Raw genomic sequence first — 144,179 nt, forward strand, 5'->3', positions numbered from 1 at the left:
TAGGGAGGAGACAAAGGTCAAGCCATCAGCCCCACCACTACTGCTCCGGGGTGGAAACCCAGAGGAAGAGCCACTTAAGTCTTGTTTGAATTCTCCTGTTAAGTTCCTCAGATTGGAAGCCTCCACATTGCAATCAGGATGGAATTTCTCTCTATCTCGAGAGGTGGAAACTGTAGCCTCTTCTCCACTTTCTTCTCCCTGCCAGGATGGGATGAAGGACTCAGAAAAGACATCCTGATTTCCAAAGAAATCCTGACCTTCCGGGGTGGCATAATCCAAGTGGAGATTCTCCTTCCGGTCAGCTCCACTGCTACTACCAGAGTCCTTTGCCTGGTCACTGAAGTCAGCAGCAAAGGGGCCACTCCCACTGCATTCAGCAAAGCAGGCCAGCTTGGCCTCCCTTTCTGCTTCTGACCCTTCTGGGACTTCCCCGCTGCCTTCCTCTTCATCTTTGATGATCACCGGCATTGTCTCAGACAGCTGAAGTCTCACTGGCTGGCGCTGCTTGCGGCTATGGCAACTAGGGGCAGATTCAGTAGAGTGCAGGTAGGAACCTCCTGTATCTCCATCGCTTATGGCCCCCTCACAGGCAGCTGTCCGTGCTTCTCTGTGCTGGGAGGACAGCAAATCTCGCAGTTTATAACGAACCTCTGAGGCACAAAGCAACTTTGGGGGTTCAAGGTGGGCAGTGTCAAGGTCGCCTGGTCGTGAGAGGCTGCCAATAACCTCTTTGGATTGTTGTTCTTGGGGCTTGCTGGGCAGAACTCTGGGAAGGGAGAGGGGTACCACTGGAGCAACAGTGGGGGGTTTTGGGCTGCGATTCTGAGAGATGATCTGAGTGCATTCGTCAATGACAGTCTTGATTTGCAAGATGGAAGCAGCAGTGAGGATCTGCAGAGCTTCAGACTGGGCTACGACCAGAGAACCACTATACATAAATTCCACCAGCTGACGCACTACCTGGCTGGGGACCACAGGGGGCACCTCAATCTCTGAGTAGCCCAACAACAGTTTATCATGGAAAAAGGGGCTGCCAGCAGCCAGCACACAACGGTGAGCCCGCAGGGTGGCCTCCTGGATGTGCACTGTCACATCACAGAAATGTCCACCTAGACGTTGCCCATTCAGTGTCTCCAGAAGGGATTTGCTGAAGTTCTGTAAATGAATATAATGGACAGCTTCAGCCATTCTGTCTTGTATCCCACACTGGTACCTTTACAGCTCTAGAGCCTTCAAAATATACTCTGAATCACTATTAAGGAGGCCAGGCAAGAGAATCTCTAGCAGAAATCCTGCAACAACATTGGAGGAAAAGAAATTATCAGAGATAACTCAGAAGGTAACATTAACTTGGCGATCATAAATCAACGATAGGATGATATCAATAGCACTTAGACTTATATACTGCTTCATAGCGCTTTACAGCCCTCTCTAAGCAGTTTACAGAGTCAGCATATTGCCCCCAACAATCTGGGTCCTCATTTTACCAACCTTGAACAGTCAGAAAAGAGACAGCATAACCTGCAGATGGATAGTGGATGTGCAAGAAGCTCAGAAGGGACCCTTCCTGTTTCTCACACTGTAAAGAAGGCAAGGGTGGGAAGAGAGAATTGTACTTTTACATTTGCAAATTCTGTTAATGTGGCTTTACAATAAAATAGAATTAGCTTATTTTATCTAGTCTACCTGGTAAGGCTGACATGCTACAACAGAATCTTGTTGCGTAACATTGGGCACAGCTTAATGCCTGACAGACTTTATCTGATCTGGAAAAGCTAACCAAGTGTCAGAATCCATTTATATCACATTTCATAAATGTAGAAGATTGTGCTTATTCTGGGGATGCTGCCATTTCTCCGAAGGGCGGGGAGAGGATGGTTACTTAACGCGATCTTCAAACAACAGGGAAACGTTTGAACTGGGGGAGGGAGGTGGAGAGGGGGATCTGGATCGCATCTTCATTTACAACTGAAAAAGGAAGAAGCAATAACAATAAAAACAAGGAGAGTTCCCTTTCCCACGGAAGGGCCTGACACCTAAGCAAATGATGGGAGCCTGACCAAATGGATGAGGGGAGGGGCTGAAATGGGAATGCTTTATATAGGATTGAAATGTAACTTTGTTAGATTCCGTCTTGTATTGCCACAATCGATTCCATCCTAGTAAACATTTTCCTTTTGGACAAACTTGCATCCAAGAGTTCTTAGTTCCTAAGATGTGGATTGAGGTGGGTCCTGACACCAAGGATGGATCTGATTAATATTTGATGGCAGAAAATTCCAGAACTATACACTGGAATGAGAGATCAAAATAACATTCCAGAAGAAGGCAATAACAAGCTGTGTTTGTATTTCTATTAAGGCAAAATACATGAAGCCACCAGTAGTTATTCGACTCAAAGATTTTATTAACAGAGAGAAGTAGCTCAATGGCTAGTTTGGTCACACATCCCCTCACTGAGATTCTACTTGGGGGAATTTTCATTTGTGGGGGGAGAGGGATCGATGATTCAGTAAATGAGTAATTGCTCTGCAATGCAAGGACAAAGTCCCAGTTTCCAATTTCAGCATCTCCAAATAAAAGAGACCAGGCAAGAGATAATGGGACAGCTGTCCGGCCAGTTGTCCATTTTTGCTTTTTCCTATTCTAGTTTTGCTTTGATGGGGATTTACTAAGTTGCTCTCTCACCAATGAGGCTTTGCAGAGAGGAAAGACAGAAAGACATTAGATCTGGCCATAATCTTGAACATGACAGTGTTATATACATTTTATTTTTTAAAAATATACTACTTCATTGAGTATGCAAGTCTAATAAACACCTTAGCATATGTAAATCCATACGCCTCCCAAAAGTCACATAGCAATAAAAATCTAAGAAGTTTGCAAACATTCATATACTGCAAGTACGGATGAAAAGTAGGGTAAACACTGCAAAATAGTTACAGTAAATAAATAATAAGTACAAACCTGACTTCTCAAGCTTGCTATCCCCAGATGTGTGAGGGCAGTGCAACTATAAGAAAATCTAGGAGTTATATTTCCAACACATACAGAAGACAACCAGGCAAAATTGCAACATACACAATCACAGTTTGTTTAAAAATACAGGCAACAAGATAATTCTTTCACAAAGCCAAATGTGAGAATTAACTGAAATCTTACTAATAGAAAAAAATAAGCTAATTAGAGAGGATATTATGAGATGATTTCAAGTCCTGTAAGAACGGAACAGTCTTAAAAGTTAACTGCATAGGTTTTTTTGTGGGCAACTACAGCAAAATGAAGGATACTTCGCTGCCTACTTAAAAAGAAGCTGATACTCTACTACCTAATCTTGTCTATAGAAAAAAGAGACAATCTATCAGGAAAGCCATCAGGAATACCTTCGAAATGCTGGGCCTAATTAAAAAGTCCTGACTTTCTTTTTTGTGCACAGAAAATTTCTATCTCTGGAAGCTGCTTTTGGGCCTGCTCTAGCAAAAATGCATCATTCACACTGGCACAAAATGCTCCTGAATCTTGGACCAGATTTCGATTAATAATAATGGAAGGAGTTATTGGGTTTCAAGTTTGGTTAGTGAAATATACTCTTCGTAGACTCAGAGCTATGGGCTTTCTTTTCATGACTGAACGAGCTCCGGGGCTCAGCTCTGCCTCCGCGTCCACCCAGGGTACAACCACAATACTCAGCGTCTGAAGCTCTGCTACACCTATTCCAAGAGGAACCAGGCGTCCGGGCACTCAGTACCTCTGCCTGGGAACGGAACCGGCATGGAACTTTGGGAACAAAGAGGCGTGGCGAGGACTCAGTGGGCGAGGCTTATGCCCGAGTTGGGGGTGGATCCCTGCACACCTACCTTCCCGATTTGCAGCGTGGAATACAGTATCCACTCCAACAGGCTCTCTACGTTGACCTCCTTCCGCGTACTGTAAGTCGCCTCCCTCCCGACACTTCCGCACTGTGCCGTGTTGGCGGGCCGCGTATCCATAGAGACAAAAAGTGTAGAGTAAGACTCCCCAACCTGAAAGACTCCATTGTTGACTACAATTCCCAGCATCCATCAGCAGACAATGGTTGGGATCTATGGTAGTAGTGAAAGGAAAGATGAGGTAGGCGCTGTTTTAGGGCGAGTGCATAAAGCGCAGGAAATGCAGTAAACGTTTCCTTTCTTCGCAACATTTATTAGCCGTCACAGAAACTTTTGCAGCAATAATACTTGTCGGAGGGCATTGTTAGCCCACACTGGCTTTGAAGGCACCTGCCCATACCAGTCTTTCGGAACCGCCTGCCCTCCAAATATAGTGTTGCAATGAGGAACTTGCTCATGTTAGTGATGTGAATTATAAATTAACATCTCTGTTAATCTTTGATGGGGTTTCTTTCTCTGTCTCCAAGTTAGTGCAATTTGCTTCAAATCGCAAATAGCTAGAACGGGTTCCCAACCGGAGTTGCGAAAATTTGGGTTTTTAAAATTATAGTGTATTTGCATAATTTGTTACCGTTATTTCGAATTTATGTAAAGGGGTGCGAGAATATATCAGAAGCGTTCTAGGGGTGCGGGAAATAGAAAAGATTGGGAGCCACCTCAGATAGCCGAATTTCCTCGTTTAGCATATTTCTGGTATCTTCTGTAACCTTGGGTAGTTTGGCTTTTTGAAAATATTCCTCCATTTTCTCCACACTTGCCTGACTATCTTCTTTGTATAAACGCTCATAAAATTCCTGGGCTATAATTTTTTTCTCCTCTTCCTGGTGGAATATTCTCCCTTCTTCATCTCGTAGTTCGCGAATCCAGTTTTTTTCCTTTTGTTTTTTCAATTTATATGCAAGCCAACGGCCCGGTTTGTTTGCATTTTCAAAAAAGTTTTGTTTCGTGCTTCTCAATTGTTGTGCTAATTTCTCTTTGTCTAAGATATTAAGCTTGTGTTTAATCAAGTCCATAGATTGTTTGATATTCTCTTTTTGTGGATCTTGTTGGAGTATAACTTCTAAACTCTTATATTCCCCTTCTAATCTTTCCCGTTGTTGTCTTTTCCCCTTGTTCTTGTTTATCATATATGCCCTCTCTACCCCTCTCATTATTGCAGACATGTCAAACACAAGGCCCGGGGGCCGGATCCGGCCCGTGAAGTGGTTTCATGCGGCCCGCGAAGCCATCCTGGAAACAGTGAGGGAACAGCTCCCACTGCCTTGGCCCAGAGACCCTCCTTCTGCCAGAGACCCTCAGATCTGTCCCACTCCTGCCCAGGCCTCCATAGGCACCCTTGATGCGAACGATGTAGAGCTGGCCACGCCCACCCAGTAGGCCATATGGACTTTAGCCATGCCCACCCAGTAGGCCACGCCCACCCAGGCCACACCCACCTGGCCCCCTGAGGGCAACCGCAATGCTGATGCGGCCCTCAATGAAATTGAGTTTGACACCCCTGCATTATTGCCTTGGCTGTATCCCAATTATTTTGTACTGAGGTGTCTATAGCTTTATTTTCCTTAAAGAAAAGACTTAGTTCTCTCTCCATCTTGGATTTAAATTCGTCTTCTTTTAAAATTGCTCTTTGTAATGTCCATCTGGATATTTTTTTGGAGCCTTTCCAGCTAAATTTAATAGGATTGTGGTCTGCCCAAGTACCTGTCGCTATATGCACCTTGTCTATTTCAGAACTAATTTCTTTTGTCATCCATACCATGTCTATTCTAGACCATGAGTTGTGTCAATTGGAGTAGTATGTATATTGTCTAGCCTTACGATTTCTTTCCCTCTAGACATCTTGAATATTTAGGTCATTAGCCAAGTTGAGAAAAGATCTCGGTAGAGTTCTTCTTTTCTTTTTCCTAATTGTCTTACCCATATAATCCAAATTTATATCTAGGATAGCATTAAAATCTCCTATTAAGCAGATCTCCTCATAATCAATGCTACATATCTTATTGTGAAGTGTTTTGAAAAACTGTTCTTGGTTATGATTTGGAGCATATATCTCTACCATCATGACCTTCCTATGATTTATTACAACCTCAACTATCAGTATTCTACCCTCTTTGTCGTTATAGATTTGTTTTGCTATCAATTTTGGGTTTACATATAATGCCACTCCTCTCTTTTTCTTGTGTCGGTCTAAGGAAACGAATAAATTCCCTATTTTTGGTTGTACTAACAAATATTTTTGTTGTTCCTTTATGTGGACTTCTTGTATTGCAACGATATCCAATTGTTGATGAATAAGCCTATTAAAAAATTTCCGCCTTTTCACTGGCGAGTTCAGTCCATTAATATTTACAGACATAATACTACACTCACCTCCCTTTATCTTACTTATTTCTGGTTTTTGTAGATCTCGTGATTCGGGGCTCTCTCTCTTCCTTGTCTCTGGCTCCATGTTTCTCTGTTAACTCTCCAGATTTATTCCTTCTATCCTCTGTTGCTAAGACCTTCCCATCCATTGCTACTCGTATTGTATCTCTTTCTCTTACCTCCCTTCCATCTTGATCTTCTGATTCTGCTTCCTCTTGGCTATGAAAGTGGAGTTTGTAAAAATCTTCTGCCTTCTCTATCGTGTCCAGTCTATGCCTTCTATCCTGCCATGTGACCAGAATACCCTCTGGAGTTAGCCATCTAAAGTTTACATTTTCCCTAATTAATTTAGATGTTAAGAATTGGTAGCCACGTCTCAGATCCCTCATCCTTTTAGGTATCTGTTTAAGGATAGTAATTGGTTGACCCCGAAATTCTAATGGTTCCTCTCTAGATCTATGCAAAAGCTCATCCCGAATTGATTTTTTAACTAGCCTTACATGTACTTCTTTTGGGAGGTTGTGCCTTCTCGCATAATTAGTTTGAACCCTGTATGTTTCATCAATTTCTGCCAACATTTCCTCCTTCCCTACACCGAGTGCCTTTGCCATTAGTTCTGCCATCATAACCAACAAATCTTCCCCTCTTTTTTCTTGAACATTTTGGAAGCGTAGATAATGAGCAGCCTTTTCTGCTTCCAAAAAAATGACTGTTGTCTCTAACTCCTTATTAGCCTGAAGAAGTGTTTCATTTAAATCATCTACTCTCTTTTCCTCTTTTTCCGTTCTAGCTTCCATATCTTGAAGTCTTTGTTCATTTTTAACTAATTGTTGTTGAATCCCTTCAAATTTATCATCTATCGCTTGGATTTTCCCCTTAAGTTCACCAGTATCGTTTCTTATTTGGCCTATTTCTCTCTTCATCTCCTCATGGTTTTTGGCCATTGCCTCGTGTAAGTTTTGCAAAAGGGCATGTAGGTCTTTAAAAGAATTTGAGTTAGATCTTTCCCTTTGCAGCATATCCTCTATAGATTTCTGATTGGAGGGACTTGAGGACATCCCTTGTCCCTGTGTTGCCGCCTTTTTGCCAGCGCTAGGCTTAGTTACTCCCGAAATACTTGTCATGTTTTCCCGGTTGTAACACGCGTTTTATCAATATGTAATACCCTTAATCTTATATGAACCTTTTAACTCTATGACAAAAAGTATGTATAACAGTTACAACCAGATACTTATTACCAACTAAGCAATTTATATAATAGAATTCTATAATATATATGTCTGAATATATTCAAAGTCACGTTCTTTTTTTTTTTTACCCCGTTTCCGGCGCAGAGATTAACACCTTTTCCGTCTTCCTCTACTGTCAAAGACCAGTAGGTGTCCCACTAAACAGACCTCCAATTACTAAATTGCTATGTCAAATGGCCGCCCGCAACAAGTAGAGTAAAATTTCAAAAGTTTCAAAAGTTCAAAATTTACCAGGATAGACCAGGATAAACCAGGCTGATCGCTTTCCACGCCCGATATTCAAGAGTTCAGTCTCCAAGGCTCCAAGATCAGACTTTGACCTGTTGTATTTTATCCCCAGCTAGAATGCAGTCATATGGTCTTCGGGTTTCCTTTTCTTGCTGTTCTTGCCAAACGCCTCCCTTGGGGCTTCTATCGCCGCTTGTACCCTCTCCGTGAGGCACCCACTTCAAACCAGTACCTCTTTCTCAAGCGCTTCCTATTGTTTCCAAATGTAAATATTCGGATATACTCTCCGTCAGCTCCGCTCTACCGTTGTCCCGCTAAGTGATAAAAGCTATTAATGCATAAAAGAATAATAAAGCATCGGGCCCTGACGGTCTCCCGTCAGAAATCTATAAAGAACTACAAAATATCTTAGCACAACCCCTAGTGGAGGTATTTAACGCAGTATTAGAAGGCGCAAGAATGCCTAAATCTTGGTCTGAGGCAAACATAGCCCTCATTCCGAAAGATAATACGGACTATACATTAATCCAAAATTATAGACCCATATCACTTCTTAATTCGGACTATAAGATATTTACATCAATTATAGCGGAACGACTGAAACGATTTCTGAATGATTTCATACACGTAGACCAGAATGGCTTTCTCGCTAAGAGACACACCAAGCACAACATTAGAATAATATTGGATACGTTGGAGTATTATGAATTGCATAGTGGACAACAGATGGCATTACTTTTTTTAGATGCCCAAAAGGCATTTGACAATGTTAAATGGTCATTTTTGCATCAACAACTTAGCTTCATGGATATGGGTAAAAAATTTATAAATATAATTAGGGCAATTTATGATAACCAGGAAGCAAAAATAATTATTAATGGGGAAGCTTCTAGGAAGTTTCAAATTCAAAAGGGAACACGGCAAGGCTGCCCCTTATCACCATTGCTGTTTATATTGACACTTGAAGTATTAACGAGAATTATAAGAAATGACCCAAAGATAAAAGGATTAACTATTAAAAAGGAAACCTTTAAACTTCAAGCATTTGCGGACGATCTGGTTTTTATTATGGAGGATCCATATCAGACCGGACCAAATCTATTGGAAGAACTATCTAAATATGGTGAGGTTGCCGGATTGCGAATAAACAGAAATAAGACCAAGATGATTGTTAAAAACATGACTAATAAACAAAAAGAAAATTTGGCTGGAATCATGGATATAGAAATAGTCAAGAAAATAAAATATCTAGGGATCAATATTACGGCTAGATGCACCTCACTCAAAAAAGATAATTATGATAATGTAGTGAATCAAATAAAAGGTGATCTGGAAAGATGGGGAAACCTAAAACTCTCATTATTGGGAAGAATCGCTGTCATCAAGATGAATATCCTGCCCAAAATTCTGTTTCTGTTCCAGAATATCCCAATACAACTCGATTCTAAGTTTTTTCAAAATTTGAATAAATTATCATTAAATTTTGTTTGGCAGGGGAAAAAATCAAGAATTAAATTGAAATATTAAAAAAGTCAGCTTGTTGTTGGTTAGGTGCATATAATCCAACTAAAAGCGTCTTTTTACCTTCTAACAACAGCTCAATCATAACATATCTTCCATGCTTATCTGTTTCAATTAAGTCTGCTGTTAAGGCACTTTTAACATAAACAACCACTCCATTTTTCTTATTCTCTGCAGAAGCAACAAATTGCGTACCCAGCCTCGAGTTCAGTAAGTGCTTTTGATCCAAAACTCTAATATGCGTTTCTTGCAGACATATAACATCTATCTTAAATTGTTTTAAATATTGAAAAACTTTCTTCCTCTTCTGCGGTGAATTTAGTCCATTAACATTCCAGGTTAAAAATTTAGTTGCCATGTATATCCTCCAAAAGCTCTTGGACCACAGCTTTGATAGGACTAACTTCTTTAGGCCGTGCTCCTCCCACTGCTTGGCTATGAGTACGTTGTGAAGAATCTGAAGGCTTTTGCTGATCTTGTTCTTTTATTTTCTTTGCTCGTTTTAAAGCAGCACGCGTTACTCTTTGCTCTCTAGGATCATCCAAAGAAATTGTAGCTTGATCTCCTCCAGCACCATTTTCCTCTGTTTCATCCTCTTGATGTTCTCCTTCTCCAGATCCCTTTACAGCTTCCAGAAGTGTTAATGGGGTTGCTTTTAAGACATTATTGTAGAAATCACGCGCTTGCTTCACAGTAATCAGCCGATACCTTTTACCTTCATGCATCACCATCAGCCCATCTGGAATCTCCCATCTGAACCTTATATCTCTTTGCTTAAGCTCATGCACGAGAAATGTATAGTCTTTCCTTCCCCTTAAAATCCTTGGAGGGATTTCTTTTAAAACCAAGACTTCTTGTTCAGCAATCACAACTTTAGCATCATAGGCAGCTTGTATAACTTGATCTCTAATTTCTCTTTTTGCAAAATAAACCACCACATCTCTAGGCAACTTTCTCTGTCTGGCAATCCATGAATTCACCCGAAACACTTTATCCATAGCTGCTCTTATTTCAGATGCTGGCTGGTTCAATACCACTTCGAGAGCCTCAGAGATCAGCTGCTTTAAATCTTCTTTAATATTCTCTTTTAAACCTCTGATTCTGACAGCAAATTTCATCTGGTAATATTGGGCAAGGCTTAACTCCCTTTCCATTTTGTCTCTTGCATTTTCATTCTCCCGTGCTTTTACTTCTAATATAGCATTCCTTTGAGCCAGATCATCCATTTTTTCATCTAAATCTTCCACACATTCCGCCACTTTATGCACTGAAGACAAAATGTCTACCTTCATCACGCTGAACTTCTGTTCCATCCTCTCTTCCATTCTCTCCTCCAATTTCTCCAATTTCTCCTCCATCTGTGCAAATTTATCAGCAATTGATTGATTAATTGATTCCAAAAGTACCTGGGCATGTTTATCCAAAGCATCTCGCAAATCCTTCGATGTCAGCACTTCAGGAGGGTGCAACGCCTGTAGTGATGATTGTTGCACCGGCGAGGATCCACCACTCCGAAGAGTTTTAGAGGGAGGTTTCGCCGCCATCTTTTAGTCCACAATTATGACGCACTTTCACTTAAAGTTTAAAAAGTCCAACAAGCTCGAGAGTATAGTAAAATAATCCTCTTCACCTTTTCCTCTTGTACCGCTCTGCCTGCTCCTTTAAACCATAGTCCTTTCTTCAGGCAGGGATGGTTCGCAGACGCCTGGCTCTGCTCCAAGAAGTTCGGAGCAGAGACGCCGGCCAGCTGGGAGCAACCCAGGCTTCGGGGGAGTTCAATCCTTCAGCCGCCCTAGCTCCAAGCTCAGGCGGCCCCGGAGAACTCTACCCCTACCTGGGGCCTCACCCCCTCCTCTTCTCCCGAGGAGGGGGCTTCAATTTCGCCCGAACAGCTGATCGGCGCTGTTTCGGGCGAAAAAACAAACAGCTGAGCCGCGGGCAGCCCGGGAAGGCTGTCTTCGGCGCCGCGCCGCCACCGGAAGTCCGGAAGTTATTACAATGGACACGTGGGAAAAGATTTGGGTGAGGAATGTAAAATTTACTCAAGCTCAAAATCTAAGAGAGAACTTTTACAAAATGTTTTATAGATGGCATTTAGATCCTAAAAAGCTTGCAAGTATGTATCCGAATTATCAGCCTAAATGTTGGAGGTGTGGTGATGAAGATGCAACATATTTTCACATATGGTGGACATGTAAGAAGGTTAAGGTTTTTTGGATAAAAGTCTGGTGGAATATGCAGAAGATTTTTAAACGGAGGATAAAGTTTTGTCCGCAATTTTTTTTGTTGGGAATAATTGTCGACGCTACAGTTGTGGACACCAAGTTGATGTTGAACTTAGTTACGGCAGCAAGACTTTTGATAGGTCAATATTGGAAGAAAGAGGAACTGCCGACCATAGAAGAGTGGACTTTAAAGGTTTCCAATCTGGCAGAGATGGCGAAGATTTCGGCCTATTTGAAAGATCATTCGCAAGAACGTTATATTATGGAATGGAGAAAATGGATTGAGTTTATCCAGAACAAGTATAGGGTTAAGAAGTTTTATGTAGCATTCGAATAAGTCTTCTTTCGTTTTTTTTTCTTTTTCTATTTTAGTTTTTTATATATATCTAATATTGCTAAGGCTTGTTTTATCCTATATAAGCTAGAGAGTGATGGATTTTAGAATTTATAGTTGTTAGTATATGGTTGTTTATGATTGCTTTTTTATATATATATACCTTGTATTTAGCTCTGGGAAGTCGGGGGGAGGGGAGGGGGGGAGGGGGGGAGGGAGGGGGGGGAGGAGGGAGGGGGGAGGGGGGGAGGTAGGGGGGAGGTAGGGGGGGAGGAGGGAGGGGGAAGGGGGGCTTTTTAAAGGAAAACTGTATTTTAAAACTTTTCAATAAAAAAAATAAAAAAAAAGAATTAAATTGAAATATTTACAGGACACGAAGGAAAATGGGGGTTTTGGATTGCCAGACTGGGAATTATATTACCACGCCGCGGCTCTGAGTTGGATTAGAGAATGGGTAATTTTGAAAAATAGAAGACTATTAACTTTAGAGGGTCACGATTTGCAATATGGCTGGCATGCTTTTCTATGGACGGAGAAACAAGGTCTTTTCTCACACTTTCAAAAACATCGGATTAGGCAAGCGTTACTTAATACCTGGAAAAAAATTAGATCTCACAATTACACTAAAGTACCGGTCTGGCTATCCACCCTTGAAGCGATTGTTTACCCAAATCTATTTGATGTGGGTAGCATAATTTCATACAAGGATATTATGAATGAGGAGGGGGAATTGAAACTTAGGAATGAACTAGAATCACAAGGTATAAAACTCGATTGGTGGGCCTACTTACAAATCCAATCGAGATTTAGGAAGGATAAAAAAGAATGGGGGATATATACCTCTGAAACAGCATTGGATAAAATATTATTGGGCCCAGACTCCAAACAGATAAAGAAATTATACAAATTGCTTTTGGAATATAAGCTGTTTGAAGAGCAAGTGAAGGATCCCATGTTGATTTGGGCTAACAATTTAGGACAGGGGTGTCAAACTCAATTTCATTGAGGGCCTCATCAGCATTGCGGTTGCCCTCAGGGGGCCGGGTGGGTGTGGCCAGGGTGGGCGTGGTCTACTGGGTGGGCATGGCTAGAGTGCGTATGGCCTACTGGGTGGGCGTGGCCAGCTCTACATCATTTGCATCAAGGGTACCTATGGGGGCCTGGGCAGGAGTGGGACAGATCTGAGGGTCTCTGGCAGAAAGAGGGTCTCTGGGTCAGGGCCAAGGCAGTGGGGGCCGTTCCCTCACTGTTTCCAGGATGGCTTCGTGGGCCGCATGAAACCACTTCGCGGGCCGGATCCGGCCCCCGGGCCTTGTGTTTGACATGTCTGATTTAGGACATAACATTGATTTAGGTACTTGGCAAACAATTTGGGACAGAAATAAAAGGATAAAACTGGCCTCATCTTATAAAGAAAATTTATTTAAAATGTTTTATCGATGGCATCTTCCCCCAGCCCGTCTAGCAAAAATGTATACAACAGCATCTCCCAAATGTTGGAAGTGCTCTGAAGAGATAGGCACATATTTCCATACGTGGTGGTCTTGCAGTAAAACACAAAAAATTTGGAAAATGATTTGGATTTGGCTGAAAGAAATACTAAAACAAGATATTGAGTTTAGTCCAGAACTTTTCTTGTTGGGAATTACGAAAGAGAAATATCCTAAAGATGTGCTATATTTGATGATCCATATTATCACAGCAGCTAGAATGTCATTTGCGCAAAAATGGAAAAAGAATGAGATCCCAGGAGAAAAAGAGGTTATTAGGAAAATTTGGGATTGCGCAGAAATGGACAAACTAACTTTGGAACTAAAGAATAAAGATCAATCAGATTATTATAGAATTTGGAACAAATTGTATCTTTGGAGGGATAAAAAGAAAGGTCTCTATTAGGTTTTACAGACTAGCTCATTGTTTTAAATATTGTGTTATTTCACTGATTTGTAATTTAAGTGTATTTAAGTGTATTTTTGATGTACATATATACATGTATATATATATATTTGAACATTGTAGACAAGAAGGCTTGTCAGCCCGCTGGTACTGTGTCCAATGTTTTTAAACAATAAACTTAATAAAAATTTCTAAAAAAAAAAAGAAAAGATTGGGAGCCGCTGAGCTGGAAGGAAAAGCTATATAATTTTTTAAAAATAGCCTCCCCAAAAGCAGAAGAAAAAATCCCTCCCTCCATGAAACAAATTTGTAAATAAGAGAAAACATGTTTTTTTTTATTTCAAGCTACCAGTTAAACTAAGTGTAAAATCCCAACATTGTGTTGTAGTAAGAAACCCCCCCCATCCTTTTTACTATCCCCCCCAAGCAAAGAGAGGTCAGTGAAGGTAATAGACTAAGATAAAGGGGTAAAATTAATTACATTTGTTTGGCAGGATTAAAACCTAAGGAAACCAATATTTTAGACCCATTGCTAGCCTTTACGAAACAAGCTAGACAAATTTAATAACAAAAGCACACAAAGCAAGCCTCCAAATTATGAAATAGTGTAAAACTGTATAAAACTCCTTGTATTCATCAAATCAAGTTGTCAGCTGTTGCAAAACTACATGTTGTTGTTTCTTCTACTCATCAATAAACCTTTCTTAAGCAGCCTACATTTTATTCTGGCTTGGAACTGGGCCTGATTTTTCTTCCCACAGTGCGTTTCCACATTAAATTAGGGAAAACTAAGATCCAAGCACTGATACCTACCACAGTTATTTGAGCAGATACTGTAGCTTGCTAATTGGGTCAAGACTGTTCTTATTTATAAATACAAATCTTGTTATTTCACAATGGCTTGCACAAGGATTTCACTCTATATTTCCAAACAGCAACCCTGTCAAATAATTTAAACACACAGAGAGAAAAATCATGTCAATCATCCAGAGTTATCTGTTGGCCAGAGCTGATTTGGAGAAGCCAATGTCACACAGCATCAAGAAAAGAAAAAAAAACTTATTTTTCTACAGAAGCAGAATAGGTTACCTCTGAGTTTCTTTTTTGATTTACCATACTGAATATAAGATTAATTAATTAATATTAATTAATATATTTATTAATCACATTTATAGGCCACTTATCTCACAAGAAATAACCATGTTGGCATACAACAATCAATAAAACAATATAAAAACCTAATTACATAAAAATAAAAAGTCATACTAAAAATGAAAAACACTATAAAAATGTAAAATATTTAAATCACATAGAGAAAATAAAAAAATCAATCACAAAGGAGCCATTTGAGAATATCTCTGGTTTCTTGGAACTTTCAGGCCTGGTGACATAACCAAGTCTTAAGGAGCTTCCAAAATGATAACAGGGTTGGGGCTAACCTGACTTTGGGGGAAGAAAGATCCATAGGGTAGGTGCTGTGACAGAGAAGGCCTACCTCAAGAGACTACCCAGAATGTCTATCGCCTGGCAGATGATACTTGCAGTAAGCCTTCTCTGCCTGATCCAATGGGACAGGCTAATGTAACTTGCTCCCATGCTAGGAAAGACTTTAAAGGTTAAAACCACCACCTTGATTGGACCCCAAAGCATCTAGAATTGGACACAGAAATTGTTGGAGAAATAACCAGATACATTTCTGTGACAACTTTGACCTCCATTTCCAAATGAGGAATATTGACTTCTAAGCCAAACTGGAGCAAAATCTCAGAGAAAACAAGAATATTAAAATGTAAACAAGTTAATATGGATAAACAGAGACATAGAGCTTCCAGCCAGCCTTGATTTTAATATAGGAGATATGGGCATACTACTTCTTTGACTTTGTAGTAAAAGAGAAGCTTTTGTTAAGCCAAAGTTGATTGTTATATTTATTTTGGCTTGAAGAACTCTGTTGTAATGTCAAACATAGAATGCTTAATCTTCATTTTGAGAAATCACCTTGTATTGCCCAACTTTTGACTCTCTCCAAGAGTTGACAAGAGGCAACTTTAGGATTCTTTTCTGTGTGTGACTCCTTAGAAGTGGCTAGCTTTAAACAGATTATGGTTTAAAAAGAGTCCAATGCTATCATAAAAACCAGGAATAACCAGGTGTTCCAGTATCAAGAGCCACCATTGCTAAATTACTTCAGACAGATTTATCTAGTCCTCTTGGAAGCAAGGGAGAAGAAAAAACATTTAATTTTCTATCATCTTCCAGAGGTATATTATCTTGGAGGTTAATTATAGGTTAATTAAAACTTCAGGTGATTCACAGATCCTACTGCCTAAATGGAAAGTTGTGCAGGTTTTTGAAGTACTGAAGAAAATATCAAAATGCATGTATGAGTGAAGAAAGATACAACAATCAAGAGGGATAAAGGCCATTGATGTTTGCCCTCCCAATTCTGAGATGAGCAATTCAGATCAAAATCAGGAGTGATTTCTCTTTTGAAAAGTTTATTTTGGTTATCACCAATTGTCCAAGTATAATAAGTCTGTTCAAATACTTATCTGAATAAGATTAAAGAGGAAGATAAATCAAAGCACACATTCAAATAATTTTACAATCCAGTTAGCTCCTTTCCAAAGTCCCTTACTATTGTAAGGAGAACGTGTTACCCTTTTTCAATGCTAGAGCAAACATCTTCAAGTCATAAAAAAGCATGGAGGAAAACTGATTTGTATCAAAGAAGTATATTGCCATTGTAAGGCTTTTACATGCCTACACTAAACTGGTTAGCCTTTACCCATCTTGAAGTTAGCTATTTATTATAGTTGATATTAGCCCTTCAAAGTAGGCCAAATCAGAAAGAGACACTGGAAGAATTCCAAGAATGCTACTTTCATGTTGTTGGTTTCAATAGAGAACTTTGAAGTCTGCCTATTTTTTTTTGTCTGTCCCATCTTACACTAAAAAAAGATCAAGGCATGGTTATTTTGAGTTGTCTCAGCTTCAGTCTCTCAAGCGTGTAATTGCTTCTCCAAATCCCTGTTAAATGGCTCTGTCAATCTTTCTCATGGTCCACATTTCTTTATAATCCTACATACAAATAGAGTCATAGTAGGGTCAAACATCTTCTGATACTTTCAAAGCCACCAGGATCTTTTCTTCCCTCTGGCATATCACCATCAGAAATACCTCCGTGGGAAGAGGTGGGATTTCTTCTTTGCATGGTAAGTCATGAGAAGCTGGTGTCATGCAAGGAAGCTATATAGTGGAAAATACAGAACAGGCCAAAGAAAGTCCTCCTTAGCACACCAGGTGTTTTGCAAACTTGAGATATTATGATGGCTATCTATTTTGTTAACTTAGTCAAATGCAGAGAGAGGTTAAGCCTTGATGAGAGCTACCATGCAGGCTGGAAATCAGAGGCTCTATCAGCACTCTCATATAGCAAAAACAAAGCAAAGTTAACACATTGCCAATTATCAAAAACAGATGCCCTGAAAATCAGGTTCTTTTAGTTCTCACCACAAGAAGCAACATGTCTTCTCTGCATTTCTTCCAACTCTTATTTTCTAGTTGAAAGACCAGCTTTCCACATTCTATCTTCTTTAAAAGCACTGGAAAGCAATTTTCAAATTGTTCTGAGGTGAGATCATTCTGGAGGGTAAATAGGACACTTTTGATTTCTCTGAGTTGACCTGTGGAGGCAACTCCACCTGGACTTTGTCAAGCAGAATCTCTTCCAATTTTTTTTTCTCCTCAAGTCCATTACTGACCCGTCTAACTACAGGAAGCGCTCAAAGGGGCCACTTTTCTTTCTCCTGAGCAATCAGTTCAGAAAAAGAATATCACTGCTAACAGTGAATATTATCATTTGGAAACTATCATCCAAATGCATGAACAGGATACATGCTTGAGGGGTGTGTGGTCCTATCCAACAAAATGAGTTTCAATGTGGAGAAAAGCAAAGTTTTACGTTTAGGCAGGAAAAATCAAAGGTACAAGTACAGATTGGGCGAGACCTGGCTTAAAAACAGTAACTGTGAGAGGGAGCTTTGAGTCCTAGTGGACAATCACTTGACTATGAGCCAGCAGCATGCAGAAGCAACCAAAAAAGCTAATACAATCCTGGGTTGTATAAACAGAGGCATAGAATCAAGATCATGTGAAGTATTAGTACCACTTTATAAAACCCTAGTAAGACCACACCTGGAATACTATAGCCAGTTTTGAGAGATGTTGAGAGTTTGGGGGAAAGTTCAGAGAAGAGCAACTAAGATGATTAAAAGCCTGGAGACTAAAACATATGAAGAATGGCTGCAGAACTTGGGTTTGGCTAGTCTAAAAAAAGAAGAAATAGGAGAGACATGATAGCAGTGTTCCAGTATCTGAGGGGCTGCCACAAGGCAGAGGGGGCCAGGTTGTTCACCAAAGCACCAGAGGGGAGGACGAGAAACAATGGTTGGAAACTGATCAAAGAGAGCAGCAACCTGGAATTAAGGAGAAACTTCCTAACAGTGAGGGACAATCAATCAGAGGAACAGCTTGCCTCCAGAAATCGTGGGTGCACCATCACTGGAGATTTTTTAAGAAGAGACTAGACAATCTCCTGTCTGAGATGGTATAGGTTCTCCTACTTGAGCAGGAGGCTGGACTAGAAGACCTCCAAGGTCCCTTCCAACTCAATTCTATTGTAGTACAAAATTTTAAACTATTGAATGAATTGTCGGAGAAATAACTAATTCTCTTCCACTAGCCTTCCAAAATGTCTCTACAACATTTGCTGTAGCTATCAATCTACTTTTCTCCTCTCTCTTCTTCTACCACCTTTCTCCATTTTGGGGGCTTGATGTCCAAACTGCTTTGCAGCTTCTCCACTCAGGTGAACTTTCAGCTCTTTATAGAATATTGACTCAGAAACATATTGGAAGAGCCCAACATTGGGTAGAAGTACAAATAAATTTGATATGTATTCTCCATTACCGTATATGCCTTTCTCTTCAGTTAATGTAAATGATGATGATGTCATCTATTCAGTCATGTCCAAGTCTTGGCAATTTTATGGATAAGGTCTCTCCGCATCTTCTGATCTTGCGCTACTTCTTTGAGTTTTTATATGCTCAGGTTGGTGTTAGGTTTGATGGTGTCCAGCTACTGTGTTCTTTGGCAGCTTGATTTCCTTTTACTGCTAACCTTTTCAAACATAATTGCTTTCTTCCTACAGTCTCTTCCTTTATTTACCAACCTATCAATTTTAGAAGAGCAATTTCATATACGGTATATATGCGTGATGGCTCAGTGATTAAAGACACTGAACTTTTCAACTGAAGAGCTGACAGCCTGGGTTCCAGATGGAAACTGTCTTCGGACAATGCTGATTCTCTCAGCCAAAAAACAGAGATGAGCACCATGCCCTAGTTTTGGATATGGCTGACAAGGAAACTTTTACATACATACATATATATTATATATGTGTGTATGTGTGTGTGTGTGTATAAACACATACACATATACATATATACACATATATACATACACATACATACACACATATACACATATATACACATGTTTGTGTGTAATAATATAATATAATATAATAATATAATATAATATAATATAATATAATATAATATAATATAATATAATATAATATAATATAATATAATATAATATAATATAATATAATATAATATAATAATATAATATAATATAATATAATATTTGTTGTTGTTGTTGTTAGCTGCGAAGTCGTGTCTGACCCATCGCGACCCTATGGACAACATTCCTCCAGGCCTTCCTGTTCTCTACCATCTTCTGGAGTCCATTTAAGCTCACGCCTACTGCTTCAGTGACTCCATCCAGCCACCTCATTCTCTGTCGTCCCCTTCTTCTATTGCCCTCGATCTTTCCCAGCATTAGACTCTTCTCCAGTGAGTCCTTCCTTCTCATTAGGTGGCCAAAGTATTTGAGTTTTAGCTTCAGGATCTGGCCTTCTAAAGAGCAGTCAGGATTGATCTCCTCTAGGACTGACCGGTTTGATCGCCTTGCAGTCCAAGGGACTCACAGGAGTCTTCTCCAGAACCATAGTTCAAAGGCCTCAATTCTTTGGCGCTCAGCCTTTCTTATGGTCCAACTTTCACTGCCATACATTGCAACTGGGAAGACCATAGCCTTGACTATACGCACTTTTGTTGACAGGGTGATGTCTCTGCTTTTTAGTGTGCTGTCTAGATTTGCCATGGCTTTCCTCCCCAGGAGCAAGTGTCTTTTAATTTCTTGGCTACAGTCCCCATCTGCAGTGATCTTGGAGCCCAGGAAAATAAAATCTGTCACTATCTCCATTTCTTCCCCATCTATTTGCCAGGAATTGAGAGGGCCAGATGCCATGATCTTGGTTTTCTTAATGTTAAGTTTCATCCCAAGTTTTGCACTCTCCTTCTTCACCCGCAACAAGAGGCTCTTTAGTTCTTCTTCACTTTCTGCCATTAGAGTGGTATCATCTGCATATCTTAGGTTGTTGATATTTCTTCCGGCAATCTTAATTCCAACTTTTGATTCATCTAGCCCTGCCTTTCTCATGATGTGCTCTGCATATACGTTAAATAGGCAGGGCGACAGTATACAGCCTTGCCGGACTCCTTTCCCAATTTTGAACCAATCAGTGGTTCCATGTCCAGTTCTCACTGTTGCTTCTTGACCCGCATATAGGTTTCTCAAGAGACAAATAAGATGGTCTGGTACTCCCATCTCTTTAAGAACTTGCCACAGTTTGTTATGATCCACACAATCAAAGGCTTTAGCATAGTCAATGAAGCAGAAGTAGATGTTTTTCTGGAACTCCCTAGCTTTCTCCATGATCCAGTGTATGTTGGCAATTTGATCTCTAGTTCCTCTGCCTCTTCGAAATCCTGCCTGTACTTCTGGTAGTTCTCGATCCACATACTGCTGAAGTCTAGCTTGTAGGATTTTAAGCATGACTTTACTAGCATGAGAAATGAGTGCAATGGTGCGATAGTTTGAACATTCTTTGGCACTGCCTTTCTTTGGAATTGGGATGTAAACTGATCTTTTCCAATCCTGTGGCCACTGTTGAGTTTTCCAAATTTGCTGGCAAATTGAATGTAGCACTTTTACTGCACTTTCTTTTAAGATTTTGAATAGCTCAGCTGGAATACTGTCACCTCCACTAGCTTTGTTGTTGCTCAGCTTTTCTAAGGCCCACTTCACTTCACATTCTAGGATGTCTGGCTCGAGGTCAGTGACCACCTCATTGTGATTATCTGGGACGTTAAGCTCATTCTTGTATAGTTCTTCTGTGTATTTTTGCCACCTCTTCTTAATCTCTTCTGCCTCTGTTAGGTCCCTGCCGTTTTGGTCCTTTATCATGCCCATTTTTGCATTAAACGTTCCCTTCATCTCTCCAATTTTCTTGAAAAGATCTCTGGTCCTCCCTATTCTATTGTTTTCTTCTATTTCTTTGCACTGTTCATTTAAGAAGGCATTCTTATCTCTTCTAGCTATTCTCTGGAATTCTGCATTCAATTGGGCATATCTATGTTTTTCTCCCTTGCCTTTCGCTTCCCTCCTTTCCTCAGCTATTTGCAAAGCTTCCTCAGACAGCCATTTTGCTTTCTTGCATTTCTTTTTCTTTGGGATGGTTTTAGTTGCTACCTGTTGTACAATGTCGCGAACCTCTGTCCATAGTTCTTCAGGCACTCTGTCTATCAGATCTAATTCCTTAAATCTACTTGTCACCTCTACTGTATATTCAACAGGGATATGATTTAATTCATACCTGAGTGGCCTAGTGCTTTTCCCTACTTTCTTCAGTTTAAGCCTAAACTTTGCAAGGAGAAGCTCATGGTCTGAGCCACAGTCAGCTCCTGGTCTTGTTTTTACTGACTGTATAGAGCTTCTCCATCTTTGGCTGCAGAGCATATAGTCAATCTGATTTCTGTGTTGACCGTCTGGTGATGTCCATGTGTAAAGCCGTCTCTTGGGTTGTTGGAAAAGAGTGTTTGCTATGACCATCGTATTCTCTTGACAAAATTCTATCAGCCTGTGCCCTGCTTCATTTTGTACTCCAAGGCCAAACTTGCCTGTTATTCCAGTTATCTTTTGGCTTCCTACTTTAGCATTCCAATCCCCCATGATGATAAGGACATCATTTTTTGGTGTTAGTTCTATAAGGTGCTGTAGGGCTTCATAGAACCGGTCAATTTCATCCTCTTCAGCACCGGTGGTTGGGGCATAGACTTGGACTACTGTGATATTGAATGGTTTGCCTTGGATTCGAACTGAGATCATTCTGTCATTTTGAGGATTGTATCCCAGTATTGCTTTTCCTACTCTTTTATTGACTATGAAGGCTACTCCATTTCTTCTGAGGGATTCTTGTCCGCAGTAGTATACCTGATGGTCATCTGAATTAAATTCACCCATTCCTGTCCATTTTAGTTCGCTGATACCTAAGATGTCGATGTTCAGTCTTGTCATCTCTTGTTTGACCACGTCCAGCTTTCCTTGATTCATGGATCTTACATTCCAGGTTCCTATGGAGAAAGAATCTTTACAGCATCGGACTTTCCTTTCACCACCAGACATATCCACAGCTGAGCGTCCTTTCGGCTTTGGCCCAGTCGCTTCATTCTTTCTGGCGCTACTAGTACTAGCCCTCTGCTCTTCCCCAGTAGCATATTGGACGCCTTCCGACCTGAGGGGCTCATCTTCCAGCGTCATATCGTTTTGCCTTTTGGTACTGTCCATAGGGTTTTCATGGCAAAGATACTGGAGTGGTTTGCCATTTCCTTATCCAGTGGATCATGTTTTGTCAGAACTCTCTGCTATGACCTGTCCATCTTGGGTGGCCCTGCACGGCATAGCTCATAGCTTCATTGAATTACGCAAGCCCCTTCGCCACGACAAGGCAGTAATCCATGAAGGGGATAATATAATATAATATAATATAATATAATATAATATAATATAATATAATATAATATAATATAATATAATATAATATAATATAATATAATATAAGCTATTGTAAACCTCTAGAATTACTTAGGTGAGATGGATGGCGTAGAAATTTAATAAATAAAATAGTGTGGGGAAGACTTAAATCTTTGTGCTTTTGGTATCTATACTGTTATGTACGTAGTGCGTCAGGTGGGTGCAGCCACCTTCATCACCAGGTGGCGCCTGTCAGGTGCCCTGATTGGTCAACCTGTCCGGCGGGAAAAATAGAGCAACCGGATTGGTTAGCTTAAGGGGCATCGACATTATAAAAGGGGCACCTGGGGGGTGCACAGCACTCCATCTTGTAATCAGTAAAAACGGCTCTACGTACTATCCTGTCTCGTTCCTGTCTCCACACGGTCGGCCAATATCTAACATATACTTGGATAAAAGAATAAAGTGCATTCTTGATTATAACATCTTACCCGAGGCTGTGCAGAAAGATAAGCACCAGTTAATCTCCAGGGTATAAGTGTACTCGCTACACCACAAACTTCAACTAGCTAAGTAGGGGGACACCCAAATTACTCAAATATGTGCATGTCCTAAAGGTAAACTGCTAAATTGTATATGTTAAACTATCTTTTAACCAGTTAATTAATATCCATTTGGAAATTCTATATATTTATCCTTTGTTTAGGGTACTTCCTTTATTAGGAAAATGCCTTAGTGATGACTGTGTAATAAAATTTTGTTCCACCTTTAGCTGTTCTGGAAAACACACACACATATTCATCAGATAATGAGTACCGTTTTTGTACAGTCTGAACTATTTTAATGGAACCTGGCTTCTTTCTAGGAGAAACATTCATAAGAAAGATAACATAGTTTTATATATAATAATAATAATAATAATAATAATAATAATAATAATAATAATAATAATAATAATAATAATAATAATAATAAAGTTGGAAGGGACCTTGGAGGTCATCTAGTCCAACCCCCTGCTCAGGCAGGAAACCTTATACCATTTCAGGCAAATGGCTGTCCAGTCTCTTCTTAAAAACCTCCAGTGTTGGAGCATTCACCACCTCTGGAGGCAGGTTGTTCCACTGGTTAATTGTTCTGTCAGGAAGTTCCTCCTTAGTTCTAGGTTGCTTCTCTCCTTGACTAGTTTCCATCCGTTGCTTCTTGTCCTGCTTTCAGGTGCTTTGGAGAATAGCTTGACTCCCTCTTCTTTGTGGTAGCCCCTGAGATATTGGAACACTGCTATCACGTTATATTTCAGTCACAGAATACATGACTAGCTTATGAGTGCTACACAGTATGGACTTTGTAATACTTGCAATATGGTTTTTGAGGTACTATTTCATTGGTTAACTAACATGGGTTTTTTTGTATTTTAATTAGCCTTATTTCTCTTTTCCTTTCAAAAGTATTTCAAATTATTCCTTTCAAATAATTTTCCATAAGCATTAACCTTCAAGAAGAAGGTAAAATAAGTCTTTTCTTTTAGTGTTTGACACATTGTAAAAAAAGTAAAGGTTTTTTTTCATTGAACCAAGCAAGTATTTGAGCCCAGTGTTGGGAAAAGCACTCTGAATGTATTTTTAACCTTACTCATTCTGATGTTTTTCTCTGATAAATGTTTATTTTACTTTTATTCAGAATACAATGCTCTTTTTATTCAAAATACAATGCAATTTTCAGTTCTTATGCTTATATATTATTGGACTTCACAGAGGACTTTTCCTAATCCAATCAGGTTTTACTCTGAAGTATCTTTGTTGTTCAAACTATAACAAGAAATGTAAGTCTATATTCCACATTTTCTTTCTTGTAAAAAGGGAATCCCTTTATCCTGAAACATTTCCAATAAATTGTAAATTAAATTATTTTGGTCTGGTATTTCATTGGGGTCCAGTATACCAAGGCATGAACTTAGAGCCACATTTGGCTATGATTACATAATCCATATAATGAAAATAAAAATATATGCCCCCTCTAGTGACTGACAGTGTATTGTTGGCATCAGTTTGACAATGTTGAAGTGTTATAAAGTCTGCACCCACTGCTGTTTAATTTGACATGATAATTGTTGGAATAGTTTATAACTGCTCCTGGTAAATGAAATTTCACAATTATATCTTGGGTGCTGGTTAACCTTTCTAGACAGGAACACCAGGTCGCGAGTGTGACCCCCCACATGAGTCGGGCCCTGAATCACTTGGATCAGGCCCATGGCCGTCATGGAAGCCATGAACTCCCGAGCTAACTCAGACGACCCTCCCAGTGAAGGCAAGTTCAAGTCCCCCAGAACTATAAGCCTGGGGAACTCCACCGCCAACCCTGAGAGGGTGTCGAGCAGCTCAGGCAGGGCTGTTGCCACACAGCTGGATGCCAGGTATGTGAGCAACAAGCCCAACTGAGCCCCAGGGCCACATCTCAGGAGGAGGGACTCACTCCCGGCCATCTGGACAATGGTGGTCTCCCGCGGGCATAAAGTCTCCCGGACAATCACCGCCACCCCACCGCCCCTACCCTGAGCCCGTGGCTGGTGTAGCACATGGAAACCTGGAGGGAATAACTCGGTCAAAGGAACCCCTCCCTCCGAGCCCAACCAAGTCTCCGTGATGCACACCAGATCCGCACATTCCTCCTCAATCAAGTCCTGAATGAGGGGAGCCTTGTTAACGATGGATCTGGCATTAAAATAAGCCAGCCTAAGCTCAGGGGCCTGATCACCCTCATCCCCGGGCAAAAGGGTGCTAACCGGAGGGTCAGAGCGTGCCACCGCACGCAGATAGTGGGGGCGCGATCCCAGATGTTGATGCGGCCCTCCGTGCAACCACCTGCTGCCATTCCCTATCATGGTGGAGATTTGAAGCCCCACCCCAACATTCACAGAACCAGCAACCACCTCCCCCAACCCCGTCTCGTCAGGACCCCTAACAGCCCCAGACTGAGTGCTGGTTAATAATTCCCTCCCCACCCTACTATCCCTCCCCCCTAACCTTTTAAAATAACTGGCTAAAAAATGTATCGGGCCTCTTAATGTGTCTCAACACAAGGCCCCTGTCTAAGCCTAGCCACCTCTCATCATTAAGGGGAGTGTGGAAACAGGCGGCTGGTCGTGCCCAAGAGGGAGGAACCCCCCTGAGGGCATACAGATCAGCTCCAGAGTAACGGTAACAAACCATGCAACAATAAAATGTCCACATAGGGCAAAGATTACAAATATTTACAATGGGTGGTTCGATGGAATGATGGTATTCAGATGGAATAATATTGAGTCCGGTGGGTATGTCTCTCAATCCACTAGTCCAGCTCAGCTCTCACCTGAGATGGCGGTCAGGAAGGAAGCCCCAGCCGTCCTCTCACTCTGGCGCAGGGGTCCAACTTGGGGTGGAGAGAGCAAAGAGTCCCAGGGCCAAGCCTACCCCAACTGGTCTCTCACACCAGTGGGGCGGTCGATAACCAATCCAGTAAATGTGAGAAGGTTCTTGGTCCCAGTAGACAATCACTTAAATATGAGCCAGCAGTGTGCTGCAGCTGCCAAAAAAGCCAATGCAGTCCTAGGCTGCCAACAGAGGGATAGAATTAGGATCACATGAAGTATAGGTAGTCCTCAACTTACAAAAGTTCACAGTGACCGTTCAAAATTACAATGGTACTGAAGAAAGTGACCATTTTTCACAATGACCATTGCAACATCCCCATGGTCACATTTTTTCCATTTGGATGCTTAACAACTGACTCACATTTATGCTGGTCACAGTGTTGTCGGGTCATGTGATAACCTTTTGCAATCTTCTGACAAGCAGAGTCAATGGGGAAGCCAAATTCACTTAAAAACCGTGTTACTAACTTATCAACTGCAGTGATTCACTTAACAAACGTGGCAAGAAAGGTTGTAAAATGGGGTAAAACCCACCTAACAACATAACATAACCCACTTAGCAACATAAATTTTGGGCTCAATTGTGGTTGTAAGTTGAGGATTACCTATATTAGTACCACTTTATAGTGTCTTGATAAGACCACACTTAGAATATTGCATCCAGTTTTGATTTGCCTGAAATGGTATAGTTTTTCGTGCTTGAGCAGATTGGTTAAATCTCCAAGGTCTCTTCCCTCTGTTATTCTGTAAAATGTCTTACACCCAATCCTTGTACTTATGACTGTCATAGCATCCCCATGATTAGATAATCAAAATTTGCATACTTGGCAATTGGCATGTATTTATGATGTCTGCAATGTCTCAGGTTCATGTGATTGCCATTTGTGACCTTCCCAGCTTGCTTTTAACAAGCAAAATGAAGCAAAATGGATATGCTTAATGACTGCATGGTTCACTTAACAATTGCAATGATCTGCATAACCACAGTGGCAAAAAAGGTCATAAAATTGGGTACAACTTACTCAACAACCACCTTGCTTTTAGCAATGGAAATTCTGTTCCTAATTTAGAACTACCTGTATTTTACCTTAAAGAACACATGAATTTTGCAAAACAAATTATTTGAATTAGCATTAATAAATAATAGATAGCAAAATCTGTTGGAACCACAACATTTTCACTGTGCAGGAGGAACTGGATGACATTTTTTGTAATGTTATACTTGAAATGCATTCAAGATTTTTGGAGAGATGAAGACACGGAAAACTATTATAAATGTGAGTTGTTAAGATCTTCATTAATTACTTAGGGCATTTTCATTCAGGCTTTGTTTTAACCCTCAGATGAGTAGACCCACACCATTCTCAGCACTGAGCAGATGAACTAGACAAGAATCCAAGAAAGCATTTGATGTGGGTTAAAATTTACTGCCAGGCACCCAAAGACATTCCTGCAAGGGAGGAGGAAGGGGAGGAGCAAAGTTCTCCGTTCATTGCTAAGGTATTTGTTTTCCTTCTACACAACTGCCAGTGTGTGCCTGTTGCTTTCAGAGTGCTGGATCTCTGACCAGTGTGTAGATATGCTTGACTTTTATACAGTTTTGCTGGGGATCTTGTTCCTTCTCCCTCTCCTGGCCAATATTTTTTTCCCTTATCTTTGGCTGGACCTGCGCTTCTTTTTCTCTCTCTTGTGGACAGGATACAAGTCCCAAAAGCATTTAAAGCATAATCCACCATTCACCCTCTTGGACTGTTTTTTAGAAAAGGTCCTGAAACATCCAGAGAAGCCTTTCATTCTCTTTGAAGATGAAATTTATTCCTATCGGGACATTGACAGACATAGCAACCAAATGGCCAGAGTGCTGAAGGACTATGTGAGGCTGAAAGAAGGGGAAACGATGGCTGTTTTCTTGAAGAATATCCCTGCCTATATCTGGATCTGGATGGGCTTGGAGAAGATTGGTTGCACCATGGCATGCATCAATTATAACATCCGATTAAAATCTTTGTTGCATGTGTTGAGAACCTGCAACGCCAAAGTGCTTCTGACAACTCCAGGTGAGCTAAACCAAACATGTTCGCTGATCATGAAATGTATATTTGCACTATGAGTCTTAGCCTATTTGATTTCAGCTCCCTGGAGAGAAGGGAATCTCAGTGATCTTTGACCTTGTTTGCTTTAATGAGCCAGTTTGTATCATGCACATATCTCTGACCCAGCACTTTCATTTGTTTCATGTTAATCTTCACAGTACTGTAAATTTGTAAAAAAAAAAAAAGATTATATGGTACACTGATTCCAAGCTGAGGTATAGTCAAAGATCTACAGCTTAGTTTTTGCTAGTCTCAGAGGCAGAGATTCTAGAAACTGAATTCTTACAGTCCGAATTAATTCACTTTGCCTAGAATATAATCCTAAATCTCAGTTTTGTGGCAGAAAATATAGCAGATCAGGTGAAGTTTTCTCTTTTACCCTTGTATGGACTGATTTTAGGAGCTATCTGCTCACTTCCAAGTTTTGTACAGTGTGCTGCTGCTGCTATGAATTCAAAACCTTAGTTAGCTAACAAAATATTTGGTCTTTTTTTTAAAAAAAATGATTCAATAATTTAAAACAGGGATCTTCAAACGTGGCCCTTTTATGACTTGTGGACTTCAACTCCCAGAATTCCTCAGCCAGGCACTCTGGCTGAGGAATTCTGGGAGTTGAAGTCCACAAGTCATAAAAGGGCCAAGTTTGATGACCCCTGATTTAAAACTTGTTTTCTATCCCCTTATTTCATATTTTTTTGCTCATGGGTGAAATCCCCCAAAGCAGTGAGATTCCTGGAAAGAGGGAAGAAACAAATTATTGGGAAAGCAATTGAGAAAACATTTTTGCCTGAACAGAGAGCAAAGATATTTAAACTGAATGCCAAAAGAAAGGGGGAATGAATGTAACAGAAAGAAAAAAAACCCAAAGTATATTTTCCAGTCTCATGTGAACGGACCATTACCACAATAATGACTCATTTCCTATTTGCAAGAAACTATAGTCCAAACATGTTCTGACAGCATATTTCTGCTGTGTCAAATTCTTCTCATCTCCTGCCTGAGGGGGAAACAGAGAATCTCAGGGTGATGCTTATGCAATCTTTGCATCAGTGCTCCAACTGTATAGACCAGACATGTCAAACACAAGGCCCAGGGGCCGGATCCGCGAAGTGGTTTCATGCGGCCCGCGAAGCCATCCTGGAAACAGTGAGGGAACGGCCCCCGCTGCCTTGGCCCTGGCCCAGAGACCCTCCTCCTGCCAGAGACCCTCAGATCTGTCCCACTCCTGCCCAGGCCCCCATAGGCACCCTTGATGCGAACGATGTAGAGCTGGCCACGCCCACCCAGTAGGCCATGCCCACCCAGTAGGCCACGCCCACCCAGCCCCCTGAGGGCAACCGCAATGCTGATGCGGCCCTCAATGAAATTGAGTTTGACACCCCGGTATAGACCCTTGCTATTGCTTCTGTTGGTTAGATGAATCAATGTATTTCTGGCAGAGCAGGGATATATCTCAAACTCTGGATGAAGCAATTTTCCTTTTTAGTCCATGATGTTTGGAAAGTTTGTGGACAAGCCAGTTTCCACCACCACTCACCTACTCCCATGTTTCTGGACGTAGGCATATAAATGCAAGAGAGATGAAATAATTAATCTTGTGATGGTGCGTGGGGGTTGAGTTTTTTGTTTTTGCTTTAATAAAAAAGTAAATTATTCTTGCAAGATGCAAAATATCCTGCTTTCTTTGACAAGTGAATGTCCCTGATGTGAGGGACACTGGCCTGTTGGCTTAGCTTAGGGGTATCCATAGGCACCAACAAAATCAAATGGTGGATGTGACTAAAGAGACTGAAGTCTGATTCCTTCTTGAGGGGGTTCTTGGTGCTCTCTGAGCTCGGTTGTTTTCTTGCAGATGTTTCATTACCCAAACTAGGTAACATTATCAGTGCTAGTCAGCAGAACTGGTAGCACTGATGATGTTATCCAGTTTGGGTAATGAAGTATCTGCAAGAAAACAACCGAGCTCAGACAGCACCAAGGACACCTCATTTCAACCCTGAGTTACAAATATTCTCCTTTATTGGTACCACATATTGGCATTAAACGCTTCAGAAAGCACACAAATGGGGGGAAATTGCCTGCAGGCACACTTCCGCTACTAATAATGATGATGTTATCCAGTTTGGGTAATAAAATGTCTGCAAGAAAACAACCAAGTTCAGAGAGCACCAAAGACCCCTCATCTGAACCCTGAGCTACAAATATTTTCCTTCGCTGATTCCTTCTTACACCCAATGAATGCATGTTTAAAAAAGGACAGAGGTTTGATCATTCCATCACACCCATTATTTCAATGTTGTGGGTACCCTCTGCAGAGGCCTATCTCTGACTCAATGATAAGGCAGGCAACTGGTGCTGTCCTTCACACCTGAATCTGGAATAATCCAGATTATTGGACAATTAGTCAATACCCTTACCTGCATTTCCTTCCATCCCACATGACCTGCCAGTGGGGGGAAAAAACAACCAAAATCTTTTGACAAAGTTATTTGAGCGTTCTTCAAAGACTTTGGACCAATACTGTGGGTTCCTCTCAGCTTTCTCCCTTAGCATTATCTGAAATGTTTTCACATGGGCAGCTTTGACATGGTCCAAAGCAAATGTCAGAGCCCCCTGGCTCAAAAAAGTGTCTTCACAAGGCTTTGGGTGAGCAGTTTGCAGTAAGCAACTAGTACCTTCTCTACAGATTGTGCTCACCTTCTTTGGTAAGCACTGTAAACAGGGCTTTTCAACCAGTGGTATGGGTACCACCTGTGGTACAATGGCACCTAGCAGGTGGTACGTGACCATCCTAGAAAAGTGAGAGTGGGGGAGCGGAATGAGCTGAACTGGTGGCAACATCTGAGTACAGCAGTCGCCTAGCAAGGTGTCAAAAACTTGATGACCAAAAAAAAAAAAGGAAAAAAGTGATGAAGTACAGGTAGTCCACAACTTACAACAGTTCGCTTAGTGACTGTTTGAAGTTACAATGGTGCTGAAAAAAAGTTCCCCCCAAGCCACAGCCGAGCAAGACATCTGCCTGCCTACCTGGCGGAGCTCTTCCTCCTGTCTGAGGTTTTCATTGTTGTGAGCATTTCTGTTGAGGATTGGCAGTGGGGGTGGTGTGGTGTGTGTGTGTTTGGTTTTCTTCCCCCCCCTCTGCTGGGTGGTTGCAGCAGGTTTTGGTCACTTCACATGATCCTGGGACACTGTGATTATCATAAATATGAATCAGTTGCCAAGCATCAGAATGTAAATCACAAGACCCTGGAGATGCTGCAACATTCCAGCTGATCAGTGCTTCTTCTGGGCTCAGCATAGTGCCAGGATCAGTGCCGAACTCCAGCTGGAGACTGGCACTTTGCTGAGCCCTGACAGCCCTGAAGTTCCAGCCATCTCTTGCTCAGGGTTGTGTGGTGCTGCCACCAGTTCAGCTCATTCCCCTCTCCTGCTACCACTTTCTAGGATGGTAGCGTACCACCTGTTAGGTGCCAATGTACCACAGGTGGTACCTGTACCACTGGTTGAAAAGCCCTGTCTTAGAATTATCTATGAATCAAATACTGGGAACCTCTTTGCAATTAGACTAACCAGAGATTATGGATTTACTGAAGTGGTGGAATTACATTTGTACAATACTGCTACATAATCCCAATGTTGTAAAAAAATAAAAGGTAATGCGCTTCCATAAATGTAGAATGGAAATAGGGAATAAACATTCCTGCAGTTGAGAAAGTTAACTATAATTCATTGTGTTGGAATGGAAGGGCAACCAGAAATAAATAAACCAACAGAGTTGATAATGTCCTTAAAAGGTTTTCAGTCTTGATTCTAATTCAGTGAAACATTACATGAAACATATGTGAAAAAGAAGCCTGAATCTACTAACTCATAAAACTCCAAGAGTGATTCTGTCAAGAAGCAATTAGACATTTTAATATCTAGAAAGGCAATTCATAAATATTTTAATTGACTTACCTGTAACCAACAACTAAAATCAAGAATCTGCCCATGATTCATTCATGAGCTAGGAAGAAAACAGCAATCAAGCTCAACTCAAGGGGAATTTTAATTCATTATTGCTTGCCTATGTGCGGAATAATGCAACCCACAAAACAATAGGAAATAAGATTCAGTTAAAGCTCTCTACCTTCATTCTTGTTTTCAGATTTTAAAAATGTCATTGAAGATGTCCTACCTGTTTTAAAAGATGAAGGGTTACGAGTTTTCTATCTCAGTGACAATTCCCCCTCTGATGGTGTGGAAGCGCTACTTGGACAGGTTAAATTGGCCTCAGAGGAACCTGTGCCTGCTTCCTACAGAGCCAATGTAACAGCTAAATCTACATCTGTGTACATTTTTACCTCTGGGACCACAGGTAAGGAAGAACAATTTTGGAATTTACTGTATGTCTGAAGGATTAAAGAGAAAGTCTGGGAATCTTTGAATATCTCTCGATTTGAAGAGTGGCTGATGTATATTAAAGAAGAAAGAAGCAGATGTGCATTATGTCAAGTGAAAAATAGCCTCATCTTAATTGCAACCTACAGTCCAGGACTGTATCTGAAACTCTTTTTTGCAACTTTTGAAATAATTTCTACCTACTTGCTTTCTGCCATTCTGAGATAGGAAACATACAAAACCATACTCCATGACTTCAAATAGGCTTGGTGTAATATAATTAATTAAAAATCTATCTTACAAAAAAAACCTCAGAAAATATTGCAGAAAAAATCCCCCTCAAGAAAAGGTGAACCCTCCCCCAGAAAATTACAAAGCCTATCATTATCATCATCAATAGGCTGTGGCCTTGAGTTACCCACAACATGTTAAACGATAATATATTTGTGAAGTTAATTAAAGCATTATCAAATCTACTTTCAGCTAAGCTTGACTCCTGGTGACTGTATGGACTTGTACCTGTTGTTTTCTTAGCAACTTACAGAAGTAGTTTGCCAACTGTCTTCCAGCATTTTTTGGTCACATTCCAAGATTAGTTTACAGCTTGGGTGGTCTCCCATTCAATTAGTAATTAGGACAGATGCAGTTTAGCTTTTGGGGAAGAGGTCAAGATTAAATAATGCTGCCCCATAGCTAGAGTTTTCCTTATGTTTCCTTTCTTTTCCCTTAAGGATTGCCAAAAGCTGCTATCATCAACCAAAAGAAGCTGCTCATGATATCCAACATATTAACTTTGTGTGACATCAATGCCAACGACATCATCTACACTCCGCTGCCACTGTACCATTCAGCTGGGCTTCTTATTGGAATTGGAGGGTGCCTGGACGTTGGTATGTATCACCTTATCAGTCAGTAAATATATCAGAGCTGTGAGAGTAACAGGGCTAGGGGGAGAGAAGAGAAGAGAGTTAAAATATATCAAATGTTTGTTTAACTTTTTTTTAATGTAAGCTATTTGACCTAGAAATCTCTGGTTACGTGGTTGTCTAAACCAGGGCTTTTCAACCTTTTCATAGATTGTACCATTTTTAGGACATGACAATATTCGAGTACCACCAGTGCTTACCAAGGTGTCAAAAACTGGATGACTAAAAAAAGGGGGGGTGGATTTTGGGTTTTACTGGTTAGATTCATTTGTTGTTATAGAAATGGCTAGTTTATAATATTATGGAAAAGTAAAAAGTTGAGATTCAATGTTAATGCTTCCTTCTACTGCAACAGAGGAAGTCAGAAGTCAATGCCTTTTCTTTTTCCCTTCTCCCCCTCACTCTTTTTCCCTTTTTCCTCCCCACTGTGTCCTAGTATTTGCTTCTGTATTTTTGTATTTTATTCTATAATCAAATAAAAAAGAAAAAAATACCAGTTTTAATTCCTTTGGTGGCTGTTCCTTTGCTGAATCACTTCCCCTTAACACTGACAAATGTATGATGAATTTCTCAATATTTATTAATATGCACCACTACCTTGATGATGAGGTGGCTGGTTGGCCCTGCTTCCTCCCTCTCCTCTCTCCTCAGCCTTAAGCCCCTTGCACTTTGTCTCCCTCAGCCTTCACTCGCAAAAGCTTCCAGCGCTTTCTCTCCCACAACCTTCGCTCACAAAAGCCCTTCATGCTTTCTCTCCCTTAGCGTTCGCTTGCAAAAGCCCCACACACTTTCTCTCCCTCAGCCTTCGCTCACAAAAGCCCCACGTTTTCTCTCCCTCCGCCTTTGCTCGCAAAAGCCCCTCCCGTTTTCCCTCAGCCTTCGCTTCCAAAAGCCCCTCACGCTTCTCTCCCTCAGCCTTCGCTTCCAAAAGCCCCTCATGCTTCTCTCCCTCAGCCTTCGCTCGCAGAAGCCCCTCGTACTTTCTCTCAGCCTTCACTTGCAAAAGCCCCCCTCTCTCACACACACATTTTGCCCCCAAAACATTTCCTCTCTCTCCCTCTCCCTCTCCCTCTCTCCCTCTCTCACCACTTTGCTGACAAAGCCTTTTCTCTTCTGACTCTTTCTCTGATGTCTTTTCCCCCCCTCTCCCTCTTTTTCAAAACTGCCTCCTTTTATGTCCTTTCCTGTCTCTGTCTTCCTCCTCCTCCTTTCTGTGCTGGAAGTAATGATCCTGGGGCCTTTGTCTCAGCACAGCACTCTGCAGCTCCTGAGGACTCTCTCACAGCAAGGCCTTTGCTGTGCCGCTTTAGCTAGTTCCTTCCCCCTGCTTCACTTGTCTAGGCTAGGCAGGGTTGCATACCACCTGCCAGGTGCCAATGTACAACTGGTGGTATGCGTACCACCGGTTGAAAAGCCCTGGTCTAAACATGGATCATGGAAAAGAAAGAAGTATGGATTATTGCAAAGTCTACTCTCAGTGTAAAATTCTTAGCGCACATCATTTGACATAACTAAATATGGAATTAATAAACAAATATACTCCAAATAGGAAAAAAATAGTCAAAAACAACATCAAAAAAGGAAAGATTCCACTGACAATCCGGACCACCCCAATATGGTTTCTTCCAGAAGTATTGGGACAACAAATTCCCTGAATCTGCAAACCACATATCTAATCCCAGCATTTGGAGAAAATAGAGAAAGAAAGGGAGGGAGAGAATTTAAATATGTCAAAAATATGCCTTCAAGAAAACACAATGAGTCATTTGTTCAAAGCAATCAATGGACAAAAATACACGTTTTGATTTTTCCAAAGTACTGTATTCTTTAGTGGCCACATTTTATTTGGAAGGAAAAAACAGCTGTCAGACCTCTTCATTCAACACTGGTTTTCTGATGAAAACAATCTTCCATTTGTTTTTGTTTTGTTTTTTCCCCCACAAGGAGCTACATGTGTTTTAGGGCCGAAGTTCTCTGTTTCAAATTTCTGGAATGACTGCAGGCGATATCATGTTTCTGTAATCCAATATGTGGGAGAAACAATGCGCTATTTATGTAATGCACCAAAGGTAATCAGAAAAGGCATATAAATACATTAATGAATGTATGAATGAATGAATGAATGAATTTGGGGTAGGGAGATGAAGGTTGGAAAGAATAAATATGAATAATTCTGCTATTTTCCTTATATCTTGGGTATATCAGTTCATTATGCATACATAAATACTCCATGTACACATTAACTTCTGCATTCATACATTTCTGAAAACCCTGCCTTTTCTAATCTCACACTTGGAAATTAGGCTTTAACTACCTCCAATGACCTCAACAGGAATTTATTTTGAAGCCCTATTGTCTCTGTGGTTTGTTTTGAGGGAACAATATCTCAGTCTCCAAAAGCATGTTTGTTCAAAAATACCCTCCCAGCTACCTTGAGGCTTTGGCATTTCTCCCTTGATTACAATAGAGTTTATGTTAAAATAACATTGTACTTTACACCTGCATTTGTGAATTGTGGGTTTAGCATTCAGGGATAGGGGTTAGCCTTCAGAAGGGGAGGAGAACCTATGCAGCTATGAGCTTAATGGAGTATATTTACAACTTTGCCTAAGAAAATTTCTTCTTTGCTATCAGCTGCTGGTATGAAAGAAGAACTAAAGGTAGTGCTCAAATTGTGATGTAAGTCACAATGGTTGTAAAGTGGGTCACGATATGACTGGACTTGATTTTATGGCCTTTTCCATTATGGTTGGTTGTTAAGCAAATGTTGTGGTCATTAAGTGAACATTGCAATTGTTAAACAAACCCATTATTTGCTTTGGAGCAGTTTTTGCAAGAAATTGGAAGTAAACACTGATTTCTGGCAAAACTATTGTAAATTGTGATCATGCAACCATGGAGTGCTGCAGACAGCCTTAAACATGAGCTGATTGCTGAGTGCCCAAAATTTAGTCATATGACCAGGAGGACAGGTCATAAGTAGCTTTGACTTAATGTAATAACCAAGTCGTCCACAAACGCTCTTAATCTATAATCTTGATGTTTTATTTTAATTCCCTTTATTTTATTTGAATCACGTATCTTAATCAGTAATATTTCCAATGTTAAAACAAACAGCAATGGTGACAACGGACATGTCTTGAATCCCCTTTCAATTTTGCAAGCTTCTGTTAAACTACCATTAATTATTATTTGAGCTGTTTGTTTCTGGTATATTGCCCTAATAGGTTGTAAAAACTTATCCCCAAACTCCATCTTCTCTAATAAGAAGCTAGCCACCTACCCGGCTTAATAGCATTGTAAAAGGTATTATGTTTAGCATATTGTAAATTAGTTGCCACTTGTTCTGCCATCAGCATGTTAAGCTGCCCTCTTAACAAATTAATTGCTTCTTTCACCTTCTTGTTAGATGGGTTCAAGATAAAAGCCCTCTCTTTCATCTTTATTTCCTCCTCTAACTCCTTACGCTTATATTCCAATCTACGGCTATGTTTATTATTCAAATATATTAAAACTCCTCTCATATAAGCTTTACTTGCGTCCCAAACCATTTCAATTAGAGTACCCTTATGCATATTTATAGTAAAAAATTCTTTCATTTGTTTTTTACATTCTTCCACATTTTCCTCATATCTAAACAAATTTTCATTTAACCTCCAGGATGTCCTGTCTCCCTTCCCCTGGTCCAATTCCATCCATACTGGACTGTGGTCTGATAAAGTTCTTGGACATATCTTAATCTTCTTAACCCTAGAAAAAAAATCATTAGTAGTTAGTACAAAATCAATCCTAGAAAAAGATTGATGTCTATCAGAGAAAAAAGTAAAAATCCCTTTCTTCCACGTTTCGTTCTCTCCAAACATCTCTCAATTCCAAATCGTCTTTCATATCAAAAAAAGATTTAGGCAATCTAGCATGATTTGGAGTACTTTTAAAAGGTCCTTTTTTATTTTTCTGTGTGTCCAACACTCCATTCGAGTCACCCATTAAAATACACGATTTATAATCCCATTGAGTTATTTTATTGTGTAGAAGTTTGTAAAATTCTCCTTGCTGTTGATTGGGTGCATATATTCCAATTAAACTATTTTCTTCCCTTCTATTAAAAGTTCAATTATAATATATCTTCCTTGTTTATCTGCTTCAATTAGGTTAGCTGTTAAGTCCTTCTTCACATAAATAACTACTCCGTTTTTCTTGTCTGGAGCAGATGCAGTAAATTGTATACCCAATCTGGAATTTATCAAATATTTTTGATCTGATGCACAAATATGCGTTTCCTGCAAACATGTAACATCATTTTTAAATTGTTTTAAATACTGAAATATTTTCTTTCTCTTTTGTGGAGAGTTTAGACCATTAACATTCCATGTTAGAAACTTTGTCGCCATCTTTTGCGACTTGAAGCTTTTGGAGCGTATCTTGCAGATCCATAATTTAATTTAATTTAATTTAATTTAATTTAATTTAATTTATTGAGATTTTTATACCGCCCTTCTCCCAAAGGGACTCAGGGCGGTTCACAGGGCATAAATATAAACACCAATACAAACATTAAAAAATAATTAAATTAATGCCCAAGTTAAAACCAGAATACTAAAACAAACCAATAAAAAACCCAAGTACCCCCATCAGGCCAGACCCGCTAGTTCAAATAAATGGGTCTTCAACCCGCGACGGAAGGATCGGAGGTCTGATGCCATCCGGAGCTCGACCGGCAGTTGGTTCCATAACGCCGGAGCACCCACAGAGAAGGCCCTCCCCCTGGGGGCCACCAGTCGACATTCCTTGACAGGAGGCACCCTGAGGAGGCCCTCTCTGTGGGCGCGCACAGGGCGGAGGGGAGTCGACGCCGGCAGCAGGTGGTCCTCGAGGTATCGCGGACCCATGCCATGTAGGGACTTAAAGATCATAACCAAAACCTTGAACCTTACCCGGAAGACAACTGGCAACCAATGCAGCTCACGGAGCAAAGGTGTAACATGGGAGTACCGGGAAACTCCCAAGACAACTCTTGCGGCCGCATTCTGTACCAGTTGGAGCCTCCGAGTAGTCTTCAAGGGAAGTCCCATGTAGAGAGCGTTACAGTAGTCTAGGCGAGAGGTCACGAGCGCATGAGTGACCGTACACAAGGCCTCCCGATCCAGATAGGGCCGCAACTGGCGCACCAGGCGAACCTGGGCAAAAGCCCCCCTAGTCACGGCCACTATGTGATCCTCCAAAGTGAGTCGTGAATCTAGGAGGACTCCCAAGTTGCGAGCCCTATCCACAGGGGGTAAAAGCTCACCCCCCATAGAAAGAGGTGGAACATCCCAGGTGTCTCGGGAAGCCGGAATGTACAGCCACTCAGTCTTGTCAGGGTTGAGTTGAAGTCTGTTCCTCCCCATCCAGACCCGAACCGCCTCCAGGCAACGGGACATCACAGCGAGGGCATCACTGGGGTGGTTTGGGGTCAAAATAAAAAGTTGGGTATCATCAGCATATTGATGATACCCAACTCCAAAACCACGAATGATCTCACCCAGCGGTTTCATATAGATGTTGAACAGGAGAGGCGAGAGGACCGACCCCTGAGGAACTCCACAAGCGAGAGTCCTAGGGGTCGACCTCTGCCCCCCTGCCAACACCGACTGCAAGCGTCCCAGGAGATAGGAGGAGAACCACTGAAAAACCGTGCCTCCCACTCCCAATCCCCTGAGACGCTGCAGCAGGATACCATGGTCGATGGTATCAAAAGCCGCCGAGAGGTCTAATAGGACTAGGACAGAGGAATACCCCCTATCCCGAGCCCTCCAGAGATCATTCACCAGAGCGACCAATGCCGTCTCCGTGCTGTGCCCGGGCCTGAAACCCGATTGGTAAGGGTCCAGATAATCCGCTTCATCCAGGACCAGAGGGAGCTGATGCGCCACCACACTCTCAACAACCTTCGCAAGAAAGCGAAGGTTGGAGACTGGACGGAAGTTGTTCAATACAGCTGGGTCCAAGGCAGGCTTCTTGAGGAGAGGTCTCACCACCGCCTCCTTCAAGACGGTGGGGAAATAACCCTCACTCAAAGAAGCAGATATAACCACCTGGAGCCAGCCTCGTGTCCTCTCCCTAGCTGCGTAAACCAGCCAAGAAGGGCACAGGTCCAATAAGCATGTGGTGGAACTCAGCTTCCCCATAATCCTGTCCACTTCATCAGGGGTCACAGAATCAAACTCCTCCCAGATAACATTGACAAGACCGCCCGTGTCCTGATCGTCAGACTCTGCCCAGCTGGAGTCCAAACCGGTCCGAATCCGAGCGATTTTATCCGACAGATGTTGACCAAACTCCTCGGCACGACCCTGCAAGGGATCCTCCCTCACCTCCTGATTAAGAAGGGAGCGAGTCACCCTAAACAAAGCGGCCGGGCGATTGTCTGCGGACGCGATGAGGGTGGAGAAGTAATTACACCTCGCCTCTCTCATCGCAGCGAGATAAGACCTAATGTAGGTTCTTAACCGCAATCGGTCGGGTTCAGATCGGCTGGACCTCCAGCAGCTCTCTAGGCCCCGTTTCCGACGCTTCATCTCCCGGAGCTCCGCGGAGAACCATGGAGCTCGCTGGGATCTGCGCGGGGTCAGGGGCCGCAAGGGTACAACCCGGTCGAGTGCCTCAGTGGCTGCCCTTTCCCAGGCTTCCACTAAGGCATCCGCCGAGCTGTGAGCAATGGAGGCAGGTGGAGACCCCAGCGCCGCTTGGAATCTCTCAGGATCCATTAGGCATCTGGGGCGGTACCATCTAGTTGGCTCCGTACCTCCACGGCGAGGGGTGGCAAAATGGAAGACCAGCCGCAGGAGGTGATGATCGGTCCATGACAGGGGCATAATAAATGGAAAGCCCCCACCAAGATCATCCAACCACCGTCCAGATAAGAAAATCAGGTCAAGGGTGTGGCCTCCCTCATGAGTTGGCTCAGAAATTACCTGCGTCAGGTCCATGGCCGTCATGGAAGCCATGAACTCCCGAGCAAGCTCAGATGAACCTCCCAGGGATGGTAGGTTGACGTCTCCCAAAACTATAAGTTTGGGGAACTCAACCACCAACCCTGAGAGGACATCGAGCAGCTCGGGCAGGGCTGCCGCTACGCGACTAGGCGAAATGTACACGAGCAGCAAGCCCAACTGCGCCCCAGAGCCAAATCTCATAAAGAGAGACTCACACCCGACTATCTGAGGAACGGTGGTCTCCCGCGGACATAAGGTCTCCCTAACGATCACCGCCACTCCCCCACCCCTACCCTGAGCTCGAGGCTGGTGTAGCACCCGGAAGCCTGGTGGGCAAAGATCAACCAAAGGGACCCCACCCTCTGGGCCCAACCAAGTCTCCGTGATGCAAGCCAGGTCCGCATGCTCACCCTCAACTAAATCCCTAATAAGGGGAGCTTTGTTGACCATGGACCTGGCATTCAGGTACACCAGCCGGAGCTCAGGAGGCTGCACATCCTCGCTCCCGGAACCTCGGGAAAGAAGCAGAGGGTCGGAGCGCCCCACCGCTTGCAAATAGCGGAGACGGTGCTCCCGGTAACGATATGGCCCCCTGTCTATCCGCCTGCTGCCATTCCCCGTCATGGGAATTGGTAATCCCACGACCCGCTCATGAGCCCCAGAGACAACGACCCCTCGTTCTCCCCCCGCGCGGTCAGACCCAAGTCTGGCCTGAACTATGGTTGATTGGCCGCCCCCCAAAGCCAAACAACCCCTATCATCCACCCCCCTCCCCAACCCCGTAATTTTTTTTGATAAAAACAAAATCAGGGGCCTCTTGTTACATTTATGTTGACGGCCCCTACCCCTGCCCAGCCATCTCTCAGAGACCCAGAACTCGGGCCCTTCATCGAGGTTAGAATTTAAAGAGGCGGGTCGCACCCAGGCGAGGGGGGCACCCCTGAGGGCGAGCAAGTCCGTGCTAGTATATTGTCACATGTTAGTCCAGCAAGTCCAGAATAGGTAGTCCTGGAGATGATCAAGTCCATAGGAGGGTCGAAGGCCGGAAAAGAAAATATCTGGATCCACACCCAGCTGCACTGCCACTTAGCTGGGTGCCCCAGTAAACAGGTCACCCCCGCCCTCTCACGGCAAGTTGCAACTCTGTACCTGGGGATGGTCAAAGATATACTCTGGGTAGGCATGCCCCATAGAGCTCCCACCTGCCTCTTTGGTCTCGCTCCTTCCACTGCTTCATTATTAGTGGATTCTTGAACGGTGATTATAGGATACTCTTTCTGTTGTTATTGTTGTTGTTCCTTTCGTCTGGTCGCAGCCTGTGTCATTCTTTGACCCTTTGGTTCTTCTAATGGTGCCAGGGGCTGCACAGTTTCCAGAGTTTGCTGTACTTCTTTTACAATCAGTGAGGTGATTTCTTCACCTTGTTGTATGCCTTCCATTTGTGCCTGTCATGCTCTTTCTTCCTTTCCTCTTTTGAATTCTGGGGGTGGCGATGAACCTGCTTTCAGTACATTACAATGAAAATCTCGTGCCTTCAGAACTGTATTAAGGCGATATCTTGTACCTGTATAATTCACCACTATCCCAGTTGGTATCTCCCATCTAAAATTCATCTGCCAGGAAAACAAACTCTTTCCTTTTTCTTAAAATTCTTGGTGGAATTTCTTTCAAAATTAGGATCTCTTGATCAGCCACTTTAAATCTGTTATGATAAAAAGCTTGAATGATCACATTTCTGATCATTCTCTTTGTAAAATAAACAACCACATCTCTTGGTAATTTTCTTTGCCTAGCAATCCAGGAGTTGATATGAAATATTTTATCTATTTCCATTATAAAGTCTTCAACTCGCCATCCCAATATAGGTGCCACAGCCTTAGCAAATATCTCTTCCAAGTTTTCTTGTGGGTTTTCTTTCAGACCTCTTATCCTCAAGGCAAACTCCATGTCTCTATATTGTATCATTACCACCTCATCATCAATTTTATCCATTTTATTCTCAGCTTTGCACATTTTAGCTTCCAGTATCAATTTGCTTTGGTTAACCTCTTCCACGCATTCATCCAAACACTCAATACAAACTGCTAACCCCTGAAAAGCCAGTAAGATATCCTCTCTTATTTCCTTATTTTTCTCATTAATGAGCTCCGCCATTTGCTCAGATTGAAGTTTTAAAGCCTCTTGTAAGTCTTTTAATGTTAATGTAAGTGGGGGTGCTGTGGGGGATGGCATCAAGGTCTGAAGTGCAGATTGTTGTTGAACTGGTGATGCCCTTGCGCTTTTAGAAACGGGAGCTCTAGGCAGTTTAGAAGCCATTTTAACACCCATTAACTTTCGTTTCTCACTTTCACTTTTCCACCCAATCCTTATGTGAAAGTCACGATTTAGCTTAGAAACCCAAGTTGCAACTTTGTTACTTCCCTTTTAATTCTCCAAATCTTTTAAATCTCTTTTATACCAGCTTCAGAAATTTTTAAAAGAGTCTTTTACAACTTTAAAGACCTACTTTCTGTCTTCCGCCTTTGTCTTTTTTTTTCCTTCCCGTTCTCTCCGAACATTCATTCTGGTGCCATCTTCCTCCCTTTCTTTTAAATTAAACTTTGGAGAAGAAAAAAAAGTAGCACGCCAGAGTTAAAGATCATGTACTTGCTATTTCAAAATTCTCCTGCTCAGCTCTGCCTGTGTCCGAGTAATCCAAAGTACAATCTTGAATGCAGGGATGGTTGCAGCATCCTGCTCTGTTCTAAAGCCTTAAAACAGAGGTCCCAGAGTCCGGAGTTAAATTCAGGCTCCAAGCGAGCTCTCACCCTTCGGCCCCCAGATTAATCATTCTGGGGGTCTAGGGGAGCTCCACCTCTACCTGAATGCTCACCCTCCCCTCTTCTCCCGAGGGGGGGTTCCCAAACCACGAAACAACTGATTGTCACTGTTTTCGCGGTTTAAACGGAATCAACAGGGCTGACGGTCAAAATGACTGCCATCAACGGAGCCTTGCCACCCGGAAGTCCAAGATTTTCCAGTCTTGATGTATATTCAGCAAAGACCACTGCAACCATTCCAGCCAATTTAGAATTAGGGTGTGCAGTATGCATATGCAAAAAGTACACTATCAAAGTTACTGAGTATTGTGCATATTTTCCCTATGCATCCTTACCTACTGTAATGTAGCAATCTAGCCAAGATATTTTAGAAATTAAAAATAATAATTTTTGACTCTTATTTAGCATAGATGATCAAGAAACTATATATTAATAAATGTTACTGAACATTATAAAGATTTGTTTGCTAACTCACTTTGCAGAAGGACAATGATCGTGATCATAGTGTGAAACTGGCCATAGGCAATGGCATGAAAAGAGAGGTCTGGAAAGAATTTCTGTGCCGATTTGGATGCCTTAAGGTTTATGAATTCTATGGAGCTACAGAAGGGAATCTTGGCTTTATTAACTACACTGGGAAAGTTGGAGCTGTAGGAAGGATTAACTTCCTCTCTAAGGTAATAAAATCAAACTGGGATGTTGTAGACATTTTGATGAGGAAACTAATGGATGAAAACACAATTCCAGTTACCATTGTAGCACCTTCAATTTTGTATTATTGCTTGAACTTTGATTCTTATAATTCAAATTTGTTTGGACATTATAGAAATTGTTTTGTCCAGAGAAGTAATATATTACTTTTCTGAGGCTAGAGGTCTGGCCTTAAATTAGAAAATTATTTAGCAGCCAAACCCACCTTTTCACTATCTATATGATAGTGAAGGTGTTGCACTGGTTGGGGAATTCTGGGAGTTGAAGTCCGCCTATCTTAAAGCTAACAAGGTTAAGAAACATGGATCTATATTCATGAATGCTTAAAGAAGCTCTTAGTTTTAAATAGACAAAGTGTTGTGTGAAATGGCATATACTGCAGGATTCCCAGTATAGGACCATCTCACTAAATGATGAAATAGTATTGTTGAGCATTATCAGAAACTAAAGGCTGTCATATTTATATGCAACTAAATATAACTAAAATAAATATGTGCTCCTTCCTTCTGTTTGAACATTTCTCTTTTTCTAGTCATCTCAGATTTTTGGCAGGAATATCCATCCATCCATCCATCCATCCATCCATCCTATCTATCTATCTATCTATCTATCTATCTATCTATCTATCTATCTATCTATCTATCTATCTAAAAATAAACCACCCATCTCCCTTTAAGAGGGACTCTTTAGTTAATAAGATGTTAACATGTTAGTTTACCCTCTGTAAATGATAGTGATTTTGCAGTAGTTCAAATTCCTAACATCCCTAGGACTGTTTCTGCAGCAGTACATCAGTTTCCAGGACTGAAGCCAAGGACATTTGGAACACAACTAAATCATTGGAATAATATATTATACCTCGTAATAATATTTACCATTTGTTTACACTGAAATGTGTTATAGGTCCTCCATAAAGACTATAACAATCCTGTAAAGGACACAATATTATTATTTCAGACAAATAGATAATGAACATGACAAAGGAAAATGAGATTTGAATCAAACACCTTGTGATTAATAGCTTGAGGTCTTTGAGATAATATTACAGATCCATCAATGATGATTTCCTATTCTGCATTCCCTTCATGGAAGATCTTTGCTTCTACTTGCTTTAGTTACATTATTTGGGGCAAATGTGATAGGAGAACTGGGACCTAGCACAATTATACCCACACCAATGAGAAGAAAATGGAGAGGGGCACCTTGTTCCATTAATGGAGTGACATTCCTATTTGGAAGAATCCCGAAGAAGGAATTAGTTTTTTAAATCCGTGAACTGAATAAATATTGTTGTTCTGTTATGTAATAAAGCCAGCCTTCCCTGAGGCAAGGGGAGGTTTCATACATCATTGATACATTGCTTCTTCTCCCCCAAAAGTATTAGCTATTATAGCAGCTATCTTATATCACTAGGTGATGTACAGCTTATTGTTAATGATCACAACCAAATCTTTTTCTTGAGTAATGCTTCCAAGCTATAAATTTTGCATCTTGGTCTTTAAAAAAATAATGTTTCCCTGTTGAAGGACAACTTGTTCCTCTCCCCAGTCTTTCAAGCTGTCCATATTAGACTCTGGATAGGTCTCATTCTATCATTCTGGACATTGGTTACATCTTTCAATTTTTTGTCATCAGCAAATTTGATAAGCAGCTCATCAATTTTTTATTCCAATCATTAATAAAAAGATTGACTAATATTGGCCCAAAACAGAACCTGCAGGACATCTTTGCTTTCTGCTCTTTACCTACAGCTATTAATGCTGAATCTCTGAAGTTAAGTAATTTCTTTGCTGAAACTGCGGTAACCCTGCCCCCCAACATTCTCTGTATTTCTTTTGAAGAAAAGATACGACAACTCTTTATCTGAAATAGTGTACAGTTTCCTGCTTGAGCCAAAGGTTGGACTACAAGTCCTTCAAAGTCACTTCCAATTATTGTTCTGTTCTGTTATTTGTCTGATAAGGTAGCTGCTTTGTCAAAGAAAGAGACAATATTTGTTCCATCTGATCTACTCTGGACAATATCATGTTGATTCCTAGCAATCCTGACATTGACTTCAAGATGCTTGCAAAAGCCCTGTTTTATCATCTGCTCTAATAACTTTCAATATTGATGTTAGGTCACTGCTTGATTACTAGAATCCTTTTACTTGAAGGGTGACAACACTCCTCTGGCACCTTTGCAGTTCCAAGTCTTTTGCAAGTAGTTTGTCTTTGCCTTTCTCTTAGGCCTGGGGGACAGTGACTGTCCAAAGTTATCCATTTGATTTCCAGTGTTAAGGAGTAGGTCAATTATTAAAGAACTCTCTCTCTTTTTTTCTCTCTCATTGTTAAAATGGGCCTTTCTAAAATCCATGGCATGCATTTAACTAGTTTTTAACTAGTTTTTTTAAAATTATGTTAAAAACAGGAACTTTAACAATGAGTCATTTGCACTCAGAGTCTCCAGCACTTTAACACTATCAGCCAATTCCTTCTTATTAGTAAGGAACCTATTTAGATTTCTTGAAGCCCATATTAGGTTTGTCAAACCTATGATGTGACTGAAAGTATATTTCAGCCAATTAATTCTATGGAGATTTTTAAAAAAAAATTGGTAAGGACTTTACATTTTTTAAAAAAAAAATCTGGCATGGAAGAAAGAGAAATAAACTAAATGTGCAATTGAGTCTATGATATCTTTGAAGGAAAGATATCATGTGAGAACATACAGAATCCTGAAAAACGTAGAGTGGGAGAAAGTTATCATGCCTCTAAAAATTTCATAAAAGATTATCACTAATATTATAGTGATGAGTGAGATGAAAAATATTTGTATTTTCAAGTAATCAGAGAGTTGGGCAAATTTCTAAGGAACAACACACACCCCCTCCAATCTTCTGTAGCAGGGAAAGATTATGGTGGAAGAGGGTATACAAACTGGAGTATGTACTAGAGAGTAGTGACACCATCTGGCTAACCAATACATTTGTGTATGTGGGGGAATGATGTGGTAAAATGGTTGCCTTGCAGATCCTTGATAACCCACATCCTCTATTAGATCCTTAAATTTAATTGTCATTGTGTTTACAAACTGGATATAGATGCCACTTGTTCAAATATATATAGTTGAACAGGTGGCACCTATCATGCAACATCAATATCAGTATGGTTATGGCAAGAGTGGGTATGACTTGAAGAGCACCAGGTTGCTAGTCCTGCAAAGAGAGCAGTATCTTAAAAATGGAAACCTTGATTTAGACATCTGGTCAGCTGCAAAGCCTATTGGGTATGCTCAGGCAATTCATCCAGCCCAATCTCCCTCTGTATATGATTTGGATAAGGTGGGAGATGGTTACATTGCCTTGATGCTATTGGAGGGAAGACAGTTTTATGAACTGTACATTTGGCGATGCTAAATTGGTACCCTGAAGGAGAAATGGCAAGGATGCAATTTATGGGTTTTGTTTCCTTCAGGGATTTCTATTTTAAAACATAAAGTAAAAATACCCCAAAATCACCACCCACCTGTATTAATTCTAATTTTTGGATAAAAGTACAAAATGTCATTATTCTATCATTTAGCAGTCACCAAATTGGGAATATTTTCCCTAGGGACACACAAAGAGTTGCAGGGTTCTTTGTAACCTACAAGCTGCTGAAGTTGCTTAGAATTTCTGCCTTATGGCTCTTACCAATTTTTGTCTGTTCTGCTCCAGAAAATGACAAAATTTGAAATAATTCAGTATGATATTGACCGGAATGAGGTTGTGAGGAATGAAAAAGGATTCTGTGTCCCGGTGGCCCCAGGTATGTTAATAACATTTATATTTGGACAGGAATTGGACTTTGCGAAAGCAAAGTTATGGGCTACTTCCAAAGCTGAAACAGGTATTCCCCTCCCTGCCAATGGTCATATACCAGGGGTGTCAAACTCAATTTCATTGAGGGCCGCATCAGCATTGTGGTTGCCCTCAAGGGGCCGGGTGGGTAAAGCCAGGGTGGGCGTGGCCTACTGGTTGGGCGTGGCTAATGTGGCCAGCTCTACATCGTTCGCATCAAGGGTGCCTATGGGGGCCTGGGCAGGAGCGGGAGAGATCTGAGGGTCTCTGGCAGAAGGAGGGTCTCTGGGCCAGGGCCAAGGCAGTGGGGGCTGTTCCCTCACTGTTTCCAGGATGGCTTCACGGGCCGCATGAAACCACTTTGAGGGCCGGATCCGGCCCCTGGGCCTTGTGTTTGACATGTCTGTCATATACAGACCTTAGGAGTTAAGTCCTTAATTGTCTCAATGCCCCGTATGAGCTTTCCACTGAACAGGTCTCTTGGTCACAGCAGTGAATGAGTTGCATGTTCAGTTTCATGGAAGTGGTCACATGAAACTTCTGGAGAAGTCTGATTCATTCTACCTCCCATCTCTTGGGATACCAACATGAAGGTTATACTTCATGCTTGGGAAAAGAGATTAAAATATGTTATTCTGGAGATTACAGATGATAAATTCACAAAAGCCAGCAGTTTATTTTTTCCTGTTTTATGGAAGAAAAATGAAGTTTACATGTTTCATGTGAATCTGAGCAGTGGAGAGAGGCAGCTGTTGCTAGTCAGGAAAAGATTGACTGAGTCTGTGCTCAATTATTGGCTTAGACAGGGTATGTACTAATCAGTCATAAGTTCTCTGCAAGCATTGCAATTATGTAAACAAGTCTGTGCACATCCAGTTGCTTTCCAATAGCTACAACAATCAAAACAACCCAGATCAGTACCATATCTCTTTTTTCCATGTGAAATAAAGACTTGATATTGTAGAAAATGTTTATGTTAGATTGTGATGGCAAAAATCAGAAGAAAACTGATATCTGAGTTTATTGCAGAGTCTGATTTTATTTTATTTATTTTATTTATTTAGTTACATTTATATACCGCCCTATTCCCTGAGGACTCAGGGCGGTTTACAGGGAATTAAAAAATCCACCATACAAAAGTTAAAAAACCAAATTAAAAATATTAAATTGACCCTGTATACTTAAAACCCCAGTTAAAAATTTCTCCTCAGCCTGGGCCGGAGAGCTCAAAGAGCCAGGTCTTCAGGTCCCAGCAGAATGAACAAAGGTCAGGGGCAGTCCTTAGCTCCACGGGCAGCTGGTTCCAGAGGGCAGGTGCACCCACAGAGAAGGCCCTCCCCCTGGGTGTTAACCGCCAGCAGTCTTTTACCGGCGGGACCCTGAGCAGACCCTCCCTGGGAGCGCACTGGGCGAAGGGCGTTTGATGCCGGCAGCAGGTGTTCCCTCAAATAGCTCGGACCCAGGCCATGTAGGGCTTTATAGGTAATAACCAGCACCTTGAATTTCACCCGGAGGGCAACCGGAAGCCAATGCAGCTCGCGGAGTAGAGGTGTTACATGGGAGTATCGGGAGACCCCCATTACAACTCGCGCGGCCGCATTCTGCACCAGTTGAAGCCTCCGAGTGGTCTTCAAGGGCAGCCCCATGTAGAGAGCGTTGCAGTAGTCCAAACGGGAGGTAACAAGCGCATGAGTAACTGTGCGTAGGGCGTCTCGGTCCAGATAGGGACGCAACTGGCGCACCAGGCGAACCTGTGCAAAAGCCCCCCTGGTCACGGCTCCTATGTGGTCTTCAAAATTGAGCCGTGAGTCCAGGAGGACGCCCAGGTTGCGAGCCCTATCAACGGGGGGTAACACCTCACCCCCCATCGTTAGAGGTGGAATAAGTTGGTTAACCCGAGATGCCGATATGCACAGCCACTCAGTCTTGGCAGGATTGAGACGAAGCCTGTTTCTCCCCATCCAGACCTGAACCGCCTCCAGGCACCGGGACATCACGGAGAGGGCATCGCTGGGTTGGTTCGGGGTGGAAAGAAAAAGTTGGGTATCATCAGCGTACTGGTGATACCCCACCCCGAAACCACGAATGATCTCGCCCAGCGGCTTCATATAGATGTTGAACCGGAGAGGCGAGAGGACCGACCCCTGAGGAACTCCACAAATGAGAGACCTCGGGGCGGATCTCTGCCCTCCTGTCAACACCGACTGCGAGCGGCCCTGGAGGTAGGAGGAGAACCACCGTAGAATGGTGCCTCCCACTCCCAACCCTCTGAGACGCCGCAGCAGGATACCATGGTCGATGGTATCGAAAGCCGCTGAGAGATCTAATAGGACCAGGACAGAGGAGCAACCCCTGTCCCTAGCCCTCCAGAGATCATTCACCAGCGCGACCAATGCCGTCTCCGTGCTGTGTCCGGGCCTGAAGCCCGATTGGTACGGGTCCAGATAATCAGATAATTTTGTCCCCCACTTTTACAACTACGCCAACAGGACCATCACAGACCTCAACAAATAAACACAAGGTTAAAACTGTCTTCACATGTGTTTCTTCTAATATAATATATCCCATTATTTGCTAACAATAATTTTGTGGGTTCTGGATAGGATAAACAGACAAACTTTGTGAAAAATAATTAATAGACATAAGACATAATAGACAAGTATAAGTGATGTCAGAGCATTTTAATTTCCCAGGATGCTCTGTGCATCCAATGAAGTGAGTTAAGCTCACAATTGTCTATAGCCTTTTAATAAATCTGGTTGGAAAAGGTGCTACCAGACTAGATGACTTAAGTGACAGAAAAACTGATCCTCCAGCAAAGCTGTGGCCTCTTTTTAGAGATGTGTTTGGAACTAGCATTACCCTTGAGCCTAGGTTTTTCAATACAAAAGACCCAGATCAGTTATGCACATTAGAATGTATCCTAATTTTTCTCCTAGATACTGTGCAGCACTCAAGTGCACCTGTGGCCATATATCTTGCAGCCTCAGACCTTTCAGTGTGATAAATACAGAACTATTAAATGTATAATTTTGTTTTCATCTTGGTCCCAATCAAAGGTCAAGTCTCCCCCTCCAATTGTACACCATTCATTTGTTAATGTGACACATGTGATGACTACTAGCCTGGATGGGTTTAAAATAGAATAGAATACATTTATAATATTTGTATTGCTCTTTCATTTTTCATGCCTGTAGCCACTAGAAGGGAGTGAAACATGAACATGGACTTTTTCCTTCCCTTTGGTTGGGGCAGGAAGCAAAAAATATAAGGCAAAGAAAATAAAGCAGCAGCCCCTTCGTCTCCTGGCTGAGGAGACTATTCATGATGGCTGAGTAGACTATTAACAGAATCACCCAGCACTATTTATATCAATTGATAAGTAGCCACATCACGGGATCTAGGTCCTGGCAATGCGTACTTATGAATTTTAGTCAACTGTTCAAACATGGTTGACCTTTTCGGGAGAGGAGGAAAGAGCCTGTTATTCTACTGTTAAATTTTCTATTAATTTTCTCTGGAAAATGGTTACATATTCATAGTCTACTAGCAAGAGATGCAAAGACAGAATAAGTTGCACCAATCAAAATTTCCTTTTAGATTTCAATGTTCTTTGGCACCAAATGCAAGAAGGAGGCAGCATAGGGTTTGCTGGATTTTTCCTCCAAAGTCTAGACTGGAGCTGGATTCTCAAATGAAGAAATCCAGCAATATTCCATTTTTTATCATGCCTGCCTCTGTTGATTTTGTGAACTGTTACACTGATCCATTTTAATAATTCTCTTAAACCATTTAGGAACCACTTCTAAGAGTCAAATTCATATTTAATGATTCATAAGATCATACAAATAGTCCTTGATTTAACAACAGTTCATTTAGTGATCACTTGAAGTTGCAATGGCACTGAAAAAAGTGACTTATACTAACAACCACTGCAGCATCCCCATGGTCCCGTGATCAAAATTCAGATGCTTGATAACTGACTCATGTTTATGAAGATTGCAGTGTCCCAGGGTCGTGTGATTCCCTTTGGCAACCTTCTAACAAGAAAAGTCAAGGAGGAAACTACTGAAGTTAGTGTTACTAATTTTACATCTGCAATGATTCATTTAACAAGCGTGGCAAGAAAGGTTGTAAAATGGGGCAAAAGTCATTTATCAAATCTTTCGTTTAGCAACAGAAACTTTGGACTCTATTGTGGTCGTAAGTCAAAGACTATCTGTACAGGTTTAGAAAATGTCTGTTCATGAGCTTAAAAAAGGGAATTAAGCAAGTGTAACCCTTTCAGTAGAAAAGGCTGCATCAATCAATTTGAAGAAAGTTTCATAACTGTTGGGCTACCAGTAAGAAGGCTATATTAAGTTAGCTTTTCTAGAACCCTACTTTCCTCTACATAAAAGCAACTGCTTGAATGTAATTTATTACTTTTGAGAATTAGAAACATTTCACACACACACACACACACACACACACACACACACACACATATATATATGTAAATTTTTTGGCTCGTTACACAAATATGAGCTGCCACTGCTGTGGCTACTGCCTGTAGATGGCCTTGGGCTAGGCTGAAACAGGAAATAAGGTTTGTCCCGTGTCTGGGACTAAGCAAGTATATCCTGAATGCTTAACAAACATTTAACACACACACACACACACACACACACACACACACATATATATACAGTATATATACATATATATATATATATATATATATATATATATATATATATATATATATATATATATATACATATACATATACATATACATATACATATACATATACATATACATATACATATACATATACATATACATATACATATACATATACATATATATATATATATATATATATATATATATATATATATATATATATATATATATATATATATTTGTTTTCTGAGGTTTTCGCGGGTGCCTGCCCTCTGGCAGTTTAAAAAAGAAAAACAAACAGCCACATACTTCTCCCAGAAGAAGGAAGCAGAAACCACTAGCCTGATGATGACGGATGGGATTTCGTCGAAACGTTGCGCCTACACCTTTAGTTCTACGCGGGGAAAAACCCGAAAAACCAAGGATCCATATATATATATATACCCATAAAAGGGACGCGGTGGCTCAGTGGGTTAGGACGCTGAGCTTGTCGATCAGAAGGTCGGCAGTTTGGCGGGCCGAATCCCGAGTGCCGCGTAGCAGAGTGAGCGCCTGTTACTTGTCCCAGCTTCTGCCAACCTAGCAGTTCGAAAGCACGTAAAAAATGCAAGTAGAAAAATAGGGACCACTCCGGTGGGAAGGTAACAGCATTCCGTGCGCCTTTGGCATCTAGTCATGCCAGCCACATGACCACGGAAGACGTCCTCGGACAAGCGCTGGCTCTTCGGCTTTGAAACGGAGATGAGCACCGGCCCCTAGAGTCGGAAATGACTAGCACACATGTGCAAAAGGGAGGAAAAAAAGCAAATTGGACATAATGTCAAACAAAACTCCAAAAAACAGGAAATAAAGATTTGCCCCATGTTTGGGGCCTAGCAAGGTAATCTAATAGTTAACATATGACACATATCTCTCCCCTTGCAGAAAGCTAACAAAGCGAGAGAGAACCTGTGGCTCAAGAGGTAAAAACACTGCCTAATGTGCAATCAGCCCAGGTTCGAATCTCAGAAGGGTATGACTGACTGATGAAGACTAATGAGTCAGAAATGCATCTCAGCCTCCCTTAATTCTTTGTTAGTAATTTACACAAATATGTTTTAGAATCTTTTCTAGAAATGGATATAAGTGGAAATATTGTCCTTGCTTAAGAATGAATATTAACTGATTAATTGATTCCGAATTGCAGGTGAAACAGGTTTACTAGTAGCCAAGATCACCACGAGGACTCCCTTCTATGGCTATGCAGGAGATCCTGAGAAAACAAAAACGAAGGTTCTCCAGGATGTCCTAGAGAAAGGAGACAGCTACTTTAACAGTGGTGACCTCTTGATGCAAGACCACGATGGATTTTTATATTTCCAGGACCGAGTGGGAGATACTTTCCGGTGAGTTCCACTAAAAGCTGATCTGTACACTCTGTTTACTCCCACCTTCTTAGCATTTTTATAAATAAGTCAAGGTGGCAGACATACCTAAAAATTCTTCTTTCTCCTATTTTCCCTACAACAACAACCTTGTGAGGAGGATTGGACTGAGAGAGAATGACTGGCCTAAAGTCACCCAGATGTCTTTCATAATTAAGACAGGATTAGAACTTATGGACTCCTAATTTTTAAATTGACATTTCCTCTTTTTTGGAGCAAACAAGACAGTCCTGCCTGCCTGCTACTTTTTTATTCTGTCATATATTAAAGTTGCTATTCCAATTGTCCAGTGTGTGTTTTCCTTTCAGCAGCCATTTTATACTGGGCTGCTGGGCGGTCTCTTTTCTAGGGGTTGGTGGAAGAGAAAAGGAAGGGTGGGAGTCCACCAATGGAGGGCTGTGCTTGTAATGTATTGGCCTTATCTGTTTGATTCACTTGCTTTATATCTGACTGCTTGCTTAAAGGTTGACCTACTTTCTCTGTGTGTTATGCTGTCTTGAAGGAGGCGGTGGTGAGACCTCTCCTCAAGAAGCCTGCCTTGGACCCAACTGTGTTAAATAACTTTCGTCCGGTCTCCAACCTTCGCTTTCTTGCGAAGGTTGTTGAGAGCGTGGTGGCGCATCAGCTCCCTCTGGTTCTGGATGAAGTGGATTATCTAGACCCATACCAATCGGGCTTCAGGCCCGGGTACAGCACAGAGACGGCATTGGTCGCTCTGGTGAATGATCTCTGGAGGGCCCGGGACAGGGGACATTCCTCTGTCCTAGTCCTATTAGAACTCTCAGAGGCATTCGATACCATCGACCATGGTATCCTGCTGCGGCGTCTCAGAGGATTAGGAGTGGGAGGCACGGTTTTGGAGTTGGGTATCATCAGTATGCTGATGATACCCAGCTTTTCATTTCGACCCCAAACCACCCCAGTGATGCCCTCGACGTGATGTCCCGTTGCCTGGAGGCGATTCGGTTCTGGATGGGGAGGAACAGGCTTCGACTCAACCTGACAAGACTGAGTGGCTGTGCGTACTGGCATCTCGGGATATTCAGAATATTCCATCTCTTTCTATGGGGGGTGAGTTATTACCCCCCGTAGATAGGGCTCGCAACTTGGGAGTCCTCCTAGATTCACAGCTTTCTTTAGAAGATCATATAGTAAATGTGACTAGGGGGGCCTTCGCCCAGGTTTGCCTGGTGCACCAGTTGCGGCCCTATCTAGACCGGGATGCCTTGCGTACGGTCACCCATGCGCTCATGACCTCTCGTTTGGACTACTGCAACGCTTTCTACATGGGGCTGCCCTTGAGGACCACTCGGAGGCTCCAACTGGTACAGAATGCAGCCGCGAGAGTTGTGTTGGGAGTTTCCCGATACTCCCATGTTACACCCCTGCTCCGCGAGCTGCATTGGCTCCCAGTTGTCTTCCGTGTGAGATTCAAGGTGCTGGTAATGACCTACAAAGCCCTTCATGGCATGGGTCCGGAATACCTGCGGCCGGCATCAACTTCCCTCCACCCAGTGCGCTCCCACAGAGAGGGCCTCCTCAGGGTGTCACCGGTCAAAGAATGTCGACTGGTGGCCCCCAGGGGGAGGGCGTTCTCTGTGGGCGTGCCGGATTTATGGAACCACCTTGCGGTTGAGCTCCGGATGGCGCCCGACCTTCGCTCCTTCCGGCGCGACCTAAAGACCTACCTGTTCGAACAAGCCGGCCTGGCCTGATGGGTGATGTGTTTGGGTTTTATTGCTTTTTATGTGTTTTAACTTATTGTTATAGTTCATGGGCATCTTGTTTAATCTCTTTTAATTTTTGTATTCTTGTCTTTTAACATGTATTGCCCTGTTCACCGCCCTGAGCCCTTTGGGAGAAGGGCGGTATACAAATAAAATAATAATAATAATAATAATAATAATAATAATAATAATAATAATAATAATAATAATAATAATAATAATAATAATAATAATGTAACAGTTGCTACGCTGAGCTAGACTTGCTATCTCCAGGCTGTTAATCAGGTTTGGGGTGGGAAACTGCTTCTTTAAACCTATTGGTCATCACCTAGAGGCCAACCGTAAAAATAGCTGCACAGTAGCTATTAGCTTGCTTCTGATCTGTTCTGAGTTAGAATAAACTTGTTGCTGTTTGAACACCTTGTCTCGCTTAATGCCTTCAAGAACCGAATATTCAACACTGGTGACAAAGGTGGGATGTGCTGCTTTATCGTAAGAACCTGAAGTCACTAGGGGGTGAGGCCAGCTCCAGAGCCTGGCAGGAACTACGTTCCCCACCTCGGTCTGCCTAGCAAACCACACTGGAGACCACCCCGCCCTAAGGATCCATCCTAGGGCCTATGCAGAAGCCAGCAGCACAAGGCAACACGAGAAACGAGAAATGAAGGCAACTCGCCATGGCAAAGGTTGGGAAGCTCGAAGAATTCGATGTGTCCCATCCAGAAAGTTGGACATCCTACATGTCCTGTGTAGAAAACTACCTCCATGCAAATCAAGTTGGCCACGACCCTCCTCTGCATGTGCGGCCCAGCCACCTTCAATATAACTGAGAACTTGGTCACCCTGGTGCTGCTAGAGTCCATCACTTACACGGACTTGAAGAAGAAGCTCCAAGATCATTTTGAGCCAAAATTGTCAGTTATAGCGTGGAGGCACACCTTTGAGCAGCGGGAGCAACAGCCCGGCAAGTCAGCTATAGAATTCATTGCCGCCCTTTGTCAAACGTCCCGACTATGCAATTTCACCAATTTGGAAGAGAGACTAAGAGACCGTTTAGTCTGCGGACTCAGGAATTGAGAGCTCCAACAAAAACTTTTTGCTAAGGAGAATCTCTCGTTACAGCAGGCCTTGAAGGAGGTCATGGCGGACAAAGCTGCCAGAGGGGCCATTAAGGCGCTGCGGCCCTCTAGAAGCATGCCAAGCACCAAAGCCATCCACCACGAGGACGCTGAGCGAATGGTAGACGCCAACTCCGACTAAGAAGTCGACAAGCTACAGAGGCATCAGGAGAATGGACCGAGGTCAGCTGACCAGGCAGTTCCATTCCTTAGGTGCATGGGCTGCAGAAGCTGCCATCAATGCATGGAATGCCAATTCCAAACAGCATTGTGCCGGGTGTGTGGAAAACCAGGCCACATCATCGCCCTCTGCTGAGGTCGCCAGAAGGACTGTCAGCAGGAAGACTCATTCAGGAGAGGTACAGGGGCCCTGGGGCAACACTGAGTAGGGTTCTGCTCCAGCCGTAGCAGCGTGTTCCACACTGGTGCCCACCGACTCCTTAAGCAGAAACTTTGACTGCAAGTCGAGCTTCAGGGAGTTCCATACAAAATGGAACTGGACACAGGCTCAACTGTGTCCATCCTCTCCTTTGGAACCTTCCGGCACATATGCAACCGCAGCAACAGATGGGTAAAACTTTGACCTTCTAACATTTTGCTAACAGAGTTCCAAAACTCCCGAGTGGCAGTCAAGGGTGAAGCCACATTTTCAGTGAAATTCAAGGGGTTTACTGGCCCACTAGATTTTTTTGTGGTGGAAGGCCAATGCACGAGCCACATAGGGCTTGATTAGTTTGATGCATTGGGCATCCAAGTAACCGGCATTCACCAGACACAGGTGGCAAACTTGTCTTCAGTCTGCCAAGAGTTCGCAGATGTTTTCAGTCCAAGCCTTGGAGAGTCCAAGGGCCCTCCGATAGCCTTCAAGCTTGATCCCCTGGTAACGCCAATCCGGGTCAAGCATCATCGAGTGCCTTTTGCTTTAAAGCCCAAAATCGATGCAGAGCTGGATTATCTGGTCAGTCAGAGGGTATTACAGCCCGTAGACAGTGGGGTGTGGGAGACCCCCATTGTAATGCCACTTAAGGCCAATGGAGAAGTACGCATATGTGCTGACTATAAGTGCACCATTAACCGGGCACTTTGACAGCACACATACCCAGTGCCAGTTGTCAGCCATATTTTGACATCTTTGCAGGGAGGCCAGGTGTTCGCTAAATTAGATTTGGCACAGGCCTATCAACATCTGCCAGTGGATGAGGCCACAGCAGCTGCCCAAACCAATGTTACCCATTGGGAGGTCTTCAAGGTCAAGACCTATAGTTTGGGGTGAATGTAGCCCCAGGAATTTTCCAGGGAGTGATGGAACGTATGCTCAAGGATATTCTGGGGGTTTGCCCCTACTTTGCTGATGTACTCATTGCCAGAGAGTCTACAGAAGTCCTGGCTGAATGGATTATAGCTGTCCTTCATCAGTTCCGCACAGCGGGACTTAAGTTAAAAAAGGAGAAATGCAAGATTGGGGTACAGTCAACTGAGTTCCTAGGATTCCGCATCGATGCCAATGGTATTCATCCTGCAGATTCAAAGCTGAAAGCGATTCAGCAGTCACCAAGCCCTACATCCAAAGGGGAGCTTCAAGCCTTCTTGGGCCTTCTTAATTTTTATCATGTGTTCCTCCCAAATAAGGCCGCAGTGGCAGAGCCTTTACACTGGCTCTTAGACAAAAACAGTCAGTGGCAGTGGACCAATGTCCACGAAAGAAGTTTCCAGGCAGTCAAATCACTGCTATCCTCAAACTCAATGCTCACGCATTTTAACGAAAAGCTGCCAGTTTGCACCGCGTGTGATGCATCACCTTATGGGGTTGGGGCTGTGTTGAGCCATCTGTCAGCTGATGGGAAACAGTCTCCCATCACTTATTATTCAAGGACCCTGTCTTCTGCTGAGCGTAATTACGTGCAGATTGACAAGGAGGCCTTGGCCATTGTGCCCAGGGTTAAAAAGTTCCATGGCTATTTGTATGGCCGCCATTTCATGGTCTTCACAGACCACAAGCCACTGCTAGGATTGTTCATTACGAACAAGCAGACACCTCAGATTCTGTCCCCTCGAATGCTGAGGTGGTCTATATTCCTTTCAGCCTATAGCTACAGGCTGAGTCACAAACCGGGCAAAGAAATGGGGCATGCAGACAGCCTTAGCAGATTGCCCTTGCCATATATGGAGCCAGATCCAGCTCCGGCTGCACACATTTTAGCCATACAGGACTTGCCAGAGTCTCCTCTCTATGCTGGAGACGTAGCTGCTGAGACAGCAGCTGACAAAACAGTTTGCTGTATGCTAACTTGGGTTCACACAGGATGGGGGGACAAATGTCTGGGGCCTGAATTTCAAAGTTTCTTCATGAGGAAAGATGAGCTTTCAGCTCATAAAGGGTGCATTCTTTGGGGTAGTAGAGTCATAGTCCCCAGCTCATTATTAACCCAGGGTTCTTCAGTCTCTGCATGAAGGCCATCTGGGAATAGTCCAGATGAAGGCACTGGTAAGGAGCTACCTCTGATGGCCAGGGCTAGATAAAGCTATCGAGCCCCAAGTACATGGTTGCTATACATGTCAACAATCCAGACAGGAGATGCCACAGGCCCCTGTCCACCGGGAAAACACACACATACCATGGTCAAGAATCCACATTGATTTTGCCAGGCCCTTTCAGGCACAACTATTTTTAATAGTGATCAACAGGCACTCTAAATGGTTAGAGGTGGTACCAATATCCACTATGACTACTGCTAGAACCATCCAGGTGCTGCAGAAACTATTTGCAACACATGGGCCTCCAGACGTCTTAGTCTCTGACAACAGGGCCCAGTTCACCACTTCAGAATTCCAGGCCTTCCTCAGGGCAAACCTTATAAGACATGCCACGTCAGCTCCCTTTCACCCATCATTGAACGGTCAAGCAGAATGCATGGTCCACACAACCAAGGAATCCCTGAAATGAATTGTCACAGGGGATTGGCACCACAGGGTGGCTGATTTTCTACTCTGCCAACACACAACACCCTGCACCGCCATGGACAAAAGCCCAGCTGAGCTTCGTTGGGGCAGGCATTTGATCACCAAACTGGTCAGGACGCACCCTGACAGAGTTGCCTCAGACACTGCACAGCCCAAGGCACCAAGAAACCTACAAGTGAGTGACCGGGTGTGGACCCGGAAGTACAGGCAAGGGGCTTGTGGGTGGCAGAAAAGGTTGTTAAGGTATCAGGGCCACTCTCCCATGAGGTGGTCCTGGAAGATGGGCAAGTCATTCGCCGGCACATTGATCAGCCACATCAGCGGCTAGCAGATCAGTTGCTAGCTCAGGACTTCCAAGAGGGATAAACACAGCCTCCACAGGACAGCAGTTCAACAGAGCAGCTTGAATGCTCTGAAAGAACTCTTGTTCATGGTGACGGGGGGATGGCTTTAGAAGAGCATCTTCCAAACACAGAGACTGATTCCACTGATCAGGACACACAAACTGAACTGAGAGACAGCCCTGCAGACTTCACTGCACAATTGGACTTTGGCTTGGGCCGACTGGGACAGGCCAGCCAAAGGGACTCGAGTCACTGCGACTGCACTGAACATCAGACCCCTGATGTACCAGCCTGGCAGGCAAGCAGGTAGACCGGGAGATCCCTGTAATCCCTAGACATTCTGAATGGTCATGAAGGCCACCTAAGTATCTGCAAGATTATGTAAAACAAATGAGAGTTTGTGCTATCTAGGGGGGAAGGGGTGTAATGTATTGGCCTTATCTGTTTGATTCACTTGCTTTATGTCTGACTGCTTGCTTAATGGCTGACCTACTTTCTGTGTGTGTTATGTAACGGTTGCTGGGCTGAGCTAGACTTGCTATCTCCAGGCTGTTTAATCAGGTTTGGGGTGGGCAACTGCTTCTTTAAACCTATTGGTCACCACCTAGAGGCTAACCATATAAATAGCTGTGCAGCAGCTATTAGCTTGCTTCTGTTCTGAGTTGGAATAAACGTTGCTGTTTGAACACCTCGTCTTGCTTAATGCCTTCAAGAACTGAATATTCAACAGTGCTAATCACTATAAAAGCAGCATGCCTGGCCATTACTGTGGGCATAGTGGCAGAAGTGAATGACACCCAGAAAAGGCTTTTTAAAACTGGCTTCATTTCCAGTTCGTGCCCAGGAACAAGAACTAAATACAACAATATGCAACCTTTTGTCTGCAAAATCTGCATTCCATATATCTGGATATGACCTGAGAACCTCAACTGGACAGTCACATTATAAACAATTCCTTCCTTCCTTCCTTCCCTCTTTTTATTATTTTATTTTATTATATTTATTTTATTATTATTATGTGTGCATGTATGTATGCTAAACTAATGCAGAATTTTAGTGATGAATAAGCAAAATTTTCCAAAATATAAACTTCAGCTGAATGTGGTCTCTGGACTTAGAAAGACACAGAAATATAATAGCTTGAACATGTCAAAGTGGGAAAGTAGCTCAGTAAATAACTTGTGAAGCAGGAAATCTCTAGTCTGAATCTGCTGTAAATTGGGGACAATATTGGGAAGGAACACAGAATGGCTTCACCTGAGATTTACAATCATGTTTTAGTAATAAATGAAGTTATATTTTGGCAAATTCAGTTATAAAAGTGGACAGATGGTGGTAATAACTTCATTTTCACTGTATTGTAGGTGGAAAGGAGAGAATGTGGCTACTACAGAAGTTGAGACAATCCTTGCTATGCTGGAATTTATTCAAGAAGTAAATGTATACGGAGTACCTGTGCCAGGTAGATCAAAATGTATTCTTTAAGAAATCTATCTTTAGTGGTTGTAAAAGAATAATGCCCAGAATCATAACAGACACTGCATGAACTGTCAGTCACAATCCTTTGAGACGTTGCTCCCATTGCAAATATTAGATGTCTTATACAGGGCTTTTTTTCTCATAGAACGCTCAGAACAGCGTTCAGGCACCTTTTTTTTTGCAAAAAAAGGCTCCCTCTATTGGCTTTAGGAGTAGGCAATCTTGGCTCTTTTTTATGACTCGTGGACTTCAACTCCCAGAAATCCTGAGCCAGCCACACTGAGGGGAAAGAGAGAGGTTTCCAAGCTGAGCCATGCTGGCTCAGGAATTCTGGGAGTTGAAGTCCTTGAGTCATAAAAGAGCCAAGGTTGTTTACCCTGCACTAGAGGAGGACATTAAAATTATTTACAAGGTTACTTCTTTAGGAACTAAACTTTTAGAATCTAAAACAGCTAATTCAAAAAAGCCAACAGGAAAGAATCACATTTTTCATCTGCTTCTGTCTTTTGGAAGGTAAAATTAGATAACAAAATAATCTATTTCCTATGTTAACATCTCTGCAATGAAATCAATAAAGAGGAAAGAAATGAGAAACATTTTTCTCAATGTAATATGTCTAATTTAGCTGATGCTACAAAAAAGTATCTTTTCTACACACTTGAAAACTATTTTGAATCTATAACCATCTATTACAACTAAACTACTTTAAATTAAACAATTCTTAAGAATGAAATATTCTTAATTTAGACTTTACTTTTACTGTTTGGACTGTTGTGTGTTTTGAAAAATAGATTATTTAGAATCTAGTTATGTTGCACTTCAGTCTTTAATAATTAACCTAGTTAATTTAATAATTAACATAACAATATATGATGTTTTCCATGGTGAGCTTAACATCAATAACATTTATTAAAAAGCTAAAATAATTTCTGGTGGTATTATCTGTACATTAAAACTATGTTTAGTCACAATCTTTCACTTTTCACATTCTGGACAAGGAGTGGTCATGTATCCTAGCAAAAGATGTTACATATATGGAGAATGGAGAAATGGAGAAATTGGAGAAGAAGATAGAAGAGAAGCTGAGAGCAATGAGGCGGGACATTTTGTCTAAGGTTGAATCCGTAGCTGAATGTGTACTACAGCTGGATATAAAAGTGGAGGATCTCAGTCAAAAGAACTCTATATTAGAAGCAAAGGTATTAGAAAATGAAAATATAAGGGATAAAATGGACGAAGAATTGAGCCTTGTTCAGTATAATCAGATGCAGTATGCTATTAGAATTAGGGGTATAAAGGAGAATGGTAAAGAAGATTTAAAGCAGCTGATTTCTGAGGCTCTGGAAGGGCTACTGGGCCAGTCAGCATCTGAAATTAAGGGAAATATGGACAAAGTTTTTCGTGTAAATTCATGGATTGCAAGACAGAAGAAGTTACCCAGAGATGTGGTGGTCTATTTTACAAAGAGAGTAACGAGAGATGAAGTTATTCAAGCTGCTTATGATACTAATTTGGTAGTGGATGAGCAAGAAGTTTTGGTTTTAAAAGAGATCCCTCCGAAGATCCTAAGGAGAAGGAAAGATTTTGCATTTTTGGTACAGGAACTTAAGAAACGTGATATTAAGTTTAGATGGGAGATTCCGGTTGGATTGGTGGCGACATATGAAGGTAAAAGACATCGTTTGGTTACTGTGGCTCAGGCACGTGATTTTTATAGTAATGTGTTAAAAGCAACCCCCCTATCATTTTTGGAAGCTGCAAAAGGATACGGTGGGGGAAAGCCTCAAGACGTTACAGATAGACAGACAGAGGACAATGATGTTGGAGGGGATCAAGTCACAGTTTCATCGGTTGCTGCAGGAGGCCAGAAGATGACGCGTGCCGCCCTAAGAAGAGCGAGACGAGAGCAAGAGCAAGATCAGCAGAAAGTTATGGAATCTCCAAAGCGTGCTTACAGTGAAGATGTGAGAGAGGAGCGGTCTAAAGAAGTTTTGGGGGTCATGACAGAGGTGCTCCAAAAGTTTTGGGGCGTTAAGATTGCTGATTAATTTTTAGATTAGAATGTCAATGGAGTAAAATTATTATAGAGGAGAAAGAAGGTTTTTTTTTCTTTTTGTTAATATTTTACACAATTTAAGATTGCTTGCTAGAAAAGTATATTAGGGTAATGGATTTAAAGTATGTGTTGAACTAAGAATGGGTATGTAAGCTCCTAATTAATAACAAGTTGTCTTAGAGATTGCCTAAATCTTTTTTTTTATATATTCTTTGTATTTGAACTTTTATTTGAATTTAAGGATGATTTGGAACTGTGAGACATTTGGTGTGATACATGCAAGAACTCTTTTTGATCGTAGTTTAGTTTGGTTGGAGATTATTAAGATTAACAGAGATAGGCGCTTTTGGCGTGTAACTGAGAAATTGTTTGGAAATTAGAGAAAGGTGGGAGAATGTAAATAGCAGGTGAAAGTTTTTTTGTTTTTTTCTTTTCTTTTTTCTTTTTCTTTTTTTTTGAAATTAATATGAATAAGGACTGGGATTAAGAAAATTTATTTTGAGCAAAGCTTTTTTTCTGTTTTCCTCTTTTTTTTCTCTACTTTATTTGTAATGTTAATATTGTTTGTATTCATTTTATATGAGCTAGAGAGAGATAGAATTTATAGTTTATTGTTGATAACATAAGGGTGTCTATGTTTGTTTTTTGAATTTATGCCCTGTATTTAGCTCTGGGAAGTCGGGGGGGGGAGGGAGTGGGGGGGAGGGATAGGGAGGGTTGGATAGGGGTGGGGGAGGGGGGATTAAAGTTAAAATGTATTGTAAAACTTTTTTAAAAAAAGATGTTACATATATGCATAAGTGTAGTCAGTAGCATATGCCTTTTTAAAAATATCAAACATGCAAAGAAACAAAAATAAGTCCAAAATATCTGTTTTACATCCAGAAATGCCAACTTTGCAACCAATATTTCTCACCCATAACTATGGCACCCTAAGGATACCTGCATAGATGTGGTTGGAAAGAGGCTGTTTGGTGCCGGAGACCACTGCCATGAGGAACACAGTTCTGGGTTGGGGTTCGGAGCAGCTCCGGGTGGGGGCTCAGCATGGGCCACAGCATGGCAACTGCGGGGAGGGGAATCCCCGCGGCATGTGGTTCTGAGCCACAGGGGCGGGTGTGCAAAGGACGGGCGGCAATGCCGTAGCAAGACACCAGCATCACTCCAATTGACAGCACCTCTGAGTTCTGGCACCTTTTTTTCTTTTAGAAAAAAAGCACTGGTCTTATATTCTTGAACCATAATAGTGAACTCAAATATTTCTGAAATGGTTCACAACACTTGCTAGTAAAAAGTGTAGTTTATTGCAAAATGCCATTTTAATGTATGTAGATAGTGCTGATTACTTAAAAATTGAAGTCAGGAATTAGAAGATGTTTTAATAATGTTTTAATAATTAACACAATGTTTAAACAAATTACTTTTTTTTAACCTCCTGAATAAGGCAGATTTTTGGAAGAGTGGTGGCAGTAGGATAGCTATAGAATAGCTTTACTAGGCAGGGAGGAAACAGGTTTAAAGACAAACATATTCTAAAAGGTTTCTGTATGGATTTTAAGTTTTGGCAGAATGATTAGGAATGATTACATGATTATTGAATATCTTATGTTTCTCTGGGTATGTATTTACATATACCAACACCTTATAACAGTGATGGCAAAACTTTTAGAAACTGAGTGCCCAAACTGCAACCCAAAACCCACTTATGAAGGTGCCGGGTGGGTGTGGCCAATTGGGTGGGTGTGGCCCATTGGGTGGGAGTGGCCCATTGGCTGGGCATGGCTGTGATGGTAACGGCAGACTGGGTGGGACTAAAATGTTCAAGCAATCAGGTTCAACTTTACAAGATCTTTCTTTTTTCCATGAGAAGTTGAAATTGATTGATTGAACCTTTTTTTTTGCACGTGGCAGCAGAGGCCTAAAGCGAAAAGGTTTATAAAACTGAGCTGAAGGCCTAGGACTGGGGTGACAGTGTGCGTGCCCACAGAGAGGGCTCTGCATGCCATCTGTGGCACGCGTGCCATAAGTTTGCCACCACGGCCTTATAAGATTACCTAGTCTTTGTTCAAATTTTGATGTTTTGGTTCTTGATTTTATTTTCAAAGGGAGACAGAAATAGAGGTTGCTAGGTTAAGCAACAAACCTTCTTTTGTTGATTTATATTTTACTATGATTCATAGTAGTTGCAGGAAAATAAAAATTGCAAGGTTGTCTTTGGTAGCCAGATTTTAGAAAACAGTTAAGAGGGCAGGGTATGAGTTCTTTTTCAATCTGTTTGATTAAGATTACATTTGGACTGAATGATCAGTTCAGAAGTCTTTTGTGTTGTGCCAAAGTTAATAAAGAAAACATTTGAATCATTTTTTTACATGGACAAATCAGTTAAATATTAATTTGTGTTTAGTTATTGAAACATTGATTCTACATTGAACTGTATGCTGGATCTTTTCCAGTCAAATGGGCCATAATTACTGGATGATAGTTGTTATCCTGCACAGTTACGATTTATACTACAACAGGTGTATAAAATTCTTAGAATGGGTATATTAAATTCACAATCCATGGGCTGTATTTCACTTTTAGGCTCTCAATTACAATCCTCCAGAAAACTGAGAATGGAGATGCCAACATTATATAATTACAATTTCTGGCAGTGAAATTTTCCAGATTCCCCCCCCCACACACACACACACATACATATCATCAATATGGTTCAGAATAGAGTGTTTGTGTAAGTATTTATTTCTTCATTTTACAGTGAATGGGCTCCTACTGACTCTCCAAAGGGGGGTTCTGGAATTCACAGGAGAAAAACAATTGGAAGGCAAAGGGCTAAGTCAACCTATTTTCTCTTGCTATTCAGTGCAAACCTGTGTCTTTCTATCCTGAAAAGGCATTTGGACATTCTGATATTTTCTAGGGCATGAAGGAAAGATTGGGATGGCAGCAATACGATTAAAGGAAGGGAGATCCTTTGATGGAAAGCAGTTATATGAACATACCAAGAATTACCTACCAAACTATGCTATACCTCATTTTATTCGCATCCGGGTGAGTCTCCTCTCTTTTTCCTTGTTTTACTGATAAGTTGATATAATGTGAATAAACTTTGCTAGGATTGATAACAATTAAAAACAGCACCCTCTGTTTGGATAGATAGAATTCATGAGTGAAAGGAGGTTTTGATCCTGCTATCGCCTTGATTGGATGTGGGTTTCTTAATACAGTGTTTCTCAAACTTGGTATCTGGATGTGTGAACTTCAACTCCCAAAATTGCTGGATGGGGAATTCTGGGAGTCGAAGTCCACACATCTTAAATTTGTCAAGACCAGGTGGCACATTACTGTTTCCTACAGCAGCCTGTTCTAACTTCCCAGCTTCTGCTGCCTAAGGTAACCTGTTCCTCTGCCTCATCATAAAGCTGATACTTCAACTTTGTTTTCAAGGTAAGTGATGGAATTCAAGAACCTATCCCACTATTGCAGCAAAACATGCCTAATTGAGGCAGAGTATATATAATTTGGCACAGTTTTAATCAAAGCAGCAGGTTTGTAGGAAAGATTTAAATTCTTCTATCATTTTTTAATCCAAATCAGCTTTCCAAGCTGGTGTTGGACCCCAAATGGAGAATAATATCAGTGTTTTTGTTGCACTTAAAGGGATTTTTTAAAATGATGGTGATGTGCTTGCTGCTTGCACTAGGAAAATGAACTTGTTCCATCTTATACAATATGTTTGATATGCTATTTACCAATCTGGTGCAAATGAAATTCTCTACTTCATCCACTCCATCCTCCATACCCATACTGCACTCTGGAGAAAGTGCAGTATGTACTTGAGAATGAGGGAGTCTTCTGCCATGTTTGGTGTGCTTTAGAAGAGCAGTGGAATGATGGGTTGATTTTCTCCTATTCACCACAGGAGGCCTTAGAGACCACAGGGACTTTCAAGCAGCGCAAAAATCAGTTGGTGAAGGAAGAATTTGACCCTGTCACCATCACAGAGCCCCTATTTTTCTTGGACAATTCGGAAAAGAGCTTTGTGCCACTGACTCTGCAGATCTACCATTCCATCACAGAGAAGAAGCGGAAACTCTGAAAAGGACTTCAAGAGATATCACATCATCATTTTTTGGTGGCATAGCAACCTAGGAATGCAGCTTGTTGTTTCTTGACTGTAGCCTAAGGTGGAGCAATTATCCTGGATTAATTTTTTTAATTTGCCAGCCTGGGACAGGTATCTTACATATCAAACCTGGGGATATTTAGAAAAGTTAGTTTTATTTTTATTCTTTTGCTTCCCCTATAAAGAACCTTTCTGTGTTTGTGTGAGCTGTTTGCTCTGCAGTAGATGGAGGTAAAAGAAAGGTGGGGAGCCTGAGATATATTTTTAAAAATCAGAATCGATATGATTTATTTCTCATAGTCAATTTTTAAAATTATTACAAAAAAATCATCTTATGTCAGATAAGAAAACCTGTTATCATTTAAATTCAGATAAACAGCTTCCAACCTCAGGAATTTTTTTTGATTATTATCTCTTCTCTCTCTAGTTCATTGTATACGGAGAAAATATAGAATATTCTTTTAGCTTACCTATGACAGAATGCCTTAAGTAGGGCAATAGAATAAATAAAATTCCTGCATCTAGTAAGGCTTGTGCCTTTATTCATGAAATCCAGTTCAAAAGAGCATATTCTGTGTGGCCAGACAGAGGACAAGTGCTGGAAAGCATACTTGATTCTACAACAGTACCTGTGGCCATTCAGTTCATTGGGGGAAAATATTAACATTTACAGATTCCCAATCCTGTAGCCTCCAGATGTGAGACATGTCAGGCCTAAGACCAAGAATAACACATAGTAATACTTCCAAACCAAGTTCTTCATTGTTTAGACATAGGCAAAATCTTGCCAGATTGAGCTCTCTAATATTTGCATCCACAATATACTTTGTGAACTGTTAGGGAGGAGGTGTTTTCACCCTCTTTCTGTCACACATAATGTCTTCTCTAGGCTCAGTTGCCTCTTACTGCTCTGGAATGCATCGTCTCCATCCTGAGTGTTAAGTCGTGGGCTCTTGGTTGCAGGAATGATGACATGAGGCTGTGTACAGGATAACTCATACTTTATTCTTGCTAGAACTGTACTGAAACTTGGCTGCAACCAGCCACAATATAAAGTCTAGCCCTTAGGCGGCAGCCAATAGGTTTGAACCCATTCTTGCTGCCTGGGGCTAGCCAAATGCAGGACAGAAGACAGCTAGTCTGGGTTACTGGAGAGCCGTTGTCTGCTCCAGCAACGCACATGGTGTATCACCACAAGCCCAGTATATAACACCCCTCCCCTCTTAGATCAGACTATGACAACCGCAATTTGTCTTGACAGCTGTCAATACTTATCAGTCAACTCACATACAACTGCAGTGATAATAATAAAAATAATAATAAATTCACTGTGGCTACAATGAGATTAAACAACGTCTAATGAACAGGCTTACATTGCAGTAATGGCAGTTTCATAATGCACAAGTTTCTGTAGTTAGTGGTAACAAGTTTTTACAACACTATACAACACTTTATTTTACAATGTAATCTGTGAGGTACACAGGAGGCTTGTGTGGTCTAGAGGAACATCTTGAAGTTCCCATCACTTTGTGGTCTACCAGCTTACCCAGTGGGTAGACCCATGTCCCTTTGTGCTCCTGTGTCAAGGGGAATCAAAATGCTTTGGCTGGCCTCACCAGATTGGCCCACCCCAGAGTCAGTCTATTTGGCAGAGTAGGCACAGCAGTTGCTGAAGTTCGGCTGGCTGGCTTTGTCAGGGTTTCCATGTTGCACTCCCATGCTACCCGGTTCTTCCTCAGATTCCATCTCTGCTGAGAAGGAAAAACCCTGGTGGTCCAAGTGAGGGCTGGCTTGGCCGCAAGCTTGAGGCCCTTTGGAGGGACCTATGATGCAGTCCTCACTTAGTGGCCATTCTGGAAACTTTATCCTGCGTTGATCAATGTGTCTTCTGACAATTCGCCCTCCCTCCAACCCCATTTCATAAGATAGGGGTCTGGATGCCTTGGTTAATTGAACAGGAACCCATAAATTCCCTTGACCATAGTTCCTGGCCCAAACCCAATCACCCATGTGTAGCTCCCTCGGAGGCTTTGGTCGAAAGGCTTCTGCTGCCACTCTGGATGCAACCTGTCCAATTTAGTAATCAAATGCCTCCCCCAATGTAGTTCTGCAGGACTTTTACCTGTGGCCGTGCAGGGTGTAGAATACTGGCAGAGTAAAAACTCTGCCAATGTGTGATGCCAGTCACCTGTGACAATGCACTTGAATGCCTCCTTCATTGTCCTCACCATGCATTCAGCTTGACCATTAAAAGATGGATGAAAGGGTGCAGACGTTGCATGTCTGATGAGATTAGCTCTAAGGAAAGCCTGAAATTCAGCAGCAGTGAATTGGGCCCCATTGTCAGAAACTAAGACATCAGGCAACCCATGTGTTGTAAAGAGTTTTCTTAGCACCTGGATGGTCCTAGCAGTAGCCATGTTAGGAACTAGAATTACTTCCAGCCATTTTGAGTGGCTCTCCACTACTATCAGGAAGAGCTGCCCTTGAAAAGGCCCAGCGTAGTCTATGTGAATCCTTGACCAGGGAGTATGCGTTTACTTCCACCTGTGAACTGGGGCCTGTGGCATTTCAGGCCTAGATTGCTGGCATGTATAACAACCATGGACGTGACTCTCAATGGCCTTATCAAGGCCAGGCCACCAAAGGTAGCTTCTAGCTAAAGCTTTCATTCTGACAATGCCTGGATGGCCTTCACGTAATGACTGTAAAACCCTGTCTCTTAGGGAAGTGGGAATTATGACTCTGTCCCCCCATAAAATGCACCCTTTATGTGCAGACAACTCATGTGTCCTGGCAAAAAAACTTTGAAATTCAGAGCCTGGACTTTTTTCCAACCAGCCTGTGTACACCCATGACAACACTCTACTAAGTATTTCATCTGTGGCAGTTTCAGCAGCAATGTCCCCTGCATGGAGGGGAAACTCAGGTATGTGCTGTATGGACAGTATTCTAGCAGCAGGAGCTGGAGCTGGATCCATTAGTGGCAGTGGTAGTCTGCTGAGGCCATCAGCGTGGCCCATTTCGTTCCCTGGTTTGTGAATTAGTTTAAAATTGTACGCAGACAGAAAAATAGACCATCTCAACATTCTTGGAGATAGCATGTGGGGGTTTGTTTGTCTGTTGTGAATAGTCCCAACAGAGGTTTGTGGTCAGTGTAGACAATGAAATCCCTGCCATATAAGTAACCATGAATTTTTTTAATTCCAGCAACTATGGCTAGGGCCTCTTTGTCAATCTGTGCATAGTTGCGCTCAGCAGAGGACAAGGTCCTTGAGTAAAATGCAATAGGAACCTGTTTCCCATTTTTCTGTATGTGGCTTAAGACTGCCCCCACCCCATAGGGAGATGCATCACATGGAAGACATACAGGTTTAGACTCTATGTAATGAGTTACAGTGGATTTTTCAGACAGTAGTGCTTTCAAGTCCTGGAAACTTTTTCCATGTAAATTAGTCCATTTCCAAGGAGCTTTTTTTGTCAAATAGCCTGTGTAGGGGCTCTGCTATTGCTGCCTTATGCGGTAGGAATGTATGATAAAAATTTAGGAGACCCAAAAATGCTTGAAGCTCTTCTTTTGATTTGGGCCTAGGAGCCATCTTAATGGCCTTCACTTTAGAATCAGTGGGGTGAATGCCGTTAGCATCAATTCGGAACCCCAAGAATTCTGTTGATGAAACCCCAATACTACACTTGTTCTTTTTAAATTTGAGGCCTGCTTCGTGAAGCCTCTGCAAAACAGCCCTGAGCCTTCTGGCCAACACTTCTGGGGATTCCCCTGCAATAAGAACATCATCAAAATAAGGGCAGATGCCCTGGATGCCCTTAAGTATACATTCCATAATCCCTTGGAAAATACCCAGTGCAACACTGACTCCAAATTTTGAACGCCCCTCTGTGAGTCACAATTGTTTGAGTCACAGCTGTGGCCTCATCAACCGGCAATTGCTGATAGGCCTGTGCTAAATCAAGTTTAGTAAAAATGGTTCCCCCTTGCAAGGAGGCTAAAATATGGTTGACCACTGGAACCAGGTAAGTGTGTTGCTTGAGGGCCCTATTTAATGTGCATTTATAGTCAGCACAAATGTGAACTTCCCCGTTGGCCTTCAGTGGGGTGACAATAGGAGTTTACCACTGCCCCCCATCAACAGGCTGTAACATGCCCTGTTCTACAAGCTTATCGATTTTGGAATTAATTTTGTGTTTTAAGGCAAAGGGGACACTGTGAGGTTTAACCCTAATTGGAACAATGTTAGGATCTAACTTAAAAGAAATAGGCGGGCCTATGTATGTCCCTAGGTTTGAATCAAAAACATCCGCGTATTCTTCGCACACTGACATGAGGTCTGCAGTTTGTGTCCAGTTTATGCCAGTAATCTTATCTTTACTCAGCACAAAAGGGAAATTAAGTATTCTATGAGTGTCCTTGTCCTTTCCTATTGCTATGATGTGAAGCTATGACTGGAAAGGTAATTTGTAAACATCCAAGCCACTTGACCGCCATTCTTTTCCTGCAGTTGAGGGTGTCTGAAAGCAGAATGGTAGGATAACAATACAGCAGCAGAAATGGGGAGACCATGTAGTAGGCTGCATCATGAGTTTCCACAGTTGGGAAAAGACTGCACACAAGCTCTACAAAATCACTGCAGTGCAGAGGAATCCTCTACCCTCTTCTGGGATTAAATAAAGCACATCAGAACAGAACAGAGGATGACAAGACTCAGTTGTCAAAACTGTATGACATAATGTGATTGCACAGACTAGAGCTGATTCAAAACCAGTGGAAGCCATTGTATGTTTTGCTTCATGAAACTGAATAGCAGAAGCCAATATTAATGAGCTGTAGAGGAATTTAAAGGGAAGGGCTGAGCCAAAAGAAGTTTCAGCAGGTACAAGGATGTTACAAGACATGATGACATGGAATTTGGTGCATGGATTTAGAAATATAAATTAGGGCAAAAATTGGAGAAATTAGAGTATATGTATAAGCAGTATATTGAAAAACAATATATTTGAGAAGATTAAGACCATTAGAATGAATGTAGATAGAAGAGGGGTTATAATGAGCCGTGCCAACTTTTGTTTGTAAAGAGGAACTTGGATGATGACCCACTGCTTTGTACAGTGCAGCACAAGCCATGGAAAAGCAAAACAGTTACTTGATAAATATGGACAGGACAAAATAAGAAAAATATTATTTTGAATTATTATAAAATAATATGGAAATGATGAATTATGTTGTTACTAATGACTACAGACATTGACATTCTATGGTTTTATGATCTTATAATACCATTGGTCTTAATGAACTTTTAAGGCTGCATAACTCAGTTTATCTCCCTTTTCCATTACTTAATAACAATAGTGGCCTACGTTATGTTCTTGGTTCAGTTAGGGATTGACGAAGCAGAGTGGTGAAACAGCAAACATGTTTATTGAGTAACAACAGAAGCAACCCTAACAGCTGCTTCACAGATATATGTACGGATCTCCTGTAGGCAGCAACGAATAGATTTAAAGTAACAGTTCATGCACAAAACACAGTTAACATTTCTTGGATACACCACAATGAGGAACAGCTGTCCCTGAAATGGCCCAGCAAAATCAATGTGGATTCTTGACCACAGTGTGTATGTATCTTCCTATCAGTGGACAGGGGCTTGCGGCATCTCAGGTCTGGATTGCTGGCAAGTGTAGATATTGGGCCTCAATATCTTTATCTAGCCCCGGTGCTAAGGATTGTTGTGGTACCAAAGAGTTGCACAGACAAGAAAGGGTACTGAGAGCAGTAAGAGTCACACAGTAACCACAAGAGTACACTGAGTTGTGAAAGCAAAAAGTACTTTACTTTTGAGGTGGTGTAAAGAACAAAAAATGCACGGTCAAAAATAAACAGTCCAGGTCATACACAATAGTAACAGTCCAAGGAGTAATCCAAAATACAAAGTCTTCTTACCGGTCCAGAGGTCAATACACAGTTGTACAGGTTTATCACAGTAGCAAACCAACAGTACAGCAAAACAGAGCAAAAACAGTAATAGTAGAGAGCAGTGAATTCAGAGAGAGAGAGAAGCTACATTCCTAGCTCCCTCTTATGGCCATGAGAACACTTACAGACCCATTGGCCAATTAACATCTTAAAGTCACAACATCATGGTTAATATATTTTCAACCCAACGTTGTAGGCTATCACCATATGCCTAACACCCGGCCACCAAAGGTAGCTCTTGCGAGTGTTTTCATCCAGACTATTCCCGGATGTCCCTCGTGCAGAAATTCTAAAACCCTGGGCTTCAAGGCCTGGTTTGCCACATGCCTGGCATGTTGCTGCTTGGAATCGGCACTCCAAGCATCTATGGCAGCCTTCGCACCCCATACATTATGGGAAGGAAACTGCCTTGTCAACTGGCTTCTGTCCCTTCTCTTGTTGCTTCTGAAGCTGATTGACCTCAAAGTCCAAGTCGGAGTTTTCCGTTCGCTCAGCGTCCTCATGGTGGATGGTTTCTGGGCTAGGCATGTTCTTGGAGGGCTGCAACGCTTTAACAGCCCCTCCAGCGGCTTCAGTGGCCATCACCTCCTTCAAGGCATCTTGTAATGAGAGGGTCTCCTTAGCGAACAACTTCTGCTGGAGCTCTTGGTTTTTCAGTCTGCAGACTAAATGGTCCCTCAGTTTTTCCTCTAAGTCTGTAAAGTTGCACAGCCAAGATGCCTGTCAAAGGGTGGCTATGAACTCTGTTACAGACTTCCCAGGCTGCTGCTCCTGCTGCTAAAATGCATGCCTCCATGCTATGATGGATAGTGTCGGCTTGAAGTGGTCCCTGAGCTTCTTTTTGTGATCTGCATAGGTGACTGACTGGAGCAGAGCAGGGGCAACCAGTTTCTTGGCTATGTTGAAGGTAGCCGGGCCACACACGCACAGAAATGTCATGGCCTTCAATCCATCTTTGCTAACCTGGTTAGTGTGGAGGTAATTCTTGATGCGAGAGATGTAAGAACTCCACCTCTCAGGGTGCACCACGTCGAATTCCTCCAATTTGCTGACCTTTGCCATGGTGAGTTGTTTCTTGCTCGCAATGCCTTGTGCTGCTGGCATCTGTGCTGGCCCTAGGATGGATCCTTAGGGTGTGGTGGTCTCCAGCATGGCTTGCTGGCAGACCGAGGAGGAGAACATAGTTCCTGCCAGGCTCTGGTGCTGGCCTCACCCCCTAGTGACTTCAGGCTCTCTCAGTTAAGCAGCACATCCCACCTTTATCGCCACTGTTAAGTTCTTGGTTTGGTTAGGCATTGACGAGGCAGAGCGGTGAAACAGCTAACATGTTTATTGAGTATCAACAGAAGCAACCCTAAGGCTGCTTCACAGCTATATATATGGATCACCTCTAGGCAGCAACCAATAGATTTAAAGTTACAGTTTGTGCGCAAAACACAGTCCTTGGAGACAGGCAGGCTGGGTTTCAAGCAATGCAGCCGTTAAGCAATCATTCAACTGATTAGAGCAGTTGATGTATCATAGGTCATTAAACTTGGGTAATTTTTACAGGCATTTCAGATGTTTTTGAGCCACAATTTCCATTATTCTTCCATAGCATTGGCTGGAATCTGTGCAGATTGGAATCTGAAGCTATCCAGAAAACCATTAGTTTCACACCTCATCTAAGTTATATGATCAACTCCACTTGAACATTTTATCACTTGTCTTTCAGGACCAAACTTCACAGATCTCTCTCTCTGTCTCTCTGTCTCTGACTCAGTCTGTCTCTCTCTTTCTCTCTCTCTCCCTCTCTCCCTCCCTCTCTTCCCTTAAAAAATAGCCTTTTTACACAGTTGATTTGTGATTTTTAAGATTATTGCTTTTCTAAACAAAAGAACTTAAAATTTTGTTAAAATCCGAATGAGTAAGTAGAGATTGAATCCTATGGTTTTAAGTATAATACATATAAATATTAATATAATATATAAATTCTTCTGTTCAGTCATGTCCAATTCTCAGAGGCTGCTTAAGCAAATCTCTGCAGTTTTCTTGGGAAGGTTTTTTGGAGTTGGTTTGCTGTTGCCAGGTTCTTAGGGCTGAGAAAATAATTGGTCCAAGGTGATTCAGTTGGCTTTGTGCTTAGGACAGGACCAGAACCTAACAATTTCTCAGTTTCTAGCTTGGTGCCTTAACCACTATACTAAACTGGCTCTTGTATAATATGTAATATAGGACTGAAATCATCCCTAACCACTAGGCATGCTGGCAGGGACTAATAGGTGGTAGAATCCAACAATATTTGAAAACATAAAGGTTCCCCACTTCTATCTTTCAGGAGTCTTGCTTTATCATTAAACTCAATATTGTGGCCTCCAAATGTGTTGGGTCAATTCTCAGAATCCCTGTCAATGATGTTGGGAATTCTGAATGTTGAAGCCCATAATGTTAGTGACCACCAGATGGCAGAGAACTGCCATTTTATAAAGTGACCCACTCTAGATAGCAGCATGAAAAAGGAGCTGATGATTGCAGAATCCTTTGACACACTAGTTCATGCAATGTGCCTTTCCTTCATTTGTATTGCAGATGATTCTGTCTGTCTTTCCTTTCTTGATTAAATTGTGTCATAAATGTTTGTTCTGCAAAGGCCAGTGACCTTCCATATTGTTGATTTTCATTTAGCATCAACTGTGCCAACAACTTTTTTTCCACAGGACTTTGAGATATAAATTGTGGGCAAGGACAGAATTAGGCAGCACTGTGTATAAGTACATCTCTGCTGAACATCAAGCACCTATTGATGAGGAAGTTGAGCAACAGATGAGGAAGGTAAGGAACAAACGGCATGTTGGGATTATAGAGCTATACTATGTGATTCAAAGTTTATTGGCTGGGAGACAAAGGTTCCTTCATTTAAGCCTGGAGGGACAGGGTGGAGTGTGAGAATTACATCTTTTGATTATTCATGATTTCTCTTCTTTTTGCCTTGCACAAAACAGGGCTTGGATAGAGCCTGCAACATATTTGATTCTGATTCCAAGATACCAAGACTAAATTCCTACCATGCTGGATCTATACACAGCTGTGTTTGGGCTTTTGATTCTTCTGCCCCTGCTGGGCAAATTTTTCTTCCCCTATTTTTGGTTAGATCTGAAATACATTATTGCCTGCCTACACATGGGATATCAATGCCACAATTACATGCAGCGCAATGCCCCCTTCACTATATTAGAAGTATTTTTGGCCAGAGTTAAGAAATATTCAGACAAACCCTTGATTATATTTGAAGATGAGTTTTATTCCTACCGAGACATTGATAGACAGAGCAACCAGATAGCCAGAGTACTGAAGGACTATGTGGGGCTGAAAGAAGACGAAACCATGGCTATTTTCTTCAAAAACATCCCTGCCTATCTCTCAGTTTTGATTGGATTATCAAAGATTGGCTGTCCCATGGCATGTGTCAACTACAATTTACGACTCAAATCTCTGATACACGTGCTGAAATCTTGCAAGGCTAAAATTCTTCTAACAACTCCAGGTGAGAGAATCATGTAGGAAATTCTTCCATAGAAAATAGTAATATGTTGTAACTATTGGTCACTTCTCTTATTTTTGAATTGCATCCAAAGATATTTTTTTAACCCAGGGGGATGGGCAAAGTGTTACCACAATTTCTGATTTTGCATTAGTAAAATAAGTTTGACATATGCAAAATGATTTCTTTTATATCAGTATTAGGTCAGCATTGGATGAGTTGTGAATTTATGTAGTAGCGAAACACTTCTTGGTTTAATAAAAGTCCACATTTACAATTATCTATTAAAAATCTCCCAATAATTCAACTAACTGTAAATGTGTTTGAATGAATGAAACTCTTTCTCCTTTATTCTTTTTGTCTTGTCCAGCACTATGACATCAATTGTCTTCTGAGATCAGGAGGGTAAGACCATAAGAACTGCAATGGGCCATGTAGAGTAGCATTTTGTTTCTGTAGTATAAAATAGGTAGTATCCAGAAGCTAAGATTATTCACTTGTCCCATCAGATCTGGAAGAAGGAGCTTATGATGGGTCCTGTATAAACAGAATTTCCATCTGATGGCACCCAGACTCTGGAACATTATTCCCCAGTAAGGTTAGATTGGTCCTAACTTTTTTGAACTTTAGGAAGTCCCAGGAGACATGTCTATACCATTAGTTGTATGGATCCCATGTTTTATGAGCTCTAAGCTGGCACTTTCTTGCACTTTAACATCTTTAATCAGTTTCTGAATGTCTGCTGTTTTAACTTGTAAGTCTCATAAGTGAGACAGGCAGCTATATAAATTTAAATAAGTGAGTGGATCAGTCCATTCTTGTGTCTTTTGGACACTAGTATTTAGACAGAATCATCATTGGGGCAGTATTTTGAGGTAGAAGTCTAGGGTCTTTATTGCATTTTGAAGCAAGGTAATAATTTCCATTGCTATCTAATGAATATCCTAGTTCTGGGCCTCTTTGATAAATCTGGATAATCCATAACCATGTAATTATACCACAGTATTCAGATTCATATTGCTTGCAGGCTCCCTATAGATGTTGAAATGAGCATTGCTGATCACATACACACACACACACACACACAGAGAGAGAGAGAGAGAGAGAGAGAGAGAGAGAGAGAGAGAGAGAGAGAGAGAGAGAGAGAGAGAGAGAGATCTGTGTATGTGTGTGTATGCATGTGAGAGAGATCTTCCATTAATTTATATAACCCTTTTACATTGTTTTAATGCATTTATTAATCTTATTATGTATAGATATAATTCATACAATCATATACCTAATAAGTTTATACTTAATAAATGTATACTTTGGAGCTGTGAATAATGAAGCAAGGAAGGTTGTGGTTGTGACTGGAAGCAATCTGATAAGTGAAAGTTCATTAGCAATTGGGCCCTATCCAGCAAAGGAGTCAGTTTCTACCTCCACTGCATTTCCACAATGTCTTCCGATACAGCTGGGTTGAGAAATGAAATATTGATCTCATTCTGGTCCTAGAAGAGAACTGGTGATTTTCTGAATGACGAACTATGATAATTTTGCAGGATACTTGGAGATTCTCACATTAGACTTACTTGGGATATTCCTGCATGAATTCCTGATATTCCTACAGGGGTTTCATCCTACCTTTGTTCTCATTTTTTTCTTTTATGATTTGAAAGAAGTATAATTTAGTGATGTTTTGGGGCTTCCTAGTAATAATATTCAGCACCATTTTTCTGAACAACTGCTTGAGGTGGGATTTGAGGATAATGTTTTATAGAAAAATTTGGCAGGTATTCAGGAGATATCATTAGAAGACATCACTACTGTTCCATTCCTTGGATCTTTAGTCTGATTCTAAAGTCTATTTTATCGTGTATAATCCCATTACTGTTTGGACCCATGAAATATTTTGCAAAACGTATTCAATCCCATTGTTAATGAGGGTGGGGTTATTTTTGTTCACAAAATAAATTAATATTCCAGACTGGCTTCTTTACCCACTCCTTTTCCTTGCTTTCTGGTTTGCTTGTTAGTGCTAGCAGACAGATTTATGTATACATTTCTGATCCTGTTTCCTATAATAAAATAATCGGGGGAAAAATGGACTACTATATCAGTGATGGTGAAACGTTTAGAGACTGAGTGCCCAAACCGCAACCCAAAACCCACTTATTTATCACAAAGTGCCAGGACCGCATCAGCATTGTGGTGCCCTCAGGGAGGGCAGGGAGGTGCCTCTGAGTGCTGCCTCTGGCATGCAAAACCTGGGGGCACAAAAATGGGCCACCGTGCTGCAAGGCGCAAAAACGCAATGCAAAAACAGTCCATCAATCAACAATAGTTGGTGACCTCTGCTCTACCACCTCTGTCGAGTTTGCTAGTTGGCCATTTTGACTCCTTTGTGCTGGGCGGGGCTCTTGCTCTGGGCAGTGGTGGTGGCTTGATGGACCTGCTGCTGGCGGCAGTGGTGTGCATGCCAACAGAGAGGGCTTTGAGTGCCACCTCTGACACGCATGCCATAGGTTCGCCACCACTGGACTATATTATACATTTTTGCCTAGGAGTGCTTAGTGTTTCTAAGAAAACAAAGTTAGAGTTCTGCTCTTTACATTGTCTTTGGAAAAACTCTGCCATGCTTTTCCTCCGTTTTGCTACTTATGAAAGAGGCTCAGAAAAAAGAAAGATTTCCAAAATTAAGGCAGTAAATATTTTTTCTTTCCTTTTTAAAGATTTTAAAGATGCCATTGAAGATGTCCTGCCTACTTTAAATGATGAAGGGATACGTGTTTTCTATCTGAGTGATGATTCTCCAACTGAAGGTGTAGAGGCACTGCTCAAACGGATCAAATTAAGCTCTGCTGAATCAGTGCCCTTTTCCTTCAGAGCCCATGTAACCCCTAAATCTACATGCCTATATATTTTCACCTCTGGAACCACAGGTGAGCAGCATGAAAGGTGGAGTGGTTGCTGGGAGACCTAGAAGGATAGAATATGCTGTTGGCTGGAAAGATTCTCTATTGACTTCTGCTTGTATCATTGCATGATTTTTATGACATGCATAGCCTAGAGCAGGGGTGTCAAACTGCCAGACCACGGGCCGTTTGCATCATATGGAGGCTGCACCCATCCCAGCTTCAGCAACACAAAAAAAGTCATGAAATGTCACAAAATGTCATGTGACATGGTGAGTTTGACACCCGTGGCCTAGAGGCTAGATCAGGGTTAGGTAACAAGTGACAAGGTTAGGTTAACAAGTCATTTTCCTTGGTATCTGAAGGCTTCCTGGCCATCAGACACCATCATTATGACCTGTCCACCTGACATCATAATCATCATGTCATGTCAGCTGATGATGCTGTTGTCAAATGGAAATTGGCAAAGCTTTAGTTCAGGCATGTTAAACTTGCGATGTCATGTGACGTGACATGACGTATCGGGCTGTTTTGCCATTGCTGGCAATGGGGTGGGTATGGTTTCCACGTGATGTGTCTGGCCCGTGGGCTCACAGTTTGACACCCTTACTTTAGTTCATTATTTATTATTTATTTAGCGTATGGCTGGTCACACACAGAATTAAAAGCACTTCATATTTACAAGTTAGAACAGTTAAAACAATTCTTTTTTAAAAAAAGAAGCAATTATAAAACCTAAGAGGAAAGCAGAAATAACATTTCAGAGTTTAATGTCGAGTTTGGAGATCCAGTCAGTAGCTACCGTTGTTACACAGAGGAAGTCCTTAAAATCTCCTGGGTATCTTCTATTAGTGCATTCCCTCACTATATGTTGGATAGTCTGTCGGGGAGCCCCGCAATCACATTGTGCTGAAGGTGTCTTTCCCCATTTATACAGAGAATCAGCACACACCCCATGAGTCATTCTAATTCTATTGTATGTCACCCATATGTGTCGGGGTAGATTAAATCCTGGAGGTATACATATTAGGATTAATATGCTCAGAAATATCTTGGGAGGTATAGCTACTCCATGCTTCCATCCACTTTTGTATAGTGCTCCGATGTTCGGCCAGCAGCTTAAGTGCTGTGAGGAGTGGTGGATTTCTTGACTTTAATCGACATCTTAAGAGATCAGAGGTATAGGTATGAATGGGTAGAGAGGAGTTTAGCAGGATCTTACTATACTCCCGAATGAGAGCTTCTTGTCGTCGTAAGTGCGGGGGAAGTATGTGGCTAAGAACTGGTAGCCAGTGAATAGGTGTAGATTTTATGCACCCAGTAATTAATCTCATTGTATGGTTGAGTTGAACATCAACAAGTCTTGTATGTGAGCTGTTTATCCATACAGGTGCGCAGTATTCCGCTACAGAGTAGCAAAGCCCAAGGGCTGCGCATCGAAGAGTTGGAGCTGAAGCTCCCCAAGTTGTTCCGCATAGTTTTTGCAGAATGTTGTTTCTGCTGTTAACCTTGGCAGCCATATTCTGAATATGTTTTTTAAAAGACAGGGTCCTGTCTAAGGTGACCCCCAGATATTTTGGAGTTGCCTCATATGGGAGCAATTTGTTATTTAGGTATACATTGAGTTCTCTTTTTGCCAGTTTATTATTAAGGTGGAAACATGATGTGACTGTCTTACTGACTGAACATGATGTGACTGTTCATTGATTTATGATTTTTTGGCCAGTGAATGCCAAAAAAGGGATCATGTTATAATCCCTATGTCTGGCATGGAGTCAAGCCTGATTCTAAATTATTATTTCTTGTTTTTTCTCTAAATTCATTGCACCCTATATTTCTTGTTCTCTTTTTACTTTCCTCCAGGACTCCCCAAAGCTGCTGTCATTTCCCAGAAGAAAGCATTAATGGGGTTGTACCTGCTTCACTTAACCGGTGTCCATGACAAAGATGTTGTTTATACTCCAATCCCACTGTACCACTCAGCTGGACTCGTTGGGCTTCTGGGGACCATAAAAGTGGGTAAGCACAAAAGAGTAGGGAGCCTGCAATACACATAAAGAGATCTTCACTCTCAGAGTATAATCAAGATATCATACAGTTTGGAGAACATCATAGCCTGCCCAGATTTTATCCCAGCAAACTAATAATAGCTCTGCGTGAAGGAGTTAAGAAAAATGGGAGGAGGCAAGCAGAAAGATGTGATGGCTTATACTGTGGTGTCAATTATTTACCAACCTTCATAAAGTAATGATTTACAGGTGGGCCTCAACTTACAATAGTTCATTTAGTGACCATTCAAAGTTATGGCACTGAGAAAATGGACTTATGACCATTTTTCACACGATTGTTGTAGTATCCCTATAGTCATGTGATCAGAATTCAGACACTTGGCAACTGATTCATATTTATAACAGTTGCAGTGTCCTGAAATAATGTGATAATGTTTGGCAAACTCCTTACAAGCAACGTCAAATGCTTACAAGCATTTATGGGAGTACCTTTTGCTGGCGTTAACTTCCCATCGTCCTGTGCGCTCCCACAGAGAGGGCCTCCTCAGGGTGCCGTCGGTCAGGGAATGTCAACTGGTGGCCCCCAGGGGGAGAGCATTCTCTGTGGGCGTGCCTGCCCTCTGGAATCAGCTCCCTGTTGAGCTCCGAATGGCTCCTGACCTTCGCTCTTTCCGCTGCGACCTGAAGACTTGGCTATTTGAACTTGCCGGCCTGGACTGAGGGACTGGGATTTTAGATTTTAAATTTTAAATTTTACATTTTAGAACGTGTTTTATTGTTTAGGGCTATTGGTTTAATTTATTTTAATTTTTGTATATTATGTGTTGTATATAATGTTTTAATTGCCCTGTACACCGCCCCGAGTCCTTCGGGAGAGGGGCGGTATATAAATCCAAATAATAAATAAATAAATAAATAATAAACCTCAATAGGGAAACAAAATTCACTTAATAACCATGTTGCTAAGTTAACAACTGCAGTGATTCACTTAACAACTGTGGCAAGAAAGATCATAAAATGGAACAAAATTTCACCTAGCAGAAATTTTGGGCTCACTTATGGTTGTAAGTCAAGGACTACCTGTACATTTCCAGTATTCTGACACAAAAATAACATAAATATAATCTCAAAATTAGTAAAAATTAGATGTGTCAAAGAACACTTTAAATGGATTTTGCCAGATTCAGAAGGAAACTTCCCTCTCTTGGAGCTGTTTTGTAATGCAAACAAATGTGCTTATAAGGCAGCAAATGGACATGTCAAAGTATGAATTTTAATGCTGGGAGTGTGAGGATCAGCAGGAGGAGGGGGGGAAGAGGGGGAGGAGTTTTTCTTGTTTTAACCATAAGCCACCAGAAAGTATACATGAATTTCACGGACTGATAAATATTTTAACAGTATTCATTTTCTATGATTGTGTCATTTGTTTATTTATATTTATTTATATCCCATCTTTATTATTCTTACAAATAAGCCAAGGCAGAGAATATATCAAACATAGTAATATTTTCCCACAACAACAACTCTGTGAGGTAGGTTGGGCTAAGAGAGAGTGACTGACCCAAAGTCACACCCAGCTGGCTTTCAGGGCTAAGATAGGACCTGAACTCACAATCTCCGTAATGGAAGAACATGAAAATTACATCCCTTTTTGTTTGCTCATTTATTTATTGAAATCTTTCTTGCCAGTTATTCCAAGTAGGTAATTCTAGGGCAGGGTCATAGTATCAGTTTTATGGAACACTTAAAGTGGTAAAGACTACCCAGCTAAACTAAGAAGCAGAAAACAACTAGTAAATCATTGAACAGTGGGTGGATAGATCAGTGGACCAAGGATGGGTGCTCCTGTATAAATTGTAAAAATATATAAACCTAAATGGCCTATTTCTTGCCAACATCCCAACTTATTTGGATATTTGATTGCAGAAGAATGGCATTCACAGGAGCAGGAAAGTTGCAGAGAAGAAGACCTCTTATTTATATATTTATTTATCCTTATTTATATCTTTATTTTGTCCTCTTCAACTGTCCTGGATCCAAATCATTTTAGGCCTTCTTAAGTAACTGGGGGAAGATGCCATTGAAAAGTTGCAGGGTGGAGCATTTCAGCTCAGGATTCTAACCCAGTGATCATACTAACCTCCTGAACTTTCTCTCTCTGTTTTTGTAAGGGGCTACATGTGTTCTGAGAGCTAAGTTCTCTGTTACTCATTACTGGGATGACTGCAGGCGTTACCGTGTCACTGTGATCCAGTATGTAGGAGAACTGATGCGTTACTTGTGTAATGCACCAAAGGTAATTGATAAGATGGACCAATACTTCAGAAAACAATATTATAAAGAATGATAAGGGACTGCCTACCCAATTGCACATAGTAGTGTCTAGGGCGATGCAGATAACAGTCTAAAAAATAACTAGGCCTGTATCATATCATAGAGACCTAGGCCCAGTTTTTCATGAATGCATGACGTGTTTATATATTCCTTTCTCCTATATCCATTCCTTCTCCCTTCATGTAACCCAATTCCCTCCTTTGTTTCCCATTTCATGAAAAATTGATAATTATATTTGCCAAGGAGAAAGTCATAGAACACATATATGTATAAAGTTAAATATTACTAATCTTTCATAGAAAAATAATGCTGTATCTTTATATGGGAATATATAGTTGTAGTACATGTAGACTGATGCTATTGTGCAATGCCACTATTCCTTTGTATATTGCTCATAGCAATCAGGATCTTAGCAGGTTGCAAAACACTGAAAAAGAGCTTTGGGAACTGATCCAGGCACATGGAGGTAAAACAAAGAAAAGTATTCTGAGAAAGGTGCTCAGGAGTTTAAAAACTTTTATGGTTGCTTAGCTTTGTTTTTGTATGACAAATATGATTTGAAACTGGCCACTTCCAAGATTGAATGAATCTTTTATAGATCTGGAGAACCAAGAAAATATTACAGGGAGTTTTCAAAAGCAGAAATATTTGTTGAGAGTTTGGGAGCCACTAGATGAGAACCATTTTTCTGTTGATGAGTGGGAGGGAATGGTCATTCTCACTGTTATGTACTGAGCTTTTGGGGGTTTAATCACGTTTGCTGCTGGACAACTAATGGTTCTCCAGCAACCCAAATAGGATGTCTCCAGTCCTGGCAGCAGTTAACGTAGCGGGAATAATGGGTTCATTCTGATTGGTTGTTCAGAGCATGTGGACTATATATATCAGACATGTCAAACACAAGGCCCGGGGGCCGGATCCGGCCCGCAAAGTGGTTTCATGCGGCCTGCGAAGCCATCCTGGAAACAGTGAGGGAACGGCCCCCACTGCCTTGGCCCTGGCCCAGAGACCCTCCTTCCGCTAGAGACCCTCAGATCTGTCCCACTCCTGCCCAGGCCCCCATAGGCACCCTTGATGCAAACGATGTAGAGCTGGCCATGCCCACCCAGTAGGCCATACACAGTCTAGCCACGCCCACCCAGTAGGCCACACCCACCCTGGCCATACCCACCCGGCCCCTTGAGGGAAACCACAATGCTGATGCGGCCCTCAGTGAAATTGAGTTTGACACCCCTGATATATATTGTGCAATGTTACCCCAAAGCCTCAGTACAGTACAGTCTGAGTTACAATAAAGCTATGATTCTTCTGTACTCATCTGCCTGGCGTCTTTCCTGGCATCTTCAGAACCCACAACACAACAGTGGCAATGAGGGTGGGATCCTGCTTCACCTTAAAGAGCTGAACTCGTGAGGGGTCGGCTTTACGTGCTAGTGGAAAGAGGCATCTTTCCCCCCCTTTCCCTCAGCTGGCTAGCAAACTATGCTAGTGGCCATTTGCTCAGAATTACCCGTCTGAGCTCAAGAAGCAGGATCAGAAACACAGGAATTAGTCAAGATGCCAAAGGTCGGCAAATTAAGGGAGTTTGACATTCGCTACCCAGAAGAATGGCCGTCGTATCTTTCTCAAGTTGAGAATTACTTAAGGGCAAATCAGATCGCTGAAGATGGGCAACACTCCTATGCGTCTGTGGGCCAGCAACATTCAACCTCACAGAAAACCTCTTTGCCCCCACGCCAATCGAAGCAGTATCATTTGCCAACCTCAAACAAAAACTTAACGGACATTTTAAGCCAAAAATGTCAGAAATGGCGTGGAGATTCAAGTTCGATCAGAGGGTACAACGTCCAGGAGAATCAGCATCAGAATACATTGTGGGCCTGCGCCAGGCCACGCATCTTTGCAAATTCTCAAACCTTGAAGAACGCCTGAGGGATCGGCTCGTTTGCGGCCTCAAAGCCCTCCAACAAAGACTATTCGCCAGACCCAATTTAACATTCTCAGAGGCACAAGATGAAATAATGGTTGACGAAGCAGCCAGAGGAGACATGTAAGTAGTGCAAACTGCCAAACCTCTCAGGGTCGAAGAAATCATTCACCACGAGGTCGCTAAATTTGGCAGCGAACCAGCAGTGGAAGAAGAGACGGAGATAGACAAGCTACAGAAACAGCCGGGCACACAAGAATGCAGAAATCAACAAAAAGAAAACATTTACAAGGCAGTTCTTTTTCCTAGATGTATATGGTGCAGTGGCAACCATTCCCGCGCAAACTGCAGATTGCGTATAGCCACGTGCAGGGCCTGTGGTAGGACTGGACACATCGCAGTCATATGCCAGGCTCGCCAGAGAGACAGACAACCCAAGCACCAGTCAGGAGAACCAACAAGGAGAGGTACCGGGGCCCAGGGTGGGTTTTTTCAAAAGCATGAGAAGTATTTGCCGCACAGGGGCTCATCGTCCCCTTAAATCTAAACTTAAGCTCTCCATTGAACTGCAAGGCATTCCATGCAAAATGGAATTGGACTCCAGTTCAGCAATCTCAATCATTTCGCATGAGACATTCAAATATGTCTGTAAATGCAGCTATCACTGGGTTTGCAAGGGGGCGCCATTTTTGCTAAGCTCGATTTAGTGCAGGCGTATCAACAACTGCCAGTAGACTAGGCCACAGCAGTGGCCCAAACAATAGTGACACATAGAAGAGCTTTCAAAGTCAAACGGTTGCAGTTTGGCATAAGCGTAGCACCAGGGATATTCCAAGGGATCATGGAATGCACCCTCAAGGGCATTCAAGGTGTTTGCCCATATTTTGATGATGTTCTCATTGCCGGAGAATCTGCAGAAGTATTAGCAAATAGGGTCAGGGCTGTCTTACAAAGACTTCGCGATGCGGGCCTTAAATTGAAAAAAAAGAAATGTAGTATTGGGGTCTCATCAGCGGAATTTTTGGGGTTCCGTATCAATGCCAGTGGAATCCACCCCACAGAATCAAAGGTAAAGGCCATCAAAATGGCTCCTAGTCCTAAAAACAAAGCTGAATTACAAGCATTTTTGGGGTTACTGAACTTTTATCACCCATTTCTACCTCATAAGGCAGCTATAGCAGAGCCCATCCACAGGTTACTCCATAAGAAAGCTGTATGGCAATGGACTAGTGTACATGAAAAGAGTTTTCAGGACTGTAAGGCCCTCCTATCAGAAAAATCCACAGTCACTCATTACATAGAGTCTAAACTTGTATGTCTTGCTTGTGATGCATCTCCTTATGGGGTGGGGGCAGTTTTAAGCCACATAGAAAAGAATGGGGAACAAGTTCCCATAGCATTCTATTCCAGAACTTTATCCGCTGCTGAACACAATTATGCAGAAATTGATAAAGAAGCCTTAGCCATAGTGGCTGGGGTCAAAAAATTTCATGATTATTTATATGGAAGAAATTTCACTGTATATACTGATCACAAACCCCTTTTGGGATTATTTACAACAGATAAACAAACCCCCCACATATTATCCCCAAGGATGCTCAGGTGGTCTATATTTCTGTTTGCTTATAAATTCAAGTTAATTCACAAACCTGGAAAGGAAATGGGCCATGCAGATGGCCTCAGTAGACTACCACTGCCACTTATAAATCCTGACCCAGCTCCTGCTGCAAGAATATTATCCATACAAGAATTGCCTGATTTCCCCCTCCATGCTTGGGACATTGCTGCTGAAATAGCCACAGATAAAATTCTAAGCAGAGTATTGTCATGGGTATTCACGGGATGGTTACAGAAATGTCCAGGCCCTGAATTCCAAAGTTACTTTGTTAGAAGGCATGAATTGTCTGCACATAAAGGATGTTTGCTTTGGGGAAACAGAGTCATTATTCCCTCAGTATTAAGAGATAGAGTATTACAGTCCTTGCATGCAGGACACCCAGGCATAGTGCGCATGAAAGCATTAGCTAGAAGCTACCTTTGGTGGCCAGGTTTAGATAAGGTGTCGAGGAGCAAGTACATGGGTGCTATATCTGCCAAAGGCCTGAAATGCCCCAAGCACCTGTCCATAGATGAGAGGAGACTCATACTCCCTGGTCTAGGACTCATATTGATGATGCTGGGCCTTTTCAAGGACAGCTCCTCTTGGTAGTAGTGGATAACCAATCAAAATGGCTGGAAGTAATTCCGGTTCCTAATATGACTACTGCTAGGACCATCCAGGTGTTGAGAAAACTCTTTGCTACACATGGCTACCTGATGTCGTGGTTTCAGATAATGGGGCTCAATTTACTGCTGCTGAGTTTCAGGTTTTCCTCAGAGCAAATCTAATCAGACATGACACATCTGCACCTTTCCACCCATCATCAAATGGACAAGCGGAATGAATGGTGAGGACAACCAAGGACGCCCTCCAGTGCATCATCACAAGGGACTCGCATCATAGACTGGCAGGCTTTTTACTCTGCCAACACTCTACACCCTGCAAAAGTAAAAGTCCGGCGGAGCTTTGTTGGGGCAGACGACTCAGCACTAAACTAGACAGACTCCATCCAGACAGAGTGGCATCAGATGCTTCTCAAGCCAAACCCCCAAGGGGGCTACAGACTGGTGATTTGGTCTGGGCCAGAAATTATGGGCTTGGACACTTGTGGGTCCTGGGACAGGTGGTTGACAAAACTGGACTTTTATCTTACACAATAGGGGTGGAGGGATGGAGACTGGTCAGATGGCATGTTGACCAGTTAAGGAAAAGATTTCCAGAACGGTCACTAAGTGAGAACTTTGGCACAAGTCCCTCCCGTAGTTCTCCAGGTGGCACTCAAGATAGCTCTCATCTGTACCACCAGTATTTTCAGCATACAGCAGAATTCAAGTCCGAGGAGGACCAAGACAACTCTGAGGTGCAACATGGGACCCCTGATCAGTCAGATCAGCCAAGCATCAGTGACCGCTGTGCTATCTCGACTCCAAGTCTTTACTCTGGGGTAGGCCAAATTGGAGAGGCCAGGCAGAGCAGTTCTTCGTCCTCAGATTCTACAGCACAGGAGAACATGAATTCACATGGCATGCCGGATAGGTTGGTAGACCACAAAGTGGTTGGAACCCCAAGACGTTCCTCACAGCCACACAAGCCTCCTGCATATCTCACAGACTATGTTGTTTAATAAAGGACAACGTATTGTGTAAAATGCTTACAGTTCTTAGGCATGCCTGCTCATTTAAGATATTTTTTTGATTCTTTTGTTAATCAACACAAGAGTTGTGATGCATTGCATACTGAAAAGGGATTAACAGAGGGCGAGTCTTTTCATCGAGATGTTCTTTAATTTCTTTGTAGCTATCATAAGGTACTGTTAGGTACTGTAACACTACTGGCAGAAAAGCAGAACTGTCATTAGTCTCATTGCATGCAGTTGTGCATAACACGTCCGAGAAGGTCGCATTATGAATCTACTACCTTGAATGGGGTCAAACATTCACTTATATATTGGAAATTGGGAGTGAACTGAATTCTTTAAAACTTGTAAGGGTTATATTATTTGTTCTTAAAAGGGGGAGGGGTGTTATGTACTGAGCTTTTGGGGGTTTAATCACATGTGCTGCTGGAGAACTAACGGTTCTCCAGCAACCCAAACAGGATGTCTCCAGTCCTGGCAGCAGTTAACGTAGCAGGAATAATGGGTTCAATCTGATTGGTTGTTCAGAGCATGTGGACTATATATATATTGTGCAACGTTACCCCAAAGCCTCAGTACAGTACAGTCTAAGTTACAATAAAGCTATGATTCTTCTGTACTCATCTGCCTAGCGTCTTTCCTGCTCTTCAGAACCCACAACACAACACTCACAAGAACAGTAAACATCATTTTCTAGCAAGAACCATTTTGTTACAAATGCTAGAATGTAATTCCTGAGATTTCTGCTAGGCCTTAGTCAACTTTGAGTCCCTGCTACTTACTCAGAGATGCTATTCAGTGGTATTAAGGTATTAACCAGAATTTGGAAAACAAATCTGTTTCATTTATTTACTGGTGACATCGATTTCCATCTGTCTATACTAACAGCATCATAGATATTCAACTGTAGTCTGAAATAATTAACATCCCCTCATAAACTTTAGAGACCAACTGTAAACAATTTTTATGGACTTCCCATCATCTTGTAGGCTGTTCTTCAAGCAACCTCTTCAAAAAGCTGATTCCCTGATTGATCAGTCGGCATGGCATTGCTAACACAGTATTTATTTTGGAGAGCTCTAATTTCTTTGATATCTCACCTTGCAGAGAGACAATGATCGTGACCATAGGGTGCGAGCAGCTGTTGGCAATGGATTGCGAACAGAGATTTGGAACGAGTTCCTGAATCGATTTGGACCCATCAAAATCTACGAAGTTTATGGAGCTACTGAAGGAAATGGTGGATTTGTTAATTATGTAGGAAAAGTTGGAGCAGTGGGAAAGACCAATTTCTTCATTAAGGTAATGCGAAGTTGTCCCAGAGGTGCTTTTTCAGGAGGCAACTGGACTTTTTTGTTTTTCCTTTGAAGATGTTTTGCTTCACATCCAAGAAGCTTCTTCAGCTCTGACTGTATGGTGCAGAATGGAAGGATTCCTATTCCTTGCAGACATCTGGTCATTTGCATTCTTTTAGAAAGTTGTTGATGCCACATGGAGGCTTATCTATGTCATCAGGATCATCTGAGTAGTGCAAATGTATGTGGAGCCTTCTTGGCTGCAGGATACTTTCTGCCTTGTGTCCCTTCACTGTTGAAGACAAGCAAAGGCTGTTGGGGATGAGTTTATGTTGTCTGCATCTCAAACTGAGCTGCAAATGGTTCCTGTAGTCTGCAATGTTTTCTGGAAATCTGTTCATACTCCCACACCATTCAAAGAGTGTTCATCCCAAACTGCATGGCTAAATGTATATGGAGATTCTCAGTCGTCCAGGTCATGGTGGTCCCAAAGCTGCTTTTTCAGGAGGCAACTGGACTTCCTTGTTTTTCTTTGAAGATGAAAATGACCAGCTGTCTGCAAGAAATATAAATCCTTGTATTCCCCACCATCCAGTCATATGGCAAGCGAAATGTCTTTAAAGGAAAAACAAGAAAGTCCAGTTGCCTCCTGAAAAAGCACCTTTGGAACAACCATGACCTGGATGACTGAGTATCTCCATAGACGTAATGTGAATATCTTATGGTCTGTAAATGGATCAAGAAAATGTCTGGGCCACTTCTAGCCACTTGGACCTCTAGCCAATATATACATAGGGTCATAAACCCTTAGAACTATATGAAACATAATTGGAGTATTTTAAGAAAAAGACATACACGTTGAGAACCCTTTGTGCTGGTGATGATGATGATGATGGTGGTGGTGGTGGCCTATCCATCTCAGCTGCTACTCAGTCCGGGTGTAAACGGTCCAGCTTGATGATGAGACACCGTCTGCTGGGCTCTTTCCGGTAGCAATGCATGGTGTAGTGTGTTGGGCGAGTAGGAATTTTGCCAGTCTGTGATGCCAGTCCCCGCTAATGATGCACCGGAGTGCATCTTTGGTCGTCCTTACCATCTGTTCAGCTTTCCCATTTTTCGATGGATGAAAGGGCGCGGAGGTGGCGTGCCTAATCCAATTCACCTTCAAGAACGCCTGGAAATCATTAGCGGTAAACTGAGGCCCGTTATCAGACACAATTACGTCGGGGAGGCTGTGTGTGGCAAAGAGAGCTCTGAGCACCTGGATTGTCCTACCTGAGGTCATGTTGGGAACAGGGACTACCTCCAGCCACTTGGAGTGGCTGTCCACTACTACTAAGAACAGTTGGCCCTGAAATGGCCCTGCATAGTCAATGTGGATGCGGGACCAGGGTGTGTGTGTGGCCTCCCACCTGTGTACTGGTGCGTGTGGCATTTCTGGCCTGGATCTCTGGCATGTGTAACAGGCCTTGACCCATTCCTCAATGTTCTTGTCCAGGCCTGGCCACCAGAGGTAGCTTCTGGCTAGTGCCTTCATCCTAACCACCCGCGGGTGTCCCTCATGTAAGGAGTCCAATACCTTGCCCCGGACTGCGGTGGGAATGATGACCCTGCTTCCCCAGAGGAGGCAACCCCTGTGCGTGGAGAGCTCGTTGTGCCTGGTGAAATAGGCCTGGAACTCAGGCCCCGGGGACTTGTCCTGCCATCCTGTGCAAACCCATGTGTGTACCCTGCTCATGATGTTGTCAGTGGCTGTGTTGCTGGCAATGTCCTTGGCATGGACTGGGCATTCTGGTAGTTCCTGCAGAGCTAGGATCTGTTTTGCTGGTGCCGGGTCTGGTTCAGTGGTGTCAATAGGTAGCCTACTTAGGCCGTCTGCGTGGCCCATCTCCTTCCCTGGCTTGTGCACCAGCTTGCAATTGTAGGCTGCAAGGAAGATGGACCACTGGAGCATTCTGGGGGACAGAATTTGGGGCATCTGCCTGTCCATTGTGAACAGGCCCAGGAGTGGTTTGTGGTCCGTGTAAACAGTGAACTCCCTGCAATACAGATAATTGTGGAATTTTTTGATTCCTGCCACGATCGCCAGGGCTTCCCTGTCAATTTGGGCGTAGTTTCTTTCTGCTCCAGACAGCGTCCTGGAATAGTAGGCTATGGGGATTTGAGCCCCATTAGGCTCGAGGTGACTGAATACTGCGCCCACACCATAAGGGGATGCATCGCATGCGATACATATGGGCTTTGTCTCGATGAAATGGGTTACTGTGGACTTGTCCGACAGTAGTGCTTTTAAAGCCCTGAAGCTTTGGTTGTGGGCGAAAGTCCAGACCCATGCTGCCTGCTTGTCAAGTTACCTGTGAAGTGGCTCTGCAATGGCTGCCTTGTGTGGAAGGAATGCGTGATAGAAGTTCAGCAGGCCCAGGAATGCCTGTAGCTCCGCCTTGTTCTTGGGTGTGGGTGCCAGTTTGATTGCCCTCACCTTGGACTCTGTGGGGTGGATTCCCTTAGCATCTACCCTGAATCCCAAGAATTCTGTGGAGGGAACACCTATGCTGCATTTCTCCTTCTTTAGCTTGAGGCCAACTGTGCGCAGCCTGGACAGTACCTCCCTCAGCCTACCTGCCAGCTCGTCTGCTGATGCTCCTGCAATCAGGATGTCATCAAACTAGGGGCAGACTCCTGGGATGCCCCTAAGTGTTTTCTCCATGACTTCCTGGAAAATGCCAGGAGCTACGCTGATCCCAAACTGCAGCCTGTTCACCCTGAATGCTCCCCTGTGTGTTACTATGGTTTGAATGTCAACTGTTGCCCTGGTAACCATGAGTTGCTGGTATGCCTGCACAAGATCGAACCTTGCAAAAATGGCGCTGCCTTGGAGTGAAGCGAGAACGTGGATGACCGTGGGGACCGGGTAACCGTGCGGGTTTAGGGCGCGGTTCACCGAGCACTTGTAGTCAGCGCAGATCCTTATTTCCCCATTGGATTTGAGGGGGGTGACGATTGGGGTTTCCCACTCCCCCCCATCTACAGGCTCTAAGATTCCCTGGGCCACCAGCTTATCCAGTTCGCACTCGATTTTGTGTTTGAGCGCGAAGGGGACTCGCCGCGGCCGGACCCTGACAGGGGGAACGTTCGAGTTAAGCTTGAACGAGATGGGGAGCCCTGTGTACCTGCCCAGCATTTCGTCGAAGACGTCTGTGAACTCCTTGCAGACGGCCTCGACGGAGTCTCCCTGGATCCAGTGGATCCCGGAGACTGTGATTCCCAGGGCCTCAAACCAGTCTAGGGGGACAGAATTTGGGGCGTCTGCCTGTCTGTTGTGAACAGGCCCAGGAGTGGTTTGTGGTCCGTGTAAACAGTGAACTCCCTGCCAGCCTTGGTGGAGCAGTGGGCTAATGCCTCTTTAAGTAACACCAGCTGCCTGCAATTAGTGCAGGTTCGAGTCCCACCAGGCTCAAGGTTGACTCAGCCTTCCATCCTTCTGAGGTAGGTAAAATGAGGACCCAGATTGTTGGGGGCAATTAAGCTGACTTTGTAATAATGCCAATTGGGGTGTGTGTGAAAGCCCTAATAAGCAGGCATATACATAGAATGAAGGCTACTGCTAAGCTTGTAAGCCGCCCTGAGTCTTCGGAGAAGGGCGGGATATAAATGGAATTAAAATAAATAAATAAATAATAATTGTGGAATTTTTTGATTCCTGCCACGATCGCCAGGGCTTCCCTGCCAATTTGGGCGTAGTTTCTTTCTGCTCCAGACAGCGTCCTGGAATATTAGGCTATGTGGCCTGTTTTCTTGCAGGCCCGACACGTGGCCGACCAGAACTTACAGAGGCTGCGCACGTGGTTCCCACCACACCCTGCGCACTTCTGAGGGTTGGCGGCATTGCTGGGAGGTCTGAGCTTGTCTGGGCATCTGACTCGCTGGTCGGGGGTCGACTTTTGCTGGAGGAGGTCGATGCTCTGGTCGTCCTCGGCTGTGGCGACCTGCCAGTGGACGCTGGCCGCCTGGCTGCCGGTCCGGGTCTCCTGGACTGCTTGGACGGCCCCACAGGCCGCTTCGTGGGCCAGGATGGCATCTTCGGCTTCCTGGAGTGAAACCTCCTCTCTTTCGAACAGGTGCTTTTGCAGCCGCCTCTCTCGTAGGCCGCAGATCAGCCGGTCCCGTAGCCGCTCCTCCAAGTTCGAAAACCTGCAGACGATGGTGGCTTCTCGTAGGGTGGCGAGGAATTCGGCACCGGACTCGTCGGGGTGCTGGTCCCTTTTTTCGAACTGTGACCTCACAGCCACTTTGGAGTGCCGGGGCTGGACGTTGGCGTTGAGCTTGGCCACGAGGTCCCGGTACGCGATGGTGGTTTTTTTTTTTATTGAAAAGTTTTAAAATACAGTTTTCCTTTAAAAAAAACCCCTTCCCCCTCCCTGCTCCCCCCCCTACCTCCCCCCAACCTGTTGATTGCTTCTGGGGCGAACAGGTTCACAGTGATCTCTAGGAGTGCAGGCCCCCCGATGCAGAGCAGGGCTGCCGCCTTCGCGCCGTCCTCTGAGATCTGGTTGAAGCGTATGTACAGTTCGGCGTGAGCCAGGTACCGGGCCCATGTCTCGGGGTGGCGGGTGTCGAATTCGTGGGGTTGTCCGGCCCTTGCCATTGCGGTGTTGGATTTGGGTCTTGAGTCACGGATGCAGTGACCGGTGTGGTCCGGTTGGCTGGCGGTCGCGTTGGGAGGAAGGGGAAGATTTCTCCTTCCTTCAGTGTGCAGTGCATTCCCCAAGTGACTTCAGCTCCTTGTCGGCAGCAATCCCACCTTCGTCGCCACTGCAATGTAGTGGGTCCGACGCAAGGAAGAGACGCCAGCCGGAGTACATGTTCAGCTCTTTATTGGAAGGGGGTAGCGTACTGGGGAATGAGGGTTACCTGGCCTCCTTAAATACCTAGCCAGGTAAGCGGACAGCCAATGGGGTTGGCCCTAGGTTTCCTGCCGAAAACTGGGTTTCCCACCAAAACTGTTCAGGCCAACGCCCCCTGGTGGCTGTTGCTATGCAGGTGCCTGCATACATAACAATTACACCAAAAGGTAAGGGTGGGATGTCTGATGGAAGTGCTTGTCCTCTTGCTTGCGATAAATAATTCGTTTTGTCCAGTCCAAAGGCTGTGATAAAACATCAGTCACAACATACCTGATTCTCTGCCTCATTGCACCACAAGATTTGTTCAGAGGATGAAGGGAGAGACTATAGCTCTATAGGATTTAGCTGGGCTTCTTTATCCAGCATGAATTTCCTTGTTCCCTTTGCTCATTAAATCCATATAGACAAGTGTAAACCTGTCATCAATGCCTATTTTGGAATCATATTTATACTTGTCTGTTCAATTTCAGAAACTACTTAACTATAAACTTGTGCAATATGATGTGGATTCAGATCAGCCTGTGAGAGATGAGAAGGGGTTCTGTATCCCAGTGCCTACAGGTATGTTTTCTAAGACAGACTGAGAAACAGAAAGCTAGACACGTTTAAGAGAGACTAAACTTTGCATTATCAAGAGTTCACTCCATAGAAAGATATTCTGCCTTCAGTGGAATCTTTTCAAACCTGCTCCTCCAAATCGATTGGGCTTTGACTGCCGTAAAGCACAAGAACATCAGGTCTGCGGCAGAATTTTCCAACCTTTTCAGTTTTGCAGACCGGTTGCAAACAGCTCATGGCCCACTGGTGAAGCGCAGCCCTGGTCTATAGCATGTATAAATATGGTACATTATTAAAAGTCAATTCAGACATGCACTCTCCTTAAAAAAACACATTTTAAAATGATTTTAAAACTTTCACTGTTTTGGAGACCATGTGTAAAAAATATCAAGACGGCAGCTGTGATTGTGCAATCAAACCCCAACCCTTCTAATATTCATTGAACAATAGATGTAGTTTTGATCATGTTATTACAGTCAAGCTCTTGCTTCTTTTAGTAACCACCTTGCCCAATGAACACTCTTGAACTGTTTTTACACCAAAGACCCAGAGTGTATGCTGCCATACCATAGATAATATGCTTGGCTTGCATCTTTCTATTGCTTCATGCAAGGATTTTGATTCAAGAATAAGAACGCTAGAAGGTTCTAAGTATTCCTATGTTGAGATGACCTTTCATTGGAGGTTCTAACCATTTTTCTCTGTAGAAAAATGTGGCATGCTTTTTATATATACTAGTGCTAGTGTACTATCTGGAAAATTAAAAAAAATCTTTTCAGCAAAGCATAGTAGAAATGGAAATACAGGATTTTCTTGCTTCTTGTTCAACGTGGAGCAAAAGATAAATCAGTATGTATCAGTACAGTATTTTCATAAATGTAGCACATACTGTATTTGTATTAAGACCATAGATGGCATGGCTGGAAAGAACAAATCAGAAACACAAACTAAAATAAAAAGACGTTATGTACAAAATGGACACAAGACAGGAGTTCTGAACTACAGTTTATAAAAGATAACTTTGTAGGTAGAATGTATATATATCATTAGGATACAAACTTCTATTCACATCATAATGACAACAATAGTAACTGTGGTTACTATTGTTTGAGAGGAAATAAATGGCTGGGGAATTAGACTAGCTCATATTTTAATAATAAAATTTTTTAACTGCACTGGCTACATCAGCAAAAGGTTAATTATACTGTGCTTGCATATAGTGCATATATTAGTCCTTGTAAAAGGCTACTAAGATTCTAAGTTTTTTTTTAATATTTGGGACCTTGCAACTTTTGCTGTTCTCTTTGATAAAGGGAGTATCTGAAATGCTTAAGAGAATAAATGTAGATATATTACACAACAGCTACTTCTGAGGTGTTTTTCTTGTTAATATTTGTTCCTCTTCCTATTCATAAATTACCTCTGTTTTTTAATCCCTTTTGATTATGTTCATAGAGATTATGGGACTCGGAGTGCAACATGTTTGGTAGGCACCTTGTTTGGAAGGCTGCATTAGACCATGTCCTTGCAAATTTGAACTTATCTTTGTGATATATGCATATTATAAATTATTTCAAGTAAGCAATGTTTGAAGCAAAATGTTTGAAGCAAAAGCAAAAACAAAACTACCATATTTTCTTTTTTTCTTAGCAATACTAAGAAGGAATTAGAAAACTGAGGAAGAAATGGAGATTCTCAATCATTCAGGTCATGGTTGTCCCAAGGATGCTTTTTTAGGATGCAACTGGACTTTCTTATTTTTCTTTGAAGATGTTTAACTTCTCATTCAAGAAGCTTCTTCAGCTCTGACTGAAGAAGCTTCCATTCTGCACCATCCAGTCAGAACTGAAGAAGCATCTTGGATGAGAAGCAAAACATCTTCAAAGAAAAACAAGAAAGTCCAGTTTCCTCCTGAAAAAGCACCTTTGGGGGAGTACAACAGAGTTTTCTGGAAAAGGCATGGTAGGCAATTTTAACCAAAATATGCTTACGCTGCACTATTTTGTTACTCGCTTCATCTTGACTGATGGCTAAGGACAGATGTTATCCTTTTGTCCAATAGGTCAAAGACCGTAGGTTTAAAACCACCTAAGCTTCTAAGGGACAGATATTACAAAGAAGTATGAACATGAATATGTGCAGTATGTGTATGTGCATATGCAAGTCTGTATGTATATGTGTGGAGGGGGAGGGGCAGGGAAGGGGAGGTTGTATAATCTGCTTTACCTCCCTAAAATAAATGTCAATTCATTTAATTCGTTCATGTAACCAATATAATCATTGTAAGTGTTCTACTACATCTGTGCATGCTCAACACTCTTGCTTTATCTGGTTGAGGAATGGATGTCTTGAAAAACATGAATGAGGGCTATTTTTCATGATCAATTTAAAATCTTATCCCTCAGTTTTAAGCCCACAGAAAGCTAAATTCAGTAAAGTTTCCTATCTTTATTGAATTACTGATATAATGCTAGCAAATATTGCCATCTTTACTTGCACTATACAAGTATGTTAAAAGCAGGAACTGGTTACATTCTCCTAATATTGTTTCCCTCTCCTCCCACCAAACATCACCAGCCAGCATGTGGATATCACTCTTCTATGATGTGGATTATCTTAGGAGAGGATAGTCTGTGTAGACCAGGGGTTGGCAACCTTAAACACTCAATGAGCCACTTTAACCCATTTCCCAGAGAAAAGAAAACACTGGGAGCTGCAAAACTCTCTTGCGCACACGTGGGACAGGGGGAACTTGATTGAAGATTTAATTAAAAAGAAATAGAGGCTGCTGTGCATGAGTTCTCTCTGTCCCCCCCTCTCTCCCTCCCTCTCTCTCTCCCCCCTCTCCCTCTCTCTGATCTTCTGCTCACCTGGCAAGCTGGCTTCATGCTGTTCTCCGACAAGCTGACACACGTTCTTATCGGGCTGGCTCTCCTGCACTTGGGCTGCCAGTCCTCTTCCCCCACTCAGTGTGAGTTTGTGTGTGTGTGTGAGATAGATAGATAGATAGATAGATAGATAGATAGATAGATAGATAGATAAATAGATAGATAGATAGATGAGAGAGAGAGAGAGAGAGACAGAGACAGAGACAGAGACAGAGAGAAATAGAGAGAGAGCTGCTTTCTGCTCCTTCTTGCTTCCTGCAGAGACAGAGCAAAGGCAGGAGCCCCATTCAATAAGCTTGTCAGCTTGTCAGAGAACAGTGTGAGGCAGAAGATCGGAGAGAGAGAGGAGAGAGAGAGAGAAGGGAAGCGCACATGCCTCTCTCTGTCTCTTTCTCTGCAAATGGCAGAGGAGGACTGGAGTCACAGGAGGCTGAAAGAGCCGTATGCAGCTCCAGAGCTGTGGGGTGCTGACCTGTGGTCTAAACAGACTGTCAAGTTCTGAAAAGAACCTGGTTGAAGCCATCATTGTCATTCTCAGTTGCCACACAGGTTGGGAAGAAAGGGGTGGGGGAAGAAACCAAAAGGATTGCTAGACTAAACACAGAGCAATCCTGTGGGAACCAAGGTCATTCCCCCCAAGTGCTGGAAGGTGGAGAGAAGAAGTGTCACGGAGCCCACCAATTGCCCTCATTCGGTAGTGTGATCAATAATATAGTAGGGGGAGAGAAGAATTATATTTAGTAACATTGAATTCTTGGGGGGAAAGTTTAGAGTTGGTTTCACTTTTTACCATGCTGATATTATGTATCCAATAAACATGTTCTTTTAGGAAATTTCAAGCCTTGGAGTCCTGATTTGTTTAGGTCCATTAGTCGGAACCTTGACCATTCATATCAGCTGATAGTCACACTCCTTTTAGATACATTGGATGATGATGATGTCATGAGGACACAATGCAAAAAGGTTGCTAGCACATACTTATGCTGTAGTGAGGAAAATGCAAGTGAGAAAAAGCTGGGGATGATATCTCCCTTTGTCTTCTGGGAAGTTATTAAGGCCTATGGCAGCTGATCATTGGATGATCAGATAGTTCCTATTTAGAGGTGTTATTGGTTCTTTGTTGTGAGGCAATTTATTGATTCCACTTGCTTCCCTTTTCATGTTCTAGGACAGGGAGGTTTAATGGTAATACAGATAAGTAAGACAGTCCCGTTTGAAGGCTATGCAGGAGATTATCGAAACACAGAGAAGAAAATTCTCCGTAATGTGCTGAAGAAAGGAGACAGTTATTTTAATACTGGAGATCTTTTGATGGAAGACCATGAAGGTTTTATATATTTCCAGGATCGTGTGGGAGATTCTTTCCGGTGAGTCTCATTATTCATTCCATTAGTAAATTGGATCTGCAGTTTTGCCTAACTGAAATAAGATACTGAATGGGACATGATTCATTTGTGCTCACTGTTACTTTATGACTTTTTGTTACAGTTAAGAATTTGAAATTCATTTAACTGAGGACAGTATTGTTCAAAGTGTGGTTTAGTGGTTAAGGTACCAAGTTAGAAGCCGGAAATCTATGAGCTTCTAGTCCCGCCTTAGTCATAAAAGGTAGCTGGGTGATTCTGAGCCAATCACTTTCTCTCAGCCTATTGAGAGAGTTGGTTGATCAATACTTGGTTGATTCCCCCAAAATGTGGATCCTGCACCTGTGGGAAAATGGAGGAGGAGGAGGAGGAAGAGAGGGAGGGGGAGGAGAAGGAATTGTTCAAAGATGCTTGCTAAGCTTTAGAGAACTAATCTTGGATTTTGACTCAGTGAACGTGATTGATGAAATATCCAGTATGAAGCACATCTCTGCTTTGAATAATTTCAAAGCAGAAACAAAAAATCATCCCCAAGAATTCCAAAGAACCAATATGCTACAATACGCTATTTGTATTTACAGTGTGTGAGCCAACTCCAAGAATTCCCCAACTAGCATGCATTATAAAGTTGCTAGGGTGAGAAATACATTATAATACATAGTGAAAGCCAAAGAAAAACTGTCATATAAAGAAACCTACCACCCCCTATATATAGCACCAACTCAATACAGGGCACTGATAATGGTCTCAAGTCTGGCAATAATTATCTGCAAGAAAACAAGCAAGCTCAGAGAGCACTAAACTCCAACATTTCAACCTTGAGCTCCATATATTCTTTTCTAATGGGCAACATATTTTGTTAGATTTGTGTGATGGTGACCTAAACTGTGCTTATATTATAATTAATCAATGGTTTGTTCTGTGAACATGTTTAATAAAATAATTATCACTGTCATTTTCTTTTGACCTTCTGTCAGCCATGGACATTTATTTGCATAAACATTTCCATTGTCTTTCATGGCTGAGCAACCATAGTAAATAACTTCCTCTATTATATGGTTTTCTCTGTATTTTTGCTAGCAGGCTCATCCTCTTGAGTTTATCTTAGTACTTACTGTAAGGTAAGAAATATTTTCCCCTGATCCTAAAGACAGAAAGAGATCTTGTGAGTGAAACCATCTATAGGAATATCAAAATGCTAACTAATACATTATTATCAAAGTGTGTAAGAAATAAAGCTCTCCTGTTTTGGCAGCTGGAAAGGGGAGAACGTGGCCACTACTGAGGTTGAGATGATATTGGCAAGTTTGGATATCATTGAGGAAGTCAATGTGTATGGAGTACCAGTGCCAGGTGAGTTTGAAACACCTATGTACATTTCTTTTTTTTATTGAAAAGTTTTTCAATACATTTTATCTTTAACAAAACAACCCCTCCCCACCCCCTCCCCCCTTCCCAACCCAACCCAACCCTCCCCCCTCCCCTTCCCCCCTCCCCGACTTCCCAGAGCTAAATACAAGGTATAAAAGTACAAAACAATCATAAACTACCATATGCTAACAACAATAAACTATTAGGTCTATCGCACTTTAGCTCTTATAAAATGACTACAAGCAATATAAGTGTCCCATCAATACTTATTCAAATGCTAAATGAAACTTTTTAGTCCCATATTTATTCTGGATGTAATCAATCCATTTTTTCCACTCCATGATGTATCGTTGTTGCGAATGGTCTTTCAAATACGCCGAAATCTTTGCCATTTCCGCCAGGTTAGAAACTTTTAAAGTCCATTCCTCTATAGTCGGCAGTACTTCCATCTTCCAGTATTGCCCTATTAAAAGTCTTGCTGCAGTAATTAAGTTCAACATCAACTTAGTGTCCACAACAGAAGTATCAGTAATAATGCCCAATAAAAACAATTGCGGACAAAACTTTATCCTTTTCTTAAATATCTTCTGCATATTCCACCAGATTTTAATCCAAAATGCTTTGACCTTTTTACAGGTCCACCATATGTGAAAATACATTGCGTCTTCGCCACCACACCTCCAACATTTAGGCTAGTAGTTCGGATACATACTTTCAAGCTTTTTGGGATCTAAATGCCACCTATAAAACATTTTATAAAAATTCTCTCTTAAATTTTGAGCTTGCGTAAATTTTACGTTTCTCACCCAGATCTTTTCCCAAGTATCCATTGTAATAACTTCTTGAATATTCTGAGCCCACTTTATCATGCAATCTTTAACAAGTTCTGTTTCTGAGTCAATTTCTATCAATGCAAGATATATCCGTTTAATATGTGCTGGACCCTGATTTCTAATTTGCTTTACCAGATTTTCATCAGTCATTGAAAAACCAATTTTCTGGTCTTCTTTCCACCTGGCCTGTAGTTGCCCATACTGAAACCAGGTTTGAACAATCTTTTCTTCTCGTAAAAAGTTATACGGCTTCAAACACCATACATTCCTCTCCAAACTTAAGATTTCCTTATATGTAATCACATCATGTTTGAACCCAACATTTATGTTTTCTATTGTGTGTTTCGGTATTGCCCATAAAGGTATCTTATAATTTAACTTATGTCTATACTTTTTCCAAACTCTCAACAAAGCATGTCTTAAAATATGCACCTTAAACACATTATCTACCTTCTTATCATACAATAAATATGCATGCCAACCAAATAACAAATCATGACCTTCAAGATTTAATAATCTCCCTTGTGTTAAGTTAATCCAATCACTTATCGCTGACAATGCAGCAGCTTCATAGTATAGTTTAAAGTTGGGCATTTTAAGACCACCTCTTTCACGCGTATCCTGCATAATCTTAAGTTTAACTTGTGGCCTTTTCCCTGCCCATACTAATTTATTGATACCCTTTTGCCATTCCTCCAAGTTTGAATCCTTTTTAAGAATGGGTATCATTTGAAATAAAAACAAAAATTTTGGCAAAACATTCATTTTCACTGCTGCAATTCTTCCCAGTAATGACAATTGTAACTTTTTCCAACTGTCCAATTCTTTTGAACATAGCTTTTTATAATTATTTTTATATAACTTTGCATTTGAGGGTGACAAATATACCCCCAAGTATTTAACCCTTTTGACAATTTCAAATCCAGTTAACCCTTCTAAAGCAGCCTTTTGTAATACTGTCATGTTTTTAGCCAGTATTTTAGTTTTTTGTATGTTAACCTTGAATCCAGAAACTTTCCCATATTGCATTATTATCTCCATCAGGTCCGCAACAGAATTTTCTGGCTGGGTCACCGTAACAACCAGATCGTCTGCAAACGCCCTCAATCTATAATCCTGATCTCTTATTTGAATTCCCTTAATTTTTTCCGAATTCCGTATTTTAATCAATAGTATCTCCAATGTTAAAACAAATAATAGAGGTGATAACAGACACCCTTGCCTTGTGCCCTTTTCAATATTGCATACTTCAGTCAGACTGTTATTTACTATTATACGGGCTGTTTGCTTTTGATATAATGCCCTAATTGGTTGTAAAAATTTATCCCCAAAATTCATTATATCTAATACTTTCATCAAGAATTGCCAATCCAGTTGATCAAAGGCTTTTTCAGCGTCCAGAAAAATCAGCGCTGCAGGGATCTGGTTGTTCCTTTCCAAAAATTCCAACAAGTCAACTATATGCCTCACATTATTTTTCATTTGTCTACCACTTATAAACCCAGTTTGATCACCATGAATTACCTGTTGCAGTACCCTCATCAATCTGTTAGGTAAAACCTTAGCAAATATCTTGTAGTCCGTATTCAAAAGTGATATTGGTCTATAGTTTCTTGCTTGAGTGACACCCTGATCTTCCTTCGGAATCAAAGAAATGAAAGCAGTTTTCCAAGACTGTAAATTTTTTATAATACACAGCAGTCAAACCATCCATGCCTGGCGCTTTACCCACTTTCAATTGTTTAATTGCTAAAAGAATTTCTTCCTCAGTTATCAGTTGATTCATCTCTTCCTTTTGTTCTTGCGTAAGAACCGGAATATTAGCATTCCTCAAATATGCATCAATATCTGCTTCATTAATCTTATCTCTGGCATATAATTTAGAATAAAAATCAACAAAAGCTTTCTTAATAAGGTTCTGTTGATACACAACCTTACCCTTATGTTCTATTTTATCTATATTAGAAGCCCTTTGCTTCTTCCTTAACATATAAGCTAACCATCTACCTGGTTTATTGGCATTACAAAAAGTATTATGTCTAGCAAACCATAAGTTAGTTGTCACCTGATCAGCCATCAACTTATCAAACTGTTCCCTTAATAAGTTAATAACCTCTTTAATCTTCGTATCTGATGGATTCAAAATTAGGGCCTTTTCTTTTTCCCTAATTTCATTCTCTAATTCTTTCCTCCTAAATTCCAAATTACGTCTGTATTTATTATTCATATATATTAACACACCTCTCATGTAAGCCTTACTAGCATCCCAAACCATATCCATAGAAGTACCCTTATTCATATTAGTTTAAAAAAAACCCTTCATCTGCTTTTTACATTCTTCCACATTTTCCTGATTTCTAAACAGGTTCTCATTTAGATGCCAAGAGCGCCTATCTCTAGTATCCTTATCGATCTCTAACCAGACTGGACTATGGTCAGACATAATTCTTGGACAAATCTTTATCTTCTTAATCCTAGAAAAAAATCATTAGTGATTAATATAAAGTCAATCCTGGAAAAAGATTGATGTTTATCAGAAAAAAAAGTATAATCCTTTTCTTGTAAATTTCTTTTTCTCCAGATGTCTCGCAGCTCCAAATCATCCTTCATCTCAAAAAAGGATTTAGGCAATCTAGCATGACTTGGAGTACTCCTAAAAGAATTACTCTTGTCCATTTGTACATCCAAGACACCATTCCAGTCTCCCATAAAAATAAAAGATTTATAATCCAACTGAGTGATCTTGCTGTGTAATAAACTATAAAAATCTGCTTGTTGTTGATTAGGAGCGTATAGTCCAACCAAAAGCATTTTTTTTGCCTTCTATCAACAAATCTATTATAACATATCTTCCTTGTTTATCTGCTTCTATTAACTCCGCTGTCATAGTATTCTTGACATAAATAACCACTCCATTCTTCTTATTCATTGCAGAAGCAATAAATTGTGTACCCAGTCTAGAATTCAATAAGTACTTTTGGTCCATAACCCTAATATGTGTTTCTTGTAAGCAAATAACATCAGTCTTAAATTGTTTTAAATATTGAAAGATTTTCTTTCTCTTCTGTGGTGAATTTAAGCCATTGACATTCCAAGTTAAAAACTTAGTCGCCATCCTTAGCGACCCGAAGCTTTTGGAGCGCGTCTCCAGTATACCCTTGACGTTCTTGGGCCGTGCCCCTCCCACAGCTTCGCTATAGGTACGCTTTGGAGGTTCCATGACTTTCTGCTGGTCCTGTTCTTGCTCTCGTCTCATTCGTCTCAAAGCAGCACGTGTCATCCTCTAGTCTCTGGCATCTTCCGATGAAACTGTAATTTGATCCACTCCTGTAGCTTTCTCATCTGTCTGCGTTGTTCCTTCAGCACCTTGAGGCTTTCCCTCGCCATTCTTCTTTGTAGATTCCAAAAGTGGTAAGGGGGTTGCTTTTAGGACATTAGTAAAAATCACGTGCCTGTGTCACTGTAATAAGACGATGTCTCGTGCCTTCATACATCACCACTATACCCACTGGTATCTCTCATCTAAACTTGATATCATGTCTCCTGAGCTCTTGTGCTAAAAAAGCAAAGTCCTTTCTTCTCCTTAAAATTCTTGGAGGGATCTCTTTTAAAACCAGGACTTCTTGCTCAGCAACTACAAGCTTAGTATTGTAAGAAGCTTGGATAACTTCATTCCTGATTACTCTCTTTGTAAAATAAACAACCACATCTCTAGGTAATTTCCTTTGTCTTGCAATCCATGAATTAACACGAAAGATTTTATCTATGTCTCCCACAATTTCAGCTGCTGGCCGTCCCAGTACCCCTTCCAAAGCCTCAGAGACTATTTCCTTCAAATCTTCTTTAGGATTCTCTTTTAAGCCCCTGATCCTAATAGCAAACTCCATCTCATGGTACTGGACCAAGGTCAAGTCACTGTCAATTTTATCCACCACGTTTGTAGTCTCTGACATTTTTGCTTCTAATCTGAAATTATTTTGGCTGAGATCTTCCACTCTTTCGTCCAAGCGTTCAATACATATAGCCATGCCTTGAAATGCAAGCAAGATGTCCGCCCTTATTTCTGTTAACTTCTCATCCAGCTTTTCATCCATAACTTCAGCTAACTTTTCTGTCAGCTTCTCATTCAGCTTTTCATCTATAATCTCAGCTATTTGCTGTGAATGCTTTTCCAAGGCATCTTGCAAATCTTTAACTGTCAATGCTGGAGTAGGTGCAGGTGCAGGGGGCAATAAAGCTTGCAACGAAGACTGCTGCACCGGGGAAGCCCCCACGCTCCTGAGAACTTTGGGAGATTTAGCCGCCATTTTCCCCCACTATTACTTGCTACGCACTTTCACTTTCAGAGTCTACAAAGTCCATTGAGCTAAAGAACAAAAGTCCACTTTCACTTTGATCTCCTGTATCGCTCTGCCTGCATCCTTGCACTCCAAAATCCTTTCCTGCTGGCAGGGATGGTTGCTAACACCTTGTTCTGCTCCCAAAAGCACGGAGCAGAAACGCTGCACAGCCCGAAGCAAACCCAGGCTTCGGGGGGGCTCAATCCTTCAGCTGCCCAAACTTTAAGCTCAGGCGGCCCCGGAGAGCTCAACCCCTACCTGGGTACTCACCCCCTCCTCTTCTCCTGAGGAGGGGGCTTCCGAACCGCCGAAACAGCTGATCGGCGCTGTTTTTGGCGGTTCTACAAAGCCGCGGAGCGGACAGCCTAGAAATGGCTGTCTTCGGCGTCGCCTTGCCACCCGGAAGTCCCCTATGTACATTTCTACACACCCTTTTCAATGCACGTTTAGAAATCTTATTTGCAGAAGATGCTTAATCTGGTTACTGGATTTACCCATTTAGGGGGATTGTGCAATATCCCAAATCATAAGTTCACCTTAACCCTAACTTTATTAATTTGTATGCCTCCTCAACCATAGGGTAGGAACCATTTGGATGTCTAGGAAGAGGGTATTCCATAGGGTAGGAACTGCAACAGAAAAGGAACACTTCTAAGGACCCATAAGGTGACAATAAGGAGACTCAGTAATTAGTTCCTATGACAAGTAGGGCTTGTGCCTAGTAGTGTGAGGGCAGTTTGATCTTGTTGTACCTGAGGAATTGACAGGGTCCTCATGACTGTGAGCTGAACATTATATTAGATCCATGTCCCTCCTGGTTGGCTAAATCTTCCCATGATGTGATGCACGGTGGGGTGTTAGATGTATTTTTTTTTCTTGAGATAAGGGGTGGCTCTCCTTCCCTTAAAGAGGTGCTGGTTCAACCTTTCCTCAACAAGGTATTGTTAGACCAAATTCTTCTGGACAATTTTTATCCAATCTCCAATCTTCCTTTTTAAAGGAAGGTTGTTGAGAAGGTGGTCATAGAGCAGCTTCAGAGGATCATCTTTGTTTTGAATTACTGTAACATGCTTTACATGAAAAGTATCTTAAAAGTTTCATCTAGTGAAAAATGTGGCTGCATGGGCAGTTATGTGCAATCCCTGATCAGTGTATGTTACACCTCTGACCTCCAAGCTACATTGGTAGCCCATTTGTTTCTGTCTTCAGTTCAAGGTGCAAAGTAAAGCACTACATGAAATGGGACCAGGTTATTTGAGAGAACCTTTCTCTCTTACTACTTTTACTCAGTGCACAAGATCTGGCAAGAGGGGCATACTCCAGGACTTATATGACCAAGGAGTGTCATTTGAATTAATTATAGATTCCATGTGGTCTTCAAGAGTAGCCACCTGCAGGACTTCTGGTTATGCGCCTGTAGCGCATGGCTGCACAAGAGCAGACCTCCCCCCCCGGCTAGTTTCATCCTGCCAGGGGGACCCTAGATGGGTCCAAAGTCACCCCGAAGAGGTGACCGTGAAGGAGGGACACCCCATTGATCATGAAGTGATGGCGGTCACTTTGTTTGATCTGGGGGAAGTCCTCCTACCCGACAGGAGAAAGGCTAGTGTGAGATCAGTGTCTAGCCCAGAAATGTTAAACACAAGGCCCGGGGGCCGGATTCGGCCTGTGAAGTGTTTCATGTTGCCCGTGAGCCTATCCTGGAAACAGTGAGGGAACGGCCCCCACTGCCTTGGCCCTGGCCCAGGCCGGCCGGGAGCCAATGTACAATTTCGTGGTGGCCATCTATGCTGAAAAGCATTCAGTCTTAGCTCCACAAGGCCATCTGGAAACAGCAAGGGACCAGCCCCTGCCATGTTGGCCCCGCCCACTGGGCACATGCTGGTGAGGTATCACCCTTTTTGAGGAATGAAGAAATGCACCATTGCCTGGAAGTGGCCAGCACATGGCCCTGCCTACTTCAGGCAGGCTAGGGGCTGGGAATCATTGCGCTTCTCTTCAGATTCATGCCACCTGGCTCAGCCTCTCAGCACTTTGAGGAGAGCACCTCGCTGCCTGCCAAAACTGGGCAGGCTGGGGGCTGGGCAGCATTGCGCAGGTAACATTGACTCTCATGCTGCTCGTGGCATCCCCTTCCCCAGAGCCCACCAAGCCTGATATGTGAAGTAGGCGAGGGCCATGTGCTGGCTACTTCCAGGTGATGGTGCATTTTTTCATTCCTCACAAAGGATGACACTTCCCCGGCTGCATTTCTTGCCTGTTTTTCTCCCTCCCTCATCTCAAATATTTTCCCACCACTTGGAAGGAAGGAAGGAAGGAAGGAAGGAAGGAAGGAAGGAAGGAAGGAAGGAAGGAAGGAAGGAAGGAAGGAAGGAAGGAAAGTGAGGGTCTGAGGGAAGTCCTGCCTTAGTCCTTCCCTGCTGCCCTTTCACCATCCCCTTGTCTCCTCCTCCTGACCTATCCTGGGGGGGTGTCTCCCATCCTATTGCTAAGGAAGCTTTGGATAAAAAGCCAGGTCTCCTCACATGGAGAGGGACTGGGCCTCTCTTTTGACTTTGCTCCCGTACCCATCATGATCAACCTGGCTAAGGAGAGCAAGCACAGGAGCAGCAGACTTGAGGAGGAGATAATTGCAGCTGTGTGCCCCCTTGGGGAAGTGGAGCTGGGCTTAGTGCCATGGGTGCTTGAGAGCCAGGCTGGGCAATTGACCTCTGCACCACTGTCCAGCCCTGCCCCCTGCATGGCCTGAGAGGAACAATAAGGCTTCTCCAATGGACCATGACTTGGCACTTGCCCTGGTCCGATATCCTTCTGCCAGAGACCCTCAGATCTGTCCCACTCCTGCCTAGGCCCCTTGATGAGAATGATGTAGAGCTGGCCATGCCCATCCAGTAGGCCACACACACTCCAGCCACACCCATCCAGTAGCCCACGCCCACCCTGGCCACACCCACCTGCCCCCCCAAGGGCAACTGCAATGCTGATGCAGCCCTCAATGAAATTAAGTTTGACACCCCTGGTCTAGCCCAAGCTACTTGCAGCTGAAATCCCAGAGGACAAACCCAAACATTGGTGAACAGCATGGTTGGAATTGTTGAGAGTACTGATCTTTTTTCTTCTATCTACTATCTAAATCCTTGAAAAGATCCCCAAAGTAAGAAAACTTCCAGAAGTGAAGTGAGGGGACTATATCCTCATTCCCTTACAGATGGAAGCAGCAAATTAATATTAAAGGAGGGAAGAAATATATTAAAATTCAATTTAAAATACTACAGTCTGGACAAATTTATGAACTAAAAAACTGTCAAGATTATACCCTAAAGAGTTTTGATGGAGTTATAAAAATATATAACAAAAATAACTTTTTGATTTTGAAAAAAAATGAAAAAAGAACTAACTGCTGACATCTAGTGGAGAATCAGAGCATAGAATACTAACAATAAGGACTTGGAAATTGGCAGAATGCCCAGAAATAAAGAAAAAGCTGTTCCTTTGAATTGTAAATTACCTTGAAGACAGCTGGGAAAAAAGGAAGAGTCAGCTACAAGATTAAAAAGTGTCTGAAAGGAACCCCCCCACACACACTTGGACTGTGGTTTAAATCTAAGAACTGTTTATGGAAAAGAAAAACTTTGGCCTTTGGCTAATCTTTTAGAGGAGAATCTTCATGAAGGATTTAAAGTGGCTTTACACACTGAAGGCACGTGGTGGCTCAGTGGGTTTGGACGCTGAGCTTGTTGATCAGAAGGTCAGCAGTTTGGCGGGTCGAATCCCGAGTGCCGTGTAGCAGAGTGAGTGCCTGTTACTCGTCCCAGCTTCTGCCAACCTAGCAGTTCGAAAGCACGTAAAAATGCAAGTAGAAAAATAGGGACCACTACGGTGGAAAGGTCACAGCATTCTGTGCACCTTTGGCATCTAGTCATGCTGGCCACATGACCATGGAGACATCCTCGGACAAGCGCTGGCTCTTCGGCTTTGAAACGGAGATGAGCACCGGCCCCTAGAGTTGGAAACGACTAGCACACATGTGCGGGGGAACCTTTACCTTTACCTTTTTAACACACTGAACTGTAATTTTGATTGACTGATAAATTGACTCTTGAATTAAAACATTGATGAAAGATTATTTGAAGGAGGGGAGACAACATGGATATCACATACCTATCAAAAAATGACAGGACACCACATTCAATATTATCTGCTGAAGGATTTTGCCTGGAAAATCAAGGGCCTCCAGAAGTAATACCTCAAGGCAAGATAAATACTTTCCAGGAGAAAATATATGTAATGTTAGGACAAATACAAATGACAATAGACTCAAACCATGAGGAAATTAGAAACAAGTTTGATGATTTAAATAAGCACATTTCTAATTAAAATCTACAATTAAAAAACACCCATGAAATAACAACAAATGAACAAATAACTCAGATAACAGACCACAAATTAGAAGAATATGATCAAATTGATCATATTAATAAATAAATGAAAAGAATTACAATTTAACAGAATCAGGAAAAAATATACAAGATTCTGAAACAACAAGAAAAATGTAATGGACTATAGAACTTCCAGGAGAAACATCAAAGTTTGGAGGACAGAAAGTATTTATTTTACTTACTTCATCTTTTGTATTCCCAACAACATTTGCAAAAACACAGGAACTGTCTGGTAAGCAGATCACATCAACTTGGAAAACTACTCGGCAAAAGAAGAAGACCAGAAACAGATACAAGAGATTTGACTCGCCCTACTAGATGGACTATTACATGAACAAACACTTGTTTGAATATGGCTATAATAATAGAGAATTTTGAACATAAAGGGGCCCTATAACAAGAGGGTTAAGAGATTTAAGTAATATAGTATGTCCCATAATATATGAAATGTAAAAATAGTGGGTTGATGTAACTTTTATTAATATAAGTGAAAGTATTTTTATAATGCATTACATAAAATATTGGGATGATGTACTTAAAGGGGAAAATTTGGACAGTTAGATAACTAACATATGAAGAAATTATGACTGATAAGAATTGCATTGAATATAAGGGAAATTAAGCGTAAACAAAAATTACAAAAATAGGATTCATGGTGAACTAATAAGATGATGGTGATAAGAATAATATAAGCTGAAAAAAATGTCATACATAGAGATTATTATTATCTGTTTAAATATAAAAATGCTTATATCTAATCATTTATATATTGAAAATATTAAGAATTATATTTTGTTTAAGTCTGAAGAAGGAGAACATAAATGGGAGAAGGGAAGATCAAAGAAATATATCATTAATTAATATACTAATTATGAATATTATTAAACTTAGACTTCCTGTTCCGGTTTTCAGCGAGAGAAAGCCAGAGGACTTGATCCTCCGGCTGAAATTTCTTTTTGTTGGGGACCCTACGGGGCCAGATTCCACCCTGGAGGGGTGTACTGAAGGAAGGAAATTCCAGGGACCTAGGAGAGATGACAATCTCTCCGAATAGCCCAGGAGAACCCTCCCAAAAAACAAACAGAAGAAAAGGCTGGCTAACGTTGCGTCTAGTCACAGCTGAATACCAAGAGAAGTCAAAAGCAATAAAAAAAGCGAATAATAAACAGCATGTTTGAATCTGGGTAAGAATATTGATTTTCTCTATCTTATTTACTTTTTCTGAAGAAGAAATCCCCAAGATAATATCTTTGAAGAGAGAGGGGGAGGAAGATTTGTTCTTTCTCTTTTGTTTGGGTGGCGTCTTTGTCACAGTCTGGAAAACAAGTACAAAGACATGATAAATGAGTAAATGCTGACACCTGCTGGTGGATGAGGATTTCTTTTCCTTCTTTTCCTTTGTTTTTGAACTTCTAAGCTCTTCAACTGCACTTGTGTAGACAATACATGGCTGAAACAATGAATATACTACAAAAAGATATATGTGATGAGCAACAATACTTTCAAAGGACAATGATTTTAAATCACATAGAGATGCAGAATAATTTTGAAAGGATGAATCAACTTATTCTCAATGTAATTTCACTTCAAGAAATCTCTGAAAATATAGAACAAAAAATTGAAATACTTGCTTTACAGAAGGAATTATACATTAAGCAGCAAAACTCCCAAAGGATAATGATTTTAAACTACAAGATAATACAGAAGAACCTTGAGAGTATGAACCAACTTATTTTCAATTCAACTTTACTTCAAGAATTCTTTCAGGGAAAGATACCGGAGATGATTAAATGCAACTTTGAGGAAAGAGATTGGAAGATGGAACTATATAAAACAAAAAGCTATGATTTAATTCAAATGGGAAATATTTTAATATTTCTAAACAATTTGAAGAATAGGGGAAAGAAGAGTCATCTATTTGAATTTGGCTAAACAGTGAGAAAAATTTTGAAATATATTATTCTCAGAGAAAAAAAAACTCTTCCTTTTTCCCTTTTTCTTTTGCTCTTTTTCTTTATTCTTTTAAGTTGGAATGATTTAAATAGGAATAAAACATAAAAGATATGTTTTAAATGAGCTTTAGAGGACTAGATGACTAGAAATATTTAAGGGAATGTTTAAAGCTTAAATAGATTAAATATATCTTCAGTATAGGTTGAGAAGAGTGGAAATTGAAGGAATGGATATATTTTGAATTGGAAGAAATATATATCTTTTCCTCCTTTTTTCTATATATATATACTGTATATATATATTCTTTTCTTTCTTTTTTCTTTCTTTCGCTCTTTATATCTGTTTATCCTTAGTATTTTTATTAAGAAATATAAAAATATAGAGGGTCTATATGAAAAAAAGACAGAATTAAATTCATAAATGTTAATATAGTTGAATGTTGAATTGATTGTTATCTGTAAGAATATTTAGAATGTTAAGGGAGAAATAAGTTGTTCTTGTTCTTTATTGCCTTTTTTTCTCTCCTTTTTACATTTACTTATTGACTGGAAAATATAAAGTTTGAGAGGGTTTGCATGAAGGGAGGAAAAAAATGAAATTAACCAATGAAAATACAGTCGAGTGTTAAAAAAAGATTGTTATTTGTAAATATTCTTTTTTTTGGGGGGGGGGGGGAAATAAGCTGAAATAAATATAGTGCCAGGACCTACGATAAGGCAACTAAAATGATTTATAAGATTATTGAAACTTTACATTTAACTGTTGTTAAACAAAACTGTTTTAATTTAATGTCTTGCAAAGAATGATTCGTTTGAGATAGGGGAAATCAAATGAAATTGACAGATGGAATATAGACTATAGAAATTAATTGTTAAAGATTGTTTTATAAATGTCACCCAGACAACATTCTGTTTTACAATGATCTATGTTATGTTAAAGAAAAAAATTCTAATAAAATATAATAATAATAATAATAATAATAATAATAATAATAATAATAAATTATTAAACTTAATCATTATTGATTGTTAATTAATTATTATTGTCTTTTTTTCTTGTTAAAATATAAATCAAGACAGCCTGCAGTCTATCAGCTATCTGACTTCTGTAGCTTGATACAAGCCCGAGGGTAGTAAAATCTAAGTTAGATAGAATTGAGTAAGGAGTCCCATATTTTCTTTCAGTTAGTGCCATCTTGAAGATTTACCTTGCACTGCAAGTAGAATTGCAGCATTTTTCCTTATCTACAACGATTCTTTAGTTACATTTAAAAAATGGATATTTTCTGATATGGGAAGTAGCAGGATAAGGCTAAATCATCAGTCGTGATCTGAGATGTGATATGTGGTCAGCTTCACAGGGACAGAAGATAGAGTGAGGAGCATCAGGCCATTTTGGTGAGATTGTAAATAATGAATGAAAACTGCTTGCCTTAGCACTAGCAACCAACAGTTTTGCTCCTTTTTTGCATAAAACATGTAGCTTCACTGTCAATTATTCTGGTTTATTCCAGGGCATGAAGGAAAGATTGGGATGGCAGCGATACGGCTGAAGGATGGGTGCCCCTTTGATGGAAAGAAGCTGTTCATACATACCAAGGATTATTTGCCCAGCTACGCCATACCCCGCTTCATCCGTATCCAGGTGAGCAACGACTGATTTAGGCTCTTGCTTCAACAGCCTAAGAAATCATTAGAAAAAATAACCCCAGACTTCAGCATCATGAAGTATAACAGAAATCGAAATGTTGCTGCCATTCAGAATATAAACAGAAAAGAAATCAAAAGTAGGCTTGATTTGTTCAATAAAATAACTAGAGTAAATTACATGGCCAGTAAAGGAAGCTCTCAACTGAGTTTGTATTTGCATGCCATTTCTTTGCTTTAAAAAATGTTTTTGTTGTTAGCTGTGAAGTCGTGTCTGACCTATTGTGACCCTATGGACAATGTTCCTCCAGGCCTTCCTGTCCTCTACCAGCTTCTGGAGTCCATTTAAGCTCACGCCTACTGCTTCAGTGACTCCATCCAGCCACCTCATTCTCTGTCGTCCCCTTCTTCTCTTGCCCTCAATCTTTCCCGGCATTAGGCTGTTCTCCAGTGAATTCTTCCTTCTCATTAGGTGGACAAAGTATTTGAGTTTTAGCTTCAAGATCTGGCCTTCTAAAAAGCAGCCAGGGTTGATCTCCTCTAGGACTGACCGGTTTGATCGCCTTGCAGTCCAAGGGACTTGCAGGAGTCTTCTCCAGCACCACAGTTCAAAGGCCTCAATTCTTTGGCGCTCAGCCTTTTTTATGGTCCAACTTTCACTGCCATACATTGCAAATGGGAAGACCATAGCCTTGACTATACGCACTTTTGTTGACAGGGTGATGTCTCTGGTTTTTAGTGTGCTGTCTAGATTTGCCATAGCTTTCCTCCCCAGGAGCAAGCGTCTTTTAATTTCTTGGCTACAGTCCCCATCTGCAGTCATCTTGGAGCCCAGGAAAATAAAATCTTCCCCATCTATTTGCCAGGAATTGAGAGGGCTGGGTGCCATGATCTTGGTTTTCTTAATGTTAAGTTTCAACCCAACTTTTGCACTCTCCTTCTTCACCCGCAACAAGAGGCTCTTTAGTTCTTCTTTACTTTCTGCCATTAGAGTGGTATCATCTGCATATCTTAGGTTGTTGATATTTCTTCTGGCAATCTTAATTCCAACTTTTGATTCATCTAGCCCTGCCTTTCTCAAGATGTGCTCTGCATATAAGTTAAATAGGCAGGGCGACAATATACAGCCTTGCCAGACTCCTTTCCCAATTTTGAACCAATCAGTGGTTCCGTGTCCACTTCTCACTGTTGCTTCTTGACCCGCATATAGGTTTCTCAAGAGACAAATAAGATGGTCTGGTACGCCCATCTCTTTAAGAACTTGCCACAGTTTGTTATGATCCACACAATCAAAGGCTTTAGCATAGTCAATGAAGCAGAAGTAGATGTTTTTCTGGAACTCTCTAGCTTTTTCCAAGATCCAGCGTATGTTGGCAATTTGATCTCTAGTTCCTCTGTCTCTTTGAAATCCTGCCTGTACTTCTGGTAGTTCTCGTTCCACATACTGCTGGAGTCTAGCTTGTAGGATTTTAAACATAACTTTACTAGCATGAGAAATGAGTGCAATGGTGCAATAGTTTGAACATTCTTTGGCACTGCCTTTCTTTGGAATTGGAATGTAAACTGATCTTTTCCAATCCTGTGGCCACTGTTGCTGGCAAATTGAGTGTAGCACTTTTACTGCATCGTCTTTTAAGATTTTGAAGTACATTGATGATTTTAAAAAATATAATAGGAACAAAAAAATGGGAATAATGAAAATAGAGTGTATATAAATTCATCTGAAATCTGAAAAGGAGGGGAAAAGTTTTATATACTCATATTCAATATTTCTGCACAGAGGAACAGGACTGGCTTTTATGAACTAGACAGGTTGGACAAAGCAGGAGGGAAACATTGGGAGAGGTGAAGCTGAAGATGGGGAAAGCCTTGGGTAAAGGTTGAAAAAGACAATGTGGTGATGGTTGTGTGGAGTGAAGGAGACGGAAGGGGTACTGAAGGTACCACAAAGGGAAGCCAGAGGAGATACAGGGAGGGGATAGAGAAAATTAAGAAGGCAATATCCCATAATAATGACTGAAGAAGGCAAGAGGAAGCCCTGCTAAACACAGTAAAAGCAAACAGCAGACAGAAAAACTATCAGCTGGACGAAGAGTAGGAAGATAAGGAAAAACAAAGTTGCATCAGTTTCCTTAATTTGTCTCACACTAGGGCAGTAAGGGAAGCACCATTCACTGTCTTTGTTACTCAGGCAGGGCAATAGAGAAGGAGTTACTCCTGATTCTGTTCTCACTGCTGCCTTATACTTCCTGCAGGAAAAGCTGGAGATCACAGGAACTTTCAAGCAGCTCAAAGGTCAGTTGGTGAGGGATGGATTCAATCCTGCCAACATCAAAGATCCCTTCTTCTTCCTGGATGACTCAGAAAAGAACTACATACCCATGACTGAGGAGATCTACTGCTCCATTTTAGAAAAGAAAATAAAACTCTGAAAGAAGGTTTAAAGAGGAGCATAGCAGTGTTTCCTGAATAGCTTCGAAAGTGCAGCCATTCATGTTTTGATTTTGCTCAAGAAGGAAAGATTCACGGCCAGAATATTATTCTTCTTAATTTGTATGTTCTTGAGATGTCAGTTTAATATACTAACTGGGATTTGTTTGGGAAATAATAAAATGTTGCTACTTTCTCTTGCCACAGTATACATTTGTTTTGGAGTGAAGCTTATTCTCAAGAAAGCATTGGGGAAGATTAGCTCTTTTTCCTCTGGTACCATTCCATATCCTGCTTTGTGTCCAGTGCAGGAGAAACTATATCAAAGGAGTCTCAAAGCATCAATATTGTTAAGTAGTGGGCTCTTAGGTGCAGGAATGAATACATGAGGCTGAGTACAGGATAACTCATACTTTATTTCTTGCATGCGCAAAGCGGTTTTTTCTTGCGCATGCGTGGACACCCGTGGTTGCCACCTTCCTGTGTGTGTGATGGAACCGGTTCCCAGTGGCAGCGCCGCCGCCGCCATCGGCAGCCTGTAAACGTGCCGCGGCAGCTCTCCCAAAGAGAGTAGGGTGGCGGCCTGCAAACGGGCCGCGGCGGCTTTCCTCCTCTTTGGGGAAGCTGCCGTGGCACGTTTGCAGGCTGCCGAAGGTGGCAGCTCTGTAGGCGGGCCGCGGTAGCTGTTGCGGCCTATGGGCGCGACATTCGGCAGGGCCCCTCTTTGCAGTATGGCGCGAGGCCCTCACCCCCCACAGACACGCCCTCTTTGCCACGGGAGCCACCCCTGCCATCCTTGCACACCACTAGCGCAGGCCTACCTCATCTTGGGGGCCTGCCCTCCACACACCGGCTGCATCCTCCGATCGACCGACGCCGCCAGGGAGACTGCCCGGTGTTGGGCTCGACACGCCCGACACCCAGTGAGGCCGTGGAGGGACTCACCGTGACGCAGTGGGCCGAGGAAGAGCGCAGGGGTGGGGCAGGAGCAAGCGTGCCTGTCCTGCTCCTTTTCTCTTCCAAGTGGCGCTGCTCAGCGGAGACGGCGACGACGACATCGGGGCTTGAGATCTCGCTTTCCCCCCCTTCCTCCCTCTCTCGTGCTTTACATACACACACACACACAAACGCACACACAAAAGCACAGAGTTCCCCTTCCCCCTTGTACAAGAATGAAAGGCCCCCCGAAGGAAGCCCGGCCTCTTCGCCGCACCGATCCGCTGAGGAGGTTTTTTCAAGCGGGAGACAGGCAGAGCAAGATAGCCGAAGAAGAGACTCCTCAGACGGCGCCGTCTTTTTCTTCCCCTCCAGCTGCTGGCTCTGAGCCCCAGCTCGCGGGTCTGCCTGGTGGCTTTGCGCGAAGCTTGCCGGGGTCGTTTTGAAATTTACATGTGTCGTTCTCGGGGCGGGGAAAGGGGTACCCAACCTATTCCCCCCCCGTTGAACGAGCCAGGGGAGGGCAAGAGCCTCTGCGGGCAGGGAGGGAGGAGCGGCGAGAAAGGGACGTTTGGGTGTAAGCCGAGCAACCCCGAAAATCGGTTTGAGTAGAAAAGGAGGAGATTTGGCAGGGAGGGAAGTGAAGTTGGAAAAGCAGGGCGGGCGAAGGAAGGGAGCGGAGGCGGCAGGTTTGCAGACGGAGCTTTCTCAAAGAGCGGCGCCGCTGCCCGTTCGCGCAGAGGTACGCACACACCTCTCCAAAGGTTTGGGGAGGTGCGCGCGCACCTCTCGGAATGGGTAGCGGCCCTGCTTGTTGTGAAAGCTGCCGCGGCCCGTCTGCAAAGCTGCCGCTTTTGGCAGCTTTGCAGACAGGCCGCGGCAGCTTTCACAACAAGTGGGGCCGCTGCCCGTTCGCATGGAGGTACGGAGACCTGCCGAGGTTTGGGGAGGTTTGGGGAGGTGCGCGCACACCTCCCCAAACCTCCCCAAACGTTGGCAGGTCTCCGGACGGCGGCGGCTTGGGAGAGGTATGCGCGCACTCTCCAAACCACCGCCATCCCGTTTGCACAGCTGCCGTGAACGCGGCAGGTCTCCGGACGATACGGCGGCGGCTTGGGGAGGTGCGCGCGCACCTCTGCCCTTCGGAAAGGTGCGCGCGCACCTCTCGGAATGGGCAGTGCCACTCTCCATTTGGAGAGGTGCGCGCGCACCACTGCCCATTCGAAGAGTTGCGCACGCACCGGGTGGCTGGGAGCCGTGGGTTGCCGACCCGTGGTCTAGCCCCTAGGCGGCAGCCAATAGGTATGAACCCACTCTTGCCACCTGTGGCTAGCCAATTGCAGAAAAGGAGACAGTTAGTCTGGGTTGCTGGAGAGCCGTTAGCTGCTCCAGCAACCCACGTGGTATATCACCAAAACCCAGTAAATAACACCCCCTCCCCTCTTAGATCAAACTATGACAACCACAATTAGTCTTGACAGTTGTCGAGACTTATTAATCAATGCACACACAATAAAGTGATAAATACTAAAAAATAATAAATAAATAAATAATAATAATAATAATAAAATAATATAATCACTGTGAACAATGAGATTAAACAATGTCTCAATGTTCAGGTTTCCATTTGCGGTAATAGGCAGTTACACAAACTCTAGTTTCTGTAGCTTAGTGGCAGCAGGTTTTACAACAATATATATCACTTTATTTTACAATGTAATCTGTGAGGTATGCAGGAGCCTTGTGTGGCTTAGAGGAATGTTTTGGAGTTCCCATCACTTTGTGGTCTACCAACTTACCCAGTGGGATGGGTAGATTTGTGTCCCTTTGTGCTCCTGAGTCAAGGGGATTCAAAACACTCTGGCTGGCCTCACCAGGTTGGCCCACCCCGGAGTCAGTCTGTTCAGCAGAGTAGGCACAGCAGTTGCTGAAATTCAGTTGTCTCACTTTGTCAGGGGGTCTATGTTGCACTCCTGTACTACCCGGTTCTTCCTCAGAATCCATCTCCACTGAGAAGGAAAAACCCTGGTGGTCCAAGTGAGGGCTGGCCTGGCTGCAAGCTTGAGGACCTTTGGAGGGACCTATGATGCAGTCCTCACTTAGTGGCCATTCTGGAAACCTTTTCCTGCATTGATCAATGTGTCTTCTGACAATTCGCCCTCCCTCCAACCCCATTTCATAAGATAGGGGTCCGGAGGCCTTGGTGATTTCACCAGGAGCCCACAAATTCCCCTGACCATAGTTCCTGGCCCAAACCCAATCACCCATGTACAGACCCCTTGGGGGTTTTAGTCAAGAGGCTTCAGCTGCCTCTTTGTCTGGATGCAACCTGTCCAGTTTAGTAATCAAACGCCTCCCCCAATGAAGTTCTGCAGGACTTTTACCTGTGGCCGTGCAGGGCATAGAATGCTGGCACAGTAAGAAATCTGCCAATCTGTGATGCCACTCACCTGTGACAATGCGCTTGAGTGCTTCCTTCATTGTCCTCACCATGCGTTTGGCTTGACCATTAAAAGATGGATGAAAGGGTGCAGACGTTGCATGTCTGATGAGATTAGCTCTAAGGAAAGCCTGAAATTCAGCAGCAGTGAATTGGGCCCCATTGTCAGAAACTAAGACATCAAGCAACCCATGCGTTGCAAAGAGTTTTTTCAGCACCTGGATGGTCCTAGCAGTAGTCATGTTAGGAACTTGAATTACTTCCAGCCATTTTGAGTGGCTATCCACTACTATAAGGAAGAGCTGCCCCGAAAAGGCCCAGTATAGTCTATGTGAATCCTAGACCAGGGAGTTTCCTCCCACCTGTGAACTGGGGCCTGTGGCATTTCAGGCCTAGATTGCTGGCATGTATAACAACCATGGACTTGACCCTCGATGGCCTTATCAAGGCCAGGCCACCAAAGGTAGCTTCTAGCTAAGGCTTTCATTCTGACAATGCCTGGATGGCCTTCATGTAATGAGTGTAAGATCCTGTCTCTTAGGGAAGTTGGAATTATGACTCTGTTCCCCCATAAAATGCACCCTTTATGTGCAGACATGCCTCCTGACAAAATAACTTTGAAATTCAGAGCCTGGACTTTTTTCCAACGAGCCCGTGTATACCCATGACAACACTCTTCTAAGTATTTTACTTGTAGCAGTTTCAGCAGCAACGTCACCTGCATGCAGGGGAAACTCAGGTATGTCCTGTATGGACAGTATTCTAGCAGCAAGAGCTGAATCTGGATCCATTAGTGGCAGTGGTAGTCTGCTGAGGCCATCAGCATGGCCCATTTCCTTTCTTTGTTTATGAATTAATTTAAAATTGTATGCAGACAGAAAAATAGACCAGCTCAACGTTCTTGAAGATAGTATGTGCGGGGGTTTGTTTGTCTGTTGTGAACAGTCCCAACAGAGGTTTGTGGTCAGTGTAGACAGTGAAATCCCTGCCACATAAATAATCATGAAAATTTTTAATTCCAGCAACTATGGCCAGGGCCTCTTTGTCAATCTGTGCATAGTTGCACTCAGCAGAGGACAAGGTCCTTGAGTAAAATGCTATAGGAACCTGTTTTCCATTTTTCCTAAGTGGCTTAAGACTGCCCCCACCCCATAGGGAGATGCATCACATGCAAGACATACAGGTTTAGACTCTGCTATTGCTGCCTTATGAGGTAGGAATGTGTGATAAAAATTTAGGAGAGCCAAAAATGCTTGCAGCTCTCTTTTTGATTTGGGTCTAGGAGCCATTTTAATGGCCTTCACTTTAGAATCAGTGGGGTGAATGCCATTAGCATCAAAGCAGAAACCCAGGAATTCTGTTGATGAAACCCCAATACTACACTTGTTCTTTTTTTAATTTGAGGCCTGCTTCATGAAGCCTCACAGCCCTGAGCCTTCTGGCCAAAACATCTGGGGATTCCCCAGTAATAAGAACATCATCAAAATATGGGTAGACACCCTGGATACCCTTAAGTGTACATTCCATAATCCCTTGGAAAATACCCGGTGCAACACTGACTCCAAACTGTAAGCATTTGACTTTGAATGCCCCTCTGTGTGTCACGATCGTTTGAGCCGTGGCTGTGGCCTCATCAACTGGCAATTGCTGATAGGCCTGTGCTAAATTAAGTTTAGCAAAAATAGTTCCCCCTTGCAAAGAGGCTAAAATATGGTTGACCACTAAAACTGGATAAGCATGCTGCTTGAGGGCCCTATTTAATGTGCATTTATAATCAGCACAAATGCAAATTTCCCTGTTGGCCTTAAGTGGAGTGACAATAGGAGTTTCCCACTTCCCCCTATCAACAGGCTGTAACATGCCCTGTTCTACAAGCTTATCAATTTCAGGCTTCCGGGTGGCAAGGCTCCGTTGCCGGCAGCCATTTCGGCTGTCAGCCCCATTGTTTCTGTAGAACCACCAAAAATAGATGAGGGGGTGAGCGCCCAGGCAGGGATAGTTCAAACTCTGGTGGTTGAAGGATTGAACTCCCCCGCAGCCTGAGTTTGCTCTGGACTTCGGGACGCCTCTGCTCCAGGGCTTTGGAGCAGAGCAGGACACAGCAACCATCCCTGCCAGCAAGAGTGAACCTTGGATTACTTGGATGCAGGCAGAGCTGTACAGGAGAATGTTGTTAAAGCAAGTATATGAACTTTAACTCAGTAGATTTTGTGGAGACTTTTAAAAGTGAAAGTGCGCAACAGAATTGAGTGGGCAAAAATGGCTGCCAAATCATCTAAAGTTCCTAGAAGCGCAGGGGCTTCGCCAGTTCAGCAATCTTCCTTACAGGCTTTAATGCCCCCCCCCCGGCACCTGCACCTACACCAGCTTTGACAATAAAAGATTTGCAGGATGTTTTGCAAGAGGCTTTGAAAAAGCAGTCCCAGCAATTAATCCAGCAATTAGCTGAGCTCATTGAGGAGAAGAATACAGAAGTGAGGGCAGACATCTTATTAGCATTTCAAGGCATGTCTATTTGTATCGAACGTTTGGATGAGAGAGTGGAAGAACTTAGCCAAAATAATGTGAGATTAGATGCCAAAATGACGGATGCTGAAACTGTGATGGATAACATTGATGATGATTTAACATTGGTGCAGTACCGCGAGATGGAATTTGCTGTGAGAATCAGAGGTTTGAAAGAGGATCCTAAGGAAAATTTGAAAAAAGTGGTTTCAGAAGCCCTTAAAGAGGTTTTGGGGCGCTCAGCAGAAGATATTATGGTGGATATAGATAAAATATTTCGTGTCAATTCCTGGATTGCAAGACAAAGGAAACTACCTAGAGATGTGGTGGTTTATTTTACAAAGAGAGCAATTAGAAATGAGGTTATTCAAGCCTTTTACAACAGCAAATTTGCAATTACAGAGCAAGAAGTTTTAATTTTAAAAGAGATCAATCCAAGAATTTTAAGGAGAAGGAAAGAATTTGCTTTTCTGGCAGAAGAACCAAGAAGACAGGATATCCAGTTCAGATGGGAGATCCCAGTAGGTATGGTGGTGATGTATGCAGGCACGAGATATCGTCTTCTCACAGTGTTACAGGCATGTGATTTCTATGCTAACATTTTAAAGGCAATTCCTATACCACTTCTGGAATCTAAAAGGAAGAATGGTGAAGGAGAACATCAACCACAAAGTGAGAGTACACAAGGTGCTGAAGGAGTTACACATCTGAAAGATGGAGAAATCCAGAAAGTTATAGGAGTGGATCAGATTTCAGTATCAACAGAGGAGGTCAGAGACCAAAGAATGACACATGCTGCAGCTAGACGAATGAGACAAGAGCAAGAACAGCAGAGAGTTATGACGGCACCTCAAAAACTTACTTACAGTGAAGCAGTGGGAGGAGCGCGGCCAAAGAGAGTGCAGGTGATTTTGGAAGAGGCGCTCCAAAAGCTTCAGGTCGCAAAACATGGCGACAAGGCTTCTAACCTGGAATGTTAATGGTCTAAATTCACCACATAAGAGAAAGAAAGTATTTCAGTATTTAAAGCAATTTAAAAATGATATTATTTGCTTACAGGAAACACATATTCGAGCAGCTGATAAAAAGTACTTGGTAAACTTTAGGTTGGGCACACAGTTTATTGCTTCTGCAACTGATAAGAAAAATGGAGTTGTTATTTATGTTAAGAATACCTTAACAGCGACTTTAATTGAAGCAGATAAACAAGGAAGATATGTTATAATTGAATTACTAATAGAAGGCAAGAAAACGCTTTTGGTTGGACTATACACTCCTAATCAACAGCAAGGAGATTTTTACAATTTACTACACAGCAAGATTATTCAGTGGGATTATAAATTTTGTATTTTTATGGGAGATTGGAATGGCATTTTGGATGTACAAATGGACAAGGGAGGTCTTTTTAAAAGCACCCCAAGTCATGCTAGATTGGCTAAATCTTTTTTTGAGATGAAGGATGACTTGGAATTGAGTGATGTTTGGAGAGAAAGGAACTTGCAAGAAAAAGACTTCACTTTTTTCTCCGATAGGCATCAATCTTTCTCCAGGATCGACTTTGTATTAATTACTAATGATTTTTTTCCCTAGGATTAAGAAGATCAAGATTTGTCCAAGAACTATATCTGATCATAGTCCAGTATGGTTAGAGATAGAAAAAGATAATGGAGATAGACGGTCTTGGCGTTTAAATGAAAATTTGTTTAGATACCAGGAAAATGTGGAAGAGTGTAAAAAACAGATGAAAGAATTTTTTAAAATAAATATGCATAAAGGTACTTCTATTGAGATGGTTTGGGATGAAAGTAAAGCTTATATGAGAGGTGTATTAATATATTTGAATAATAAACATAGATGTAAACTGGAATTTAAGAGGAAAGAATTAGAGGATGAAATTAAGGAAAAAGAAAAGGCTTTAATTTTGAATCCATCTGATGGGAAGATCAAAGAGGTAATTACTTTATTAAGGGGTCAGTTTGATACTTTAATGGCAGATCAAGTGGCAACTAACTTACGGTATGCTAAACATAACACTTTTTGCAATGCTAATAAACCGGGTAGATGGTTAGCTTACTTGTTAAGGAAGAAGCAAAGAGCTTGTAATATAGATAGAATGGAACATAAGGGTAAAGTAGTGTATCAGCAGAATCTTATTAAAAAGACTTTTGTTGATTTTTATTCTAAGTTGTATGCTAGAGATAAGATTAGAGATGTAGATATAGGTGAATATTTGATAAAAGCCAATATTCCTGTTCTTACGCAAGAACAAAAGGAAGGGATGAAGCAATTGATAACTGATGAAGAAATTTTTTTAGCAATTAAACAATTAAAAGTGGGTAAAGCGCCAGGAACTGATGGTTTGACTGCCGTTTACAGTTAGAAATGGTGGAACCTTTAAGGGAACTGTTTAAGACAATTCAATTGGGAGGAGGGGTGCCTCCATCGTGGAAAACTGCTTTTATTTCGTTGATCCTGAAGGAAGATCAGTATGCCACCCAAGCTAAAAACTACAGACCAATATCGCTTTTAAATACTGATTATAAGATATTTGCAAAAATCTTAGCTAACAGATTAATGAAGGTAATGCAACAAGTGATTCATAGTGATCAAACTGGATTTATAAGTGGTAGACAAATGAAGAATGCAACGTATTTTCATATATGGTGGACTTGTAAAAAGGTTAAAGCTTTTTGGATTAAAATTTGGTGGAATATGCAAAAGATATTTAAGAAAAGGATAAAGTTTTCTCCGCAATTGTTTTTACTGGGTATTATTACAGATACTACTGTTATAGATACAAAGTTGATGTTGAATTTAATTACGGCAGCAAGACTTTTAGTAGCACAATATTGGAAGAAGGAAGAACTGCAGACTATAGAAGAGTGGATTTTGAAAGTTTCTAATTTGGCGGAAATGGCAAAGATTTCAGCATATTTGAAAGACCAATCACAACAGAGATACATTGTGGAATGGAGAAGATGGATTGAATATATTCAGAATAAATATGGGACTAAAAAGTATCATTTAGCATTTGAATAAGTACAATAAATGTATTGTAAAACTTTTCAATTAAAAAAAAGCTTATCAATTTCACAATCAATTTTATGTTTTAAAGCAAAGGGGACCCTGCGAGGTTTAACCCTGATTGGGACAACATTGGGATCTAACTTAAAAGAAATAGGTGGGCCTGTGTATGTCCCTAGGGTTGAATCAAAAACATCCACGTATTCTTCGCACACTGACATGAGGTCTGCTGTTTGTGTCCGGTTTATGCCAGTAATCTGAATACCTAAGGCATCAAACCAATCAAGTCCAATGAGACTTGTTCTTTGGCCCCCTACTACTATTACATCCAGGTGCCCAAAAAACCCTTTAAATTTTACCAATACAGTGGCTTCACCCTTAACCTTAACATGAGCATTTTGAAAATCCATTAAAATGATATCTGAGGGTCTTAGTTTGGCCCAATTATTACTGTGCCTACACACAAAGTTAAATGTGTCTTGTGAAATGATTGAGACTGCAGAGCCGGAGTCCAACTCCATCTTATGTGGAACTCCTTGTAGCTCTACCAAGAGCTTAAGTTTGAGTTTGAGAGGGCATTGAACCCCAGTGCGGCATATGCTTCTCCGGCTTCTGAGGAATCCCACACTAACTGGACCCTGGGCCCCAGTATCTCTCCTAGTCAGTTCCTCTGACTGGTGTTTGGGTGGCCGGTCTCTCTGGCGGGCTCTGCAAACCACCATGATGTGGCCTGTTCTTCTGCAAGCTCTACACGTGGCTGAATGAAATCTGCAACTGGCGCGAATATGGTTGCCTCCGCACCCCTTATATCTCGGTAAGAGAACTGCCTTGTAACCGTCCTCTCGTTGGTGACTGTTGTGGTGTTGCATGTTGGTTTGCCTTTGGAGTTTGTTGATTTTGGGTTCTTCTTCCTCTGATGATTCTCCGGTGAATTTGGCAACTTCAAAATGGACCGATTCTTCAACTTTTGAAGGTTTGGTGGGCTGAACTGTCTGTACTGCACCCCCAGTGGCTTCATCGGCCATCACTTCGTCCTGTGCTTCTGAAAATGTTAAATTGGGTCTAGCAAATAGTCTCTGCTGAAGCGTTCTGTCCCGAAGGCCACAGACAAGCCGGTCTCTTAGTCGTTCTTCTAAGTTTGAGAACTTGCAAAGGCATGTGGCCTGTCTAAGGCCCGTAATGAATCCAAAGCTGTCTCCCCGGGTAGTTGCACTCTTTGGTTGAATTTGAATCTCCAAGCCATCTCAGACATCTTGGGCTGGAAGTGGCTGGTTAGTTTCTTTTTTAGATCTGCATAGGAGACCACTTCGATGGGTGTCGGCATGAAAAGATTCTTGGCCAAATTGAAGGTTGCTGGGCCACACACGCAAAGCAGCGGTGCAGCCTTCAGACCTTCCTCCGCAATCTAATTAGCTCTCAGATAGTTTTCTACTTGTGAAAGGTAAGATGGCCATTCCTTAGGATGTTTCATGTCGAATTCTCTTAATTTGCCTGTCACTGCGCGCTTTTTTTAGTTTTGCCAGCTTTGTTCATTTCTGTCTGTACATTTTCCCCTGCTCTCTGCACCTGTGTTACTATCTTATCATGTAACCGATGCTTTAGTCACAGATATCTGGACACACCCGATTCGACCGATCACTGTGATGGAAGACAACGAATCTGTGGTTTATATATCTGAGAATCAATTTACAGGTTCTAGGTCTAGACACATCGACATCCGTTACCAAAATGTAAGACAAGTAGTTAAGCAAGGTTTTGTTAAATTGCAGTACGTGCCTACACATGACCAGATTGCTGATATGCTGAACAAACCACTTCCTACAACTCAGCACGAGTATCTGAGTAAAAAGTTGTGCCTTATCTGAGATCTGCGTGGCTGACAAAAGAAGGGGATGTCACTGCGTTTTTTTTAGTTTTGCCAGCTTTGTTCATTTCTGTCTGTACATTTTCCCCTGCTCTCTGCACCTGTGTTACTATCTTATCATGTAACCATAGTGAATATCACATGTTCAGCCATGTTATGGTTTTACTCTGTTTTGTCCTACTAAGTGCGCATGTCTAGAAAAAGTTTTCTCACTTTTACTTTGTATTCTGCTTGATGAGAGATGTAGTCAGTTAGGTCTTTTGTTTTCTCATTAAAATTTTTATAGTAGAATATGCCTCGGATTTCTTTCTTTGATGTTCACCATGCATAAAATGAACCATGGTTCGTCGCCCTCTGATAGGGGAGTAATAATCCTCCCCTGACATTGCCGACCTTTGACATTCTTCACTCTGGTTCCTGCAATCTTCAGATCCTGCTTCAAGGCTCAGGGAATGCGTCCACTGAGCACAAGGCCGCTAGTGTAGCTTGCTAGCCAGCCTGGGGGGGGGGGAAATGCCTCTTCTCTCCGGCATGTGCTGCCAACCCCTTGAAGACTTCAGCTCTTAATCAATGAAGCATGATCCCACCTTTGTCGCCACTGTTAAGTAGGTGCAGGAATTAATACATGAGGCTGAGTACAGGACAACTCATACTTTATTTCTTGCTAGAACTGTACTGAAACTTGGGCTGCAACCAGCCACAGTATATAGTCTAGCCCCTAGGCAGCAGCCAATAGGTTTGAACCCACTCTTGCTGCCTGGGGTTAGCCAATTGCAGGACAGGAGACAGTTATTCTGGGTTGCTGGAGAGCCATTAGCTGCTCCAGCAACCCACATGGTGTATCACCAAAACCCAGTACATAACAAATATATTGTTAAAATTCATACCAATACATGTTCATGCACATGTCTAACATTTTTCCCCAAAAGCATTCATTTCTCAACTCAGATCCTCTCAAATACACCTTTGTATATTATTATTTTAAAATATATTTTATTATCAGTGTAGCTAATCTCAATGTACACATGTTGTACTTTGACAATAAAGGTTTATTATTTATATAGCAACCAATCTTGGACAAGAGAGGCCTGGATTCAAATTACCATTTGATCTTGATGCTCACTTTTTGATGGTCACTTTTTCTCAGCTTATTCTACCACGTAGGCCTCTAATTGAATGGGTAAAAATATGGGAGACCTTCATCACACTTTTTGTATCCCACCTTGAGGGGAAAAAAGGAGGATATTATAATCTTCACCCTATCAAACATGATCATAACATCCACTTCCATAAATACTTTAGACTTTTTTTTTAAACTGAACTATATTGCAACAATCAGATAAACATGATATTCAAAGCACAACTGTAGTGTGCTTTCATGCTTTTCTGCTCATTCATCTGAGAAGTATAAATCAGATGAAGTCTGATTCAAGTGAAATCTGAAGTTTAAACTGAATTAAACTCTGGAGCATTCTTAGGTAGAAGTATCTCAGATAGGCACTTTAAGCTTATTTGAGATACTCTGAGGCAGTAATGGCAAACCTTTTAGAGACCGAGTACCCAAACTGCAACCCAAAACCCACTTATGTATCACTGGGTACTGGGCTGGTGTGGCCCACTGGGTGGGCATGGTTATGGTGGTCATGGCAGACTGGGTGGGCATGGCCAGGGTGGGCGTGGCTACCTCAATGTTGCTCCTGGGGAGGGATGCCTGTGGGAGCTGGGCAGGGTTGGGGGAGATCCAGTGGGTCTTTGCGGGGTGGGGCAATTGGCAGGAAGCTCATCTTTCAGGGAGGAGGTGAGGCGAGGGAGGGGGCAGGGTTGCCATTGCCATGGGGCATGGCAAGGCAAAGCAGGACCCAGGGCAGGGGCTGGTTGCAGACAAAGGGGGGCTCTGGTGAGAAGGAGGAGGCAGAGGAACATGGTTTAAGCAAGCTTAGCAACTGAAGAGGGGATCCCCCCAAAAAACAAATGTGCTTTGTGGGTAACCTCAAAGCACAACAGAAGAGACCAAAACTTGCTGCAACCACCCAGCAGATAGGAGGGGAATAAAAACCAAACAGCCCCACCCCCACCAGTCCTCAACAAAAATGCTCACGACAATGAAAGCCTCGGACAGGAGGAAAAGCATGGGTAGGTGGGTGTCTTTCTCAGCTGATGGCTTGGGGGGAAAGGGGGCAGCTACACCACCTCCCAAGTGCTGCCCTCTCATGAAAGCAGGATGAAAACTCCAAAAAATGACAAGGAAAATGAGTTAAAACAAAAGAGTGTCTCGCGATGGTTTTCTTCCCCACTTCCTTCTAGCTGGAGTTTAAACATGTAAAGACAGAGGGGCTGGGGGAGTGCGTCAGGCAAGCAGTGATGATGCAAGGCTTCTGGCTATGCGGGAGGGGTGTTGAGGCACTCTCACTCACTCCACCTCCCCAAAACACAATAACAGAGCTTTCAATGATACAAACAACTTTTTATTGAAAGGTAAAAGTTTGCATTTGGCATACTTTCGAAGAATTAATGTGATTTTTGCTGTTGTATGCATGCTCATAATTTATCTAACCTTGGCTCATATTTTGTAAGTTTGAGAGCAACACATGCAGCACTAAGGCCATCTGTTAGTCAGTTTCTGGTGTCAGATTTGATATAATTCAAAGCTGAAAACAGCTGCTCACAAGCATAAGATGATCCAAACGAAGTAAGGAAAGCAATCCCAAGTGTTTTCATTGACTTAAAATTATTTGGCAGAAAATTCCACACTTTAAGGATTTCATTTTCAGAACTAACTGTGTTGTCCTTTGCCATCCCTTCTATCTTCTCAAGTGTTTCATGCAGATCACAGAATTAATTTTTACAGATAGAGTTTTCTTGAAATTCCAATAGCTCCATTTCAGATTTCCTAAATCTAACCAGTGTAAGCAGGAAAAATCAACTTCTTCAAATCTGGCTTTATCTGGAGAAGTAAGAAAACACAGGGTTGCCTCCATCTCATGGAATTGTAAATGGTATTACTAAAATTCATCTTTGTAGCTGCTACAATGCTAGAAAATTTCTTGTAGATTTCCTGATGGCTTGTAGGATTGTCTGTTGTAAAATTTGCAAAATGCATTTTTAGATTTGGAAAATATTTCAGCTGCCCACTTTCAAGGTCTCTTTCAAAAACCTGCAAATTTATCTCAAATGTTTTGATATCACAAAACATCCCTTCTGCTGTTTTCCCTACACCTTGTAATTGTTTGTTCAGTACATTGAAGTGTATTGTAAAATCTGTAAAAAAACATGAGGTTGGTAAGCCAGGGTGTATCAGTGATCTGTGGATATTCTTGCCCTTTTTTGTTCATAAACAGCCTAATTTTATCCAAGCAGGCTACAAATCTCTCCAGGACGCATCCTCTGCTCAGCCACTGGACATTATTGTACATAAATAATTATATTGTGCCTGAACCTTCTCAAGAAGTGCTTGAAACTGTCGACAATTCAGAGCACGAGCCATGATGTAATTCATATTTTTGTGACATCTTTGAGGACATCGTCAAATTTTTTGTTGCTTTCCCTGGCACAAAGAGCTTCTTGATATATAATACAATGGAACTGAATGACTTGATGTTTTGTTTCTTTAACAAACAACTGTATGAAACCAGATGTTGCTCCCACCATAGAAGGTGCTCCATCACTAGTAATTGAAACCACTTTTTCTAGTCTTATGTCTTGTGACAAAAAGGCCTCCTTCACAGCATTGTATTTACTCCTTGTGTTCTTTCAGGCAGACACCAGTTTCACCAGCTCTTCTCTCATGATGTCACCAACAGCATAATGCAAAATTACTGCTTAGCCTTGCATGATTTTTTATATCTGTGCTTTCGTCCAAGCTCATGGAGTAACAGGTTGCCTTTTGTAAGTCAGTGATGAGCTGCTGACTAACATCATTTGCCATGTGCTGGACTCGATCTTTAACAGTAGTTAAAGATACGCTGAATAATTTTATCCTTGTTTGGGAAATCATGAAAAAGAGAATCACTCCCAGACAACATGGCCATTTTGATAATATCCCCATCAGAGAGGGGCTTACCATGTTTTGCTATACACAGTGAAAATTTTAAACTGGCAGCTGTCAGATGATTTGTTCTGGAAAGATAGTTGAAAAAATTAAGATGCTGTGAACAATAGTTCCTCAATTTCCCTTCAAGAAACTCTTTTCTTTCAGTATCACAAGTTTGGCAACACTTTTGTGGTTGGTGTCAAAGTGCTGTCTGACACTTGATGTGCAACACACAACACTTTCATTGCATAGAACACATAATGCTTTCCCACTGCATTCAATCACTCCAAATGACTCTGTCCAGGCCTCTTGGGATGATCTTCCACTATCTGTTTTTGCTTTCTTTGCTGTACTCATTTTTGGTATACAAGACTTGGAGTCTACAAAAACACATTTTAAAAAAATGAAGCAACCAATTCAAATCTATCCCTAAATAACTAACACTATTAGTTAACACTAAAGGAATGGATATTCCCTGAATCAACAATCTAGGAGAGGGGAATTAAACAATGAAAGCAGTGTCTTGGATTTTACAGGTTGTTGGAAAAGTACTCATTCATTTTACCAGATTCTGAAAATAACAGAGAAATCTGAAGCAGAACACCTGCACTAGCAGATGCAACTGATATAAAATCTGGATGGAGAATGGTCAATAAAGCATTCTTGGTTGTCTATTTTATCTTTCCTAAAAAGCTGTAACCAACTTCCTCTCTTCAACCAAAACCTGTGGGTCCCATACCATTCCACATACCTGCAAGAAAGCAGCTGCAATCTGAGTACTCTAACTCAGGGCTTTTCCAGCAAGGTGTCAAACTTCATGACCGCCCCCCACCCCCCAAAAAGGAAAAAAGTGATAAAGTACAGTAGTCTTTGCCTTACAACAGTTTGCTTAGTGACTATTTGAAGAGACAACAGCACTTTAAAAAGTGACTTAAGACCATTTTTCACACTGTGGCCCATGCCCACCCCTCACTGCTTCCACAAGGCTGGGCAGCCAGTGTGCGATCTCTGCTGCCTTCTTGGGGCCTGTTGAGGCTAGCGAGCAATCGAGGCAGCTCCAGACACTCGGACATCCCCTCCTCTGCTGCCTTGCTGGCCTGACAATGGAAGGATTGTTGCTGGCACTGCCATTGGCACCACCATTGCCGCCATTGCCACTGCCATTGCCGCCATTGCCGCCCCATGAGGCTGGACAGCCAACTTCTTCCCAGCCCCTGGACAATTTTGCAAGCAAGGTAGAAGGGGCCAGAACCCAATCACCCCTCCCAACCCTGCTCAGGTGCTGCTGTCACTGGCTGGCTGGCTGCTCAGCCCCTCCTGCCTTAACCAGACCCTGCCCAGACTGCCCCCTCCGCTGGTGCCACCGCTGCCACCATTGCCACTACCACCGCTGCCATTATTTTATTTATTTATTTTTTATTTTAATCCCATTTATATCTGGCCCTTCTCCGAAGACTCAGGGCGGCTTACAATCTAAGCACAAATCAAATGTGCTTAGCAATAGCCTTCATTCTATGTATATGCCCCCCCCCAAGCGGCATTATTACAAAGTCAGCTTATTGCCCCCAACAATCTGGGTCCTCATTTTACCTACCTCGGAAGGATGGAAGGCTGAGTCAACCTTGAGCCTGGTGGGACACGAACCTACACTAATTGCAGGCAGCTGGTGTTACTTAAGGAGGCATTAGCCCACTGCTCCACAAGGCTGGGCAGCCAACTTCTCCCCAGCCCCTGCAAGGTAGAAGGAGCCAGAACCCGACCCCCCCCAACCCTGCTCAGGCACTGCTCTCACCAGCTGGCTGACTGGCTGCTCAGTCCTGCCTGGCTTAAACAGAGCCTACCTGGGGCACTGCCCCACAAGGCTGGGTGAACTCCGCTGCATTGTTGGGGCCTGCTAAGGCCATTGAGCAGCTGAGGCAGCTCCAGATACCCGGCAGTCCTTCACCCCCCCTCCTCTTCTGCAGGCCAGCCGGTTGCTCGTGCTCACTCACTGTCTGCACCAAATGCTGCTCCTGCCAAAACCTGCTCCTTTTGTAGCCTCTCCCCTCCCAGTTCTCACCACTTTCCCAGACTCTGCATGTGTGGAAGAGAGGGGAAGGGGAGCAGCCCAGCCCCTCATCCCTCTGTCTGTGGTAATGGTGTGTATGCCCACAGAGATAGCTCTGCATGCCGCCTGTGGCATGTGTGCCATAGGTTCGCCACCACAGCTCTAATGCTTTCCAGAAACGATGGGAGAAATTCTCCCAGACCTCCTAAAAGTAGATTTTGCTATGAATTAAGAGATGTAGATTTTATTCTGTTTTGTGGACCATCAGGCATTTAAGTCTCCAAGAACTTAACAATGCAAATCTATTCTGTCTGTTCAGAGTTCAATAGAAATAATAGGCATATGAATATAATTTTATTATCCTGAGAGAATCATATTCATAATTCCAACAGCAATTATGTGAACAGGATATTTGATCATGAAATCAATTTATCAAATCAATGATACTCTTTAATAATTGATTAAATTACTAAATAATTTAGTTCCTGCTTTTTTATTTCTAAAACTATTATATAGGGACAATAATCATATAGGCAGAGATGAGCAAACATATAGCTGTGATCATAGCTGCAATGGAACAGCCATATCCATACCAGGCATATATCAGAAACTAACAGTTTTTGAAAAGGGAAATGAGGTCGGAGGGGCAGGTCTTCTGAGAATCGTTCAAATTCTTCATCTTGAAAACCATAATAATAATACTTTGCCAGATGTTATAAGGAATGAGTTGGGATAAAAGTAACTTACCCAATATCATACAATAAACTTGGGGATAAGCAGGGATTTGAACTCTAGTGCAGGTCCACTTTACCATTTATATGATTTACTGTCCTTCATTTAAACTCCTTTCTTTCCCAATAGTACTAAACTGTGGAATTGCTCTGTGAACTGTTGGCAACACTGCTCTCATAAAATAATCAAGTTGCCTGAATTGCGCCACTCTAAGAACCTCTGACTTTCTTTACCGGTCACACTGAGTTGTGCTTTTGTGGTCAACAACCTTTCTTCATTGCATTCAGCTGCCAGAAAACAATTCCAGGAGGAGAAGCCATTTGGAATGTGGCCTTTAGGCAAAGCCCAGTTAGGGAGCAGCAGTTAGACAGTCTTGGCTGAGGTCAGCAACTAAGCAGGGTTGAAACTGGTTAATACTTGGAAAGGGGATCGCCAGGTTTAAAGGCTAATCTAGATGTCAAAGTGTATAAGGAGTAAAATGGAAAAGGCCAGTGGATAGCAGAATTTAATATGTGGCTAAAGGAGTGGTGTAAAGGAGAAAATGTACAAAAGAGATGGTCTGCATCATCCAAGAAAGGGACTATTACTTGGCAATAAATTCACAGCTTTTCTGGAGGAATATTTAAACAAAACAACGGGGACAGTGAGTTAATTGATACAGAACATAACTGTCCTCGGCAATCTAAGAAAATAGGGGAACTTAGGCAGCACACAAGTTATGTAGCAAGTAAACAAAGGGTCAGTCATAAAGGACTCAAATGTCTGTACACCAATGCACAGAGTATGAACAGTAAGCAGGGTGAACTAGAAATTCAGGTAAATGAGGGCGGATATGATATTGTTGCCATTACGGAAACATGGTGGGACGAAACCCACAAGTGGAACACACAGCTAGAGGGATTTAAATTATTTTAAAGAAACAGACTAAACAAAAGAGGAGGTGGAGTTGCTGTTTATATAAGAAATAACTTTATATCTACAGAAATAGAGCACAACAATGATGATAACTGTAAACTTAAATGTATTTGGATCAATATAAAAGGGGAAAAAATGACATTGCCATAGGTGTATACTATAGGCCACCCAACCAAGCAGAGGAAATAGATGAACTTTTTGCTAGTCAGTTAACTAAGGTATGTAGGAAGCACATCACAATAGTAATGGGGGACTTTAATTACCCTGATATCAACTGGGAGAAAAAATTCTGCAGCAAGTGGAAGATCTAACAGATTCCTGACAAACCTAGCAGACAACTTTCTCTCCCCAAAAGTAGAGAAGGGAACTAGGGGATTAGCCATACTGGATTTAATTCTCACTAACAGAGATGAAATGATAGAAAGTGTCGAAGCCACAGGAACCTTGGGGGGAAGTGATAATGCAATATTGGAATTCAACATTGTGGAAGCACAAGCAATAGAATACAGCCAAACTAGAGTCTTGGACTTTAAAAGAGCTAATTTCAATAAACTTAGAGAGACCTTGGGAAGAATTCCATGGATGAGAATCCTAAAGGGGAAAACAAATCAAGAAGCTTGGGAAATTTTGAAAAGTGAAATAACAAAGGCCCAGTCTAGCACAATACCAACAAAGAAGAAAAATAACAGCTTTCAACAGAAACCAGCATGGCTGCATAAAGAACTCTCTGATAAACTGAAAGATAAAAAGGACAAGTATAAGAAATGGAAAGAGGAGCACATAACTAAGGCAGAATATCAGCAAACAGCCCATGTCTGCAAAGATGAAGTGAGAGAAGCTAAGGCTCCAAATGAACTAAGGCTTGTGACCAAAGTCAACAATAACAAAAAAAGCTTCTTTCAACATATAAAAAACAAGAAAAAGTTAAGGAAATGATTGGTCCATTAGTGGGTGAAAGTGGAAAGAAGGTGACAAGCAACAGGGAGAAAGCAGAACTATTTAACTCGTTTTTTGCATCTGTCTTTACATAAAGGGAAAAAACAGTCCAACCTACCAAAACCAGTGCCATAAAAAACAGAATAGAAACGCAAGTAAAGATAGGCAAGAAAATGGTAAGTGAGCACCTGTCCAGCCTAGATGAGTTCAAATCACCAGGACCAGATGGATTACACCCCAAGGTTCTCAAGGAACTGGCAGACGTGATCTCAGAACCACTGAACTATATTTTTCAAAGATCCTGGAGCACTGGGGAACTACCAGAGGACTGGAAGAGAGCTGATGTAGTTCCCATCTTCAAAAAAAGGGAAAAAATAGAACCAGGAAACTACAGACCTATCAGCCTGACCTCAATACCTGGGAAGATTCTGGAAAAGATAATCAAACAACAAATCAGCGAACACCTTGATGTGAACAAAGTTATCACTAAAATCCAACATGGGTTTGTCAAAAACAGATCATGCCAGACAAATCTTATTGCATTCTTTGACGAAGTGACAAAACTAGTGGACCAGAGGAATGCTGTAGATATAATTTACTTGGACTTCAGTAAGGCATTTGATAAAGTAGATCACAACCTACTACTTGCTAAGATAGAAAAATGTGGGTTAGATAGCATCACCACCAGATGGATTCGTAGCTGGCTGACAGGCCGTACTTGTCGGGCTCGACACGCCCAACACCCAGTGAGGCCGCGGAGTGACTCACCGAGCTCCGTGACCAGCTGCCGGCGTCTGCAGCCTTCCGACAAGCCGGGGAAGAGCGCCAGGGTGGCCCAGGAGGTGGCAGGGCCTACCGGCAGAACGGAGAGGGGCCAAGGACGCGCACCAGCACAGCGTTCCCCTGGAAACCCATTCCCGCAGACGGCTCGCTCTGAAGCCCTGCCGGCCTCTTTGCCTGCCAAGGGACTGCATGGCAAGCACCAACGGCGAATGGCCCAAGCAGCGCAGTTCGCGGTGGTCTGGGGACCTGAGGGGGGTGGCGAGGGTGTGCGGAGCCAAGGGGAAAAGGGGGTTGGTCTGAGCTGGGGGGTGGCTTACCAGCTGCAATGGTGGTGGGACGGGGACGGGGAGGATACGTACCTGGGGGCGGGTGCCAAAGGGCAGGGGCCAAGGGGGGTGGTGGTTAAGTAGGGTGAGGGGGTGATTAAGCAATTAAGGGCGTGGTGGTGGGTGTCGGCCTTGCCAGCTATTTAGCAGCGTTGATTGTGCTGTGGAATCAATGCTGACTTCGTCTGTCTTCGAGTGACTGTTTATGAAAGTAATAAACGTGGCTCAGGAGAACCAGCTCTCGTTCCGGACTCATTCTTTCTGGTGATTCGACGGACGGGGGCTGAGAGTACTCAGCGTGTGGTCCTCAATGGAACTGTATCTACAAGGAAGGAAGTGTGTAGTGGGGTACCCCAGGGCTCTGTCCTGGGCCCAGTGCTCTTCAACATCTTCATCAATAATTTGGATGAGTGGATAGATGGGGAACTCATCAAATTTGCAGATGACACCAAGCTGGCAGGAATAGCCAATACTCCAGAAGATAGGCTTAAGATACAGGAGGATCTGGACAGACTCGAACACTGGGCACTATCTAACAAAATGAAATTCAATTGTGAAAAAAGTAAGGTTCTACATTTAGGCAGGAAAAATCAAATGCACAGGTATAGTATATGTGGTACCTTGCTCAATAGTAGCAACTGTGAGAGAGATCTCGGAGTCCTAGTGGACAATCACTTAAATATGAGCCAGCAGTGTGCTGCAGCTGCCAAAAAAGCCAACACAGTGCTAGGCTGCATTAACAGAGGGATAGGATCAAGATTGCGTGAAGTACTAATACCACTTTACAATGCCTTGGTAAGGCCACACCTGGAATACTGCATCCAGTTTTGGTCACCACAATGTAAAAAAGATGTCGAGACTCTAGAAAGAGTACAGAGAAGAGCAACAAAGATGATTGGGGGACTGGAGGCTAAAACATATAGGGAATGGTTGCTGGAAATGGGTATGTGTAGTTTAATGAAGAGATGGGTGAGGGGTGACATGATAGCAGTGTTCCAATATCTCAGGGGCTGCCACAAAGAAGAGGGAGTCAAGCTATTCTCCAAAGCACCTGAAAGCAGGACAAGAAGCAACAGATGGAAACTAGTGAAGGAGAGAAGCAACCTAAAACTAAGGAGAAACTTCCTGACAGTTAGAACAATTAACCAGTGGAACAACCTGCCTCCAGAAGTGGTGAATGCTCCAACACTGGAAGTTTCTAAGAAGAGACTGGCCAGCCACTTGTCTGAAATGGTATAGGGTTTCTTGCCTGAGCAGGGGGTTGGACTAGATGATCTCCAAGGTCCCTTCCAACTTATTATTATTATTAAGGCAACAATGGAAAACCACTTCTGTATTATTGCCAAAAGCTATATACTGTAGATAGGGCCACAAAGTCACCAGGGTTGAATTCAACTCAAGGGTCCTTTTATTGAGGTAAATATGGCATTTGAAATGAAATGAAATGAACATTTATTGTCAAAGTACAACTATGTGTACATTGAGATTAGCTGAGCCTCCCTTTGTGCTCCCACCCCCCAACACACAGTGACAACAAAACCTCCATCTTACTACACTATGTGAACCAACTACACCACACACCGGCCTCCCAAGTCAATTCTGCATAAAATTCACAAAAGTTATTTCTCATTCAAAAGCCTAACAGCCCATGGATAAAAGCTATTTTTCAGCCTGTTGGTGCAGCTGGCTATACTCCTATATCTCCTACCCAATGGTAGGAGAGTAAAGAGATACCGTCCAGGGTGTGAGTCATCCCTGAGAATTTTCCTCACTCTTCCAAGGCAACGAGCCCTGGTGATGTCATCCAGTGGTGTCAGGGGACAGCCCACAATGTCTTGTGCTGTACTCACCACCCTCTGTAATACTTTCCTATCCATGGCTGTCAGACCAGCATACCAAACCACAATACCATACGAGAGGACGCTCTCTATAGTAGACTGGTAAAAGAGGGTCATTAGCCATTGTTCTAACTGTTGAAACCGTCCCCCAATGAAACAATCAATTGATGAAGCATGGTACAGTCGACAACCAGGATTCCTTTATTCACGAAACTCCAGGTGCTTACAAAGTCAGCGTTGGGAGCTATCTGCCCCAACGCGCTTTTATGATGGTTCATTTCTCAGCCCCACCCTTCCCCAATCAAACCAGCATCTGGCTGGCTCTGGATAAATCCCGCCCTCTTCCCATCTCCCCATGTGCCCCAGCACCTGTGCTTCCTTGCTTCCCCCTTGCCGGGCGTCAGGTAAGTATTTCCCCCCCAACCCTCTTGTCGTGCTCCCCTTCACCACCCAGCATGTTATCATCTCCCGATACCCCACTACAGCTCCTCCAGCCCCTCCCAGCCCAGTGACTCACTCCCACAAGCCCCACCATGGTCCACTGTCCGGTCCTGGCCCCGTCCCGTCCGGCGTCTCTAACAATGGCTACCGGTCGCAATGCTCCGCTGGAGTGCAGGCAGTCGCGGAGATGGGAGTATCTTGGCGGCTGCCCTCTGGAGTGCCTCTGGGGCCTTCCACTGTTCCTTCCAATGCAGGCGCACCAGAAAGCCCCAGAGCAGCTGTTTGTCAGGACGATGGCTGCGGGTCCTGCGGGGCTGCATGTGGAGACTGGCGCTTGACCGGCTGCTGGGTTTGCTGCTCCCAGGTGAGTCTGGCTACAGGGCTGTGTGGCCAGATGGTCCGTATGCTCTCCCCCGGACGCCCCTTGTGATGTCTGGCCCACGGGGCTTGACACTACCCTGTTCTTCCGCAAGACTCTGAGAAAGTGAAGCCTCTGTTGGGCCTTTCTAGCCACCTGGGTTGTGTTAACTTTCCAGGTCAGATCTTCACAGAGGTAGACACCCAGAAATTTAAAGGAGGAAACTCTCCACACAGTCCTCCCCGATGTAAAGTGGGGCAGGTTCCTCCTTTTTTCTCCGGAAGTCTAGCACCATCTCTTTCATCTTGCTGATGTTCAGGTGCAAGTTGTTACTACACCATATGGATAGTTTTTGTACCTCCGCCCTGTATGCTGTCTCATCCCCACCTGTAATGAGACCCACCACAGTTGTATCATCTGCAAACTTAATTATCACAGTGGATGGGTCAGATGATACACAGTCATATGTGTATAAAGAGTACAGGTAGGGGCTAAGCACACAGCCCTGTGGCGAGCTGATGCAAAGCTTCAGGGGGGTGGACAAAGCAGACCCAACCCTCACTGTTTGTAACCGGTCCCTAAGAAAGTCTTGAATCCAATCGCAGATGGCGGGGGAGAATTTCAAGTCAGTCAGCTTCTCGATGAGAATGCTTGGCAAAATGGTGTTGAAAGCCGAGCTATAGTCAACAAAAAGCAACTCAAAGGACCTTTTATTGAGGTAAATATGGCATTTCCACCAAAAGAGATTTACTTTGATATAGAAACCCTTACGACTTAAATCTAAATTACCTTCAAGAATACTTATACTGCTGGATAGCTTGCTCCCTATCTGTATTCTCATAATCTCTATTTCCAACTCCATATTCTCAAGACTTCAGTTTCAAATTCTGCAATAGAAGAGCTTCCACCTTTTCCATGTTTATTACCTAACCAACTGCTATTGAAAACAAGGCAGGCCCCTTATCTTTACCAAGTTTTTTTTTACAGATTGTAGAAGTTTTTGTGTGCGGAATGGGATTTTTAAGCACTGAACTTTGGCTGCGTCTCACTTGCCCAAGCCACCTGACTCAGCAGATATACAGCCAGCTTTCCTCCTCTGCTGGCCCTCCCCCAGCTATTCTCCATGCCCATTGGGTCCCTGGCCCTCTGCCTCTTGCCCTTCGTCCCTGCCCATTGGCCCAGACACCGTGGTAGGCAGAAGCAATGGTGCTTTGAGGGCAGCGTACAATTGGCGATTGGCGATTGGCGATGGGTGGGGCGATCGCAGGGGCTGTGGGTTGGGCAGAGTGCAATGTAAGATTTTTTTAAAAAAAGTGCTGTGGCTGCTCCACAAGTTTTTTTTTTAAAGAGGCTGCACTTTCAAACCAATTGGATGGTTCCATAGCAGCGGTTCTGACAGGTCGCAGAGAGAGGGACAGGGCCTGAATTATAAAAAGAAGGTGTCAGAGGGCAGCAGACAGGCGAGTATATTTTGAGAGGTCACCAGGAAGGGAGGCACCTCTAGGGAAGTGCCCCTGCAAATAGCACCATTGTTTCAGCCTACCACGCGATTGGCTGGGGGTTATTTATCCTGTGCAGTCAAAGGCGGGGGTCAAATGGTGTCTGGGCCAATGAGCAGGGAAGAAGGGTGAGGGGCAGAGCCAGGAACCCATTGGCCATGAAGAATGGTCAAAAGAAGGCCAGTGGAGAAGGAAAGCTGGCTGAAAATCAGTTGAGGTGGATGGCAGGGGGCCAAGGGGTGTGTGGCCAAGGGTTGGTGCCTAAATGTTGTAGACCCTTTTGTGTGTTATTGATGTGGCTTTTAATGCTTGTGTGAAAGACTGAATAAGACAGCAGGGTTTCAAAATGTTTCAGAAATGCTTCAGAAGAAATCTGAGTTTGAATTGAGTGCAAAAGAGTTCTTGTCTTCTATTCACTAAAGTAACCTTTAAGGTTGCTTTAAAGATATAATTTATTGTAATTTATTGATTCAGTTAAATTCACAATATCTTTTTCACTTGGAAGTCTGTGATTTAGTGAGTGGCAATCCTGCCTTTTAGGACACTTAGAGGAATAGAAAGTGTTTTGATGTTTTTGGAGTTTGAACTAAGCTGACTTTTTTAATGCTTTCCAAAAAAAACCCCTTTAGTTTTAGATTACTTTCTCTTGAATGTTCAAAGTATTGAAATTTAGATCAATTAGTTATTGAACTGTTTGATGATCTGAGTTCAAATTGTCCAACAGTCAATTTTCTTAGATTATAGGTATCTATGTAGGGACGCGGTGGCTCAGTGGGTTAGGACGCTGAGCTTGTCGATCAGAAGGTCGGCAGTTTGGCGGGTCGAATCCCGAGTGCCGCGTAACAGAGTGAGTGCCTGTTACTCATCCCAGCAGTCTGGTGGCCCCCAGGGGGAGGTCCTTCTCTGTGGGCACCCCGGATTTATGGAATCAGTTGCCGGTCGAGCTCTGGATGGCGCCCGACCTTCGCTCCTTCCGATGCGATCTGAAGACTCACTTATTCGAACAAGCCAGCCTGGCCTGATGGGGGGAGGGGTTGGGATTTTATTGTTGTTTTTAATATATCTATTTATTGTTTTAGTTTGGGCATTGTGTTTAATTCTTTTTTAACTTTTGTATCTTTGTATTTTTATATGTTTTTTTTAATTCCATTTATATCCCGCCCTTCTCCGAAGACTCAGGGCGGCTTACAAGCTTACATAGCCTTCATTCTATGTATATGTCTGCTTATTAGGGCTTTCACACACACCCCCAAGTGGCATTATTACAAAGTCACCTTAATTGCCCCCAACAATCTGGGTCCTCATTTTACCTACCTCGGAAGGATGGAAGGCTGAGTCAACCTTGAGCCTGTTCACCACCCTGAGTCCCTCGGGAGAAGGGAGGTATACAAATAAAATTATTATTATTATTATTATTATTATTATTATTATTATTATTATTATTATTATTATTATTATTATTATTATTATTATTATTATTCTGCCAACCTAGCAGTTCGAAAGCACGTAAAAGTGCAAGTAGAAAAATAGGGACCACTACGGTGGGAAGGTAACAGCGTTCCATGCGCCTTTGGCATCTAGTCATGCCGGCCACATGACCACAGAGACGTCCTCGGACAAGCGCTGGCTCTTCGGCTTTGAAACGGAGATGAGCACTGGCCCCTAGAATTGGAAACGACTAGCACACATGTGCGGGGGAACCTTTACCTTTACCTTTATGTAATTATTAATTTTTGGTGTTAAATAAGAGAAAATTGAGTTAGGTATCTTATCACTTACAAAATCAATACAAGTCAAATTATATATTATTTATAAAAATGTGTTAAGAAATCATTCCTTCAACTTAA

At 42.3% G+C, this 144,179-nt stretch overlaps 3 protein-coding genes across 4 annotated transcripts in view; 2 read left to right on the top strand and 1 right to left on the bottom strand.

The window, feature by feature from the left end:
• ZBTB45 (zinc finger and BTB domain containing 45) overlaps nucleotides 1-3,952 on the bottom strand; it is an 8,456-nt gene extending 4,504 nt beyond the window's left edge. The window contains exons 1-4 of one of the 2 annotated variants that reach the window (XM_083378648.1): nucleotides 3,858-3,952; nucleotides 2,968-3,013; nucleotides 1,492-1,579; nucleotides 1-1,292 (exon numbers count right to left, since the gene is read on the bottom strand). The exon at nucleotides 1-1,292 is cut by the window's left edge and continues 337 nt beyond it. In XM_083378648.1, coding sequence (XP_083234774.1) covers nucleotides 1-1,188 — 1,188 coding nt within the window. In that variant the 5' untranslated portion in view covers nucleotides 1,189-1,292; nucleotides 1,492-1,579; nucleotides 2,968-3,013; nucleotides 3,858-3,952. Of the gene's footprint in view, nucleotides 1,293-1,491; nucleotides 1,580-2,967; nucleotides 3,014-3,710 lie in introns of both variants that reach the window. The other variant, XM_083378647.1, reaches the window with a different exon arrangement.
• A 23,726-nt stretch (nucleotides 3,953-27,678) lies between these two features.
• Nucleotides 27,679-68,128, top strand: LOC310648589 (long-chain fatty acid transport protein 2-like; the record flags this gene model as incomplete). The annotated part of the gene is made up of 10 exons (XM_083376495.1): nucleotides 27,679-28,156; nucleotides 32,340-32,549; nucleotides 33,304-33,462; nucleotides 35,443-35,567; nucleotides 43,774-43,968; nucleotides 47,700-47,790; nucleotides 53,677-53,875; nucleotides 61,429-61,526; nucleotides 66,520-66,650; nucleotides 67,522-68,128. 10 exons carry the CDS (start codon nucleotides 27,679-27,681, stop codon nucleotides 67,696-67,698), a joined length of 1,863 nt encoding a protein of 620 aa, XP_083232621.1. The 3' UTR covers nucleotides 67,699-68,128.
• Nucleotides 68,129-76,759: 8,631 nt separating this feature from the next.
• LOC310649258 (long-chain fatty acid transport protein 2-like) lies at nucleotides 76,760-117,847 on the top strand (the record flags this gene model as incomplete). The annotated part of the gene is made up of 10 exons (XM_083377562.1): nucleotides 76,760-77,237; nucleotides 79,949-80,158; nucleotides 81,995-82,150; nucleotides 84,312-84,436; nucleotides 90,745-90,939; nucleotides 96,307-96,397; nucleotides 100,451-100,649; nucleotides 101,902-101,999; nucleotides 115,096-115,226; nucleotides 117,484-117,847. 10 exons carry the CDS (start codon nucleotides 76,760-76,762, stop codon nucleotides 117,658-117,660), a joined length of 1,860 nt encoding a protein of 619 aa, XP_083233688.1. The 3' UTR covers nucleotides 117,661-117,847.
• Between the last annotated feature and the right edge of the window lie 26,332 nt (nucleotides 117,848-144,179).

Source organism: Vipera ursinii, assembly GCF_947247035.1.
Source record: "Vipera ursinii genome assembly, chromosome: Z".
NCBI classification, from domain to species: domain Eukaryota; kingdom Metazoa; phylum Chordata; class Lepidosauria; order Squamata; family Viperidae; genus Vipera; species Vipera ursinii.